This window comes from Triturus cristatus, chromosome 10, assembly GCF_964204655.1.
Source record: "Triturus cristatus chromosome 10, aTriCri1.1, whole genome shotgun sequence".
Lineage (NCBI taxonomy): Eukaryota > Metazoa > Chordata > Amphibia > Caudata > Salamandridae > Triturus > Triturus cristatus.
Window position 1 is genome coordinate 184,958,444 of NC_140593.1, and position 144,179 is coordinate 185,102,622.

A 144,179-nucleotide genomic window follows, 5' to 3' on the forward strand; every position below is an offset into this window, starting at 1 on the left:
ATCTGCAGGTAGTGGAGTCCTTCTGGAAGGGGAACGCTTTCTTTATTAACTTTGGTCCTACTAAAAAGGGTGTGAAGCCTTCCACAGCTGCGTGAGTCATTGGATTCGGTCCACGGTCTTGCTGGATTACAAACTTCAAGGGGTGGATCCTCCAATGGGAGTGCAAGGCCGTTCTACTCTCAGTATGGCTGCTATGGTCACTGAGTTGTAGGGTACCTCTGTGGTGGAGATTTGTAGGGCTCCAACCTGGTTTTCCCCTTCCACGTTTGTCCATCACTATCGGATTGCTGGTCTGGAACATTTGGATAATGTTCTGGGCCACACGGTCTTGTCCTCTATGAGGGAATAAAGGTGTGGTTGTACTGTGATTGGGACACGTTATTAAATTGGTGTTCTTTATCACTCAGTTGTCCGTCTCTGTTTTCTTCTGCTCGCTATGTCCTCACATATTAAGAAGGAATGCGAGGGAGGGACGGGAGGTAATGAGTCCATTACTATTGATAATGGCATTACTTCTAGTCCTACTCCCTCGCCTTTCTTCTAGGACCCTCCCTCCCGGTGCGTTACATCTGAGTGCTAACTCGGCTTGTTTACGTACAGGAGGTGGTGTGGCGGGCGGAGTTTTTATAGGCTGGGGATGGGTCTAGAGGGAGACGGGGGCCTCACAAGTTAAGAAGGAAGGCGAGGAAGTAGGACTAGGAGTAATGCCATTAGCAATAGTAATGGACACATTTGCAGATAATGACTTCAGTTCATAGAGCTGTGTTTTTTTTTACATTGACATTTATGTGGCAGATAATGTTTTACAGAAAAATGTCAAAATGAAATTATCAAAGCCAAACAGACTATCAGTCAATGCCAGACCTATTGACCTTTGACACTGCTTGTTTGGTTTTTTGCGATCAGTAGATTAAACATCTGGGGCATCAAGTTTCTTGGCCTATTTTCTGGATAATTAAAAAATGGCAAATTTTTGAAATGCTGGAGTCTCCCTAATAAGGGTGGTTGAATGGATAAGTAAATAGTCTGTTTATGTTCTGTAATTTCCAATTATGTCTTCCCCTTCGACCCTCAGCAGCAAATAGGAGACAATTGAGGTGCTAAAGGTAAAGCAAAAGGTTAAACATGTGATGTCATCTAAGGTTAAAGAGTGCACACTATCACTTCCCATTATCCCTAACATTTTGTTGAATAGACACCTATAATCATTACATTTTATAAAGCTGCAATAAAAACAAATTGCCCACATTGTTTGTTAATTGATTACAAGCTGGATTATAATTCAGCACACCAGATTCCAAGGTGAGAGGTTTAGCCATTAAACCTAGTGTTCCAAATTATAAATAGGTTTAGAACTTTACATGTTTTCTCATATCATAGTGGCATCCTAAAACAGAAATCTAGGAACGGAGTGTAGTGGGCTTTATTTGGACAAACAGTATAAACGCAACCATATGAGACCATTAAAAAAATTACGAAATACGAAAAAGAAATTAGCACCACTAAAATGTGTGGCACATTTTGCATTTGCGTTGAGAAATAAAATTAGAGCAAACTCACACACAAGTGGCAACGATGTTCTGTTCGGTACAGAAAGAAAGGAACCCAGCTCTTTACATTTGAAGAATACTCTGCATGCATGGGTTGCACTCCACGGTCTGTTGTGGGGCACTGTCCGTCATGAGAACCACGCAGCTGATAGGAGAGAAAATAAACACTTCTCTTACCTGTTCCAGGCTCTCCTTTTCTTATGCCCTGTGCAGTGCTTATTTTGAGCCAGTGGTATGTGGTGCTCAGCACCGGCACTTAATCATCAATACTGGTGCTTTTCATGAGCACCAGTTAAGGACACATTAATTTAGGGTAGGCACGGGGAGATTATGGGCCTGATTACGAGTTTGGCGGTCCATCAGACTGCTGAATGGGTGGTGGCGGTCCTACCAACACCACACTGTGGCACCATGTGCTGAATTACGAGTGTGGTGGTCGGACTACCACAGGACCACTGCAATTGCTGGGGATCCATGATCCCGCAGAGGTGGCATAGCGGTCAGGCACAGTAATATGCTGCAGTGCCGCTGCGGAACCGCCAAACATATTACAAGTTGCCTTTTTGCCAGCCTTTCCATGGCAGTAAGCCCATCATGGAAAGGGTGTGGGAGAGGCCTCTGGGCCTGGGGGTGCATGCAGGGGGCTACATGGTGTGCAGGAACGTACTGTGGCAGTCCCATGGCGGTGCCTTTCTATGTCTCTCCTTTGAGCCTTAGAAAGGCACCGCCGTGAGACTGCCACAGCAACATCCGCCTGACTTGGATTCCAGTGGGATTATGGTGGGCCGTTTCACTACGGGTTTGGCGTTCCTCCTGCTGAGCACTGGCGTTGTGCTCTGCTGGAGGACCACCAAACTCCTAATCAAGCCCTACGTGATTTGCCCATAATCAAAGGATGTTGAGCCAACACTGAAACTCAAACCTGGTTCCCCAGCTCCGAAGTCGGCAGCTCTAGCTATTACACCACATTCTCATCTCACATTCATGGTTAATAGTTGGTTCTGTTTTAGGCGGAGCTAACAGGGGAAATGGGCTGGTGCAAGCTGCCTCCTGATGAGAGCAAAAGGAGTGGGGCGAGGGGTACATTCAGGAAAGTTTGTGGGAGCTTTTGTAAAATTGCAACTGTAAGAAATTAGATTACTGTTTGAGGGTGGTGAAACCCTTATCAAGCAGCAACCCCAATCCTTGTCAGGGTGAACTCACAAGCAACCCCAAATTAACCCGTGCTCAACCTTCTGATAGCTTGGTCCAGAGCAGTCAGGCTTAGCGCAAAGTCAATGTATAAAGTATTTCAGCACTTCAAACATTAATAATGTAATAATATACAATACAAGAAAAATACCACACCAGTTTAGAACAATAGGGTGCATTTGAATAAATACATCAAGAGCAAAACACCAAACATCCAATCAGTAGACCAGAGATAAACATGTTTTAAAGAGTTCAGTAAATATAGTGCCAAAAAGCCCAAAGCTCCAATTGTGGATATCTGGACATGCTAGAGCAGGGCAAAGTGACAAGTTCAAGTGGACCGTGAAAGAGTGCAAGCCAACTACAGGGACCTAGTAAGGCCCACTGACCAAGTGTACCTTAAATCCTGGTTGCGGAATGTTGCAGGGTCCCGGGTTGGGAATGTGTTGTTCAGCCAAGGTGATGCAAGGTCTGGGTTGGAGATGCGACGTGCAGCTTCGGTTCTGGGGAGATACAAGGCTGCAATGCAATGTCCTGTGTCCTTGTCAAGGATGCCATTGATGAGGGTGTTGCAATGTGAAGTCCTGCATTAAGGATGCTTCTTGCACCAGCTGGTTCTGAAGAAGCTGTGGGACTAGGGATGCGGAGTCCTGAATTGTCGTTGGTGATGCCGTTGACGAGGGATTTATGATGCAAGGGCCTACAACGGGGATGCATCACACGTGGTGGTTCAGATGAGGCTGAGGACTGCGACAGCGATGCAAAATTCTTGCACCTGGAAAGCAGAGGAGATGCATTGGTTTTTCTGTTTCCACAGATGGACTAGCAGAGCACCTTCAGGCCCCTTTTCACAGGTCCAGGACTGGGATGAGCCCAGGTGAGTCCAGGTGCAGGTTACAAGAGACTAGCCCTTGGAGACACTCTTGTGTATCCTGGATACAGGTTGCAGGTACAGTCCTTCTCACCGAGGCAACAGTGCAGCATGGCAGCAGGTCAGCACAGCAGGACAGCAGTCCTTTAGGGCAGAAGTCCAGCAGAGTGGCAGTCCTTTCTTCATGGAAGAGTCTTCCACAGGTCCAGAAGCGTACTGAAGAGTTAGGGTCTAAGATCTAATATTTATACCTGGTGCCCAGATTGAAGTAGAGGATGCTTCTAGAGGTTTCCATCCACCTGAGGTGTGAGGCATGCCCGGCTTATTATTTATTTATTAATTTAAGAGTTTTATATAGTGCTGGCAAGTCTCTAGGGTATCAGAGCACTTTACAACAGTACATGTTTATAACAGCTAACACATATAATACAGTTGAATTGAATTAAAACAAGACAAAGTATGAACACGAATATATAGCAGAAAACACACGTAATCAATACAGCTGAAATGAATCAAAACAAGGCAAAGTATGAGCATGAATTAGGAAGAGAGAAAATAGTGTAGGGGAATAGGACTTGCGGGCAATGGATGTCCTACTAATTGAGGTGTTGGTTGAGAAGATCCATAAGCTGTCTCTTGAAGCTTAAGAATGAGAGGTTCATCCTAATATGCACTGGAATGAAGTTCTAGATTTTAGGGGCATTGCTTGAAAAGGAGCATGTCCGGGTTTTTTGTTGGTGGGCTTTAGGAAGAAGGAGTAGTAAAGTGTTCAAGCTTCTTAGTTTTCTTGTCTGGCCTGCCTTTTTGAGTTTGGAGGTGAGGTGGGCTGGCTTCTCAGTGTGAAGGGCTTTGTGAGTTATACAAGCAGTTCTGAACTACAGCAAGCTTCATTTGGGAGCCAGCTCAGTTCTTTCTGTGCCGGGGAGATGTGCTTGTATTTTCTAATTCCACTGACCATTCTGGCTGCTGCACTGAGAGTGGATCTAAGGGGTGCAAGATGGGCTTTCGCTGTGCCAATGAGGGTGGTGTTCCCGTAGTCTAATCTGGACAGCACCTATGCTTGTGTGACAGATTTAAGATCATTCATCAGCAGGTAGTGTTTAATTTTTTCAGTAGTTTAGGGTTGTTGAAGGTGTTCATTGCACTTTTCTTAATATGATCTTTCAGTTTGGGGTCTAGAGTGATTCTTAGAGCTTAGGCAGATGCGGCCAGGGTTATATTGCAGTTAAGAGCAGCTATGCAGTTTATCCATTCTTGCATCTGGGGGGACTAATCTGTTTTTCAAATTAGAAGAATTTCTGTCTTATCTTGATTTGGTTTTAGGTGGTTTCGAGATAGCCATTAATGTACTTCATTGAGGGGGGCATTTAGCCGGAGTACATTCTCTAGTGAGGAGATTTCCATGTGGAGCTGGGTGTCATCTGCATATAGATGGATGGGGATGTTTGCTTTGTTGAGAATGATGGTGAGGGGCTCAATGTAGATATTGAACTGAGTGGGCAAAAGGACAGAGCCTTGGGAGACACCCCAGGGAATTGCAGTTGTGTCTGAGGTCATATTGCTTATTTTATTTGTTGAGAGCGGTTATGTAGATAAGATGTGAGCCTGGGTAGGACCGCCCCGTCCACGCATATAATTTTTGGGAGGGAATCCAGGAGAAGATTGTGGTTGACCATATCGAAGGCCGCCGATAGGTCTAGAAGAATGAGCAGGCATCAGCGGTCTGTATCAAGGATTTGTGTAGGTCATCTATTATGTATTTGAAGGGTTTTATATAGCGCAAACATGACCCTCGCTGGTATCAGATCACTTTACAAATGTTTGAAGAACAGAGATATATAACACTAATCTTTTCATAGTTGAGAAACAGTGCAGATATGGCAGCTCACCCGATGAGGGCAGGCTCACCTCAATGTTAAAACAGATTTGTAAAAACAATAGCATAACAAGTGAACAGAACTCTAGAGAGAAGGATCCTAGACCTGATATGCTCGGAGAGAAGAGGTCCTAGGACCTAAGGCAGAAATTTGTTTATAAGTAGCAGTTTAATTTCTTTCAGAAAGGATGCTGTAGAGGGATTCAGTCTAGTTTCAGGGGGGAGGGAGTTCCAAATTATCAGGGCAATGCCAGAGAAGGCTCTATTGTAATTTTTCTTTTTTAGAGAATCTCTGTGATTTCAGCAGTAAGGTGCTGTAGCTTCGAGAGGATCTGGAGTCTCCAGATAGTTCAAGATTCTGAGCAAGGTAACTTGGCATATTGAAGTGTAGGTCTTTGTGGGTCATGCATGCAATTTTCAGATGAATTCTTGATTCGTAGGGAGGCCAATTGAGGGATTTCTAATCAGGTTGTTTCTTTTTGATCCCGCAATGAGTGTTGCTGCAGAGTTAAGGGAGGCCCTTAAGGGAGTCATTGTAGATTTAGGGCAAGCCACCAGTAGCGCCCGCTCCATTAGAGCAGAGGAGCACTGTCCACCCCTGCCACCACCAGCAAATAAAACAATATTATCATTTTATTTTAATCCCCTTGATTGGCCCCAGGACTCTGATGAGTTTTGGGGGTGGTCCAGGGGATGACACCGCTGGTGGGCACTCCCTTCATTGCGCATGAGGTGTTTGGCTGGCTACCTCAGGCTGGCCAAACCCCTCATGCGCAGTGAAGCTCTCTCCAGCCGCACCTGCATTCCTGAGGCTGGAGAGAGCAGGCACAGGCTCCCAGTCTGCCTGGGGGCGTAAGCTGTCGATCCTCAGGCCAATCTTAAAGCTGCTCTCATGCGATAGCACCTTCAGGATTGGTCACAGGGCAGGCTGGGACCCTGTGCCCAGGACCAGAAGCAGGAAGAGCGTGATGCAGCGGGATAAGGCAGCTGCGTTAAGGTACTTTTCTTTGTCCCCGAACCCTCCCCACCACCTTCCTCCCCACCTCCTTCCTTCCTCCGCTAGCTCAGCCTGCCCGCCACTTTGGCAGGGGATAGGCGGCTACTGCAAGCCACCTAGCGTAGCACTTCCGTAGTCCAACCTGGGAATCACTAGGGCTTGGACTGTCATGTTGATGTGATTGGGGGAGGGGGTTTAGTTTTCTTAAGATGTTCATGTGGAATTTCTCTCCTTTTATGGTGGTAATAATGTGCTTTAGTGTGTTAAGGTTCTTGTCAAGAGTAATTCCCAGTGATCTAGCTGAATCAATAACTTGAGGCAGGAAGTTAAAGTCTGTTAGTAGCTTGCTTCATCCATTTGTTAATGATGGGTGACTGTGTGGGGCGATTAGAAGGAATTCAGTTTTGAGAGTGTTTAGTATGAGGTGGTTGCTTCTCAGCCAATTTTGCATTTTTTGTAAGGTTGAGTTGATGGATCTGATGTCTTTAAGAGAGCAGACTTTCAGGTATAATTGGGTGTCATATACATTTGATAGTGGATGTTGGATGAACTCAGAATTACCGTTAGTGGCTCCATGAACAGGTTACTATGTTCAGTATAGCTGTTTCCTTACTGCATTTTTTTCTGAATCCCAATTGAATCAATTTCAGGAGATTGTTGTTTTCCATGTGTTGGTTTAGTTGTGAGTGAACACATCTCTCTAGAGTATTGGATAGGAAGTGGAAATTGGAGACAGGTCTGGAGTTATTGATGTTGTTCAGTCTGCTCCTGTTTGTTTTTTAGCAGTGGTGTGACTTGACTGAGCTTGAGACAGTCTGACAAAACACCAGTCATAAGGGAGCTGTTTATAATCTTAGTCTAGGTGGGAGTTAAGGCGTGGTTGAGTTTTTTTTTCAGGGAGGCTGGGAGAGGATCCGCCAGGTGGGAGGAAGGTTTGGACATGGTCAGAGGAGAATTGTCCACCTATGAGAGCCGGTTGAAAACCTTCCAGCTCCTTGGAGCTTTGAGGGGTCCTTGGGTTTGATTACAACCCATTTTGGACCAGTGGAGAAGTCGTTGATAGGGAGGCCATGGAGGGAGAGGGGTCATTGTTATATTCTTTTCTGGGAGAAAGGTTCCCCTTGGTTGATTGGTTGTGCTCTTCAAGGGAGAGCTCAATCTTCATGATTTTATCATTTGAATACGTTGGCAAAGCTGTCACACCTTTCTTTGGAGGTCTGAGGGTTTTTTAAGGGTGGTTTGGAGGTTTGTTGTTTGATGATATTGAAAAGCTCTTTGGGGCGGTTTTTGGCCTTGTCTAGTGTGTTGCAGAAGAAGGTGACTTTTACTTTCGTGGTGTGTTTTTTGTAATTTCTGCATTCCCTCCTGAGTTGATCAATTTGGGCTGTGGATGGATTTGGTCTCCAGAAGTCTTTATGCCCCTCTAAGCCATTTTCTTTCAGTGTTTAATGATTCATTGAACCAGGATCTCATGGGTATTTTTCTCACCCTTTTCAGTTTCAGCAGGGCTACTTGGTCCAGTATAGAGGACATTGTTGAGTTGTACTGAGGTGTGAGTTTGTTTGTTGAGAGGCTGTCTGATGAGGGGGGTAGAAGTTATCCCATTCTGCCTTCTAGGTCCTCAAGGGGACTTTGTCTTATGTTTCTCACCCATTGGAGGGTTGTTTGCGATCTTGTTGGTAAGTGAAAAGTTTTGTTGATATGAAACTGAATGATGTGATGATCCGACTAGCCAACGGGGAGGATTTTGTCAATAGTTAGTGTTTCTTCCTGAGCTATGATACCATCCAGGGTTGAGCCTTTGTTGTGGATTTGACCTTTGCAGTGCTGGAAGAGGTCCTCACTGAGTAATAGGTCATTAAAGGATTGGTTTAGAGTATCACTTTCATTCTTCCAGTGAAGGTTGAGGTCACCTTGAATGATGCTGATGGTGCATGAGATGCAAGCAGTGCATTTTCAGATCTGCAAGATGTGCACCAAAGGAGAGTGTGTTACCCGGTCAGTGGTACAGTAGGTGACAGATCATATTTGTGCTGTCTTTCATCCTTGTTGTGGTGCTGAGATGTTCAAATGAGTTGTAGTTGAAGGTGTTGGTTTCCCCTACACTGGTGTTGTTCTTGTGAATCATGGTGATGCCTCCACTGTGGCAGTCCTTTCTCTCTTTCTTGATGATTGAAAATCCCAGTGGGACTAGCGTTTCCATGATCAGCTGTGAGGATTCATTCAGCCATGTTTCTGTGATGAATGTGATGTCAATGTCGTGGTTAAGTATGTCTTCTGCTACTTCTGATGCATGCTTGGTTGCAGACCTGCAGTTTATGAGCATGCGTTTGGTTTGTCTGCAGTTCACAGGATCTTGAGGGGCGAAAGTCAGAGGGATATTGGTGAGTTGTGCTGGAGGTCTGGTCTTGCTCACTGGTGTGTGATTTCTCCCTACTCCCATGATAACCTGTATCTTACAGGAGGTGTTGATTTCAGCAAGCTCCAGGTTGTAAGATTATGCTAGCTCCATCATTTCACTTTAAGACATCATGTTGCTTGTTCTTTTTGGCCTCTGAGCTTTGTAGTCGAGAGCATTGTGATCCAGCTGACTGATTTTGTCTTGGCTTTTCTTAGGGGTGGTGTGTTGGTGCATATGGGGGATGAGGGTGAAGTGCAGGGTTCAGATATGTTTTTAGGCCCCTTATAATATTGTTAAGACTCTGTATTGCTTTTTCTAGCTGGTTTTCCAAGCAAAGTAGTTGCTTGATTAGTTTGGATGTGGGCCTGTGATTTAAAAAGGGGTGAGTATGGGTGTTTAGCTGCAGATTGAATATGGAATAGCGATTCTGCGCCTGGGAAAGTTTGTCAGTAGCAGTGAGATTCGGAATTTTGCAATTAGAAATGTCAGTGGGTTCTTTATTTTTAATGACGGGTCTTGTGGTAGAGTAGTGTTGGACTTTTTGAGATGGGGTCATCAGCGTATTGATGAATGTGGAGGGTAGGTAGTGAGAGGTGAGAGCAAGGGTGCCTCGTTCAATGTCCCAAAAGGTCTGTGAGGCAAGGGAGGGGTGTGACGTTTGTGTGAGAGGGTGATGGTCAGGGGATTTGTTGGGTTGGGGGATGCGATTGGTGTTGGTATTCTGAGCTGAAATGATGTTCTGGGCTGGGTTAGTGAGAGTGTTGGTGCGTGAGTGGACTATATTATGCAAGCAAGGAGTAGTGTGTGGATTGGTTGGCTCCCAGAACTGCTAGTTTTGGTATCGGCAGTGGGGTGGACCTGTGGGCTGCCAGGTCTGCTCTTTTCGGTACTGGCTAAGGTGACGGCAAGGTGAGTTGTGAGGAATGGAGTAATTTTTTAGGTATAACTCATGATTGATTCATTTTGTGTAGCATCCTGTGGAGGGAAGTGGCGGAGGGTGTGTGAGGCTTTTGTCCGTGAAAAGGCTCTTTTTGATGTAGGGACTTTGGATTTAAAAGAGCGTAGGTTGCCATCCATTTCTGAAGATGGCAGTGGTAGCATTGCCTTTGAATGTGGGTGAGTTGGAGATATTAAGTTTGTGTCCGTATGGGACATTGTTAAATTTGGTAATGTGAAGGTAGTTTGTTAGGGACGAGTTCCATTTAGAGAGGTGTGTAGTGTAGAAGATGAGATCTGTTCTCTTTAGGCCTTTGGATACATTGTAATAGATACCAGCAATGAGCAGTTCAGGGTGCTGTCTGATCAATTGTTGTTTGAGATTTTTTACTGCTGTGGGGGAGAGGTTGGGGGATTGAATGGGATAGGAGTTTGGTCGTGAGGTTTTAAGAGGAAGGATGGTGTAGGGTTGGAGGGTTCTTTTGAAGTATTCATCATACATCCTTATAAGGGGAGACTCGTAGATCTAATAGGAGTCAGGACAGGCAAATGTCCTAGCTTCTCTTTAGTGGGCCTGATGTATATTATGGGTGAAGGCCGCAACACAGTTCAACTGACTTTGCTGTGGAGGCAGAGTCTTAGGATATGGGGGAGATAAGGGGTGACCTCTCCATTGGGGATTTTATCAGGACAGCTGGAATTCCTAGCTTCTCTTTCGTAGGCCCAAAGTATATTTAGGGTGGAGGTCTGTGAGCTTCAATTGAATCTGAAGTGGAGGCAGTCCTTGAGAGAGGGAGATAAAGAGTGAGCCCTCCACTAATGCATGTTATGTATTTAGTGTAGGAAGGTGCCGCTCAGAACAGTACATTTGGGTAGAATTTTACTTGAGCCAGCCATTCCAAGATGGCTGTCAATCTGGTGGTGGGAGAGGAGCTTGGTGGTCATCTTTTTATTTCTATTCAACCTCCTTTGACTTCTTTCTGTCTTTAGTTTGTATTTCTGATCCACTGCAGAGCAGATCAAGAAAGTATGCAAGAAAAAACATGAAATCTTCTCAGACTCCACTGAGAAGTCTAATATCCAACAGGTTTCTCTCCCTGTTTGGGGCTCTGTGGCCTAGGCAAAAAACCCCAGACTCCTCAGAGGGGATTCAGCAACAGCTAGGCCTCTGTGGTGGCATGTCAGTGGCCAGACATTTCAGAGGCAAGCTCTTTCCAAATATGGGGTCTTTGCGGCACCCGCAGAACCGCGGCAGGACTGGAGAGCTCACCGACCCAAGGGACCGAGGAGAGACCCATGAGAGGGCCTGGGGGGGACCAAGGACACCGCAGTTCTCCGACTGCCCAAGGAAACTGGCCCAGAGGGAGACGAGAGTCATCCCTTGAGTCCTCGCAGTTCTTGTAGGATGAAGCAGCAGTCAGCAACATGAGCTGCGCCCCATGGCTGGCAATCAGTCAGAGGAATGTCGGCAGTGGCAGATTAGTCCTGCAGCCATCCCTCAAGTCCTTTTAGCTCATGTAAGATGCAGTGGCAGTGAGTGCCATGAGCTGCGCTGCGATGATTGCAATCAGTCAAAGGGCTGTCGTATGTAGTCAAGCAGCCATGCAGCAACCAGAACGACTCACTTCCTGTTGTGTTTCACAAGAGCCGCAGCACAGCCTGATCCTCTGGAGAGTAACTGCGCAGCTCTTCCTCACAATTTAAGGGCACTGTTCTTCGGCTTTGGATTACTCATCTCATTGTAGCACCCATGGAGTCTGCAGAAATCATCAAGGGCGCCAGTAGGTTTATGCTAATATTCTTGCCGGCCGCAGTAGGATCAGCTGCAGTATTATCTTATTGTGTAGAGCTGAGCATAGTTAATCCATGAGTTGTTGAGTTAGCAATGAATGAGAGGGCTGAAATGGAGATTTACAATAGATATTGATCCCTAGACCAGAGCCTCTAAGTAGACCTCCTTTGCGTTGGCCATGTTTAATGTAATTGAAGAGCTAAAGTGCTTGTGCTCTCTTCTCTGAACATGGTAAAATTGGCTTACACCCTATTGGCCTGCTTAATTATTTTTTGTAAGTCCCTAGTAAATTGTTCCTACATGTACCCAAGGCTTATAAATCAAATGCCACTAGTGGGCCTGCAGCACTTATTGTATCAACAACTTTAGTAGCCCTTTTAGGCGTGTCTCAGGTTTGCCATTGCAGACTGTGTGTGCCATTTTAAACTGCCATTTCGACCTGGCAAAAGAGACCTTTTGCCTTCCCTTTTACTACATATAAGTCACTCCTAGAGTAGACTCTAAACAGCCTATAGGGCAGGGTACAGTGTATCTAAAATGTTGGACATGTACTTGTAAGCTTTGCATGTACAGGTAGTAAAAAAGCCTTAAAGTAGCTTTTAACCAGGCCTACCTCTCATATAGGATAACATTGGGTTACCCTATAGGATAACATTGGGTTACCCTATTACATTTAATAAGTGATCAATTTTGATTGGAAGCAGGTAGGAATATCGAGTTTGATCTCTTCAGAATTGTAATTTAAACAACTCTTTAATGGTGAATTCGGATTTTAAGTCACAATTCTGAAAATGCTGCTTTTAGAAAGTTGACATTTTCTTGTCCTTTCAATTTGATGCTTTCAGCCTGCTCCGGGGTCACATGGCTAGGTGTGAGTGGCAGTTGGCCTTTGTGTATTCCTCCCAGACAGCTACACAATAGAGAGATTGGATCATGACAGGATGGACCATTTAGGCTGTATGAAGCAGCAGAGCTGTCACCTACAACACTTGCATTTCAAAGGGACACCTCAGCACACTCAGAAAAGGGCTTCATACTAGGTCATTGTGCCCCTCCGGCCAACCTGGGACCAGGGCAGGGAGGCAGGAAGTTTTCTGAACTTTTCTGGGGAGAATAGTCCAGAAGATTCTCCCACTTCAAAGAGGGCACCAGATATAAAAATAGGACACTCATACAATCTCTTCGGTTCACTTCTGGACCTGTAAAAGTACTCTCACAGGACCACACTACTGTCTTTGGCCTGCTGTGTACTTAAGAGGATTGCCCAGCTACACCAACAGGAATACCCTGCTGCATGAAGCCTGCCTTGTGCCCTCAGAGGACTGCTCTGCTGCTTGAGACCTGCTTTTCTGCTTGCACCCAGGACTACCAATGTGACTTTAAGGGCTAGTTGATTGGCCTCCTTAGGGTCAGAAAAAGATCAAAACCATCTTATACCTGCACCTGGACCCAGCCTGAGTGAGTCATGAGCCTCCAAGTGGTGCCCCTCCAGACCTAGACCTTTGGAAGTGAGGTTAAGCATGCTGTACCAGCCTACCTGAATGGTCCACGAAATCTGGCATGAAGGGATGCGAAGTCCTGCAAAGCAATGCCACCCAGACTGCCCACCAAGGGCATAAGAAACAATCCTCAGTGTGCCAAACTTGGTTCTGTGCCGGGCTTAAACTTGTGACTTTGTCTCATTCCAGTGCAACCAAATACCCTCAGTTGGCAGTTTGCTCCTTTTGGCGCTACTTTTTTTAAAAAATCTTTAAAATTTGCATATCTCCTGCATATCTTCTATAGGTTTTTTTTTTTTTACCTTTTGGTCTGAAATAATGTATTAAAATGTACACTAGTTTTCTAAATTGGTGGGGGATTTTTCTTGTGCCTTTATAGTAGATGGCCATTGTTCATGTTCTATCGCCCAAGGGTAGAAGCCCATCAATGTACTGATTAGTCTCCCCTGGCTTTTGGGTGGAGGGGGGGTTTGTGTTGGACTTGGCCCTCTCTGTAGGGTCGCCCCTAAATATTTTACCTTCACCCCTCCTATTTTAGTGAATTTGAGTGGGATTTTTTCTGAGGTCGTGTTTTCACTTTATTACTGTTTATGTGCTGCATAAATACTTTACACATTGCCTCTAAGTTAAGGCTGACTGCTTTTGTGCCAAGCTACAGGGCGGTACAGGTTAATTTAGTGACTTTAGTGAGTTCATTTAATGATTGTGACTGTTGTACGCCCCTAGATCAACAACCCAATTTCTCACAATGGTAATAAGAAAAAGATATGTCTGTCCTACCGCTCTCCATGCGAATGGGTCTTTTTTTCTTTTTCATAGTTTTTTCTCTTGTTCTGCACAGACTCATTCTCTGCTTCTCCCACTTCCTACTATTTTTGCCTCCATTTTCTGAATGTGAGATGGCTCACACAGTGCTTTGTATTCTATAAACAATTAAGTATATCCTGTTGTTTTATTTGCTATCCCACCTCAACCAAGAGAAGCTATTGGGCATCATTATGTTTGTCTCTCTCAGCCATGCACACTTAATGGGACAGGGGTAATTTCCCCACAGAGATGAAGCTTGCAAAGAAGCTTTCACCTCCTCAGTTCTTGGCTTTACCTTCCACTCACCACCTTGTGCTTTTATTAAGCATTATTTCAATGGGAGGTGTGCCTATTTGCGTGACCTAGGCATCATAGTACATAAATGCTGCCAACGGGGACAGGTTTCAAGGCAGCCAAGTTCAATTTTGTTTCACTTTAAGGAGAAAAAAGATTATGTGATTGAGGTCACAGAAAATGTCCTAGAAACAGATATGCAGACCATGATAAAGGAAGCCATTGCAATGCCTGACAGTCTGACCTGAATTTCTACCCAGATGAAGAGTATGGGGAGAAGGAGGAGTCTGCCATGATCCTTTAGAAGACATAGCTACAAGGTCCTGCACAGTGTGGATAAAACACTTTATTAAGAGGACATCAACTGGAAGCGCACCGGTCCCTTGCTGGACAGTAGTCAACTGCCCTTCAAGGAACGCTCTATGGTCAAACAATGCTGTGGAATCTCACGGCTGTGAGATTCCACCATCAGATCATAGCATACAAGCAAGAAGCTCTTTACAACAGCCCTTGCTTGCCCTACACTGTGGATCAAATTAAATGGATCAAACTAAGCACTCTTTATAGTTCCATGAAGATCATATTCTAGTCAATAAAGATGACTTGGAAGGTATGGAAGGTGGCCAAAAAACGACTTAGTAGTTATTTTAAGATTATCTATTGCTCTATCTTTTATTTCCAGATTTAAATACATTTTGCCATTGTCATTTTACCAGAAAATGAGTCCTGTCTTCAACCGTCAATTTTTCTTTTTCTTTACATGTTCTTTTTTCTTTGCAAGTACCAAGGAGTTATCCTTTTTGGGCAGCTTGCGCAGGAAAATAAATAAATAAAAATAACTGTAAGTTAACACAAGCACAGACCACAGTGTCATGAAATGGTTTGTCACTTTTGATTGCAAATTGATTGTATTATAAAAATACACATCTCCTAATACGTTCACATTTTAGAGCTGAATACAATTCATTCTATTTTTGTGTCTCAATCATGTAAATAGGAGTGTAGTTCTACAAGGACAAATAATTTGTCCCTACATTTCATCTCATCTATCTATTTCTTCAATCAGTTTCTTATTTGTTAACAACCTTGTTTGTCTGTTGGTGCATCTTGGTCTCCACAGACTATAAAGACTCCTCAGGACAAATAAGGACCTACACAGGAGTTAAATACATGTACAACATATATGTGTTTATGTACACATGACACTGCATGCTAACATACACATTTACAGAAAATTAGCCATTGCTCTTTCTACTTACAATGGTTTACAAGAGACTGCCTCATTGGACAGTTCTTGCATTCCCTTCTTTAAAACCAGTGATATGCTTGCAAGCAGGAGAGCCAAGTGACACAGATCGATCAATGTATTAAACCAGAAGCAATGCCTGGAAATGAAAGATCCTTTTATGGATTGACCCATAGTGCCAAGAGGTGGCTTGCTAGATTACATTGTTGAAGATAGCTCCACAATTGTACAAGTAGTTACATGATAAAAAGGAGGAAATGGTACATATTTCCTACCTCTTAATTACATTCTAAAATACTACGTTGATTCACACCAGAGTAATACAAATTAATTTGCTCCCACAGTATTGTGTCCCAGGGCAATTATCTATATTGTAGCAATGCTCGGCCAAGAAGGACGTGGGGCAGTAGAGAAGAAAAACTCATACACCCTTCCAAGCTTTCACCAAGCCTCTCAAAAAGTGACTTTCAAAAGCTTTATCATAATCCAAAATAATAGCTATATATGGCATTACTCTCCAGGATGTCTCAAATGCTCTTTTGCACTTTTTCTGTTTGCTTGTGCGGTAATGAATGGAGTTCTCATTTTATCTTCGATCTCTTTTGCATAAACATAGCTGCACTAGAAACAGAATGAGGACAACAAATTGTGAAAAAGAAGAAAAAAAGACACCTTTTTCGCTCATCAATCATGTTATGGGTCTAATGGTGTGTTTGACAAGTAAAACAGTGGATACATCAATACCTTATGGTTAAAAGGGAAAGAAACCAATTTTGCAATCTATTTTGCAATAATTGAAGCTAAACATTTATTGAGCAGAACTTAGTTTAGCATTGCATTCTTTGAAGGTTCACACAACTGTATTTATTTCATGTCTCTCAAATAAAAAAAATAGCGCAAAATGTTGTGCCTTAGTTCAAATATTTTTTTTTAATTTGGACTGGATCAAACTTTATTGTCTAATAAGTAAGCTAGGAAATGGTCACTATGGCAATTCTTTCTTTTAGGCTCCAGTTATACCCCTGTTATCAGCCAGTGTTTTTGCGGACAAAAGTTCCATTTCCATTCTAGTCGTTCTGGGCTTTTTTTAGAGACACACTCCAATTGGTCTTTTTAGCAGCATGAGAGTGTGAAGAGGAGAAAATCAATAATACATAGAAATTTTAGAAACACCGCTCCCTGATACATAATAATCAGAGGGCAATTAAGGAAGGTTTGTTATTTTATAACAAAGCCAAAAATAACTGAGCATAAACACGCATCAACAGAAGAGTATAAAAATACAAAGGAAATAGCATAAAGTCAAATCTACACACTCAATTCAAATGGCGCAAAATGAACACAACTATTAATTTGAGAAGGAGGATGCAATCAAGAAGCAAGAGTCCAAATTTCCTTGCATGGATCGTCGGTGAATAAAAAGCATTTAATTCTATCCCTACTCCATTGCTAAGATGGCATCCCTACGTTAATGAATAGCAGCTTTAATGAAAAGAAAAAGGTCTCACTTGTAGAGTCTTCCTAAGAAGTCTCTCTACCATTTGTATGGGTTGAGAAGCATAAAGTCACTTTCACAAGGGAAAGAGCTTGTACTGATATGTCCCCTCTCCAAAGGCAAGGATGATGTGGGCACTATCCCTAAGTACAACAACCAGTTATTCACAAGTTGAGCTCCCATCGCGCACCTCTCGCACGTACTCCACAATGGGTACAGCCATGAGTGTACTTTCCACGGTGTTCTCAATGTACATCCTTTGCAACAATTCGTCCTTGGTGCTCATGCCTTCTCCCGTGTGAAACCAACTTCTTTCCTTTATCGCCTCCAAGCCATACAATTCTAACTTCTTCTCTCTTTGCCTGGCTGCGAAAACAAAGACATTATTTTGTCTAAAAAACTATTCTCCACCTACAACGCAAAGCGTAAGAAGGAACAGCTTTCACAGCACACGTGAAATTCAGAACATTAATCCTAAAGCAAGAGTTTGTCAGGGGTTGCATTTCAGGCGTACAGCTTTAGCTAACATAAGAACACATCATTTAAGCATTACGAGTTGTATAACTACATTTCATTTCCACTATCACATTTACCAAATTATAGTAAGTATTGTTATTAAAAACATTTAGTACATGGGCAATATCAAACTTCACAACATGGCTTCTCCATGTTAGTGGTTTCTGCTAGTTTACATTTATTTCCTACGTTAACTCTTAATATTATTTGTCAATGGACTAGAATATTTTTTGTAGATACGTTGCATGGTTCAAAATTCTAACACACACATTTACACAAGACAGGATTATATGCGGGTGCTCTCTACACGTGGTTATGATGCACCCCTACAAATGGATAAAATGAAATGCAAAATGTTCATTCTATCCCCCTTTTACCACCACCCATGTGTTCTTTGTTCACTGCGAAATATGTTTTATTGGGTGATATATATTATTTTCTATTGTGCATGAAAGCATCCCACTGGCCAACAACTGGGCCAGGAAACTGGCAAGCATTGCTTTTCATTGCATGGTCTGCTAGTTAAGTCGACCTCTTGTATATACTTTAGTATAAACCTATATGTGTATGCACTTTGTGGGCTCTGGAGATCAGCCCTAGGACTTGTCTGCTTCCGCTTAGTGACTTTTTTTTTCTGTTCAACTGCCTCTATTTAACTGTCTTGATAGAAAACGACCAGCAGAGGTCAGTAAAATAACAGAATTGCTTTCTGCTTGTTCAACTGCCTCTATTTAACTGTCTTGAAAGAAAACGACCAGTAGAGGTCAGTAAAATACCAGAATTGCTTTCTGCTGAGGGACTTTCTTTTTCAAAAATTTTTTGGCAACTGCCTCTTTTTAACTTTTTTGATAGAAAATGACAAGCAGAGGTCCGTAAAATATCAGAATCACTTCAGCATTCTCTAGATTCCAGTCCATAGAAATCATCTTCCATGAGCACCCGTAGACAATAATATTTTTTTCAAATCTTGTGTTTTCAGTGATATGACCACCGAAGGCCCTGATTTTAAATTAAAAACAGAGCTTTGGACTTTACCATTTCCCGCTGAAAGGCAATATTTCTCTTCATGTGTTTCCATACCTGGTGTGTCACACAGTTTGTTTGGTGCTTACTTTCCCTCCATGTTAAAGAACAGTAGATGTTTCAGCACCCAGGCAAATATGCTGCATAGCGAAATGCATATAAAGTTCAAAAGGCGAGACCGATTGCATTGCAAATGCTTGTTTTTCATTTTTATAGCCCAAACTGCCTTTTTAAAAAAAGTGTCTTTGACATGGTTTCTTCTTTCTAAATAGAAGGAACGTGTAGTGAAGTGCATGCTTCTTAGCTCAGCGAGTCTCCCCTGGCAGACATAGACCTGCCAGATCCATGAGCTGACTTGAATTTGAGAAAGGTTTACAGTTGATTTATGACTTTTTAGGAGAAACATCCTACATGGGTGAAGAAGCAGCAGATCTTTCATATCTCAGAATATTCTGCTATAAAACCTTTATTTGTAAATGTATATTTTCAATTGAGTAAATTATGAAAACATAATGAAAAGAACGCTTGTAGTCTGAGAAGGAGGGATAAGGGACCAAGATGCAAGTTCAGTTGGCATCTTTGATTTGTAGCAAGGCTTTTAGCAGGTTTGAGCAGGAATAGTTTTCAGATCTCATGTTTACTTGTGATATCCCTGGAAAGGACAGGTTAGCCTTCTCTCGAAAGGCTTGCAGCTGCTGTGGGAGATGGTTACTGCAGCGATGCGTGCTGTTTATTATTTTATTGGTTAGGATGATATTAAAAATTACTAAGTCATTGCTATTATTTTGTAAGCAGAAATACCTAATTCTTCGTGAAGATTGTCCGAGACCGTGTACAGAATGACGTTAAATGAAGCCTAAAAGAGATACTCAGGGTCGCTTTATGATTTATTTCTGCGTATCTTTTACTATTTCCTTTGTTCTTTTTGTTTGAAGGCTATTTCAAATCCAGTGTGTAAAGACTCTTGAAGAGTAATGCACTTTACAAATTTCAGGGATTCATTCATAGTCCATGCATGAGAGAAGGGGCTTGTTTTAACTGAAAACGCTGAGTATTTCAGAGCTCATGCACTACGTCCTAGCATTACTGAGTAAGAGAATATGCTAAGGCCAGAGCAAATCCATTAAAAATGGAGAGCTTTGCCCCCCTTCAAAGCGGTTCACAGGAACACAATGAGATTTTATACAGTCCAGCGTTAGTGTTTGAGAATCCACATGTTTGGCATGATCATCCCAATATATTGCTGACTGGCATTGGGGCACTGCGTTCCTGCCCCCAGTGTATGTGCTCTCACCCCTAAAACATGGTACAATTGGCTAATACAAAATTGGCATATTTAACATTTCATAAGGCCATAGCATATAGTGCAGGAGAATATACCAGTCACATGGAAAAGTTAAATGTCATCTAAAAACTGCAGCACCTATTTTGCCATCCATTAGCCTGCCATGGAAAAGCATGGCTTCAGGTATACATGTATAGCCTGGCTGCTGCAGCTTTCAAACCTTGTCAAAAATACCCCTTTGACAGGAAAGAACCCTACTTGTAAATATTAAACAAGTCACCCCTAAGTAGGTCTTGGAGCCCACACAGGTAGGGTGCTTAGTATTTGCCAGGCATTTTGTGTCAGCCATGTTGAAACCCTTGTCTGCTATATCTAATCCTGTGTCACACTCCCTCTTTGAGCTTTTCCAGCGCAGCAGCAAATTCAGTGGATCAAGTTGGATAGTGTATCAGGCCTCATGGAGTCGTGTTCAACTATTCATAAATCAGAGTGGCATTTTAATTGTGTTGTGTTTACTGAAGTTTTAACTGTTTTGGTACTTCTGGATGCTTTACACATTTTCTTCATTTACTTTTTTTCCCCCGAAGTTTTATATAGCGCGAACATGACCCGAAAACCGTTATCAGAGCACTTTACATGAGCACCAGTTGCGTTACATGAGGACACAATTATTTTTGTTAGACACAGGGATATTAAGTGATTTGCCTAGGATCATAGGATGTTGAGCGTCATTGCTGAGACTCGAACCCGGTTCCAAAGATTTGAGGTCAACCGCCCTAGCCGTTAAGCTACATCCTCTCCCCTAAAGCAAATCAACTTAAATTAGGCCTGACTGCTCTACTCCATAGTGACCACAGATTAAGCTGAGTTTTGAGCAACTGAATCATTCACCTGATGTAGCAAGAAGTAAGACATTATTACTTATGGCGGACTACTATACAACCCAACTAATAGTCCTCTTTCTCACAATAATTATTTAATGTATTTAAGCTCTAATATGTATTTATATATTTTCTATACCGTATATATATAATTCCAGGAATTAATGACAGAGGTATTACGCACTATTTACATCAAAGAAAGGAAGAGGAACCAAAATAAACTTGGAAACATGTCTCATGACGACAGGTGGGCCCTGAATGACTTAAGATCGGATGACAAGATCGTCATAAAACCCTCCGATAAAGGGGGAAATATAGTAATTATGGATGCTCAAAAATACTACACTAAAATCAAGCGACAATTGAACGATCTGTCAAACTATGAAAAACTTAAGGAAGGCCCGACACCTATGATCATGAACAAGTTCCATAAGATGCTTCAGGACTGGCATCAGGATGGTTTGCTTGATGAGAATGAGTTGGACTATCTTCTGATAAAACATTCGGTAATACCAACAATTGACATACTACCAAAGGTACATAAAAGACTAGACAATCCGTTGGGACATCCAATCGTCAGCTACTGTGGTTCCTTACTAGAGAATACCTCAAGATTCCTGGATATCTTCCTATTCCCATTTGTACAAGATCTACCATCCTACATCAGAGACTCAATGGACTTTTTTAACAGAATCGCCAACATACCCTGGAAAGATGAGTATACAATGATAACCATTGATGTTGTATCACTGTACACTTCAATTCGGCATGAAGATGGGATCAAAGCCTGTCAATCCTTTCTTCGATCAAGATCATTAAATATACTCCAACAGACCAATATGTTAGTGGAAATGCTATGTTTCTGCCTCACGAATAACATCTTCATCTTTGACAAAAAATTCTATAAGCAAAGCAAAGGTACAGCGATGGGGACTTCCTTTGCACCCACATATGCAAATCTTACCAGGGGCATCTGGGAGGCAGAACAAATTTGGTCAGACAAGAACAAACAGATGATGGAGCACATTATACTCTGGGTACGTTATATAGACAACCTGTTTCTAATATGGGAGGGAAACACAGAGGATCGTACCATCTTCCTCAAGAGTCTCAATAACAAAACCTTCCAACTCCAATTCACATACAATATCAGTAAAATAGAGATAGACTACCAGGATATTCATGTTTACATAAAAGATCAGAAAATCTGTACAACACTCTTCCGAAAAACAACTGCATGCAATAGCATTTTATCAGCTGACAGTGTTCATCCAAAGTGTTTAAAATGGAGTGTCCCATACGAGGAATTTTTAAGAGCACAAAGGAATTGCTCGGAGGAAGTGGAGTTTCTTTTACAACTTGATGAGCTGTATCGTAGATTCCTAATCAGAGGATATCCCGCAACAGTGTTAGATAATGCTATATCAAGAACTTTACAGAAAAACAGAGAAGCCTTATTACTTCCAAAGATTAAAACTTTGGTACAGGATGAGGATCCAGAGAGGAACAAAGTAAGATACATTACGCAATTCAACTCATCCAACAAAATAATAAGGGATACACTTCAAGATCATTGGAAAATCCTAAGAAAAGATGACGACCTAAAGGAAATGACATCGGGTCATCTGAACATCACATACAACAAGCATTTACAATGCAATAGGTCTCGCATTTCCGAGAGTTTATGCTATTGGCATTGGAAATGACAATGTCTTTTATTTTAAGGGTGGGCGTAGTGGGGCTTCGTGAAGCAGCACGTAGTGTGCCCAAATCTACGCACACTACGCGCTTCGCGTAGCCCCACTACGTGCCACCCACCTCCCGCCCGCCCTTCTTTTAAATAATATCAGCAATATAAAATAAATTAAAGTAAAGCGACTTACCGTAAGCGCGGCGTCTCCGGGGCTCCCTCTTCTTCGTTTCTAATTTCTTCTGACAAATGCGCATGCGCGGACGCCCGCGCATGCGCATTTCTCGCAAGAAATGCGCATGCGCAGGTGTCCGCACATGCGCATTTGCCAGAAGAAATTAGAAACAGAAAGAGGGAGCCCCGGAGACGCCACGCTTACGGTAAGTCGCTTTACTTTAATTTATTTTTCATTGCTGATATTATTAAAAGGAGGGCAGGCGGGAGGTGGGTGGCGGGTGGCAAGCAGCTACGCTTCGCCCTCGGCGTGTGCGTAGCGCTGCCCTGCTTCGCCTACTTCGGAAAGTGCGAAGCAGGCAGCGCTACGTACACTACGTGGGCGAAGCGTAGTGCTACGCCCGGGGTTATTTTATTTACTTGTTTAAAAAACCAACACATTAATAAAAGGCATTGCAATCTACAATGCCAATAGCTCAAACTCTAGTAAATGCGAGACCTATTGCATTGCAGCCATCCAACTTCTGCTTCTGACCAATGGCCAGTGACGTTTGATAAAGCTATGTTATCTTTTACGCTGTCACAGATGGGGTTTCATGTTGGTCTTTCTCCTTCCACAGTCCACAACCTGCACAAGCTCCCTTGGAGAGCTGCTATTCCTAAACCACTGTCATATCTCCTGTCTCCAGTTTTAGAGGCTGTGGAAGATATTGCTTTTCTAAGAGAATATTTCTTCTGACCTGGCAAGTGGCGAGCGGCTGTTGCATCGTCAATGTTGTGCCAGCACATGTCATTAAAAGCGGGCTTTGTGATCTCTGGGGTGATCAAAAGGATCTTATCTCAGTAATGTCACAGGACAATCCCCTGGAGCAACAGGGCTTGGTGGGGTGGAAAGACTGCAGAGCTGCAGAAGCTCACTTTAGAATCACAGGCTGGGGCAACTGGTTTTGCAAGACTTGGCTTTCGTTTAAAGGGTCCATCAAGTGAGTGATGTCACAATTGGCCTCGAAAACCCTCTAGGCCACATTAAACAAAGGCGCATTCTGTCTGGAATACAAAATCCAAGCAGGCATCAAACAAAGGAAACTGCAGGAATCTGCAATCTAGGCAGATATTATCAAAGAAAGGGAAACTCTGAAATACTAAACCCAAGCAGACATCAAGCAAATGTACAATCAAAGTAGACACTGCACAAAGAGAACTGCATGAAACTACAGCCTAAGCAGATATTAACCAAAAAAGCAAAATTCAGAAGTACTAAACCGAAGCATTTAACAAACACTTGCACACCGTGGAGCGTCAATACAGGTAGACACCAAACATAGGGAACTGCAGGAGTCTACACCCGAAGCAGATATTATCAAACCAAAGAAGCTCAGAAATATTAAACCCAAGCAGATATTAAACAGATGCACAACCTGGAATGCAAAGTCCAAGCAGGCGCCAATCAAAGGGAACTGCCCAAAACTACAGCCAGCCTAAGCAGATATTATCAAACAAAGGGATATTCAGAAATGCTAAACCCAAGCAGACATCGAACAAATGCTCAACCTCGAATTCAAAATCCAAACAGACACCAAACAAAGGGACATTCTGCAATTTAGAACCCATAACTAGATGAACAAACAAAGCAACGTTGTAAAATCCAAAACCCAAATGCCATCATCATAGAAAACGAGAATTCTAGAATCCAAGGAGAAGTGTTGTTCAATTAAGCGATGTATTTAATTATTTACCTCCTCATTAGTTTGTGTCACTTTGCAACCCTTTGGTTCATTCTGATGTGATTGATAAGGTGCATGTGAAGCCAGGGGTGTCATGGAGCACTCTGATGTTATTGCTAAGGTGCATGGGAAGCCAGGGGTGTTATGGAGCATTCTGATGTTATTGATAAGGTGCATGAACAGCAATCTCCCCATGCCTAACCAAAACCAAAAAAAAAAGAATTTACAATGCAATAGGTCTCGCATTTACGCGAGTTTGAGCTATTCGCATTGCAAACAACAATGCCTTTTATTTGTGTTTTCGTTTTTGCAAACATAAATAAAAGGCATCGTCATTTACAAGGCCAATAGCTTAAACTCGCGTAAATGTGAGACCTATTGCATTGGTCAGCCTTTACATTTGTAAATAGCCAACTGCACACATTTACATTTCTTTTAGGCGGCATGTTCCTAGTTTAGCTGTCTGCCTCTCCCTCGGCCCGACACCACAGGATACGCCCTCCCTCTTGAACTAAGGCATCTCATCTGTCGCAAGAAATGCTAAAATTATGGACCAACCATGGACGGCAGACATGAGGGCTAGCTAGTTTACGGACAGTCTGTATAAATGACGGAGGGGTGGTCACGCTAAGCATGTGTGACGCAGGGGAGCAAGAGAGAGAGGCCAGGCAAAGTATGGTAAGTACAGCAGGAACTGCAGAGTGGAGAGGTAGGGCACGGGTTAGGCATGAGGAGGCAGGTGGGCGCGCGTGAACCGAATGGACGGTGGGAACTACAGAGGAGAGAAGCGAGGGAGCGAGGATTGCACGTGACAGAGCGGGGGGGGGGAAGGTGAAGAGGAGGGTGAGAAGGTAGTGCAGATGGGAGACAAGGTGGGTACGCCAAAGGGAGACAGAATGCGGAGATAACGGGCGTAGAAGAAGAGAGAGCAAGGACAGCAGAGACAAGAGACAGGCAGGGCCTGGGAACAGAGCTGTGGGATGGTTGAAGACAGGGATCAGCGGCTGCAGGTGGAAGAGATGGGTGGGCAGAATAATCGGAGGGAGGGGGGATTGTGTCTGCAGAGGGTGGAGAATGAGCAGCAGGAAGGAGGGAGCGGGGCAGGCGGGATAAGAGAAGGGAAACCAGCAACAGTGGAATTGAGAGAGAGGAGGGGGAGAAGGGAACTGCTGGTGTGAGATGGACAGGCAGGGTAAGAGAAGAGAGAGATGCGGCTGCAGAAGAGGGAGAGGGGCAGGAAAGAGAAATGAAGAGAAACCAGGGAAAGGAACACGAGAGAGACGGGGAGACAAGGTAAGAAAACGGAGAGGGACTGGCAGGGTCCGAGAAGGACGCACATGAACCGCTGAAGGAAACGGGAGAGGCAGACAGGGCCTGAGAGGGTAAGGGGGGACTGCGGAGGGAGGAGCCGAGGCGAATCTTAAGAGAAGAGAAAACAAAACTCATAGAGAGGGTTACGCAGGGCGAGGGGAGAGTATACATTGCAAAAGGGAGAGGGGGGGTTGGTCCTTACAATCCGAGAAGAGGGAGGAGCCCTTGGAGGACGGGTGTAGGTTTGTAGCCGGGAATGAAGAGGGGAGGTTGAAGGGTGGAGTGGGCTAGTTAAGAGAAGAAAGGATAGCAAACACTGCAGTGGGGAGAAATACATTATCAGGGAGGGAAGATTAGTGAAAGGAGGAACTGCATGAACAGCAATCTCCCCATGCCTAACCAAAACAAAAACAAGCATTGGATGCAATGGGGGCGGGGGGGGGGAGAGAAGCGGCAGGGAAGGGGGCAGAGAGGGGCTACGAGGTAGAGCGACGTAAAGCCATATGGCTGCTTTGCGCGCGTGCACGCCTCGTGCACTGTAGCTCTATGCCAGGGGAAGCACTTTTAAAACCCACTTACAAAATGTCTCAAAGAGACAGCTTTCGCTGTCTCAGCGAGACCTAAAAAGGCACCCTCTCTGGGAGACATCCTTACACATAGCCACTATCAAAGAACTGACCAAGATGGAAGCAAAGCACAATAGTTAAGAGCAAAAGCATTTTTTAAATGTCCAAAATGCAAAGCTTACCGTCACGGCATGAATCAACAGAAAACTAACATCATGTCGCCAAACACATTTGGAATGTACATGATGGCAATTTTGAATATCTAAAATATTATGGAGTAGAACACATCCCTCTGCGTATCAGAGGGGGGACCGTGATCAGCTACTAAGACAAGCAGAATCCAGATGGATCATTATGAAAGGAACAGAGACACCATGGGGCTTGAACGCAGATGCCGAACTGCACAACTTCTTATGAATAACATTCTGGTTAAGCCTGGTATTAAAGACAATGATACTTAGTGAAAAATGCTATCATGTTAAAAGTACAAACCTAGCCTTAACCTATAGTGGTACTGGGATTTAGGCAATAGCCACACCTCACGGGCAATATCAAGCGTCAAACTGAATTATCAAGTTTTGGTGGTGTCCTTACTCAGATGCCCATCTGAAAGATTATAAATATAGATCAAACCCAATGTAGATGTGGGGGATTCTCTCATGACTTTTCTATTTGTAGGTGATTTATGTAAATTGTTCTATGTTTTTTTTTTAGTTTAAGAAGCTTTATTGAAAATGATAATCCAAGTAGAACATCAATACAAATAAAAAATCAACAGGCAGTAAGATAAGGCAGGAAAAATGAATTCTTAAATTTTTTTAAAAAATGCCAGAAAGGATATAGGAAATATACATAAGGGAAAAGCTTTTAAGGGTATATATATTTTTAGTGGGGAGGGAGGAACAGGAGAAAGAAAAAGAGAAGAGGGGGGAAAAAGGAGGGATGAAAGGCAATCAATATAAAGAGGATATATCATATAATAACAGAAACTTAATAATTGTATAAACAACTAAGTGAATCATGGAACATTTCTATAGAGAAAATTAGTTAAAGGCAACCATAACAAATCTTTTTTGATCAAAAGAGGTACTGTGTTAGCAAAAGCACGATCAAGCCTATGATGATGACAAAGTAGATTCCACCAGGCATTGTATGAAATCTTTGAAGTATCTTTCCAAATGGATGTGATTATCTGTAAGGAAATGGCTAAATATAAATCTATAAATTTGCATACAATACATTGAACATTCCATATAGGAGAAGCACCACCCAGAAAGATATGAACAATCTCAAAGGAATGGTCAGTAGCTAATATTTCGTTTAATTTTGACCAAATACGAGACCACAGGGATTTAACCAATGGGCAGTGAAAGAACATATGAAAAAAATCACTATCAGCATGAGAACAAGACCAGCATTTTTTGGAGTCAGTTAACTTAAAATTATGTAAATCATGAGGGGTATAAAAAAGTATTGTAAAAAAAGTATAGAGTCTGTGTGGTGCTGGCGGAACGGGAAGCAGTATGTAACTTGGACCACAAAGAATTCCAAACCTGAAGGGGAAATTGTTGAGCTAAATCTTTTTCCCATGAGAGTTCAAGTTTAGATTTGGGTCTGTCAGTGAAGGGACGGGAAAGTAATTTGTAAATTGCAGAAGCTTTGAGGGGAATAGTAAAGTCTGGTAGAGGGGGGGAGGACTGCGTTATGAGAGATAATGGAGGCTAAGGAGTTTTTAAGCAGGGGATACTGGGAAGATACTGGGAAGAATGTGTGTTAGAGAGGTTGAAAGAGGCACGGAGATCAGAAAAGTCTCTCAAGGAATTGTCACTAAGTAGATGATCGTAAGAGATGATTCCTTTGTCAATCCATTCTTTCCAAAAGAGCGCTCTGTGGTTAATCTTTAAAGATTTATTATACCATATTGGGGTTAAAGAGTGATACTCTGACTGTGAGAGGGAGGAACGAAACAGTAAGAGAGCGAGTGCTTTGGAGTGTTTAAAGAATGGAGAAAGAAAGCGCTGCGGAGGTGAGTGGCCGTAAGAAATGAGAAAGGCGAAAGTTGCGATAGTTCAATTGAGCTCCAGGCCGTTTGAGGAGGGTCGGATGAAACCGATAGAAAAGGCCAAATTTGTTTTAAAGTAAAGGCAGAATGAAATCGAGTGAGGTTGGGGAAGTTAACACCACCCAGATCTTTGGGTTGTTGAAGACGAGAGAGAGAGATCCTAGCTTTACGATTATTCCATAAGAACGTTGTGCATATGCGATATATTGTTTTAAAAAAGTGGAGAGGAAGGGAGATTGGAAGCATTGAGAGATAAAAATTAACAATGGGGAGAAGCATCATCTTAATGGTTGCAAGCCTCCCCCACCAGGAAAGGAAAAGGGGAGAGCAGCTATCAACAAGAGAGGAAAGCTTTTTGAGTATTTCTTTCTAATTAAGATTGATGGTTTCTCTAATAGTATTGGCATAGAGAATGCCTAGACATTTAATATTGCCGGAATTCCATTAAAAACCAGAACAATGGAACATGTGAGGAAGGCAGAATTTGTTAAGGGGTAAAACCTCAGATTTATCTATATTAAGTTTATAACCAGAAACCAGGGAATATTCTTGTAACAAAGAAAAGAGGGAAGGTAAAGAGGTAGATGGATTAGAGATATAGAGTAAAATATCGTCCGCATAGGTAGTAAACTTAATATCAGTGTTCTGAAATGTGAAGCCAGTATATGTTGGCGAACGACGAATTTTTTCTAAGAAGGGTTCTAACGCAAGAAGAAAAAGAAGAGGGGAGAGGGGACAACCTTGTCTGGTACCTCTATGTAAGGGAAAATATTGAGATTGAGAGCCGTTGAGCGAGATAGAGGTAGAGGGAGCAGAATATAACAATTTAATATATTGAATAATGGAAGGGCTGAAGCCATGCCACCTCAACGCACCAAACATGAAATCCCAACTAACTCTGTCAAATGCTTTCTCAGCATCTAAAGTAATGGCTGCAATTGGGAAGTCCACCTTTGAGGCAAGGTGAATGATGTTGAGGAGGGTTCTCGAATTATCAGTTATGGACCTGCCTGATTGATAAATATTAACAAGGTTAGGGATGACCTTATTGATGCGAGATGCCAAAATGTTTGCAAAAATTTTACAATCAGTATTAATTAAGGAAATAGGTCGATAATTCTTACAAAGGGAGGGATCTTTATCTTTTTTGGGAATTAGACATAGCATTGCCTCTGTAAAGGAACCTTTGGATTCTCCCTGGGCGAGAAAGTGATTGATCAATGAAAGTAAATGTGGAAATCGAATATTCTTAAAGTAAAGATAGAAGCAAACCGTAAAGCCATCTGGGCCAGGTTATGTTATGTTATGTTAAATTTAACTTATAAAGCGCACGTACGCCCGTAGGCTTCATGGCGCTGTAGGAGGTTTTCAGAGCATAACACAACAACAGGAGGACAACTTAGAACGTCTAAGGATAAGCTTCTCTAAAAAGCCAGGTCTTAAAGGCTAGTCTAAAGGCTAGAATATCCTCGTGTGACCTTGAAGAAGCTGGCAAGGAGTTCCAGAGGGAGGCAGCAAGAAAATGAAAAGAGCTGCCGCCCTGACGTTGTTTCCTAACAACCGGCACCATGAGCAAGTTTTTGTGACCAGAGCGGAGGTTGCGGGAGGGGGTGTATCTGGCAAGCAGATTGATGATAAATTTGGGGCCTTTACTTTGTAATGCCCTAAAGATAATGCAGCCGGTTTTAAAAGCCGCCCTCTGGGCTACCGGCAGCCAGTGCAGGTCTGCCAGGCCTGGCCTGATGGACTGCCATTTAGGAAGCCCACAGATCAGCCTGGCCGCCTGATTTTGAACCAGCTGCAGCCTCTTGAGCTGCCCGGCTGGAAGGCCCAAATATAAACTATTTGAGTAGTCCAGCCTAGACAGCACAAGGGCGATGGTCACCTGTATCAGGGCAGAATGGGTTAGGAAATGGGCAATCTTTCTAATCTTGCGCAGCTGAAAGAAGCAAGCGGAAACAACTGACCCTACCTGACTTTTCAGGGAGAGGTCTTCACTAAAGGTGACTCCAAGGCTCTTAACTGTGCGGGAATTGGAGGGGGGGTTTCCCATCTCCAGAGGCCAAAATTGAGGTCCCCAGCTGAGTTCGCTCTTCCCAGGCAAGATCAATTCAGTCTTGCCTGGGTTAAGTTTTAGGTGGTTAAGGCCCATCCAACTCTGGATATGAGCCATGACCTCCCTAAACTCAGTGACAGCATCCGGCGACCCCAGGGGGAAAACCAATTGCAGATCATCTGCGTAATTAAAGATCCACACTTTGAATTTCCTCAAGGAGTACAAAAGGGGACGCAAGTATAAATTAAATAAAAGGGGGGACAGGGATGAGCCTTGAGGGACCCCGCAATCGTTCTTAATTCTAGGGGCTGTGAAAGTGCCCAGTCTCACTGCTTGAGTCCGGTCGGACAAGAATGATTCCACCCAGCTCAGGGCAGCACCTCTGAGGCCTGCCTGCTCGACACGGCCGACCAAAATAGTATGGTCGACCGTGTCGAATGCAGCAGACAGGTCAAGAAGCACCAGTGCCTGGTGGACATCCCTGTCTGCGTTACACCGAAGTGTATTCTGGACTGCCAGGGTTACCGTCTCGGTCGAATGGCCTGGACGGAACCCAGCTTGATTTGGCTCCAGAAATCCAGTGGTTTCCACAAAGTTGGAAAGGCAATTGGAGACGTGAGCCTCCAATATCTTGGATAGGAACGGCAGCAGGGATATAGGACGATAATTTGATGAGTCCTGAGGGTCCAGGCCTGGTTTTTTAATTAGAGGGATTAGCAGAGCGTGTTTAAAGCCAGTAGGTACCCTGCCCTGGGTCAGTGATTTATTTAGTAGGGGTAGAATCCCCTGAGGGATAGTCTGACCGATTTCCGAGAAGATGTGGGGGGGGCAGATGTCGTTAGGTGCCTTATCTTTAGGTAAAAGAGTAATAGCATTAAGAATCTCCTTATCTGAAATAGGAACACCCAGACAAGAAAGGTCAGTAAAGCAATCTGAAGATTTAGGAATTGATTGAAAGAAAGAGTCGAGTTGTGTGGGAGAGGGAACAAATTCCGGAGTGTAAAGGGAAGAATAATATTGAACAAAACAGTCAAGTATTTTATCATCAGTAAATTGATGATTTCCTTGCGAATCAATAATGGAGATTATTTTGGATTTTTGCTTTTAAATTTTGAGGTAATTAGCAAGAGATTTGCCCGCCTTATTACGTCCCCCGTATATTTTGGCATGAAATTTAAGAAGATTATTACATGCAGAGTCCCAAGAGTGTTTGTTATATTGCATTTTCGCCTTAATGAGAGAGGAGAGTATGTCTGAAGAATTCTTGGTGAAGTAAAGATGCTCTAGGTCTTTAATCTGTTTAAGAATTTGGGAGGACTGTGAAAGGGCTGTTTTCCTCTTGTGGGATACAAAGTCAATAATAAATCCTCTGGCAGCAGCCTTGAAAGCATCCCAAATAAAATGAAAATGGGAGGTAGAATGAAGATTGTGTTTGAAAAATTCCTCTATAAAAAGCAGAAATTGTTCAGTGAATTGTGTGTCGAGAAGGAGAGAGTTATTAAAGTGCCAGCGCCGAGAGGTGGGAGTAGGAGAGGGATAATCCAAGTCTAGTATTACAGGGGCGTGATCGGATATGAGAATGGAGCCTAATTCTGAGTTAGTCATAAATTAGAGAGTATGTTGGGTAAGAAAAATATAGTCAATGCGGGAGTGTGATGAGTGCACAGGAGAAAAAAAGGAAAATTCTAAAGTGTCAGGGTGGGAAAGTCTCCATGAATCAATGAGACCTCTAGAAAAGATGGCCTTAAAAAAGGACTTCTGCATCTTATTGGGGACATATCTAGTGAGTGATTTACGATCTAGAAAGGGATCCATAAGTTGGTTACAATCACCTCCCACAATTAAATCATCAGTCGCATGAGAAGAAAGAAGCAAGGAGAAGTCATTCCGGAAGGTTAAATCAACACCATTAGGTCCATAAACATTACAGAAGGAAAATTTTGTATTATTAATAGTAACATCTAAAAACAACCATCTACCACATCTATCATGAAACTCATCGTGTAACTGAACAGTCAACGATTTATGAAACAAAATGATAACACCATTTTTGTTGTTCACTGCCAGAGAGCAGAATGCCTCTCCAACCCATTGTTTACGTAGTGAAGACAAATCCTGTGAATTAAGGTGAGTTTCCTGTAACATTGCTACATGGCATTTCAGTCTCGCTAAGTGAGATAAAACACGTTGCTTTTTAACTGGGTTTCGAATACCTTTGACATTCAAAGAAATGACACGCAGACCATTCATCTCTGGAAGAAAAATAGGATTAAGCAAAAGGAAGTAAAGAATTCAAAGCAGAGTGGGAGAAGAGAGAGAAAAAGTAAAACGAAGTTGAATAAAAATGAATGAAGAGGGAGAACCTGATGCAAGGGGGCTAGAGCATATGACCACCACAGAAGTGGAGACAGAGACAGAATAGGAAAACAGTAGAATATTGTAAGCAGAAATGGGAAAAAGGAGAATGTAGATAGGAATAGATAGTGTAAATGTTGCCAAAAAGTAGAGGTGAGAGGGATAAAAAGGAAGGGAATATGGGATGGGAAGGAAGGAGAGAAGAAAAAAAAAGAAAAAGGAGAGAGAACGGAAAATGGTGAGAAGGAGGGAAAGGGGGAACAGCTTCCCCCGGAAAAAAAACAACAAATGGAGGATGGCAGAAAGCCAAGGGGCTTTAGCCACGAAGGACAGTGAATCGAAGGACATTGATGTGGGAGGGGGGGCGACGAAAAGCAAGGCAACTGCACTAGAAGAGACACCGGAGAGACAGGGTCACCATATATCACGAAAAGAAAAAAGAAACTATGAAAATAAGAATCTAAGACTAAAGGCAACCAAATGGAACAAGTGAAGGGAACTTACCAAACATCAAGAGAAAGGAAACAGCAGCGGGATGGGATGCACAAAATGAACACCAAAACGATATGAAAGATGATCTTTGACAACAACACCACATGGGGGGACCTGCGAAACATAAAAGGAGATGAGCATAAGAAGCAAGAGAGCAATGCTCTACACATAAGAACTAGAGTAAAATAAGAACAAGACTCAATAATAGGACATTAATATGACATTTAGGGTTTGCTCAGTTCCATAAGTTCTCCTTTGTGAGTATGGATGAATTTCCGTAGGTCTGCAGGATCATCAAAACTAAATGTTCTTTCTTTATAGGTCACTTTGAAAAAACAAGGATTGATTAAGCCATAGCGTGCATTCATGGCTCGCAATGCAGGTCTGAGGTCCAAAAATTCCTTCCGACGAGACGCAGTAGGTTTAGAAACATCTTGGGCAAAAAAGACTTTATGCCCAGACCAAATCATCTGCTTATGTTGCTTGGCAGCTTGGAGAATCGTCATAAATTCTGAATATAGAAGGAAATATGCAATGATACCTCTAGGTTTAGATGTAGGGGATGTAGATTTTGGCCCCAGACAATGAGCACGCTGTATGTTGAAGTCCGAAGAGTTCGGAAGGCCAACAATTTGGAGAACTTGGGTCTTCAGGAATTGAATCATATCGGACCCTTCAGAACCCTCCGGAATTCCATAAATACGAAGGTTGTTGCACCTGTTACGATTTTCTAAATACTCCGCAACCCTTTGAAGCAGGTTGACATCCGTGGTGAGTGTGTCAACTCTAGCAACGACATCTTGAGCATCACTGATCCTTTGCTCCACAGCAGTCAGTCGTGTGTCCAGGCAAGACCATTTGTCATCTAACCGTTGAAGTGTGGCAACAGTGTCCGTCATGAAAGGACGAATAAGACGTAGCTCCTCCATGATGTCCGCGAGTGTAAGAGGTAACGGTGATTTAGTTGGAGAAGGAGGATCTTTTTTGGTGTGTTTGACAGAAGATGCATTAGTGTCCTTCCGACCACCTGAGGTGCTTCCATGAGATTTATTTGAATGTGTGGAGTTCATGATGAAAGTAATACCGCAGATGAATTGCTAATGAAAGCAAATGAGGACAGCAAGAAGAACAGTTGTGATGCACGTGGAACAGGGTTGGGGGGTGATGTAGTGCAAAACCGGCACTCCGTGAGGTAAAAAGGTGATACTTAAAACACAACACAGCAATGAAGAGCATTGGATTATGGTGTGGTCGAGGCAGGCGTCAAAAGAACAGCAAGCTGACAGTGAAAGCGGGGAAAAAAAAAATCCGCAACACCAGTGGTACCAGAGTGACAGAATGATGGGATGTCAGATCTTACCATCAGAACAAACTGAGGACATTGCGTGAGAAATGTACATGATACTCTTCTGACCACCTAAATATGAGAACTTGATGCCGGAAAATACAGCGCGCTGAATGAGGCACAAAACCATTAAAAGTAGAAAGGAGAAAACTTTCCCCGTGGCATTAAATCATGGCCAAGATTGAGGGCATCACCGCTCCATAGAGAAAGACAAATGAAAAAAAATAAGTAAAAAAAAAACGATGCATTGAAATAAAAAACAAAACAAAATGGAGGCCGTTATCTGAGCGGGGCAAAAATCAGCGTTTAAAATGGTGAAAAAGACCGTATTTCGGTCTAAAAAACTTGCCATGATGCACTCTGCCACTTCCGACATCGAAATCCGCCGAAACCACTGAGACACGTACAGAAATGAAGGACCCTTAATCCTCGAGTCGGCTCAAATTATTCTATGTTGATCTAGTTAATTTAAGAGAATGTGGAATTTTCAGGAGGAAGTATATCAATAGAGTTATATAGTAGAAATTTGGATACAATGAGGTATTTCATCGAATGCTTTGATTTTCTTTACTTAAGGATAGGAAATATACCATGTTTTGATGATACTCCATCCCTACATCTCTCTTCTAATCTGGTACTTTACCGGACTTGGATAACAATTACACATCTCAAACGTATCACCAATCTGTTTATAATGGATTGTGTTTTGTTACATCTTTCCACCTATTCATTGATCTAGTCAATATGGATTATATTTACACATACACATTTCTTATGGACATGTCATGAGAGCAACCCAACAGTTGGGCCCACACAATTGTGTTTGTAATAGGAAATAACTTTCTATGTACATTTAAACTTTTTATGACTTAATAAGATCGTCTCACTTTAAGTACTTTACAAGTTCATATATGATGTCATTTAGTTTAAAATCATCGACTCTAATTTAATGTGATTTATAGACTCTCTGTTCCCTTAATAACCTGTTTTTAATTTGGGATTTTGTTTTTTGTAATTGGGGGCGGGTGAAACCAACCCCTTTTTAAACACCCCGCACACGTTACAACATGAGCCGGACTAGGGCCTCTGGCCAAAACGCGTAGGTTGTCTTTTTGTTTCCTGATGCACCCTGCACTTTGCATTCTTAAAAATTAATGGAGAAATAATGAAAAAATAAAAATAAAGAGGTCAACAACCTTAACTTGCCTGGATTTGCTGATGTAAGTGCTGCCTTTCTGTGACTCTCTGGGACTTTGATGTGCATTATCGAGGGTTTACACGGAAACCTCCTGTCCATTGTTTTAATATATATATATATATATATATATATATATATATATTATCTACTGGCGGTCGCCAGTAGATAGTTATAGTTAGGACCGAGTTTCCATAGGAAATCTCAAAATTCTATTTTGAATAACTTTGGCGCCGATTGACGAATCCTCGCGAAATTTTCAAAACTAATGGGGCGCTCCGCTCCGCTCCTACCCTGAAAGTCTCGGGGTGATTCGTCAAGCGGGGGCCGAGAAAAAGGGGGTGTCCCAAAACGCGTTTTCCCCATGGATTTTTCCATAGGGACTTTAGTCACAGCCACAGCCCGAACGGCTGAACAGAATTACTTGAAATTTGGCAGAGAGGTAGCCATAAGGTCCATGAAGTGCCTTTTGCAGGTTTGGTGTAAATCTGCTCAGGATTTCCAAAGAAAATAGCATTTAAATCAATATATATATCTGTACGCGTGCAGCGTGCGCGCTGGGTGCGTGCACCTTGCTGTGCGCGCGCGCAATTCTGATTGGTTGTTAGATCTTAGTAAACATTCGAATCGGTCGAAACCAGGAAGTGTCGGCCGCCATTTTGTCTCTCGCACTCTGAGGGGGTGAAAAACAAATGTGGAGAACGTGAAAAGGGGGCAGGGTGGACAGTTCCTGACCCCCTAGCCGTGGTCAGGGGGTCCCAGAAGGACCCCAAGGGCAAATTCTTTTTTTATTTTTTTAAAATTCTGCGAGGTTCGCGCAGCGTGCGCGCACTCCGCGATTTAAAAAAAAAAAAAATGTATTTGGCACTTGGGGGCGAAGCGCTCCGTGCCCACCGCGCGCGCACGGCACGAACTGCGTAAAGTGTGCGCGAGGTGCGCGAAGCGCACCGCGTGCCCACTGCGTGCGCACGGTGCGCGAAGCACACCGTGTGCGCACGGCACGAACTGCGTAAAGTGGGCGTGCGGTGCGCGAAGTGCACCGCGTGCCCACCGCGCGCGCACGGTGCGCTGTGAAAAAGTTTTGTTTAAAAAAATATATTAATAAATACATAACTTAGCATTTAAAAAACCGTACAAATTCACTGAAAAAACCATAGGTTTCACACACGTTATAGTTAGGAATTAGCATTTAAAAAACCTTGCAAATTCACTTAAAAAACCATAGGTTTCACACATGTTATAGTTAGCTGGGCATTTCCCTCGTAAAAAACCAATGAAATTCCCCCGTTATAGTTAGTGCAGGCAACTATAACTCACGCGACCGCAATCCGCTGCTGATGACGTCAGATATTACATCACTGATGACATATGTGTCCTTCTGAAAAAAAAAAATGAAATATATGTATAGCTCAAGATGAATGGAAGAAGACATGGGTAAATAAGTGTCTAAATACAGTGATGTAATATCTGACGTCATCAGCAGCGGATTGCGGTCGCGTGATTTATAGTTGCCTGCACTAACTATAACGGGGGAATTTCATTGGTTTTTTACGAGGGAAATGCCCAGCTAACTATAACATGTGTAAAACCTATGGTTTTTTAAGTGAATTTGCAAGGTTTTTTAAATGCTAATTCCTAACTATAACGTGTGTGAAACCTATGGTTTTTTTCAGTGAATATATATATATATATATATATATATATATATATATATATATATATATTTTTTTTTTTTTTTTTAAGTTATTTGTACGTACCTATATAGTGATGGTATTTTGGTCCACTATACTTTTGTAGTCAATATTTCTGTACTTCACATAGTAAGTATTTAGCTCAATATTTACATCCTCGATATTTTTGACAATATTTAGTATTGCAATATTTTTGTGATAAATATCATGTCATAGAACTGTATATCATGCATTGCAACAATGTGATTATTCCTAGTTAATATGTATGTTTTCTGCAACATCATTTAATTGTAGCTTTTAACCAATTACATATATATGTCTTTTGATTACGGTGTATCATATGGCTTCTTGAAAATTAGTATGCAGTGCAGAATCTTGCTTTTATCCTTGCTTTGGTTAAACACATATCACTCTAATAGCCATTTACTTCATGAGTTACATTAATTTGCTTTCACTTAAGTACTAGATTGTTCCTAACATCTCCAGCTTCCTTTAGATCTCTGCAGCTCACAGCGTCACTACATTTTGCATTTTTCATGCAAAAATCAGTTTTGACTTCCCAAGTTGAACATTTCTGCTCTTAGAGCTAGTGTGGGAGGCAAACCAATATTTTACCAAAGTAATTTGCCTCTAGAGTCTAGAGTTGATCTACTGGTTAGAAACTACACTCCTCATCAAGTAAACACAATTTAGCAGAGTTAAATGAAATAAAATATTAGAAGCATAAATAACTGAGTTCTAGGTTAAAAATAGGACAAAAGTGTATTTAATATAGGATGGTCAAAATGTGATACAGAGACAATTATATAAAATGTCATGAAGGCCGAATTACAGATGTACATATAAATGCAACATTTTAAAACTTTTTAATCTTTAGGTAGGCAGAATCAAAGCACAGATTGTAAGTGTCAAACTCATTAAGAGCATTGACAGCATCCCAATAGCAAGTTATAAAGAGCAAAAGTGGAGCATGGCAAATTGTATGCAAGGGGAATGGTAAAAGAAACAAAATCTCCTGCAAAAGACAGAAACCTAAAGGTTTTGTAGACAAATCACACAAGATATTAATAGATTTTGCAAATTCAGCATGGTATTATCATGGTTAGGGTAAAACTGGCAAATCAGAAACAATAATGTAATTTTCTAAATCATTTGCACTAGCGCATTTCTTTTTTTTAAATTATTTTTATTAAACAACAAAGAAACGACATTAATTCTCACAATCCGATGGGATGAATCAAATTTCACTTTGAGATACATACATAGTGCCATTGTACAATATCATGCTTTGAACGTTAGTGTAACATCAGCTATGGCATATTGGGATCTTTGAGAGGGGACAGTTGGTGGGACACAAATATTACCACGATAATCATTCCACTTGCTCCATAAAGTAATCCATTTTTTAGGGCATCCTCTTGCTACATACACAAATTTTTCCCTTTTCATACACCAATTCATGTCAGGCTTCCAAGTCTCCACTTTGGGCGGTACACCCTCACCCCACAGCCTGGCCAGATTCCTTTTAGCTACCATGAAGTCCAATGTGGTCCATATTTTGTCTTTACTATTTAAGTCGGTGGGTTACTAAACGTTGAAAAGGCATCTTTTGGCCTCAAGTCCCACCTCCAGTCCAAGGACCTCTTCTAGACAGTCATGAACTCCCTTCCAGTATCTCTGAATGTACACGCATTCCCACAAAATATGCACAAACGTACCAGCCTGGCCACATTGCCTTCTACACATACCATCGTCTGCCCTGCACATGCGGACCTGCCAAGACCCCATGACGTAGATTCTATGGAGGATCTTAAGTTGGACCAATCGCAGTCGGGAGGAGATTGCAACCTCTCATTGGGAGGCCACCGCTTCCTGCCATTCCTCATTGTCGAGCTCCAGCCCATCTCCCTCCCAGTGCCTCTGGACCAGTCTAAGGGGGTCTGGGGCATTATTAACCAATTTCTTATAGGTAAGGGATGCTGCTTTCGTTTGCATATACCCATCGAGCAACCTATCTTCCAACGGTGAGGACTCTGGGGGAAATTCTCCCCTTGGTAGCTGTGATGTTAGTGCATGTCTCACTTGTAAGTATCTGAAGTATTCTGTGATGGCCAAATCATATTCTTGTTGCAGGGTGGCGAATGGGACCTCTTCACATAGAGGAGTAGCTAGCGTGAACTTCTGTTCCCACCCCATGCTTCTGTTGACTGTTTGCCACACAAGTCTCTGAATGCTTAGTAGGCCCCATCAGGGGAAATTTCTTGGGCTTAGAGTAAAGGGCCATGTTATAGTTACCACCCGGCAATAACCATTTGTCCATCTTATAAGCTGGGTCATCCCAGTGACGGTACGTGCACTGGTTGATGGCAGCCAGGTGGGCTTCCCAGTAATATTTTTTAGCATCAGGGAGTCCAATCCCCCCATCATAACAACTCAAGACTAATTTTGGAAAGGCTATATGGGGTCGACCTTCCCAGAGCAGCTCCCTTTAAAGGCTGTCCACCTCCTTGAAGTATTTTGCCAGGACTGGATCTGGGAAATTCTGAAGTGCGTTGAGAAAGCATGGCAGTGACATCATGTTGAACAGTGCTGCCCTCCCCAATACCAAAAGCGGGAGAGTTTGCCAATTGGCCACATCTTGCTTCAATCTCTGCAGTGGGGGGAGCAGATTACGTTCATAACTAGTTCTGGGGTCTGTTGTGATAAATATTCCCAGCTATTGGAAGCCCTCTTTCGCCTCCTGTATAGGATATCCCCCTAGGCAAGGGAGGTGGCCCACCATTGAGGACATACATTAAGGATTTACTCCAGTTGATTGTATACCTGAAATATTTCCTAAAATTTGTAAATATGTTAAGCACTCTATGGAGCAATGCCTTGGGGGATGCGAGGTACAGCAGAATGTCGTCCGCATGGAGGGATCTGCGGTCCTCCCATGTTTCAGCCCACTTCAAACCCCTGATTATGGGGGCTCTGTGAATACACGCCACCATAGGCTCCAGGTCTAAGGTAAAAAGTGAGGGGGATAGTGGACAGCCCTTTCGAGACCCACGGCCCAGCGTGAATACTTCAGATTTTTTATTATTGACAATCACCTGCGCCAAGGGCTCTGTTTACGAAAGGCGTACCCACCTGATGAAATTGGGCTCAATTCTAGCCTTGCCAAGACTACAAACAGATACGGCCAGTCAATAGTATCGAATGCCAACGAGGCATCTAATGAGACCACGACTGCAGGTTCTTGAATCGTGCCCTGTCGCCCTAAAACACCGTGCAATCTCCTCAAATTTAGTGCTGTGTTCCGGTGAGGCATAAAGCCTGATTGATCCGGGTGCACCAATTTGCCTATCACTTGAACCAGACCACCAGCCAGCAGTTTTGCTAGAACTTTAGGCTCAGCATTTAATAAGGAGATGGGCCTATAGGAAGAGCACTGATTTCTGGGCTTGCTCATTTTGTGTATGGTAACCAGTGTAGCCACCCGTTGATCTCGAGGGAGCATTCCTGAATCACAGCTTTCAGTAAACATTGTCCGTAGGTGAGGGGCAATTTTATCTGGCTTCAGCTTGTATAGCTCAATCGGTAGCCCATTAGGGCCCATAGCCTTACCTGACTGGAGGTTTCTGATGCCTGAGCAACTTCATCATTGGTTAAATCACTATCAAGCGCATCTCTTTAATCTGCAGCTAAGGTAGGTAGCAGTATGTCTGAGAGCAGGGCTTGTGAGTCCACTTCTAGGAGGGAGGAGCTTGCTCGGTAAATGGAGCAAAAATAACCTGCAAATTTGTTGGCTATCTCTTGTGGATCTGTTAATATTTCCCCTGACCCCTTCAGTAATTTGGGCACTAGTCTACTCGCCAGCTCTTTTTTATCTAACCAAGCCAACAACTTTCCAGCCTTATCCCCCAGTTTATACAGTCCACCCTCTTTGTCTCTGCTCAGTGTCTTGGCCATGTCAGTAGCGATGGATCTATATGCGTCTCTTTTGAGTTTCAGGGGATGGAGTCTGTCTTGCGTCCATTAGGAGGATTTCATCCTCAAAGCGGACTAGGTCTTTTGTCTTTTCTTTCCGCACACCGATTTTGCTTAGTACAGTTTTAAAGGCCTCCCACGGAGTTTGAGATGACCGCACTGATTCTTTATTTTCTAGAAAGTAGTTTTCAATAGCTTTTGTCAGATTGCTGTTGACCACAGAGTTCCGAAAGTACCAGGGGTTGATGGGTACTATTCTCCCCACCCTCTTCTCACCCAGGACCACTTCTAACCATAATGAGGAGTGGTCAGATATTCCGTGGGCCAGGTGCCTAATTTCCCGAATATTTCCGATTTAGGATGCTGGAGTGAGAAGATGGTCTATACGAGATAAGCTATTGAGTGCCCCTGAATGGAAGGTGTGTTTGATACTTTCCGGGTGATATACGCTCCACGTGTCCACTAGACCCAGTGTATCTAAGAAATCAGGAAGCCACCTATGTGAGGGGCTTATATTACGGGGAGGACACCGGTCAAGGGAACCAGACACAACGGAGCTGAAATCGCCTCCAATGACAGTGTAATTTTGCCCAAATCTTTGAAGGTTTGGCCCTGTAACTCTGGCGGGACATATACTGCTACTAGCGTGAGTGACTTCCCCTCCCACTGCCCTGAAATTGCAGCATATCTACCCATCCCGTCAGTCCAGGTGTGTTGTATTGACAGTGGAAAGAAATGTTTGAACATAATGCCCACTCCCCTGGAACCCGTGGTAAAAGCAGAATGAACCCATAGCCGGTAGCCCCATCTACTAATAGCTTTACAGGAATTACCAACCAGGTGCGTTTCCTGAAGGAGCACCACATCTGGGGCGTGCCGCGTAATATATTGAAATACGATACTACGTTTTAGTTTGTCCTCAAGTACATTTACGACTTAGGATCTTAAAGTTTTTATCCCAGTGTGTCCCAATCTGTATAGTCATGGTTTGCACACCCCATCTCTTGTCTTGCAATATTCAATGCTGCACTCGCTGATAAAACATGAAACAACCCAATCCCAACCCAACTACCCCCTCCCTGCTCCCCTGCACTCTTGGCCTAGCACTGTCCATGAATCAAACTATGCAGAGTGCCTGTCGTCCAAACTTTAAACCAAAAGTAGAGCATAGTGGGGAAGGGGGGAAACTCTGTCCCCCCGACCCCTTCCCTTAATCAAAAACATTGTGCCTCGCCAGGGGGGTCCACATAATGCCCATGAGGACTAACAGGACACTTATCGCAATTATCCAGACCAGTGTCGGTTGTATGGGCTCTGCCACTACTTCAGATCCGAGCAGCCAACCAGTTCAAACGATCAGAGCGAGTCAATGGTACTGTGCCCCTGCCAAACAGTGTTGTCATGATGAATGATCAGGTCTTTGACTTAGCGAGCATTATGTTCTTTAGCTTCCCTCCAACCCTCCAGCCAGACCGCATCCACCTCAGCCTTATCATAAACACCAGGCTTCACCCTCAGCTTCGATGCGGAGGAGTGCTGGGAACAGCATAGCGTACTTTAGCCTCTTGTCTCAAAGCCGTTTTTTCACCTCCAGAAATGACCTACGTTGCCGCTGGACATTTAAGGTGAAGTCTGGAAAAAAGGAGATCTCTGAGTTCTCATACCTCAGTGGAGGGGCTACTTGCACAGTATGCAATATAGCGTCTCTGTCCATAAAGTTTAAGAGTTTCGCCAACATCGGACGGGGAGGCTCTCCAGGTTTCGGTCTTCCCCCAGGGACTCTATGCGCCCCTTCCACCACAACATTTTTTGATAACCCCTTAGGCTGGAGATGTTTAAGTATGAGTTCCTCCACAAAGAGGTTAGCTGCAGGACCTTCCGCCTTCTCCGGCAGTCAAATTATTCGTACATTGTTCCTTCTAGTGCGACCTACATAATCATCCAGTTTGTCCTCTGCAAAGTGATATCCTGTTGCATTTGTGATGAGTCTGCGATGAGGCCAGAGGTGAAAATCTCCATTTGTTTCACCTTCTCCCCAATTTTCATCAGGTCTGCCCTGATCAGTGTCACCTCTGGCGTGATGGCGTCCATCCTGTGCTCCAGAGATGAGCGCACCCTGAGATGGCATCCATAATATCCTAAAATGTTGGGTCCTGATGCTCTCCCTCTGGGCCAGTCGCAATTTTCCCTTTAGTGTTGTGTTCTGAGGCAGTGAGCTTCGGCAACGCATATTTATCGAGCTTTGTCTGTTGCGACCTTTCAAGCCTTTTGCTCCTGACATTTTCTCCCCGTTCATCCAGGACCAGCCCTTGCAGGAAGACAGGCTAGTCAGCCACAGGACGCCCGGTATGATAGGGGCGCCGCGTCATGCTCCTGCTACTGATTCCCTGCCCCCAAGTAGAGGCCGGCACCCCACCTGGGTATCACGCGAGCCAGTCTGTCCGTTAGCACTTGGGGGTCCAGAGGGCCGTAAATGCCCAGATAAACTACTTTGGATGCGTCTGCATTCAGCTCACCATACGGGCCCCCTCGTGCAGCCTCCAGCGGAATCACTGCCTACCTCCTCCCGGATGGCCCCGGTTAGTGCACCAGTGTCGGCAGCGGCTCTTCAGTGCGTTGATCTTCACTCGTCACGCCGAGTGTCCGATGCAGGCCACAACCACAGCCTCGCATTGTTGAAGGGCCGGATCAGCTACGTTGCCACGCTCTGCTCCGCTGAACGCCAGTCCCCGGCTCTCGATCGCAGGAAGGCCCCGATTTGCAGCATCGATATGTCTGCGGATTTGAAGTCTGCACAGTCGTTTTCCGGCTTATCAGCACCTGTAGTGCTTCCAGTGGCCCCACCTCTGCTAGGGCAATGGATCAATGAGTCGGATTACGGGAAATTACCGGGGTTGTTACGGAGCTAGTCTATCTAGCCGCCATGTCGTTCTGCGGTGTAGCCACGCCCCCCACTAACCCATTTCTTAAGGTAAGAGAAATCTTCTTCTTGTTCCCGCATTAACTGTACTCCGGAGGTGTATTACACAATGAAACATTTCTTAAACAATTGCTCATAGAATTAACAAAACTACACAAACTTCCAGCGGAAGTCCTTTAAAATAATCCTTCAAGCACACAATGGTAGCTCTGTTAACAATACGCGTTTTTAAACAATGTTGAATATCGCTATTACATCAACGTTGTTCTCTTGCTGCTCCGTGGAAACAAGGGAAGCAATGTCTTTGCAGTGAGTCACTGATTTGGAGGGGAAATATGCAAGAGAAAGTTGAGTAGAACACCAGAAACTGCATCCATTTTAAGAAGAATGATGTATTGGACGAAAATGTGGAATAACCATTCATGGCATAAAAAATAAAATCTAAGTGACCTAGGTAACTTGTTCATTGGTTACGACTATATGCATCAATAAAAACACTAATTATTAAAAATAACTCTCACACAATATTTGCACATTTTACATATTTTGAAAATGCTACAACACTGGTATGTGGTGCGCTAAGAAGAAAGCCTAACTTTGCCCCACATATGTTAATGTGGAAAATAACACATTGATCAAAACTAATATGGCATTTGAACATTGAATTCATTTGACAAATACATGGCCATCTAAAAACAATAAATCACTGTCCACCTCTTTGGAGAATTAGGCATTTTAAATTACCATGTTTGGCCATCATATGACAGATATCCCATCCCCCGTGTTAGAAGTGCATTATACCCAATGGCATTTGTAATAAAGTGGACAGGATATCCGTCACATTAGTGGCAGAGCAACCTATCCACCTAACTCTCAATTCGGCCTTTACTCATTTTTTTGATTCTCAACTTCCTCTAGAGGGGCAAGGCGGGATGCTATAGGTGGGCAGAGATCCACAAGGTCAGATACCTTTACCCCAAGGTGCTACTGAAGCCTTTCCCTATGTGGCGAAATAGCAATAAGTGGAATATCTTGCCTGCTGATTATGCACCCTCCCAATAGTAACCTCAGCGCATTTTTCCAGTCATGGTGTTGGGAGGGATTTGGAATGTTACAATGAATGCCTTTACCATGCATGCCCTTTCTATGCAGTCTCTGCTACTCAGATGCATTTACCATACATGACACTTTGTAGCTACAATTAGGATGGTGTTTCCATCGGAACTGCCTTTTTTTGGTTTGCTAATACCTTTGGTGCTGTTTGGCGAATCTTGCCAAAGTTTTCCAAAAAGTGCTCTTTGCTTCTTGGAACATTTTGAGGAGATCCATCAAGAGGGGGCTCAGAGAAAGGAGAGGGCCCTAAAGCGCAAAATCCGCATAAAGTTTCCATGAGGAGCTTTGAAAAGTGCTATAGCCAAAATGGCTCAATAATATTAAACCAAACATTTTTATGAAGCTAGATCTTGGTCTGAAAAGTGTGCTGTGTGTGCTTTGGTATAAATCCGTTCAGTAGTTTTTGAGAAATTATGGTATCAAAATATCTTTTTACATGGACGGACAGGAAACAGAACTTTGATCTGCCTGGCCGAAATTTTAATAAATGATGTTCCCGCCTGGGTGGGAGCAAAGGAAAGATGCCAGTTCCCACCAGTATGATGCTGATTTGGGAGCATGCTGGGGCTGCAGTGTCCATGAGGCCCTCCCCCCATACTCCAACTGGCCAGCACCCACCTACAATTAAAAAAGACCGGCTTTCGCCAGGATAGCTGGCAAGGGCCACGGGCCCCATGGTTTCTCCCATTGCCCTGACAGAAATAGAGCTGTGGGTGTTCTTGGTGCTCGGGTGGGCCCCGGGGCACCCACTTAATAAAAGGAATGGCAACTCCCTCCAGCTCACACAATGTGTGCCAGCTGGGGAGCCAGCTTGGGCGGCAGAGGCCCTCTTATATTTACTTGTGATACCTATTACTGGAGAATTTCAGTGGTTTTGTAACATCCCTTTAACCTTTTTTTAACTGAAAAAGATAATGTACATATGTGTGTATATATATGCATATTACCTAATGTCGTTCACCACCAGGTTGTGATAGTTAGGTAGGCCTGGGCAAAAATTTCGTTCCGTTCGCGGAAATTGCGATAATTTGACATTTTTGCGTTCCGCGGAGAGCGCGAAAATGTCAAAAATTCCGGTTTCCGCAGCTTGGCGATAATTTGTTTCTTGCTCGCGCTGTAAAATGATACATTCTTGCGCGCGCGCGATCGCCTTACCTGAATCCCTGCGTTCGCCGACAAGTTTTCTTGATCCGGTCGCGTTCTCCATGAGATGTTGTATTGTTTTTAGCCATTTGCGCTGTCTCGCGACAGTTCGCGCCCGCAGTGACGTCATGCGTCGCGCGATCACGTCTTTCTTCTCGCGATCATGCACCGCGAGAACAACTCAAAACAAGATGGCCGCGCCCGCAAGCAACCACATGGGTAAGTTGGCGACCCGCAACCATGCAGAAAATCTCGCGAACATGCCGGAAAAAAACTTCCGCATCTTCGCGATATTTCTGCTTGTTTGCGATAATTTTAAACATTCTCGCGATAATTTGCGAAGGTTAATTCCGCAAATTCCGCCCACCCCTATAGTTAGGGCAGCTGTCCCATAGGAAATTTTTTTTTTGTTTTGCTAATAACTTTGGCATGTTTGCTGAATTTCCACAAAACATTCCAAAATGGTGCTTCCTTTTGACTAGTCTGTGCATGGAAGGTATTGAGGTAATCCATCAAGCTGGGGCCGAGACAAAATACACAAAATCTCCATGAATTTTCCATCGACTTCTTTAGGCAGGGCTACAACAAAAACTGCTGAATGGAATTACACCAAATTTGTCAAGAAGCTAAATCTTAGACAGCAGATTGAGCTTTTGTGATTTGGTGTAAATCAGCTCAGTAGTTTTTGAGAAATTAAGGTTAAAAATGATTGTATATCTGCACAGTTGAGTGCGCAAGAGTCTTGCGAGAGTCCTGCAAGAGCGCTAATTCAATAAATGAACCTGTGATTGGTCGAGTGGTTTAGGAATGAAATGACAGCCATTATTTTTTTACTGTGAAAAAATGCTGGTGTTGTGGGAATGAAGTAGGAAAGCTATACCAGGGGGCACGACAAAGGCATCCTGTCCCTTAGTTATTAAGAGGAGCTCTAAAAAGGTATAAATACTTTGATGGAATCAATTACAATTTCTTTTTAAATTTTTTTTGCAATCTCACAGGAAACACACGGAATTGTGAAAGTAAAAAGGAGTAGGTGAGTTGTCAATACACTCTACTAGGATAAATGCATATTGTGCCCCTTATTATTGAGAGGAGGTGTGTACGAAATAAGTACTATGGTGATAGAATGTTCATTCTAAAAAAGTTTTACAATCTTGAGGGAGCATGAAAAATAGAAAGGTTTAGGCGATCTTTGAATACACTCTGGTAAACCCACTTGTTACTGTTGCGAGGAGTCTTACTGGGGATGTATTTATGAGAACCTACTATTTACAGACTTCCACTTCAGAAAGGTTCTGAGGAGAGAGTTAAGTCTCTCTCCACATCCTACTATGCAAATTCATCAAGCAAGAGAGGGGTCTTAGTCAGAGGACAGTCCCTTCACATACCCTACTGCACACGCCTGTTACACAAAAGAGAGGTCTGAAAGGAGACGCCAGTCCATCCTACTATGCACACAAATCATGCAAGAGAGGTTTCTCAGTGGAAAGACTGGTCTATCTACACATACTACTATGCACACCAGAGGTCACAAAGGAGAGACCAGACCCTCCTCACACCCTTCTTTGCACATCCATTGTCCAGGAGAAAGGTCTCAGCAGAGAGGCAAATTTCTCCCACACACTACTACACATGCTTATCACACTGTGGAGGGGTGTTATTGGAGAGGTTAGTCCCTCCCTATAGGCTACTTTGTACACCCCACACCCTTAGGAAAGCTTTCTGCAGAGAGGCCAGCTCCTCCACACACTCTTCTTTGCACTCCTGTTATCTAAGATAATGGCCTTAGTGGAGAGGTCAGTACGTCTCTACACCTTACTGTGTACTCCGTCATTCCCGAGAGAGGCCCCAGCAGAGCAGAGAGGCCAGTCCCTCCACACACCCTACTAATCTCACCTGTCAGTCCAGAGAGAGGTCTAAGCAGAGAGGCTCCCCTCACCCTACAATGCACAGCCATCATCTGAAAGAGAGGTATCAGCAGGAAGGCCAGTTCCTTCACACACCAGATTGTGCACACCTGTCATTCAACAGAGAGGTCTCAAAAAGAGAGGCCAGTCCCCCCCACATGATCCTATGTTTTACAAAACAGAGTACATTGTGGGACTCTTTTCTAAAAAGTGCAACCCTCCTGCATTTCTCTGGGGAAGCCAACACTCTATGTAACATTTAGAAAAACCAAGCGGACAGTTCACACTTTGGTATGGTCAAATGCAAAATAAAAAATACAAATCTCAATCTGCTGACCCAAGGTTTCTGTGGTTGTTTGTATACTGTTCTTCAATTATATGCAGACAATTGTACAAAAAATATAAATTGGACTCAACAGAGAGGCCAGTCTCTCCCCACACCCTAATAGGCATACCGGTGAGGAGTTGGATTTACGTATGGTATTAAGGCCCTGTGCCCAACCCCCGCTGTGCACTGCCGAAGGCAGCTGCGTGGGGGGGAGTTGCCTTATGTATGGCAATAAAATATTACTATACAATAAAAGAAAGCCTAGAAATTTACAGAACAAAAACAAAGGTTAAAGTAATGTTCTAGTTAGGTGTGATAAAAAGATATGATTTTGTTTTTAGGTGAATTTGTCAGTGACAACATTAACATTAACATTTTGAACTAAGCAAACCACAGAAATTCACAAGTTATAGTTAGCATAACTAACTATAACTTGTGCCCCAGCCATGCACTGTTTATGACCTCACATATAACATCACTCATGACATGTTCTATGACATCACTGATGAGATCTCAAACAACATGAACTGAAAGGCATAAAGTATTAGGCGGCACTCAAACTGCAAAAAAGTGCAAGCACCACATAAGAAAAATCCCACACCAATATAAAAAAATAGAGTAAAATTGTATACATTATATAACAACAAAAGACAAAAATGCAATCAATAGAACCAGAGTTATGCAATTTCAAAGATTTATGGTAAATATTGCGCCTAACAGCACAAAGTGCCGCTTGTTAACATGTTGTGCGAGACTGGGTGCAACATACTATTTCAGGGTGACCACGATTGAGTGCGGGCTGGATTCAGAGACCAGGTTAGTCCTGCAAAAAATGTTACCTTCTCAAAGTCTGGCACAAATAGTGTGTGCCGGAGGGAGTTACGAATAGCAGGTGGTCACTGTAGTGCAAAGAGAAGGGTTTCCCTGAGGTTTCCAATGAATGTCGAGCCAGTGGCAAAATTGAGGCAGGAATGGGCCTGTTTTGTGGTCACCAAGATCCCAAAACTTAATGATTTCCCTATTTCTTCTTGGAGGAGCTTAACGGATACCACACCATGAGTCCAGGACCTGGGAGGCACCACTTGGGGATAAGGAACTCACTCGAGCAGATGGCAGCAGGGCTCTGGCAGGTCCAGTTGCGGGTCTAGGCAGGTTCAGTTTCAACAGGTCTGCTAACTAACCCTTGGAGTCATTCAGGTAGCCTGGGCTATAGAGAGCAGGTGCTGTCTTCCTCCTTGGACAGCAGGGCAGGCCTCATGCAGCAGCTCAGTCCTCTGGCAGCTGGGCAGTCTTTCTTCTGTAGTGTCCACAGGTCCAGACGTGTACGAAAGAGTGGGTCTGAGGGTCCTAGTTTTACAGCTAATGCCAGCTTTAAAATGTAGCTTCTGGAATTTCCTGCCTCCCTGCCCTTGTTCCAGTCTGCCTTCAGTCACACTAGGCTAGTGTGAAGTTCTTTGTGTGAGACCTGAAATAACCTCTTTGAAGGGCAAATAGGGCTGTGCACAGTTCCGCCGTCCCATCCTGCCGTGGATCGCATATCCTGCCAACACACAATCTCTCCAATTTGTGGCTGTCTGGGAGAAATACTCAAAGACCAGCCGCCAACTGAACCTTATTATGTGACCCAGGCAAAAGGCTGCAGGGACCAAATGGTTAGGACAAGAAAATGCCAACTTTTTAAAAGTGCCATTTTCAGAATTTGTGACTTAAAATCCAACGTTATCGTTAAAGAGTGTTTTAAACTCTAATTCATTTGAGTGTAAAAAATGACTTTTCCACCTGTTCTCAATCAAACATTATAACTTATATCACTTATTATATGTAATCAGGTAACCAACTGCTATCCTATGTGAGAGGTAGGCGTCACAACAGTGAAAATATAATTTAGGATTTTTTCACTACCCGGACATGTAGATCTTAAAAATACATGTGCAACTTTTTAAATGCACTGCACCTAGCTGTATGGGCCATTTAGGGCCAACTCTAGGGGTGACTTATATGTATTATAAATAAGGCTCCCTCAGTTTTTACAGATTTTTACAGATAACTGCAAACAGAAAACAATATGTTTTCTGTCTGCATTTATTTTTTAAAGTGGATAAATACAGAAAATGATGCTGCTTTTAAGTGACCTTCTGTCCTGTCTTTCATGAATTAGAGCCCAACAGCCGAGCAGATGGACAGCATGAGAAATTTTAAAACAGGATGAAATTTCTCTAAATAATGGCATGTGTCAATATACATTTGTTGTATAATGCTAGTATTTACCAGTGGATGTATTGTTATGTAATAATTGGCAGCTTAAATAGCTAGAACATGATAGACATCAAAGTAGGAGGGTGCGTCAATCAGTTAAATTAATATGGAAATGTACAGTTTTACACCTTTATTTATATGCAAAACATGAAATAAATATGAATAAATACAGATAAAATGGCCCAAAAATAAATATAGATAAATACAGACGGTAGTGTTAAAAAAATAAATACCATAAAACCAAGAGCCCTAATTATAAAGGGGCTTTTAGGCCTGTCAAAAGGTTTTTTTGACAGGTCGAAATGGCACTTTAAAGCTGCACAAACAGGCTGCAATGGCAGGCCTGAGACATGTGGCTATTTAAGTGGGTGGCACAATCAGTGCTGCAGGCCCACTAGTACCCTTTAATTTACAGGCTTGCGGTGATGTAGCACCCCCACAAGGGACTTACAAGTGAATTACATATGCTAATTTGGTGTAAGCCAATTTTACCATGGATAAATGAGAGAGTACAAGCACTTTAGCACTGGTTAGCAGTGGTAAAATACACAGAGTCCTAAAAGTTAACAAAAACAGGTTCAGAAAACAGGAGGTGTGAAGGCAAAAAGTTTGGTGGACTACCACCCAAAGGTGTCAGGTCTAACACTACCTTTAAGAGAGCAATTTTCTTTTGAGACTATTTGCCACTGTCTGAATATTCCCCTGCGTCTGAAATAAAGAAATTGTAACATGTTGGATTTTATTGACTCTGTCTGAAAAAACACAGGGGTATATTCACAAAAACGTGTGATAACTACCGCAACTCTCAACTTTGCAGCCCATCGCGGGAAAATTACGCCATGCCAACCAAGTATTCACAACGCGGCGGTAGCATGTGATAGTCACCAGATAACGTGTCAAATGGCCACACAAAATCCAACACCACGCTGCAAAAATGAGAAACGCAACAAAAACATGCGATGAGGCTAATTGTGATACAAAAAGTTGTGAAAACCAGCCACAGGCCTGCAAATACCACGCATCTGACGGGAAAATGCACCATAAAAACCACAGAACCAACACACCAGAAAAAAGCCAAACCACGTAGCAACATGGATGCACCCTGACCCAGCGCAGTGGCCAACTCGAAGCCCACAACACCCACAGACCACCAGCAAGGAACAACGGAGTCAGGGGAAGGCCAAGGAGAAGAGGGAGATGAAAACAGGGTGCAGACCGTAGGAAAACAAGACCAGCGTCACGGAGGTGACAGAACACTACTAGCAACTGACCCAGAAGCAGACCACCTGGAATGCAGTCGGAGTGCCGAGGAGGCCAATCCAGGAGGCCAAGAGGCGCCAGCATGATATGACAACCTAAACCAGGCACAAACCCGCTGCCAACAGGAAGGCAGCAACGGCGACAGCAGGTGGGAGTCTTGCTCCCCAGGAGGACCTGGAGGAAACCGAGGCCACAGCCATCAGTGTTGAGATGGTGCAAGGACAAGGGAGTATGGACACACCTCGAGAGGACCTGACACAACATCAACAGAGAGAGTAACCAACAGGGACTTGGGGGACGGGGGGAGATGGGCACAATGGCACACATGCACAACGAGGCGTAGCACACTGCACACCCACAATTACCCAGTATCATGTCTCTGATCCCCTTGGCACACTGAAGCACACACACATAGCAAGAACAGCACACCCACATTGACGCACAGTACAATGCACATAGCTGACACTGCAGAACAGAGGACACAACTGGCTCCGCACATGCACAGAAACATGCCTACTACATCTGACAGAGCAGGAAACTGTGAAATGGAAATGTACGCGTACGACCTCACATCCGTCATGTAGTCCAAATGTGCACTGTCCCGAAGCAGAAATCGGCACCTCACAAACAGTTACAATGTACATTGTCATACAGTCTGAACGAAGACCAGAACAATGAGCAAACATACATGTCAACACATTGTTAACATGCATCTCCCCTTCACATTGCAGAGGGGCACACAACACCTCCAGCAGAGCACAGAAGACAACACATCTGTGATGCTGGAGAGGACAACCACACCTTCGAAAACGACGCCCTACAACAGACCATGGACATCCCACGCAACCCACCACCAGGACCCGGGCAGCGAAGCTACTCAGAGGAGGACACAGAGCCTACAACAGACCACACAGCAGGAAGCACCCGCAAGCACAGCTGGCTCACGACACTTCACCCTCCCACACATGACACCCCATTGCCATGTGTCAGCACGCCGAAAGGAGGTGGCTGAACAGGCGTGGGTGGGGTCTGAACACATGGAAGGCAAACTAAATCACATACGATGGTGTCCATTACACTTCAAGGACAACCCACACCCCACAAAACAGACCCACACAGCCATAGACACACAAGCAGATACACATTCACAGTACAGAACCACGCCCAGGGGCACGCAAATAGCAGTAACACACCCACGTTGGCTCTGCCTACGATGGCCCAGCCCACTTCCCTTAGGAATTGAGTGGGTGATGACAAAACTACATGTCCAAGCTCCAACCCGCTGGCTGTGGTGACATGTCTGCATCCGCTGTACACAGCACAATGTAATGTCGTAGAGCCCAGGGCCCTCATGCATACAACAAGACCACAGGGACACACGCAGATATAATATTGAACTGGCTACGGGCACGTGTGCCCGGCCCCTTATTGGCAGGGCCACATGTACAGTGACGCCTGTCCTGGATGTGTGTGGGGTGAGTGTAAGCCAGCACGCACAGAGTGCTTGGTGCTGGCAACCACTTGAACAGTGGACACCAGTGCAACGGGAACTGAAAACACCTGCATAACAGAGTCAACTGCTGAGCAACATGGAGGGAGCCAGAGAAAGTCCAGAGAACACACAACAGGCAAACAGAAGTGTCCGTGAGTTGCAGTGCACTGTGGTTGGGGCACTAGAGATGAGCATGCTCATGTGAAGAAAAAGTCTCGGACTGTGTTCCTTTGAGATATTCCTGATGCAGATGCAGTGGGGTGTGTTAGACCTGCATCAGCTTCCTCAACAACGTCCCAGGTCTCCCACACTGCTTGAGATGACATTACTGTGCAGCCTCTCCACAGCACAAAACACAGTCAGTAACGGACGATGGCTTGCGGTGCACTGAGTTAGTGGCACCTGGAGTGCTGAGCAGGGTACCAGTCTGATGATGGCATCCACGACAGGTGTTTTGCAACTCCGTAGGTCTGTCAGGAGTCTCAGGACCACCGTTTCGACTCTGGTAGATGGCGGTTGGAGGTTTTCCTGGTGGAGGTGGCATGTGCCTCCTGCGGTGATGCGACGTCCGGGCTGGTCAGGAGTCGATTTCATGTGTGAGCCCCGGTGGACCACAGTTGAGGCAGCGGACAGCGCAGAGGCCACAGACACATGGCGTTGATGACACTAAGGCCATTGCCTCAGAGGCCATCCAATACCCCAGAAGAAGGGGTCACGGACATGACCAGTGCAGAGTTAGTGGCCCCGGATGCACAGTGGCCGGCACAGGCCTTCTGCCATGGGACGGTGACTTGTGGTGCAGTCAGATGGGCCATGCGACCTGAGCGGGTCCTCATCAATGTCGAGGTGTATGTTGCGGAGTGTTGAGCAGGACAGTGGAAGGTGTCCTCCAGGGCATGAAGTGAAAGGTCTGATCTTATCCAGAAACAGCAAATGGTGGAGTGGAATGCCACGGCCTCGTTTCCACCACAAAGTATCACCGCCATGATAGCGACAACAACCCCAAGTCCATGGGGTCAGTCGCACACAAAGTCCAACCAGAAAGTGACCATGGGTCTCGGGCAATAGACATATTGGCACCGGGGCTGAAAGGCGATGCAGTCTGCGATAATGCCTGTACAAAGACATAAAGTCTTTCATAAATAAATTGAGGCTGAATTCGAAGGTGTGTGTGACCTATTCGACCGCAGTGTAGGCCGGGGGCAGTGGTCAGCAAGGGCCCACAGCCACCTGTCTTTGGTATGCAATGCACATGGTTGCTGCCACCTGACAAAAGGGAGTACAGTGAAGTGGATTCTTCCTATTCATGCGTACACGGACAATGTATGATCAAGACTCAGTTCCAAATGTGTGACCTACTTGTCTGTAGTGTAGGCCGAAGGCAGTAGTTAGCAGGGGACCACACACACACACACCTGTCGTTGGCTCGCTATGCACAGAGTTAGTGACAACAGGACAGTTGTCGGTAGTGTTCGATCACCTTCGTGACGATGATCCTATTCCCTCCGCACTGCAACGCATCATCCTCTCATGCCTCTCCTTGCGTGGGAAGATATGTAATCTGCCTTTGAAAAATAGATGTTCAGTTCCAATTCTGTGACCTACTCGTGGCAGCGTAGGCCATGGGCAATAATCCGCGTAGGCCCACAGACACGTGTGGCTGTAATGCTATGCACAGAGTTGGTGGCACCACGTTGAAGGGAGTACACTGATGTAAACTCTGCAATGAGCATATGTAATCTGCCATCGTGTAAGCAAGAGTCAGTCCCAAATGTGTGACCTGCATGACCATGGTGTAGGCCACAGGCGGCAGTAGAGTACGCCAACGTGAAAGAACTACAGCGGGCCTGTGTCGTGGAGGCCGTGATGGTCTGAGAGGCTGCCAAGGATGCGGCCCTTGGGCTTGGAGCTTGCGCAGGCACGTGGCGGGTCCTCCTAGACACACGCCGGTGTCGGAAGGTAATCAGTGTGGCCTGGCTGCGCAGGGGCAGGCCTGACGGCTTCGGGGTCCATGGTGGGAGGTGCCGCCCTGGCAGAGACGTTGGGCTTTCCGGAAGAGGACCACACCCAGGGCTACGTGCTTTTTATTCACCCCCCAATGCTGTCCAGGCATACTCTGGGCCATCCCACTCCGCTCACGCTTACAGGGGGGACGTAACAGGCAACATTTCCGCAAACTCCCCCACTGTCTGGGGTGACATGGTTGCGTCCACTGTCCAGCGGTGTATGTCGCCATGGATATGGGTGTGTTCTGCATGCTGCAGTCTGTCCAGCACATCTCCGCCACTCTTGGCATTGTGTACTTTCCCAATCATGGTTCTCCTGCCTCCTTCACACATGCCTGGGTGCCACCTCTGCCCACATTCGGCTATTGTGTGGCTGAGGTGCCATGCCGTTGATGGATCATGTTCACAGCTTGCCCAGGTTACTGTTGTGAGTTGTTCTGTCATGTCTGGTGCATGGGCATGTTGTTTTGCATGTTGGTTGTGATTTTGTGCTGTGTGTATTGCCAGTGTTGTGAGTTGCATGGTTGTGGAGTTGAGGTGAGTAGGGAATTCATTTTGTACTTGCCAAGGGACTGTGCATTTCCCTTGGTGCCATCCTGGGAACACTGGGTGCTGATGGACTGTCGGAGGATGAAGGTATCATGCACACTGGTGGGGAATATGGAGGCGACATTGGTGGAGGTTCTACGGTGTTCGGCTGTTGACCGCACATTGATGTGAGACGTGTGCTTTCTGTTGCAGTGATTGTGTGCTGTGTCACCAGGGGGCACAGGTAGGACATGTGTGCTGTGGATTGCCCCCAGCACATGCGTGCATCCAGCTATGGCATATGGTCCTTGCTTGGTCTCCAGCGGATCCTGCGCATTATGTTGGGTCTATGGGAACTGGGGTACCAGGCTGATGATGATGTCCAGGACAGGTGTGTGGGACTGGGATGTGGCTGGCTGGGTGACTCCTCTGACTCTGGCGGGTGTTGGTCAGGGGTACCAGGGGCCAACAGGTGCAGCACAGCCAGCAGCTTTGTGTGGGGTGGGATGTTGGTTGTCCGCTGTGTTGGTGCTGTCGGCCTGTTGGGCGTTGTTGGTCATGATGCATGCAATGGTTGACCTTCTGAGCATGTAGTGGGTAATGACATTGTCAGGTGGTGGGTCTGTGAGGCTGGTGAGTTTCCTGGGGGTCCGCTGTCTTTGTCTGCACTGCCTCTGTGGTGGTCGGGGGGGTGTTCCGGGTCCTGGGGTGGTGGCAGTGGGTGTTGTGGCCCTCTTGGGTGTCCGGGCCGCATGACCTGTGGCTCCATGGCATCTATTGCCCTTCCGATGTGGCTGTGGGTTAGGCTCCCTTTCGTGGTGCAGGCTGTGGTCCGACTTAGCACCAGGTCAGAGCAGGTGTTATTTTCCTGGTGCTAACACGCCTTATCGCCTGTTTTGTGTTCTTATCGCAGTTCTGGCTGTTCATTGTGAAGGTTGTGGACTGGTGTTGTCTCGGCTTTTGGCATGGGAATGCCTACTCTGCATCTCATTAGTGATAGTTGCGGGGGTCATCTGTTGCGATGTTTTTTGCGTCTTCTATCGCAGGTAAGCTGGTGCTGTGGGATGTTAACACCAGCTTGTTATTGGGGCGATAAATTTGTCGCAACTTTGGCTGTGATAAAGTGCCTTTAAGTCGGCGATAGATCCTTGTGAATATGGCCCACAGTCTTCTGCTCCGTCCCAGATCAGGCGCATCCTTACTTATATTCGGGACAAATTCCTTTTTGAGATGTGGTAGTTCATAAATTTAATGTGGTCTTGTATTTCAAAAAAGGAATTAAATGCTATCACCATTATATCTTTTTCACATTTTCTATTGGACATCCTTTAAAGTACTTCGCGTTTGCATTAATCGGAGTCTTTGGCTGTTCCAAAGATCAATACCTCTGCCTTGATGCACTGCAAGGCTAGGAGTTAACACTACATCAAGGCTAAATGTAGATTGCCTCTAGTGTACTAAAAATGTTGTCAGTCAAGTGTTTTAAACTGTTTAACTAATAGTTGGCTTCTGAATACACAATCAATTTGCTTTTGTAAAATGGTTGTTTTAGCCACGCAGGAGTTTTTAACGCGTTTTATTCTAAAAGGAGATGCAACCAGTTGTGTTCTTAAACCAAAACGCGCCTTTTAAACAATCTGTTAAATCAGAAAGCCATTTGTGCCTAGAAATGAGCCAGTATACATCAAAGAAATTATCCCAGTAATTGTTTAACTAACTTAAGAAAATGAGGTCGGTTTAGTGGGTTATTCCAGCTCTTACTCTGAATGGAACAAATGGCACCGGAGCAAACCTAATCAGAGTATAGGGGCAGGACATTTCCAGTATTCAAGATGGACACAATCCCAAGATGCTAGGTAATCACTTAAAAAATGGAGGGGCAGATTTACAACTTCTGGTGCATCTCTGTTAATCAACAGGGATGCGCCAGAAGTAGGGTGACCAACCGTCCGTAAATTTCACGGACAGTCCGTAATTTCGGCCGTCTGTCCGTTGTCCGTGAAGGATTCTTTAACGGACGCTATTTGTCCGTAATTTTAACCAGGCACCGGTCGCACCACCCTAAATGTATGTGTCTTGTAAACTGGAGCCTTGGCCCTTGCAGTGAGGGCTTGAAGGGAGGCGCGCAACGCCATGGGGCTCAAGTGCTTCAAAGCCCCCCCCCCCCCCCACCTCCCCCTTCGTGTGTGTGCCCCCATGCGCGCGCACACAGCCAGTTTTTGAGATTATCGCAGTTGTACCCGAGTACTTCACAGGTCTTTAAAAGACCATTTACATGTTAACGAGGCTTTGTTTATTTTTTCACCCCTTCAGCTCCACCAGGGGCATGGCGGAAGGCGACAAATCCTTTCTTTGGCTGCGGTAACCTTTGCTTACTGTCCTGCTGCGTGGATATTCTTTTTCTATGCAGCGCAGGAGAAAATAAGTTTGTTTATTTTTATTCACCTTTCCCAACCCCTGCAGCTGCATATCAGATCAGGCTGCGACACTAAGTTTGACTAATGGAGTAGGTAGGAGAATGTGTCATTATTTGTTTTTCTTTTTAAAATCTGCACAGGCCCAGCAGGATCTGTACTTCGTGTGTGCTTCATTTAATCAGTTTTTATCGTTATCATGGCTGATGCAGGACAACAATAGGACAATAAAAAAAATGCCCAGATAACGCTGGCTATTAATGATCCTGCTGGAGAGAGCAATCATTTCTCTGTTAGTAGTTTTAAATGCAGATGAACTGTATTTTATGCGGAATCTCAGTGGGTTACTGTCATTGTGACAGAGATCCTTGTGTTACTTGCAGTTCAGAAGTTACAATCCTAACATAGGACAGTGACCAATGAACTGTCATCAAAGAGCTGCATGCAAACCTGAATGGTATAGTTAGAACTTCGCGTTTTTTGTTTTGTGATATAGTTAGAACTTCCCCAGTCTTTCATTATTCTAATGTTGCTAAAATGAGTATGTTTGGTCAGATATACATTTTTATCAGTAAAGCCAACCCCTAACCACTGGAGTACTCTTTAAATCCTGAGTTTGTGCTTCTCCAGACCAAACCCTCTTAAAATAACTGCCCACCAGTATGGATGACGTGATTCGTACACCATGTAATCCTCATTGGCTTATGTGACATTCCCTGTAGGCTGAATTACATACTTGTATGATTTGTTGTCTCTGTATAATGTGTGCGTGGTGTAAAGTACTGACACACACTACACTGATATGAGTAGCGCTACACAACAAATGAAATGCATATGAGAGAGTGGCTACGTAAAGCGGAGGGGCACTGTTGGAGGGTGGCAGTGAGGGAATCCAAGGAGGAGGTAGTGGGAGGGGCTATGAAGCGATGAGGGGCACTGTTGGAGGGTGGCAGTGAGGGAATCCGAGGAGGAGGTAGTGGGAGTGGCTATGGAGCGATGAGGGGCACTGTTGGAGGGTGGCAGTGAGGGAATCCGAGGAAGAGGTCATGGGTGGAGGGGGGAGCTAGGGAGAGATGAGGGGCACTGCTGGAGGATGGTAGTGAGGGATTCTGAGGAGAAGGTCATGAGGGGGAGGGGCTACAGAGAAATGAGGGGCATTGGTAGAGGGTGGCAGTGAGAGAATCTGAGGAGGAGGTCATGAGGGGGAGGGGCTATGGGGAGCAGAGGGGCACTTGTGGCGTATGGCAGTGATTATTGGTGCGGCGCCAAAAAAGACTTTCGCATCAGCGCTAAAGCCGGCCCTGTCATGGCCTTTCTGTTTTTGTTTATTTAATTAGCAGTCGGGTCATAAGGGCTGCTCTGGAACATACTTTAAAGGGCATGCTAATTATATTTACTGCTATATTCAATGTTTTAAGTTTGAAGGTGATTTTACTGTTTTTACCGGGAAAAATGAAAGTGGAGCCCGATGATGCCTGATATGGGGCTGGGGCCCAAGGTCAGCTGTGAGATAAGGTGCACTGGAGAGGAGTAGTGGATAATCAAGCCTGCAAGGCAGTGCGTTGCGGAGTCTGGGGCCAGGTGGAGGTAGTAATGAAGAGGGATCCTCCATGAAGGCTCGAACAGAGGGAGCCCAAGTAGTGTCACTTGCCTGATACTACCACCTCAGAAACCTCCTTTTCCCATCAAAGGAAAATTACATAGAAAAAACAGTTTTTGAGAGTGATATTATTTAGAAAGAGATTTGGAAAAGAGTGCGATTTACTGGGCCTTGTAAGACTAAGAAGAGATAAAGGAGGGCCCTGAAGCAGGCCTGCCCAGACATATATGCGACAAATCGAGCCCGCAGTGGCGCACCCAAATGCACCCTTGGCCCACCCATATAAAAATTCCTGGAGCCGGGCCTGACTCCGATGCCGTTGAGGTCGGGTGTAACAGACTCCGATGCAGTACCAAAGCTCAGATACCCAGCAGCATTGGAGAGGCACAGCGGGATGGCAACCCTCACACCTTCCGCCCTTAATGAGCTGTTAAGAGGTGTTTGAAGGTGACTGAGAGGGGGGGCTGAAGCTTCAGGCGCAGGGGCATCTATTGAGATGCAAACAGCCCTGAATGGTCATGTGGCTGCAATTTAGAGGGGCCTCACACATTCCCTTTCTGCCCAGGGCCCCAAACGTCCTAGAACCGGCCCTGATTACACGAGGCAGCAGGTGGTGGTTCTCGTCACAGAGCTTAATTACTGTCACTAAACTTTAGGCAAACCTCGGTTCTTCAAGCATGCAGTCCATAATGTAATAAAATAAAGAAATAGCACAATCGCACCCACACTGATTAACAAAGTATGGAGGACAATCAGTTAAATCAGTTCTCGTGGAGTATCTCCTTTAAGTACTGTACATTATCCTGGGCGTAGTTTGCGAAGCAGCGCTACGCGAAGTCACTTCGCACTACGCGAGCTACGCATAGCACTTCGCGAACTGCGTAGTACCCTGTTCGCACTGTGCAAGATGCCGTTTTCAATGATTGCACAGTGCCAGATGCTTGTCCGCACTGTGCAATCATTGAAAACGGCATCTTGCACAGTGCGAGCTGTAGTTTTCTGTAGATTTTTACTCGAGCGGCAGTTTTCTCAATGCGGACTGGTAGTTTCTCATCGCGAGCAGTCGCGAGCATACGCGACCACTCGCAATGAGAAACCTGACCTCCCCGCGTTGAGAATCTCGTCGGGTGGTTTATTTTTCACGCTCGCGATCGGCAACTTGAGGTTGCTGATCGCGAACGAGGAAAAAGTCTCGCCAGGATGTCATTTTGCTTGCTCGCGGTCGCTAACTTGACGTTGAGGACCGCGAGCCAGCAAAAAATGACCGCTACGCTGCGCTACGCGTGTTTGCACTGTGCTACGTGCAATTCGCGTAGTGCGAAGTAGCGCAAACTACGCGAGCATAGCATAGTGCTTTGCCCAGGCTTACTGTACATCACAGTGGGGGATGGCAAAACTAACATTTTGGAAAGAGAGCCTGTCTTCTCATTGTCCTGTCCAGGAGGGGGTGAGGAGCCCTACCCCACCCTGGAAGAGACCAAGATGATACTAGAATACTGCATGCCCACCCTGGTGGATCCTGTTCCCCCTGCTGTGATGGCTCCTGCCCCCCCTCCAGTGATGGCTCTTGCCCCCACCCCTGTGATGGCTCCTGACCCCGCCCCCCCGTGGTGGATTCTGTCCCAGTCCTGGAATGGCTCCTGCAGCGAGGGTTAAGTTCTTGATGGGCCTCTTCTCAAAAAGGCTCAGCTCAAAATTAAAATGAAAAGGTGGGCGAGTGAGTAAGTGAAGGGATGGGTGGATGGCTGGATGAATAAGTGAAAGGGCGAATGGATGAATGATAGATTGAATAGATGGATAATGAGAGAGGATGGATGGATTGATGAGTGAGTGGAAGGATGGATGAGAGAAAAGGTAAATAGCTGGATGTATGGGTGGAAGGGTAGCTGGATAGGTAAAAGGGTGGATGGATGAGTGAAAGTATGGATGAGTGAAAAGGTGGATGATGAGTGAGTGGGTGGATGGATGAGTGAAATGATGGATGGATTGATGAATTGATAAGTGCAAGGGTGAATGGATGGAGAGATGAGAAATGGGTGGATGTAAGGATGCATGAGTGAGTGAAAGGTAGGGTAGATGGACAAAAGGATGGATAGATAAGTGAAGGAGTGAAAGGATAGATGGATGAGCGAAAGGATGGATGAGTGATAGGGTCAATGGATGGATTCATGAGTGGATGAGTAGATGGATGGGTGGGTGGATGGATGGGAGGAAGGATGGCTAAGTGAAAGGGTTGTTGGGGAGAGAAAGGGAGGATGGATGGATGACTGAAAGGGTGGATGGGTGGAAGGATGAGTGACTGAGTGGATGGATGAGTAAGTGAAAGGATGGCTGGATGGGCGAAAGGGTAAATGGCTGGATGGATGAGTGAATGGATGGGTAGAAGAGTGGATGCATGAGTGTACAGATGGATAGGGTGAAAGGGTGGATGGATGGATAATGGATGGATGAGTGAAGGGATGGATGAGTTTAAATGATAGATGGAAGGATACATGATGGATAGGTTTGCAAATGGTTGAATATGTTTGGATATGGCTGGGCTTACGTATATACTATTGCGCGACCTCCTCTGATGTGTCTGTAAAACGTACCTATTGTCCTGAATTTTGACCTCCTGTCCTGAATTTGTGTCCTGAATTTTGACCCTTTGTCCTGAATTTTTACACTCACCGTCCTGAATTCGCACCAATGCCAGTTGGTCACCCTAGCCAGAAGAGTTGCGACGAATCTGCCCACCCGTGCGCCACCACTGATGTGCCGCATTTACAATGCGGTGCACCGTGACGCATGGATGGGCAGATGCGTGTCGCATCCCCCGGCGGAAAGGCGGCGCATTGCTGGAGTCGCGTTGCAAGCACGACGCAGCTCCAGCAAGGCTCGGGGTGTCCCTATTCCTAACATGCTGCGTCAATCCTTACGCCTGCTTCAAGCAGGCGCAGGGTTTTGATGCAGCATGGCCGTAAAAGTGACTGAGTGAAATCTTGTAGATTTCACTCAACTGCTTTTCGGAGGCGTTCCTGCGCCGGTACGCCCCCCCCCCCCCCCCCACCCCCCTCCCCGGTGCTGGAATGCCCACATGTGGCGCAGGGCTTTACAACGTGACGCATCTCCCTAGATGCGCCACGTTGTAAATGCCCTGCAGCATGGCGCTGGCTTTGCGCCACCGCTGCGTCACAAAAGTGACGCAATGGCGGTGCAAATGTGGCGTACAGGGCATGTAAATCTTCCCCAAAGTATTCAAACTACACAACAGAAGACTATTTTCTAAAATATGCCAGTTAAATGCAGTATGCCTGGTGACCACCATGCAAACACTAACATGCCCTCTCAGACATACCGTTAGGGAAGGTAGCATGAGAGAAGGCTATGACGAAGTTCACAAGACCTTACCATGTATATCTTCCAAAGGGGAAATATGTGCCCAATAACTGGAATGGTTTTCACAAGGTTTAGCCTTAACCACTCACAGGAGTTTACCTGAATTGCTTGCTGAGATTTCTCTCGGACACTACGATAAAATATTCGAGCTGTATGGCAGAAAGCCTTAAATATGTTATAAAAACATTCTGACCAAAATCCATTTATCCTTAAATAAACAAACATTGGTAATATGTTTTGTGAAGGTATCAAAAGAAAGGGAGAATATCTGAGTTCAAGGGCCAAAATCTTGACAATGTCAGGCCATACACATCGCTAAATGGCTTGCTCAATAATAAATGAAGCTGGCAGGTATTGCATGAAGCCAGGCAGGTTTTCCGCACAACTAATGGCGGTTGCAGATGGGAGATTAAATGCACATTGGGGAAGGTATTTAAGAAAAACTGTCAGGAACACTGTGCCAGGGCCTGTTTAAATCCATTCTATTTTTATGATGTGCTTGCCTGCACACTCTTTTTTTTTCTTCACTATATACAGTGTGAAGTTTAGAAATGCACAGAAGTGTTAGCGTTGGTACAATTCCTCTGACATCGCTTTTTTAGTATATTGTTTTTATGATTCGTGCTTTTTTTAATGCTGTTGTATTTTGTACTTGTATTTCTTTCTTGTTTTTTTCGCTTACTCAATCGTTGTGCCTGTTTAGTTTGTGGGGTTGGGGGCCCCTTTTATTCGATACTCAGGGGTGCTGTGTGCTGAGATTTTTACTTTTTCTGCCACTTTTACCCGCTAGGGCTGACTGGAGGCACCATTTTGGGTCAGCCTGCGCTTTCGTCGCCGGCATTAGGTGGATGCTGCCTTTGCATATAAAAACACAGCATTGTAGATGCACCGCTGGCATGCCGAAGGTGTGCCAGTGTATGTCCAGAATGCAGCCAGCGCCAGTCATGCTGCCCGTGGCGCTTTGGTTGATTCTGGTTGCTCTCAGTACTCGAGCAGGGAAATGAGAGCTTTTTTGCTACGTTCTACCTGCGGCAGTACACTGGATGCTGAGGCGTGCTCTGGCCTGGCTTCTTGCCTGGCATGCCACTTGGGGTTTTCCAAGGAGACTTTGGGGCTTATTTATGGACCCTTGCGTCACTTTTGCGCTGATGGTGCGTCACTTTTTGTGACGCACCAGTGGCCTAAAAAATGTGCCTTGTCGCACCATATTTACAAAGTGACGCATCTAGGTAAACCCCTACGTCACTTTATACCTGTGTCACGTATAATGTATGCATGAAAGGGTCGTAGAAGTGACGCAATGAAATCTATAAGATTTCACTGCGCCACTTCTAGGACGCAAATGCGTCAATATCTTAAGACTGACGCAGGCACATTTCACATGGGACTTGCCCATGTGTAATGACCCATTGCTGGAGTTGCGTAACTTTTGTGACACACTCCAGCAATGCGTCATTTTTGCGCCTACAGATACGTCAGAAATACTGACGTATCTGTAACTTCTTGCAACATGATGCGTCATACTGTAAATATGACACATCATTGGTGTCGCAAGGAGGGCGCAATGAAAAGTAAAGCACCGCTGTTTTCTCGCAGCGATGCATCACTTTTCATAAATGAGGCCCTTTAAGTCCTCTGCTCCGGATATCGCCGTGGCCATATCTTGTAGGGTTATTCCTTGGACCATTCTGATAGAAGTCACAAAAGAGATGGGGGTGTAGCTTTTAAACATCCTCTGACAAGCTCTACCTTTGAGCTTCCTGAGCTCCAGGATGCTGAGAGTTTCGGTTTTCATCTCTCTCTGTGAGCACAAATGTAATTTTCTGGGGCATTGATCTATCGCCCCCTGGTGTGGCCCGAAATTGAATTCATTTTCTGGAGTAGTCCTTGCCCCCCTATCTATTGCAATGGGCGATTTCAGTCTCCTCATTAATGACCGCTGGACCAGCCTGTGTCTATTCTGGCCGAGACCTCACCTTAATGTTCAAACATATTCAAGTTGCTGGAGTGTCCCCAATTTTACTAATCACTCATCCTCGGTCAGGGAATTAGGACTTCTTCAAGTAGCTGTTATCTGGCATAATGTCCCTAGGGTGTGAATTAAACAATTAAAAAATATAAGTAGCTCATCTGAAACATACTTTTTTGAGTTGAGAAGCTTCCTTATCTTTTTAGAGGCAAATATTTCACATGGGCTGGGAGGAAGTGGCGGTCGAAAGGGAGATTTACCTTAAACATCGGTTGGAATAACTGGGTTGGTCGATGTTGGATTTAAGAAAATGAGAGAGAGGAGTACAAGGAACCCAATATTCGGTCATTTTTGTTTTTGGTCCTAAAAGATATTCTATGAGAGATTATTTGTGAAAGCATATTGCTGGTAGAATAAACTGAGTTACATTGATACAAAAGGCTGACAATTCCTTTAGGGGGCATCACAAGTTGCTGATCAGGTTTACATTTAAACTCTCATGCTTTACCTACTCCCAGGAGAGACCTACCATGAAGAAAAGAAGTATTCGCTATACCCTTGTCTCCATTTATTTATTTGAAACATTTTATTTAGCGCGAACATGACCCATAAGGGTATCAGAGCGCTGTACTAAGGAGCAGTACGGATAAGAAGATAAAGGCGTAAATACAACACTTAACGGAACTTAATAAGCCCAAATACTAAAGAGGGGCAACCAACCTTGTGGTACATGTAAAGTAACAAAAAATGACATCATAATAAAAATTTAAATGCGCCGATATTGAAAAAGAGCAACCAATCTTATGGTGAATGTAAAGTAACAAAAATTGCATCACTGAATTAGAGACCAAAGATGTCAACAAGAATTAAAGTTAGTTATGGTGGCTTCAGGACTATTGCTGTAAGTGGCTATTCAGGAGTAACAATTTGACTTGTTTTTTTTTTTAATGAGGATGTTGAGGGGTTAGATCTGATCTCGGGAGGAAGAGCGTTCCATATTCTTGGTGCAAGACCCGAGAAAGCGCAATTGTAGGTTATTTTCTTTTTGAATTTGTGAGGTTTCAGTATGAGTGTATTAGAGCTTCTTAGGGTCCGATTCAAAACTGCTAGAGTTTTTAAGCCAGGTAAACAGGGGGGTTGTAGTGAAGAGCTTTCTGCGTCAAGCAGGCTATCTTGAAGTAAATCCTTGCTTCGATCAGTAGCCAATTGAGTTGAGTTAGGTCTGATGTGATCTGATCATGTTTTCTAGATCCAGTGTTGATTCTGGCAGCAGAGTTCAGAGTGGCTCTTAGAGGTGCCAGTCTAGCTTTGGGTAACCCTGCCAGGGTCACAATTCCATAATCTAAGCGGGATATAACTAGGGATTGGACTGCTAACTGCATGTCCTCAGAAGGCAGGAATGGCTTGATTTTCCTTAATGTTTTGAGATGGTGATTGGCTCCCCTTGTTGTTGCGCTGATGTGGTCTTGCAAATTCATGTATTTGTCCAGAGTTATGCCTAAAGACCTCATAGAGTCAACAACATGTGCAGCGCAGTTGAGAGCCATAAATTGATTTGAACCAGTCTTAAATGGGTGCACAATGATTGTGGGGGAGCAATTAGGAGGAATTCCGACTTGAGCGTACTTAGCCTAAGGTGATTGTGAGTTAACCATTGTTTCAGAAGCGCACAGTTAAGAGTTTTGATGTCAACTGGTGAAGCAATTTTCATTTACAATTGAGTGTCATCAGTGTACCTGTGGTATTGATTGTTAGAGCGGTTCAGAATTTCAGGGAGGGGTTCCATGAACAAGTTGAAAAGCTTAGGAGAGAGTGTGGAACCTTGAGGCACTCCAATTGAGACCGACATAATGTTTGCGAGGGAATGGTTAAATGTAATTCTTTGCATTCTATTTTGTAAGAACAAGGCAAACTAATTTAAGACAGGGCCCGATAACCTCATCCTTTATTCAAGAAGATCAATCAGGTTTTCATGTTTGACCATATCAAACTCCGAGGACAGATCAAGAAGAATAAGTAGGCAGGGTTTGTTCTGGTTTTAAACTTAACTGGTACTGGTCAAGGAGCTGAAATTTCTTGATGTGGTTGCAGATTTGTGAGTGTACGCATTTCTTCAGCAGTTTGGCCAAAGTTATGATATTAGAAATTGGACGGAAATTGTTGGGATCCATTAAGTCTGCATTTGGCATTTTTGGGATGGGGTGACTTGTCCAATCTTGAGGCAATCATGAATCCTACCCTGCATGAGAGATTCATGAGTAATCATAGAGCAGAGTGGAAGAATGGAAGATTTAAGCTCTTTGAAGAACTTGGCGCCTTTTTTTTTGCATGTTTTTTTTTAGTATAATCTATGGAGCCGGAAGTTGGGGCACTCGCTGGGGTTAGCCAAGATGATGGTGTGGTCTGGGTCTGATACTGCGCATTTGGTGATGCGAGTTGCAGTTCTAGTTCAATCTTCCTCGTCTTTTCAATGAATATCCGCTGTGTGTTGAACTGCTGACCTGCAGTTAAGAAGCATTGATATGATGTCTGATTTAGTTGCTACCACTTCTAGGTGTAAAGTGGGGTCAGGTAATACATAATCCTTGTTCATAGTTCTGAGGTCAGCATGGATTCTCTAAACGAGTTGGAAGGAATAGTTTGGATATTGATTGGTGAGGGTGATGAGACACCACGAGAGCCTGGGTAGATTAGTCTCAAGGGTCGGATTGAGCCCCAAAGCTTCTCCATTTCTATAGAGAAGTGTAATAGGTTCTGCAGGCTATGTTCAACTACTTGGAGATCATTCTTAAGGTCTGCCAGTTTATCCTCAATGGAGGGCGGGTTAGCATTGTGGGCTGCAGGTCTAGGGGTAGATAGTAGATGAGACTCCTTGGGGAAAAGGAGCGTTGGAGGGTAGAGTGGATTCCTCATAAGTGAGGAGGTAAGTAATGAGGGAGGTGACAGGATGTTGCGGGTAAGAGGATGGTGTACTGGAGGATGAGAATGGGTGAGGGGTAGGGAGAGTTGGCTAATTTGCTTCCACTATAAGTCTCCTTGAGTTGAGGGGTAGTGGACACCAGTGGGCAGGTGAAGGCGGTGGAAGAGGGTGGTCTCCATTGGAGAGAAGGAGAAGTGCAGGAATGGTAGATAGTAAAGCTGAGGTTCCCCAGACTATTGTTGTTGGAAGCATAAGGGGAGTGACCATTGTGTTTCAGACAAACGAGTTTAGAGGGGGAAGGCAGATCTCCCAATTTGGTATTTGGGCAGACTTAAGTCGATATACCAGCCCTAGGTTTGTTGGCATTGTATTCACCATAGATGCCAGGGGACAGGTCATACCGGGTAGGAGGGAGTGAGGGAGAGGTGGAGGAGGTGATAAAGGTGGAGGAAGATGGGTGAGGTTTCGAAGCTGAGGGGAGACTTTGATTAGGTAGGGTAGCTGGAACTGTATTATCCAATGTATTTTTAACCCTTGTAAAGATTCTGTCGAACTGTTAAAGATTTTGGTCTGATGCCTGTATAAGGATGTGTCCATTGTTGTAAAGGGACATCCCTCTGATCCCTCACATTCATAAGAAGAGTTGGTCCGAGCAAACAAGAAATTTCTGGATGACCTATTCAATTCGTGTTAATTCACCAGATTTATTAATTATGCATACCCATCACATACTTCAACTATGCTGGGTTAGCCTAGCTCCACCCAAATATGCATTCTTAAATGCTCCCTGATATTCCATGTCCTATGATAACAAGGCTTAGGAAGCAGATAGGTTATCATATCATGGAACATTAGTAGGCAAGAGATGCTACCTATTGGACATGGCCCTTTCTGCAGGGTAATCGCCAGATGTTTTGCATTCCTCCTCCTATTTTTCCTGATTGTGTTTTTCTTGGACTTAGGACTCTATGCACGTTACTACTGCTAAGCAGTGCTAAAGTGCTTGTGCTCTCTCCTTAAAACATGGTAGAATTGGCTTACACCCAATAAGCATATTTAATTTACTTAAACACGCCAAGTAAGGCGGTACTGCATGTACTCAGGGCCTGTAAACTGAATGCTACAACTGGCCTTGCTATGTTCTACAAAGAGGTTCCGTTGGGCAGAAACAATTATTTCTTTAGTGCGTCAACGCTTAAGTGTAACACCAATACTTGCCTTTCGATTTAAACTACTTTTGTATACACCACAAAGATTCTTCAAATTATACAAATATTTATTTTGTATGTTTCAATTAATTGAAAAGGCTGTCAGGCAAAACATATCATACAGTAACACGAACAGAACAGCCAATTAGTTAGTGATGGATGTGCCAAATAGTGATCCAACATAATAGAATAACAGAAAATACATTTTTTTTATACATAACAGGACAAATACAAAAATCTCTGTCCTATTTTGAATTTAATGAGTAACCTGCAATATCAGTTAGTTATGGTTACTGTAGATAGGACATGAGTAGGTTATGCGTTGACAGATCAACCCTGTGTTAATGAAGGGATATGACATAGGGTCTTCTTCAGTTCTTCAGGACAAGATAAAACACGCTGTGACAGCCAGAGTATTCTAAAAAATAGGGTGGGGGATTCTCCAATCCTGGATGGAGTAATAGGTAAAAGCATTCGTCCAAATCTGGATGGTAGTCAACCATAAAGGATAATCAAGTCCTCAGTAATGTTACTTCATCAGGACTTGATCCTGACTCAAACAGTACGAAATAAATAGAATTGCGTCCGAGAGGGCACTTGATGGGCAAGGCACGAATGTTGTGCACTTATTTGCCAAAAACACTCACTCCCATTTTGTGCAGAATCTGCCAATGAAATATTTCCATTATTGGAATTTAGACTATACTCCAGGCAAGGACTCCAACCAGATATAAAGCCAAAGGATAGCCGTGCCATATAGGCGTGGACTGCATCCAAGCAGGCTGTTCCACTCAATTTATTCAGACAAATAATTTAATTCATTAACAGGGAAGGGCTGTACCCCAGGCAATGTGAATTATCCATGGAGGACTCCAATTACTTTTAAAGCCGGTAATCCAGAACCCATGGTCTAGATACTGTGGCTGAATCCAAACAGTCTGTAGTACTGAATGCAATCGGTGCCGGTAAGGAGCGCGGTCGGCTACTATTACTGGGCCTGGAGCACTGGTTGTGCCACCCACTTAGGTAGCCTGGTTAACATGTCACAGGCATGCCACTGCAGAACCTGTGTGTGCAGTTTTAAACTGCCATGCCAACCTGGCAAAATAAACCCTCTGCCAGGCCCAAACCTCCCTTTTTATAACATTAAAGTCAGCTCTAGGGTAGACCTTGGGCAGCCCAGAGCACAGGATGAAATGTATTTCCACCTCAAGCAAATACCAACTTAGTCAATTTTATATATTAAGCTGCTGCCTAGCGGGGGTGGGGAATGGCGGGGTGCAGGGGAGCAGAAAAGGTTTCTGAATTGTGCATTCTTCGAATTAGAAAATTCAAAAATGAGCACATTTCCAAGTAGGCCGCTGTAATTACATAAAGAACGTAACTGTTCAATATTTATTTGAGGAAAGGCAATGGAAATGGGGCATCCTGTGTTTTTATCCATTCGTATGAGCCATATAATAATTGTTCTCATAAATCATCAGTTTTTCATATTACCCAAGGCTCCCTGAAGCATAAATCTACTAAATATGTGTAAATATGTTGCTGCATTTCTGAACATAAATGAGGCATAATAATCTGTCCGGGAAGGATAAACTGCTCCTCTTCGGCGAAACAGACATGGCCTAGGTTCTTATTTATATTATCTCATAACATTGAAGCAATAATTTAACCTTGAGCCCAGTCTCAAGCCTCATCGTGCTATGAAATATATACTTGCGGTGCTGGCTTGACAATTGTGTTGCTGTTTTGTCATGTTGCAAAGCTGAGGATAAATAAAGACAGATTGCCATGCGGGAAAAAACACAGTGTATCTGTTTCTGAAAAAGATGCAATACATTTTAGTAGGAAGCAGTATGCACTTGGATGAAACACATGGATGGATGCAAGACATGAACGATGTAAAAAAAGAAGGATATTATGGGTCAGATTTAAAATATTTATATACAAATTGTTTCAGTGAATCGAAGAGATTGTTGGCCACGGCCTTGAAAAATGTCCCACTTTTGTCATTTTGAAAAAATAAGAACTCAAGCATGACACTCGAGGAACAAATCTGAATGGAAATAGAGGGCCAAGTAATGCCCGCTGACTGATCAAGTAAATATTCCAATTTAAAAAAGCACTTTGCAGGAGCACGCATAATTTATCATTTTCTCTAATTACGAATAAGTGTTTGCTTTTATATAATGATAAAAGCGGCACATCTGCCATTTGTAAAGTCCTAATTATGAATGGGTGTGGTTAAGGTATTTACTGGGCGAGGTATATAAGGACATCACACGTTGAATAGTACCTCCTGTTCTGACCCTGAGCGGGGGTGGAGGAGAGGGGTCCATGCCCAGGGGCGCTGCTCACACTCTCTAGACTCATCCCTGGTGGCCCAGCAGAGCAGATCCCTGCTTGGGGATTACGCACCCAGGGGCATATTTACATCAGACGGCGATAAATATCGCAAAGCGCGCTTAGCGCTTTTATATTTATCGCCGTCTATCGCTGGAATTTATCACCATGCTTGCGCTGTATTTACAACGCATAGCGCAATGGCGATATAAATTCTAGCAATAGCGGGGTAATCGCCGTTTTGCAGGGAACACCGCTGGTTTTCCAGCGATGTTCCCTGCATAACAGCGATATGCTTGTTGATACGACCATGTGGTCGTAACACAAGAATCCACCCCCCCATGTTAGGTATGGGTTAGTCATGATTTTAGCAGACGTTAGTTTTTGGTGAAAACAGCGGTTTTCGCCCAAAACTAACATATGCTAAAATGCGTGGCCCACCTTGTAAATATCGCGATGTGCACATCAGCGATATTTACAAGGTTGTACTGCCCAGTGATGCCCACTTTGCATCTCATTAGAGATGCAAAGGGAGGCGTCGGATAAAAGGGTGCTAACATGCGCTAATGCATGTTAGCACCCTCTTGTAAATTGGGTGATATTTTTATCTCCGCTTTTTTGGCTTTCAAAGCCAAAAAAGCGGAGATATGGTCCTTGTAAATATGCCCCCCAGTGCGTTCTCCGAGTAGAGATCCACTAGGGAAAGGAAGCACTGGAAAGGGACTGTGTCCTCTTTTCAAATCTGCCCCTCCTATGAAGATCGGTGCTTGGGGGTCAAAATTATGCCCCAGTACTGATCAAAAATGAAAGTAGACTGCGCCAATGGAGCGGTCTACTTTCACTTTTGTTTTGTTGTGATGTCATTGCTGGCATTACAGCAAAACAAAACAAGTCCAACTCAGAAAGCGAGACTGTTCACTCGTGGCCAGACATAGATTTTGAAAAATAAAAAGCTTCTGATTTGAAAAAAGAGAAACATTTTCTTTTTGAGTGCAGAGGACAACCCAGGTCGTCCACTGCACTTAAGAGGTTACATTTGGAAAAGCATGTAAAAGAAATAAGCTTCTATGGGGATATTCTTTAGTTTTCAAGGCTTGGACCCACAGGCATGCAGATCAGTACGTTACTTCACAGACAACCAGAACAGATGGGTGTTGGAAATGACAATTTTTTTGTGTGGTATTCCCTCAGATTTTTTCCACCTCCAGCTGCACCCATTTTTGTTGGTGATAGGACTCTGATCACTTTACTCCTGCTAACTAGTGGTAAAGTGTTTGTGCTCTCCTTTTTGAAATTAGTAACATTGGCTACAGATAAGTCTCTAGTCTATGGTACTACATGTACCTAAGTCCTATAAATTAAATGCCACCTGCGGGCTGCAGCGCTCACTTTGCCACCCACTAAAGTAGCACTGTAAAACATGTGCCTGCCCCTGTACAGATTTAAATTGTCAATTCAAACAGGCAAAATAAACCTTTTGACATTCCCTCACCTTCCTTTTTAATGCATATTAGTCACCCTAAGCTTTGCCCTAAATGCCCGTAGGGAAGGGTACCTGGTAGTTAAAAAGTAATACATTTATAATTAAAGTTTTACATGTCTTGGCAGGGAACAACCTCCAAAGTCGTTTTTCACTGAAGCAATGCTGGTGCTCACATGGAAAAACACTAGGTTACATTCTAACAATTTATAATGCGTACTTTCAGTTTGAGAGCAGCTAGAAACATGATTTGAGGACTCATTTGAAAAACAATATAATATAAAACGTAATGATAAAGTTGTATTTTATATTACCATTTTGGAAATTACACTTTTAGAATGTTGTCATTGTTGTGCCTTAGCCGAACGTTCCCCGGAGTGTTATGTGTATTGCTCCCAGACAGTGTACAAAAGACCTTGGATATGGGAATGATATCTACTGAGCAGGATCATCTGAGTGGTGTACCCAGCCCCTGTTTGAGGCCTACATGGTACCCTTAAGGCTGTACTCAGCACCTTCTGGCTTCAAAGGAGGCCTACTATGTCCCTTGGAGATGCAGCTCACACCTGGACTTGCCTGTCCTTTATCTCTCTATTCAGGCTGGCACCAACCAAGCCCAGTTAGGGTAGAGGAACTGAACAGAACTTGTTTAGGGTATGGGAAAAGGAGTGCCCTCTAGCCACAGGCTGGCACTGTGGATAAAAGTAGACTCCACAGACCTTCTCTCAGGAGACTCCTGGACCTGTGAAGAATCAGAAGGATTGCCCTGCTGTTTGAATTCTGAATGAAGGGTGGACCTGCTTAATTCCAGTACCCAGAAGTGACTCAAAGGGTCCACTGGCTAACCTCCTGTTTGATCTACAGAGACACAACATAGTTCCAGATGCCTTTTCTTGCTTCCAGCTAACCAGCCCCAACTGGATCTGATCTGGTCCCATCTCCTGGCCTCAGTGGCGCTAATTCCTGACCACCAAGGACTGTCCCCAAGGTCTTGGACCCTTGGTTGTCATCACCAGCCTTACCAGATTCCACACCAAGCATTGATGCAGACAACATTCATCGACAGCTTCACTGGATTTGACGATGAGCAGGGCCCGATCGATGACTTCACTGGACTCGATGCCAAGCAGCACCTAATGGACACCAACAACCTCCATCGATGACTACACTGGGCCCTCGCTCTTCAGCAGCCTGCCATCATCAGGCCCCATTACGGGTCTAGCTTTCAGTTTTCGCTGTCAATGACCACGTTTTCTCCATAGATGTTTCAAGTAAGAAGGTAAATTCTCAAAGGGGACAAACTTTGTTCATGTAACCAACAAACGCTCCATCGCAGTCTTCACCATGACCCGGTTTAGCTCAAACAGATAACCTCCGTTGGTACTTAATGCTTATTGGTACTATTTTCAACTCACATTTTAAAAATTCATATCTCTGGTTCTACTTACTGGATTTTTGTTGTTTTAATGTCATTTTATTTCGTCAAATATTCTCTATGTTTTTAAACTGTTTGCGATTTTTATTGTGTCAAGTTTTTTTCACAATATTACTGAATTAATACTTTTCTCATTGCCTCTAAATTAAGCCTGACTGCTCTGTGCTAAACTACCAGCGAGTTAAGCACAGGCTCATCTAGTGACTTTTGTGGGTCACCCTGACAAGGATTGTGATTATTATTTGAGGTGGGTTCTCACTCCTCTCAACTTATCCTCCAATTTCTTACAATGAGGTTTTGAGGGTTAGTGCCACTATTTGATTAATATTTAGGGTAGATGATTTTCAACAATGTGTTAATGTCAGGCACATTTAAGAGGAGACCTAAAGTATTAGTCCCTTTAAAAGTATGCATTTGTTAATTGTTTTGTTTGCAGTATGCAGTTATGAGTGCAGTACAGTACTTTTCCCTTTTTAAACAAAAAGCAGCTGGACGTTGCTTTATTGAGTGCTATTTTGTGTGTTGCTGAGTTCTGAGTTTCTAGCCCACAGCATATCCCTAATCCGTTGGGACTGCTCTGCCTCACTATACTGACAGTCAATCGGTAAAGGAGGTACTTAGTCCGTAGTTTGATGGTCCATGGGACGGATGCCTCACAGAACACCAAAAGTCAATGGACCCCATTGATGGAACTGTGGCCTAATCTTAAATCCTCCCAGTATGGGTGATGATTTTTTCCTAGCATCCAGGGAAATCCAACAGCGACATTCATTGTCATACAACCAGCAGTGGCTTAAATTGAGTGTCCAGGTTTTTCCTGACACAAATTCAAGGGTCAGTAGGTTGGCCTGGATGTTTTAGGACTAGGGGACCTGAGCATTGCTTCAAATGCACCACCTTCCTGTGCATGTGCCTGACCCTTCCATTTGGCAGTAAAAGAATGTGGATTAGGACGTAAGACCAATCAAAGCCCGTCCAATCGACGTTCTAAATATTCAATGGGAAAACATGTATGTTTTGGAGGTGTGTTTGCAGAGAGTGCATGTTTTGAGGGCTGATATCTCCATGAAGTCCTTTCTCTAGCATCATCTCATAGTTTGCAGTTTTGTAATAACAGGCATCTCAATTATAAGTGGTGAACTTTTATAGGACAAGGACAGGTAGCTACCTCGTGCAATAAAGTTTACACCTTCCCAAACATTTTGGCAGATCAAACCTGACAAAATTTAACATGGAAAAAGGGCCCATTATTTATTGGGATATCCAGATTTGGATATGGTCAGCACAAAAATCTGCATGGTATTTTCTAGAAAGCAAGGTAAGGTGCAATTTATCACTGCTGATGAATTCCATAACCTGGATGTCGGATGTGGTTAGGTAAAGTAAATTCTAAATACTACTCCAGGCATTTATAATCAGATTCTAAACTTCAGATTATTAATCCCATACAGCCTCTTTTAAGATAGCAGCAAAGAGGACCCTTGTTTTGTAGGTCCCCTGCACAGGACATCTATGACCTCTTCCTATCTTCTCTAACATATTTTGAGCACCAGAGGCCGTATTATTGTACGTGCCTCAGGGATGCAATGGATATGTGCGCCTGCTTTGTTCACACCCCGGGCACTTTGGTATTACAGGACGCAAACAATTGTGTGACCCTTTCTGTAATGCAGATAGCACTTGCGCACATATAGCACCAGCGCTATCACCAGAGGGTGTTTCCTCATGTGCATGGGGGCATGTCCCCATGCAAATGAGGGAATCTGTTTGCCTCTGCGCCCGTGCCGTATTATAAATGTGGGCACAGAGGCAAAAAAGGGCTGTCAGTGCACCCCCCGATAGCAACCTTCTAGAAGGTCGAAATTGGGTCCTATGGACTCCCCAGACATCCTCTTGCAGGTGGGATGCCGCCTACACAGTGTGAAACACGGAGCAGCTGCTTTAAAGCTGCTTCATATTTAACTTGAATGCACTGCCCCCAGGGAAGCACTACTTCGCTGCTGCCCCCTGGGGGCAGCGCATTCAATATAATACGGCATACTTTCCTTGTTTGCGCAGGGCGCACCTTTTGAAAGGTGCGCCCGCCGCAAACAGAGAGAGCGCGCTGTATTCTGTAATATGGCCAAGATCGGCCCTTCTTCAAAAAGCTTCTTAAAATACTTTTGTTCATGCTTTGCAAAACACCCCCTACTCAATAATCCCCTTCTTTGAATGTCTGACTATTGTAATAGTTATGCTTTTTTCTGTACAAATGATGATTGCTTCTGGTCTGTACTGTCCTAGGCGGCATAGCTATGGTTTTCGAATGATTCATTCTCTGATACTTTAAAGTAAGGCAGCACTTTAGTAAAATTCTTAACTAACAGATAAATGTGCCCGATCTTCCATTTATGGTCCATTATCCTCTTCGGTGCTGTCAAAGCCAATTTCATTCATTCACATTCTGATATCCTTTACTGTCTATCAAAGTATAGCTCCTTCCAAATTGTTCTAGTCCTATGCCAAAGCTCCTCAACTTTTGCCCATCATCTGCTTCCATTATGGCTCAGCATGTGCTCTTGACCAACAATAATTTCCACTGCACCCAATCTTTAAGAGAGTAGGAAAGCATCTCTGTTCTCTAAAGCCTTTGCATTATAGCTTCCTATACAAGAACCACATCTTTGGCGGATGGTACCTGAAACAACGAGCAACAAGTCAAGTCGCAGAGTGACTATTACTTCAAATGAAGGGGCATATTTACCATTCTTTCATGCAATGCAATGCAGTAAGGCAATTTGCTGCAGTTTTTTGTGTAAAAGGAAGAGAGTAGAAAATGCTCCATATTTAGAAAGATGTAGAGCATTTCTGCTCTCTCCTTGTGCTATCACACTGTGCATTACCTAGTATCAACACAGGCACCCATGCACCATAGAGCAATGGTGTCTGCGTTATGGGCAGGATTGTTTTCGTACAGGAAGGGTCATCTTCCTGCAAAAAACAATACTTAGAATCATATTTCTCTTACTATTTGTGCTGCAAAAAATCTATGTATTTGAGATTCAAACACCCAGTTTTACAGTCTGCTTCAAATGGAAAATTCCAACATGTGCTGGTCAGTGGTACTTCTAAATAAACAACCAATATATAATCTTATATTTAGAACTCTATGTTGCAGTTCCCATGAGAAGGCGCTAATCCTGTTGGGCATGGTTTTGAATCATAATCTACTGTTACCCTTGAGGTCATGTGTTTGTATTACACTTTGTACGCATGTGTGAAATGTGTAAGAAGAATCTTTAAACCCTCAATAATACTAGATTTTGAACCCTATACAGTACTGCTTTTGTCAATCATAGACCACAATGTTCTGATTGGAACATATAAGGTAACAAAGAATGTAAAATCCAAAAGATGAAGATATTTGAGTAAAAAGAGGCAAAAGCAATTGATCCGTATGTTAAGCGCCTACTTCAACACACATTGGTCATCTGCTGACTAATTTACGCTGCGCTTAGAAGTGCAATTCCTTCGTAACACACTAAAAATATATTGAATAAGTGAATTAGACCCATATGTACAAAGCTTCCCATTTGCATTTCTTAAATAGCATCTCCGCAGGAACCGCTATTTACGAAATGCAAAAGTATATGTACTAAATTTGCGATTCCCTAATAGCGATTCCTACAAAGTATGACTCGCTATTAGGGAATCGCAAATAGGAAATGCTATTGCATTCCCGCCTACGGGCTAAATAGGAAATGGTTTCCATTTCCTAATTTGCGATTTCCAAATATGAATTAGCAATTTATGAAATGCAAAGCCAAAGTTGCCTCTGGGCTTAAGGCCCCTTTAGAGGCATCCCAAATTTCCTAGTGCACATGTAAGTGCACATATGACCTAGAGGCGTATGTGCGCCTCATGTCACATTATAAAATGCATTTTTAAATGCATTTTTTTATTTTGCACATGGTTATTATCGAATTGAAGTCGATGGTAATAGAATTACCTATTTCGTATTTAGGAAAAGCTAGGTACATGTGCTTTAAGAATAGAAAATAGGGAATCCCTAATTGTGATTCCCAAATCACAGTCGCAATTTGCGATTTCTACCTGGTAGAAATCGCAAATTGCGACTGTTTTTGGCCCTATGTACATCTGAAAAGGCAATTTAGCCTTTCTTAAAGGGCCGAAACAGCGATTTGTCCCATTAAGAAATGCTAAATGGTTTCGTACATCTGGGCCTTGATGCATTGTAACCTATTACATCAAAAACCATTCAAAGTCATAAAAAGTAAAATTATTTCAATATTCACAGACAATAATTCCCTCTTTACAGATATTATAATTGCAATATTTTAAGAAGCAGCTTCGGCTCCAGCTTGAATTTCTCTTGGAAGAGTAATTGTGCGTGGGATCTGCATTGATTACATCGGGACAATAGACTAATATCATTACTCCTGCTGTCGCCACCGCCTCAGGTGCAATCACGGCGCTAATGGCTCCAACAATGCATTAAGTGAACGTGTATAATGCTTACCCACGTAATGAATTACCTCCGAAGCACCGAAGGGCAGAAACCTAGGACGCACCTCAACACGGATTATTCTTCTCAAGAATACCCGCACGGGCGGCTCCATGCTCAGGATAAAGGCATTTAATCACTTGCAAACCACACAATGCACTGCAAAGGGAAGTGGGAGATATAATGAGGAAAACATTTACCTCCGTCTTTCTTCCCGCCAGCCAGTTGGTCTCCGGGGAAATACAGTGGCCGTGTAGAGCACGAGAGTCATGTCTACACAGGGGGGGGAAGAGCTCAGTGATTGACAGCTATGCTAATCTTACCTTTTTCATTGGTTTAAAGATGGCTGGGAATGCTGCTCAGTGATTGCACGGCTACGTGCGTCTAAAAATGGGCACTGGACAGCCAGGAGTATTCCTTATTTGACTAGGGCGACCTTTGTCGTTAATTGCCTTTCATGTGGGTGCTATTTAGGTAATATTTGTGGGTTTGCTTATTTGAAACACCCGATTCAATTCAGTCACACACGCACTGACAAGCCCGTGCGCACACACACACACGTGCGCAGACTCACAGGCGCGCGCGCACACACATACATGCACTGGCACACATCCACATGCAGACATGCCGGCACGGACATACAAAATGCATGAACATAAAAGCTCCCTATAGGCATAGACACATGCACGCGCACAAATCACACTGCATCAGAGAAAAACTTTACACATTCGAAGCGGGTCTCCTTTGTGCTTTAATTTATTTTAGAGGTGCATGACACAATAAAAAAATAATTCAAGATAAGCAGATGAGTATTACTAATTTGCCTTTCCAGGTCGTGTTTCGTTTCCTGAAGAGGCGCTCACCCATTAGCAATGCAAATCATCCTCTCGAAAGATGAAAAATACAGCCTCCCTAATCTGAAATGAAGGTTTATATTGGTGTACCGCTAAAAGACCTGACATGCGCCTCAGAAGGATGAATTCGATTCATCCTGACAGGAAAGATAGAATCAAAGCCCATGGAAGAGAAGGACACTCTACCGAAAGTACAAAGAGGTGTCATGAAATGGATCGAGCCACAAGCAGAAGTGGACCATAGTACAAAAGGATGCGGCATTGTTTATTCCCTCAAATATGCCAGAGCCGAGATATGACATTAGAAAGAGAGGATGGAAAGGACAGTGCCAGTGTCTGTCTGTGCTGGAAAAGAGGCCACAGGCTGTGCAACGCGTTTTAAAACCGCAAGCCACCTGTAGTTAGTTACTGTAAAAGGAACTCACCATGTAAGTGGTGAGTGCTTACCTGCCTAGTTTCCATTTGTGGCTACCACCAAAACCAAGTGGTGGGGCAGCACAGGGGTGGGGGAGTTGGGGGGAAGGGAATAATATATAAATAGGAAAAAGAGCATACCTGCAGTTGCCGCTGGTGGATTCCAGCTTCTTACAGGCTTGTCAGTGGCGGGTCGCATAGGGCGTGCTGCGGGCGGTGGGTGGGGCAGGGTGGGGGTAGTAAACTCGGACATATGACGGAACAGAGGATAGTAATTATTACTTTCCTCCCTTCCGTCGTATGTCCGAGTTTACTACCCCCACCCTGTCCCTCCCCCGCGCCGCCCTATTGCTCTGCAGCATTCCCTATGCGAACCGCCACTGAGGATTGTGCACACTGCACAGGCTCTCAGACTCCACACCCAATCCAGACTATGCTCTCATGCTATTAGCCGGCATGAGAGAAGCACCGGGATGGGTTTCAGCGGGCTGGACTGACGCTCGCCCAGTGCCTTGCGCAACACAGCTGGGTTGGGGAAATGTAAGTGCACACGTCAGTTTGGCTGTCCTGAGACAGCCGGCTCAGCCAGAGATAATTAAAATGATAATAAATAGATTTATTATGATTTTATTTTTTTACCTCCTGGCTCTGACCAGTGGGACAACGCTCCTCTGTCATAACGGAGGTGCCGCCCCTGCTATTTTTAAAGGTCTATGCATGATGAGCTGCTCCATTCCAGGTTTTTTTTTAATTCTGGGACATTTTGTCTTGTTTACAAATAAATTTGCAAAACGAGTGGCATTTCTAGTCAACAGATGATTATGTGTAAGTGCCCAAGGTATACAGACAGTAACCTTCCCCATCTAAGTGACAGGGAAATAAACTTGAGTGGATCATGTTCCCATTCCCTGTGACGTGTCCTCTTAGCATCTCACTGAAAGAAATGTTGGAACTAAGCGGAGGAGGACTATTTTGTGCCCATCTATGGGGAGGCGGCCTATGTTGCACATTGGTAAAAGTGGATTGGACCTTCCAAGATCTGCCACACTCTGGCGAATACTAGTGGCCTGTAATTTCCAGTGGGCCCACAAACATATCTTACTGAACCCTTCTCAATTATAATTCAGTGTGGATCTCTGAGATAAAAAGGGAAACACCAATTCCTGCATTCCTCAAAATGTCATAATCCACATTATTGGCAAACATCACAGTTTTACCAGGGCTCCTAGTAACAGTAATTATGAGGCGGTAATAAATAGGGCTTAGCAAATACAAAGAGATGATGGACCTAGCGCTGAAACTTTTCAGTCACAGATGTGGGTTGAATCCATCATCGTTCTTTAGCTCACTTTGCCACCACACTTCAGACCCAGCCATATGCAAATCAGTCTTGACTCTGTTGCTTGTGGGAACAGTCCAGCCCAAACTGCCAAGCCAGGTCCCTGGACAGGGAACAAGCATCCTGGGACTGGTTTCAGGGTAACACCCCTCATCAGCCAGGCTAGCTTCAATCCATTGGTAAAGTGAGCAAGGACAGTACTTAGCAGACATTTAGACAGACCACCTATAACAAGGGCATTGCTAAGGCCATTGGGGTAGGGAAGCATTAATTATAAATCAAAAAAACAAAACAAATCATGCAAAACCTCTTCTGGTCCTAAGTGTTTAATTTCCCAAACAAGATCTCATCAAGCACAGAGAGCTACCCAGGAGGAGGCAGGAGGAGTCTGGAGCTGAAACACTTGCTGGCTAGTCAAGCCAGAAGGTTCCTGCAATAATAATCATCACCACATTAAGTAGCATAGGGTGCAGGTGGAGACTAATAGAATTTTACTTCAAAAAAGCGGAAAATTGACTGCAAGAAGCTTCCCCAAGTAGCTCCACACACCACGGTGAGGAGCTCCCAACACCCCAGAACAAACCCATGATAGGAGCTCCACCACAGCAATACAGTAACAAGAGAATAGAATGTGATTGTCTATTTAATCTTTTTCCCCATTACCTTTAATAGTCCATCTTTCTTGTTAGAAATGGGGGTCTCTAGTTGGCAGCGGTAGGTACCTTTGTCCAAATAGGGACCCTTGCTTCTAGTCAGGGTAAGGGGGATACACACTTTAGATAACCCCTGCTCACTACCTGGGTAGCTTGGCATGAGCAGACAGACTTATCCCAAAGGCAATGTGTAAAGTATTTGTACTCAAAACACACAGTAATACAGTGACTACACCACAAATGGACACAACACCAGTTTTGAAAAAATAAAGTATCTTTATCTAAAATCAACAAAAGCAAAACGACAAAAATCCAACATACATGTAATAGGAATATGACTTTAGAACTTTAGAAAGGTTTCAAACAACTTTGTCCATAAAAAACTATGGATGCGTGATTTCTCACAAAGTACCTGAAGATGCTTCAAAATTCACAAGTCAAAACAGCCACAGAGATCGGAAGCGTCGAAAAACAAAGAGATTCATCAGTTCCTGAGACATGGGGAGGCGATGCAACAGTTCTGCCGCATGCAGGAGAGGTGATGCATCAAATTTCGTCTGTAGAGGGAAGTGATGCGTCAAATCCGTGAAAGTTCTGGGACCGCAGGTGATGTGTCAGGAAAACTTGCTGCACAGATACAATGCGTGGATATTCGGGATGTGTCGGCGATCAATGCGGCAGCATCATGCGGCGCTGCGTTGGTTTCTTCAGCCACAATCCCTCGATGCGTCGGTTCTTGCACCGGCGACAGGAGCTGCATCGGTTTTGGTAGTGGCGAGGCGATGCATAAAGATTCTTCTAGCACAGCAGTGCTGCGTCTAAAAAAACAGCTGCAGGAAGAGCGATGCGTCAATTTCTTCAGTTATTTAGGGTTCTTCCAGCTCCAAGCAGCAAGGACAACCTCCAGAGGCCCAGAACTGGAACAGGCATCTCTTGGCAGGTCAGAACTCTCAGCAGCAGTGTTCAGGGTTGCTGGGGGTGAAGTCTTTGTGTCCCTGAGACTTCAGAACAGAAGGCCAGCACACACAGGCCCTTGGAGATCTTCTTAAAGCAGGTTCAAAGCAAAGTTCCAGTCTTTGTCCTCTCCTTGGCAGAAACAGCAACTGCTGGCCAACCCCACACAGCACACAGCAAAGAAGTAGTATTCTCCCTCACAGCTATTCAGTTCTTCTCCTTGGCAAAGGTTCCTCTGGAGTCCAGAAGTGATCTAATCTTCTGGGGTTTCAGGTCTAATACTTATACCCCAAAATGTCTTTGTTCTCATTGTGCAAGGGTCTCTGAGCACCGTACAAACCAGTTCTGTCCTCCCTGGTTCAGTATGACCACAGGGGGTGGAGGCAGCATTGTGCAAGGGAGACAGGCCCTATTCAGGTGCAAGGAAATCTCCTCCCACTACTCTAAATTCAGTCGTGCCCTATGCAGATCAGCTCTGAGGCATCCAGGAAGGGCCAGACACACCTCAACCCCCCCAGTGGCTGTCAACAGTGAATGCACATCCCCAGCCCCTGCCACTCCAAAACCAAACAGTCAATATACAAACAGGCAGAGGCACACAGAATGGGTAAACAAGAAAATGTCTACTTTCTAAAAGTGGCATTTTCAATCACACAATTTATAAGCCATCTTTACTAAAATATGTGTTATTAAATTCTGAGTTCAGAGAGTCTAAACGTTATCTCTCTATCTTGTCCCAATGGAAAGTTATACTTGTAAGATGTTACAAAGTAATTCCCATTCTATCCTATGGGGCAAGATAGCCTATCAATAGTGAAAAACAAAATTGGCAGTATTTCGCTATCAGGACATGTCACACACACACCAGTACATGTCCTACCTTAAACATACACGGCACCCTGCCTAGGGGGGTACCTTGGGCCCATCATAGGAGTGGCTTACATGTAAGAAAAGGGGAGGTTAGGGCCTGGAAAGTGTTTGCACTTGCCATGTCGAAATGGCAGTTAACAACTGCGCACAGACATTGCAGTGGCAGGTCTGAGATACCTTTTCAGGGCTACTCATGTAGGTGGCACAATTAGTGCTGCTGGCCCACTAGTAGCATTTGATTTACAGGCCCTGGCACACTTCAGTGTACTTTACTTACAGCTTATCAGTAAATCATATATGCCAATCAGGGCGAACCAATTGTAATCACAAAGGGAGAGGAGTTGGCCTAACAGCTAGGGCGGTCAACCTCGAATCGGGGGAACTGGGTTCGAGTGTCGGAAATGATGCTGAACATCCTGTGATTCTGGGTAAATCACTGAATCTCCCTGTGCCTAACAGAAATTAATGTGTGTCCTCATGTAACGTAACTGGTGCTATGTAAAGCGCTCTGATACCCGATTCGGGTCTAGTTCGCACTATATAAAACTCTGCCAAAAAAAAAAATATATATATATATATACAGGGAGCACTTGCACTTTAACACTGATCAGCAGTGGCAAAGTGCCCAAAGCATCTAAGCCAGCAAAGACAAAATCCAGCACAGCATGAAAAATGCAGGAGGTAGAGGCAAAAAGTCAGGGGAAACCACGTCAAAAATGCCGAGTCTAACACTGCTCCCATTCTGTACAAGTGAAACAACAGGTTTCTGAGCAGAAATTTGCAGCAAAATGTACGTGTTCCTTAAGTAGTTCATTTGCAAACAATGCATGAATACATTACTCCCACGCCAAGATCTGGTTGTGCTTATTCTTTCAAATATTTATATCACACAATTAATGCACTCCTGTGTGTTTGCACCAAGTAGCAGATGCTATAACCAACTTAAACACATGTGTGAGCAGTTAGCCACGTGCAATGCCTTCTTGAAATATTATGTCTAGAGGTGTTTCACTTTGTATGTGAATCCAGTAAATATTTTTCTAAAGGGCTACATTGTGCTGTCAAGGACAAGGGAAATATACAGGGTCAGACTGGGACAGAAAATAAGCCCGGGCACCAACTAAAAGTAAAATAACAGTGACGCCCCCCTTAGTGAATTATATAGCTAATAAAGTATCCAATTTTTGCAGATTGGGGCAGTTTATAATTTGTAAAAACACGCTGTATAAATGTTTTGCAAGTTAGGGAATATTTCATGGTCTTTAGCTTGCTGCAAGCAATGTTTGTTTTAACACTAGGGAAATCAGCGGTAAAAACCGTTCTACCAGACCATAAACAGCCTCACATATAGCCTAAAACTGCTCCACACACTGATCTGTCTCAACAGCTCATTGGGCTCTCACTGCCTGATGGCTGGTCTGACCCTGGAAATGTGTATTTGAGTGATACAGAGACAAAGTAGAAATACTGCAGCACAATTCAAATGTTGGCACTGTGGTACTCCTTTGTCTATTGCCCTTGATCCGACGGATAATATGTGATGCAGTGCTGGTGCATATTTACTTGGTTAAAAAGCATTGTGTTACTGATTCACACCATATAGGTCTGCTGGTTTGGTTCAACAACTTTTTGCTTTTTAGTTTCTTTCCAGTCACAATACCATCCCTCCCCTGCACTTCAAGGTCTGGCATGCACTCTCTCTCACATGCCCCATGCCAATGAGGGAACATACACTGAAGATACCACCAGTGCTCTCAGAGCAACTGACCTATGTGCGTTGCAGAAAAGGGCAAACAAGAACTACAGTGCTATGGGGGTGCAGAAAAAGAGCTCAACTGACCATTGTGCCCACTGGGCACTGTTTGCAATACAGCCCCAGGAGGTTCACATGACATATCAAGGGAGGATCATCATGCTGAGGGGACTAAGTGGTACAAACATACATACCACACCCCTTTTGTCTGGAAGAAGAACAGTCCTAAAGTGGAAGGATTCTGGGTCCAATCTTACAAGCAATGTGCCTTCTTCAACTTTGGCTGTCTTGTCTTTGTCCTTCTTCTTATTGCATTGCTTGTGTTCGCTGCTTGCAACAAGAATTATATTTTCATTATTTGCACTTTTCTTCCCTCATTCTCTGAGTCAGAGGCACTTCTGACTCTTGACACATCACATTTTCTCTTTGCCACACCAGGACTTGATGACTGAAGATTTGATGATCTCTACCACTCTTCTTCTTTGTTCAGCTAATTAACTGAATTAATAGAAGATTTTCAGAATCCTCTCTCTATCTTTTAGTTATCCATAAGCATGCACCTTCTGCTATCTCAGCCAGAAGAGGGTCAACATTTTAGTATCTCTGCTCCTATTTTATTCCACACAGTTCTAGCCATATGTTTGTGTACCTTTTCAAAACCCAGTCCTATATACAAGTGTCGGGTGGCTTGTTCTCTCTCCAGAACTTATGGAGCCTGATTTGTTTTTTGTTCTTAGAATCCAGAAACATTACAGAAAGATTTAAAGGTGCTAAGGAATACAACTACAAGAAGGTGAGAAGAGTAGCCAAAAGCCAGAATAAATTTAGGAGAAAAATTTATAACCCTAGCACAATAAAAATGTTTTGGTGACTGATTAAACTCAGAGTGAGAGTTAACCGACGAGTGAGAGCATGTTTCATAGTCTCAGGCCCCTCAGTCTGAATGATACCCCACATCTAGGTATCATTTGAGCCATGAGAGCTTTAAACCAGCATGTTTTCACAGAGAAGAAAGTGAATTGATACATAAGAGCTGAATATAGGACTGAGCCCAAAGTGAGCAGTCTCATAAAATACTATGGGGCTGATTATGATGTCGGTGGGACCGACACTGATGGCACATCATTGTTGGTTCCACCTAAATCTGCCCCTGCGTTCTGCCCGCAGCATTATGATGCGGTGAGCGGAGGCATTGGGTGGAGGGATGTAAGAAGCCACCATTATCCTCTAATGACGGCAGAGCCAGGTTCAGCTTCGCCGTCCGATTCATGATGGCACTTTCTGACAGCCTTTTCATGTTGGCCTTTCTGAAAAGGAAAGGCTGTTAGAAAGTATCTTTGGGGGGCCCTAGCAGGGCCTCCTTCCACACTGGCCCTCCACTATGGGGCCTGCTAAACATCCCTGTAACGCGTGACAGGCACTGCAGGGTGACTACCGCAAGCTTTCTTTGAAAGATGGATGCTTCTGACTGCTGCATCCAAATACTGTGGTCGGAACCTCCGACCTAAGGTCAGGCGGATGAAGACCGATACGGTGTCGGGCGCACGCAAGCCCCCGACATCAAAATTAGGCCCTTTGTGAATTAAACACAGAGAGTGGAACTGGATTCTTTGTTCTATTGTTAGCCAGTGAGGTCTCTATAGGAGTAGGATTCACGAGTGAGTGTGAGTTTTTTAATTTTTTAATATTATATCACAAATTAGTTACCACACAGCTTGCCAGTGCAGTTTTGAAACAAGCGAAAGGTTGATTATGTCTACTGTGGGAAATGATGAAGAAAGTTGATTCATAGGAGATTTGTGTATATGGCTTATTTTTTTCCAATGACAAATCAGGACAATTTTTTCTTAACAATACACTAGGACATAAGAAATTTTCCTGCTGTGCATTGTTTGCATTTGTAACATTCAAATTGAGATAGCTACATATTACCTTCTCAATTGACAACTTAAAGTCATTTAATTGAGCTGTAAATCGGAGTAGGTCTTCATTCTCAAACTCTCTGTGTCTTGGGCACTCAAATGTCCATGCTCAAAACCTCTCTGCCCAGAGGGGTAATTGAAACAGGATTTAAAGGGCATTTGAACATTAGATTGTTGAGAGCTCCACTGAAGACAACAGAGTAACTCTGGGCTTACAACGGCTGGTATAAGCCTTCTGCTCCAACATTCCAATATCTGTCCTTCTGTTTCACCCTTTTTAATTTTGAACATTCTACCCCAGTGAGTGGAATTCTCTAATAGCCTGCGGCCTGGTCCTTTAACTCAGGTTTAGTTCCTTTAGCAACCAATTGTGCCCTTGGCAGCTGGCTATAAGGCTATAAAATGGACTTGATTTCTGAACGTTTAGTGGGAACTTGTTTACCCAGCATCATCTTTACCTTCCCACTGAGGTGATTTTCTGCTTAATTATGATCATAAAAAAGGGCTTGTGTCCAAAACCTAATCTCAGCTCCTTTTAGCCCATCTGCTCATCAAGCGTATTGTGGAACTGACTGAGGAAAGAGATAGCCTTTTCCTTCGTACATTTTTTGGTGTTTAATGGTAAGGCTAGCCTGTTTTAGGTTTAAACCTATAATAACTGATAAAGCTCACCGAAAGGGAAATAACCGGCACTAGTTCAAACATATAAACACTGATAAACACCTGTGCAACCACAAACTGAGTGCCATTCAAAGAAAGGAAAAGGGGAGTGAAAGTGTATGTTTTATTTCTTCCTGAAGGGGCCAATGCAATGTAACTTTGTTATACAAGGTAGCAGCAAGAAAGACTGGGCTAACATTATTCTGCTTGAGTTTTGTTGCTTAGGGATGCCACTAAAATATTGTTTCTTCTTCTTTTTGCTTTTTTTCAGTTTTGTGGTCTTTGGTCTAAAGATGCAGGGGTTAGGAGCAAGCTTTAGGTCTTATTTACTTCAGGAAATATCAAATCATATTTGATATTTTGACTATGTTTGGTTGTTTCAATGATAGGTAAAATGGCTGCTTTCATGAGAATCTTTCCCAATATGTACCATCACATTTACCCTCAGACAGAGAATGGGTGAAACACTTTGATACATCAGCCCCCTTTTCTAGCGAGTTAGTATTGATAGTAGGAGACTTGCCAAACATTCTAGGCTTTAAGCATTCAATGCAAGGTGTAGTGACAGGTGTATGTGAAAAGAGTGCTGTCACCAAGCATCTGGGATAGTGGTGAAACCATGACACCAGACTTTTGAAAAACATGGAATTCAGTGTATCTTGGAATGCTGCTGAAAAAAGTTCTTACCAAGTTCAACAAAGATCGGAGAGATATTGTTTGTATTTGCAGTGATTCAGCTACGTATATGAAAAAGTTGTGTAATGACCTGTTAAAATCGATACCTCTGCTGAAGTGCTTCCCTGTAAGAGATCTTTGCCACTTGCCAGATGGAATGCTGAAAACATCTTTACAATCTTCAGAGTTAATGCAGAATGCTATTGACTTTGTAGTCCATTCTGGTGCACTGTTTCGTTATGCACAGGAACTAAAACACAAATATTTCTTGCTTTGTGTCACATCAATGAAAGAGTCATACCAACTGTGTCATTTAGCCGGTGATTCTCAGTCCTTGAGGCCGTGAATGCTATATCATCCATGTGGCGACTGTTTACAGAATTTCTGCTTCTGGATAATGCCAAAAGCAAGAAATGTGAAGAATCTTCTTTCGCATATTGATAGTGATGTGAAAAAAGTACACTATTCTGCATTCTTAGATTTTTACAGGAAAACATGACTGCTGTAGTGCACATAATAAAAAACACTAGAGTCTGAAAACACCCTTGTCTACCAAGTGTTCAGTGTAATTGGTGTAGATGTGAAACATCTCCTTGAGAGTAGGCTGGGCATCTACAACATGTTCCATGTTAGAAAGCTTGCCACTTGGTAAGCAAAGAAGTGTTGAGGAGCAATTCAGGAAATTTTATTTTACAGTGCATGAGAAATGGCTTGCAATGATACATAGAAATTTCCCTTCACAAACCATTGCATTTGAAGTCAATGAAGCCTCACTGTCGTACTCTTCAAAAGGTGGTAATTCCCTTCCATAAAGGAGAATTTTCTCTGGGCTTTGAAAAGTTCTGCTTCATTTTTTACTGCTTCAATAACTCTGAGGGCATATGAACCCAGTTTAATGTATACTTTGAAGAACCTGTCCCAGAGAATCGCAATCTTTAGTTGCACCAGTATTGGCATTGAAAGCTGTGTCAGTGGTCAGAGTTAGCAAATTGTGTACTGGCTGTTTTGGCATTGTCCTCCTCAAGTGCCAATGTTGAGAGGGTCTTTTTACAGATACAAGCTTACATGGGAAGGAAAGAGCAAGCACGCATGACCAAAGAATCACTGAAGAAGTATTAAATGGTGTACAATAAGTTTGATTTGTAAAAATGTTTTTGGACCTCACATATACTGTACGTAAACTGTCTATATACCATGCACTATAATAAAAGCAAAACATTCTGTAATCACCCAAAAAACACTGTTTCTGTTGTTTTGAATGGCAAAAAGGTGTGTAACCATTGATAACCACTGTTTTTTAAGGTATTGAAATCACTGGAAAACACCGAAACCCCATAAGAATTTACCAAAAATAGAAACTGAAAACAGGAAAGCCTACACATAGCTGACGGAAAACAAATAGTTGTTTTAGTAACTTTAAAGGAGAGATTGTGGTGACAGTAGCCAAGTTAGGTGGTAGCCAAGTAAGTGGGGCTAAGATGAGACTGAGTGTATGACCTGCTGTGTGTGTGTAGCAACATGCACCAATTTAACAAAGCCCAGCGTGTCTGTTTGCTTAAAAAAAGTCTCAGGAATAGCATGAAAGCTATTGCCTTGCACATTACAATCATCCACTAAAATCACATGCTGATGGCATTTTGGCAGATAATCTGCTTGCTGGTTTTGATGAGTTCTACTGATGCACTTTGGGTGAAAGACACAACTACAATGCTGAAGAAAGTAAGAGTGAAAACAAATCACACTATGCGATGTACTTACATAAAATGTTGTGTCTATAAATAAGAGCAAACCCACCTCCAGAGAATGCTGTACCCATATGAAATAAGTCTCTGGAGATTTGGGAAAGAAGCTTCCTCAAATCTGCCAGCGAGGGTGCTGTACACAGCTGAAGAGGAAGGTCGTTCCTGTTCTTAGCAGTGATGTAGAAGAAGGAGTGGCCACCGGTATGGCTGCGACGGATGCGGGGAGTGTGTGCGAGGGCGATTTAAGTTTGCCTTTGGTGCTCTTTTGGCATGACTCTGGAAGACCTGGGTACACAGAAGTGCTTTGCAGGCCTACAAGAGACCACTGCTCAACCAGAAACTAAAGTGGTGTTTCAGACCACTCGAATTCTCACAATGGCAGCACTGCTTCTGTGGGTAGGAGTTAGATGGCACTGAGCTAAAGCTTGTTTATCAGTTCACAAATATTCCGGATGCAGCACTGGCAATATTGCTGAAAATCAGCAAGCAGGTATAAACATAGACATCCCAAAATCCTAGTTGAAAACGGATGGCCCACGGTTAACAAAAGATGGAAAATTCAAATCAGTGAAGGTACAACCAATCATTTCTTAGCAGCACTCACCAGCAAAGTCAGTGGTTTATTAAAACCGGGTAGAGCATCAATTTGTTTTATTTTCGTATTGAATTTCAGTATGCAATCATTGCATTATAAAATTAAAAGCAGGATCAAGTTAGAGTTGCTTTGTATAGCCAATTAGTCATACTCATAAAATGCATGAAATGTTTTAAAACCAGTGCACAGAATAAACGTAAGCGCTGGTGAGAGCTTTTCTGTGGTATTGATTTTAAATCCTTCATTTGGCTTTCACAAAGTAATAGAATTAGACTATTGTCCATGACGTGATTTTCACATGGTTTTTGTGTTTCCATTCTGTATTGATCTGGGGCCAAGGGTAGATTTTAATATGATTGTGCCTAAATGAGCGAATATGAGCCATTAGCACTAGTCTGGAGGGTATATACATTTATAAATGTAGGATTCCCTCCTCTGGTGTAAGTTCATCTCTGTACTTTAAGGTAACACATGATGCCCATATGGCACTTACCTGCGGTCACATTTGGAATAAAAGTTAAAAATGTGTCCTCTGTATGACAGAATGTGTGAAAGGTTAGATGTTTTACCAGGATATAAACATTATCCATATTTGTATACATCAAGGGTTAACTGTTTCCTATATTTATTTTGTTTGTATGGTTATGTACAGATTCGAATTTGGGTTTTGGAGATATCGTCTCTTGTCCTGAAGAAGGTGGTTGTCAAACACTAGCAGCCACCGAAACGCGTCAATGCCTACTGAGAGAAATACATGTTAGACTAAGAGGACATTTGATGTGAAAAATAAGTCACATGTATATAGAAAATCAAATGTTAAACAAATGTTCTTTGTCAAATGAATGTGTATCTCTATGACAAGAAAGATCTTTCTTTCAGGTTCTCCCAATGTTGCACTGAATTGTGGGATTTTAAATGTTTTCCTGTGTGTTATAGTTTGTATATTGTGTTTTTATCTTTGATGTATAGTTTTTAAAACTGTATGGAAACTATTTTCTATGTGTAAAAACAAATTGGTTATTTTTAATAAAATATTTGTATATATAATTTTTAAGCACTTGATCCTTTGATGGTAGGGGTATTATGTTCTGGTGATACGTTTATTTGGTTGAGTGTATAATTATTGGCGTTTTTGATTGACCCAAAGGGGATTATTTTTCTGACTTAGGTCTATTTGGTGCCCTACTCTTTTGGTGATAAGGGGCCCCTCTGTAATCAGGCCCATAGTGGGCTATCCCCAAAAGCAGTTTTGAGTAAGTAAAGTACTGCTTCTGTAGTGTGAGTGGTTATCTTTACCTAAGCCTATCCTTTCTCTCATGTACAGAGTGCTCCGCCACAATGTGGAAGAACATTGCAAGGGTTGCATACTGCTGTAAAATGGAAGGGCAAAGGATAGTCACTGAAAAGTGGGAAGAATAAAGAGAAAATTAAGGAGGGCACCGGGAAGCACATGCACGTGCAAAACAGCCTACAAATGAATAAGTCAATTGCTGTTCACTAAGGTTATACCCAGATCATGTCCTGTAACACTACAACCCAAACAGGCCCAAATCTACCCAACTAACCCTCAGACTCAAACATCACAGGTACCGCAAGGGAGTGACCAATAAATAAACAGAGGCACAGAATAACATTAACAGCACATAAGGAAAAATAGGAAAAAAAGAAAATGATTGTGTATATTGAATAAACTCTGCATACAATTTCTTTTAAAAATATTATTTTATGAATAAATTTTTTTTGTTGGACAAAAACAAAAACAAATAGGCAATACCAGTGCATACCACATAAAACAACAAGGCTATATTCAAATTCAACCTAATAATGCAAGAGGTTGGGGGAATCAACATACTTGGCTCCACCAATGCCTCAGCAGATGGCGCTCCCAGACTCCACCAACCAACCCAATATATCAGGCCATAGGCAAACAATTGCTTTCAATAAGGCTGTGAACGTGTCTGTCAAGTTTCTGAGAGATAATTACTTGTGGAGGAGAGAGGATGTACAGTTTAGGCGGATCAACAACTATGGTATGTCCAAGGAAGCAGGTGTTGCGAGATACCACTCTCTTCTGACAATATTCTTGACATTGTTGCCTGTGCCCAGTCCTTCCCAGCACATCTTAATAAAGGCTATACTCCACTTCCCAGCCATTTAAATGTTCCAGAGGGCTTTCAAGGACATTACATTTCACAGGCCAACCACCTATGGTGCTTGCGCTAGGTGCTGGGATGCTTCACCAGCAGCACGCACCAGTATATCACCCTCCCACAATTACTGGGAAAAAAAGCAATGGGTGACATTTGATCACCTTGAGGTGAACATTAATTCTTCTCTCAACTCATGCTTATCAGCTATTCACTGATGGATGAGTAAAAATCATCTCACCAATGATAAAACTGAGATTCCGGTCTTTGGCTGTGACTCTCTCTCTGCAAAGCTTGTGTCTTTTTTCCCATTTCAGGAACCTCCCCCTTACCAGTGAAAGTTATCAAAGCTCTTGGATTTATTGTCGACAAAGAACTATCTCTTGATAATCAGACAAATTCTTTGGTATCTCACAGTTCATTTTTCCTGAAACCTATTAACTTTTTAAGGCAACACCAAAAGGAATTAAATAAAAGATGGTAGCCACATCCATCCTTTCTAGGCTGGACTATGCCGAAGCAGGCTAAAGTTTTAACAAGGCTGCAAAATGCCACAGTCAGAATTGGTTTGCATGTGTGTGACCATATCACAGAGGCCAGATGGAAACTGCACTGGTTGCGAGTGCAGAAAGGTATTCTTTTTTTATGTTAAAAAATGCTTTATTTGAGAACCAAACATTACGCTGCGAAAAAATACATCTTACAATATTCCATCAATAATAGGAAGGAAAAAGGAAATTAATAAATTATACATTGCAAGATAAATTAGAAAATAAATGAAGAAAAAATTACCAAGTAGCCATTTTTAAAACAGGTTTAGACCTGGAAGTCTGGGGAAGAAACAGGAAAGAGGAGGGAGGAATTTCTTAAAAAGTAAAAATAAAAAGTACATGCATAAGCTTAATGATACCTGAAATCATTAACAGAATAACGGATTGAAGACTATGAAGAAAGGCTATCAAATATAAACTAATCATATATCAACATAGAATCTAAAAAGAGAGGTATCTAATTTTGAATCAGAGAGTTAAAGGTTGTTTTATGTTTTCAATTAATGAACAAGCAGTGGATGGTAACTGTTTAATACTATCATTGAAAAAGGACATAAGAGGTACCTAAACCAAATCACCATTAACTTGATAACCATTAGACAACATAAAAGCTCTATCCAGTCTTTGATGAGAGCAAATACTATACCACCAAGCTTTATATGAAATATTTGAAGAACATTTCCAAATTAGTAATAATTTGTTGAAAAGCAACAGGATGTAACAAGTCGAACAGTTTAATATTAGCAAATGCACGAGCATCATTAACATCAATTAAACTGCCAAGTAATAAGTAAATATTCTTAAAAGGTTAAAAAGTGTGACATTTTCCATTAATTTGCTGCTAGACCATTTGCCAAAAAGAAAGCATATGTGGGCACCAGAACAACATGTGCATTAGCTCACTGTTAGGTTTATTACAGAACCAACATTTAACATCTGGCCTCTGTGAGAATTTAGTGAAAAGGGAAGGAGCAATGCACAGTCTGTGACAGACAAGGTCTGTGTTGTGTTTGATGCTCTAGATGTTTTATACATTTTCCTTCAAAGTTTATTCCAAAACATACTTGACTATGTACAGCCCAAACTTCTGTTCTAGATTTGGTCCTCGGAGGTTTAACTGGGGAAAGATATTTATAGATCTGGGAAGTTTACAGATAAAAGAGACTGAAGAATGTATGCTTTCCTAGGAGAAAAAGACATGCAGTACTATATTTTTCAAAAGGATAAAGCAAGGCTGGAAGGAGCCAGGGCATTTAAAAGACTGCTGAAACTGTGGGAAATAGATCAGTGTATTATCTTTAAACAAATCAATGACCCAACTTATGTTCAATTTGCTACAAGAATTCAAGGAAAATGATTTATTCCTATGCTTGATCAACTTATTGTGCCAAAAAGGGGGACTGCAAAAAGGCATCCCGAGACAAGAATAAGATTTCAATAAATGGCAAGTATGTTTAATAAGTGGGGATGCCAATAGGTGGAAAGAGGAAATAAAAGAAATAACTTCCTGTGGAGTAAAACGGAGGAGCAATGATCATTCCAATTCAAGCCATTAGGAAAAGAAAGGAGAAGAGCAAGGTTGAAGCCATAAAGCCGCCTGCCATAAACCAACGTCTGGGTAATATTGGCAAAAGTCTGGAAAGTACACTCTACCCATCAACTTAGATTTCTTGAGTTTAAATAATGATATCCCAGATTTTGTACTCAGCCATAGAAATATGGAACGCATAGAATTTGTTTGTTTTTTAAATTCAGAACACGTATCGGTATAATGGAAAGAATATCCAACAATATAGGGGAGATCATAATTGTAATCAAATTGAGGCAACCCCACCAAGATAGGTTTCTGTCTTGGAATTCCAAGAGGTTAATAGAGATTCAGTTTTATTCAAACCCTCTTTTAAGTTGGTATGGACTGTATCCGGAATAGTATTATAGCTACTAGCTACTAGCTACTTAATCCTAGAGGAGGTCCATTAAAAACCAGAGGAGCAAAATGAGCATTTAAAGCAATATTTATTAAGTGGAAGTAACATAGTCTTCTCAGGATATATTTCATAGCCAGAAGCTGATGAAAAAAAGAAGCTTCTATAAGAAAAGCTGACATAGCACTATCTGGTTCCGAGATAAAAAATAGAATATCATCAGATTAGGCGGCAAATTTCAAAAGCTAATCACCATAAGGAACACCAGGAAATAACGGGTTGTAGCTAAGGTGGAAAAGAGAGGGCTCTATTGCCAAGATAAATAATATCAGCCATAAGGGACTGCCAAGTATCACTCCTCATCGTAGAACAACATATGGGGCAATCTGTCCATTCATTAACCAGGACCTAGGCCCTAGGAGAGGCATATAAAAATAAATCAGTGAAATCAGTTTAGGACCAAAGCCATGCCATCGCAAAGATTGAAGCAAAAAATCCCAAATAATCCTGTAAAATGCTTTCTCAGCATCAAAGGGTCTAAACGTAGTGCTAATACTTTAGCAAAGATCTTCTACTAGACATTGACGATATAGGATGATAATTCTTACATAATGTGAGATCTTTACCTTCCTTTGGGATAAGTCAAATAGTATTTTTCTGAAATGTACTAGCCTTCCTACCAGAAGCAGAGAGAGAATGAAAGACTTAAAGTAATCTAGGCATCAGGATACCAAAAAAGTGAAGGAAAAAATCAACAGTTCAACCATCAGGACCAGGTGTTTTGCCTTTTTTGAGGAGAGAGAGTACACTAATGACTTCTTGTAAACAAATATCTGTTTCAAGAGCAGAACAATCCAGCTGGACAGCCCCTATTTTCGAATTGTTGTCAATCGGAAGCAATATGTGAGTCCCGGGTTGAGGTTTAGGGTGTATAAAGATCAGTGTCGATTTTTACAAATTCATGTAAAATATCTTCATCTTTAAAAAGTGCAATACCTTCAGGGAAATTGGATAGAAAACAAAGAGAGCACATATCGAACAAGTGAGGACTGAAAGAGCAATATGTGAGTCCCGGGTTGAGGTTTACGGTGTATAAAGATCAGTGTCGATTTTTACAAATTCATGTAAAATATCTTCATCTTTAAAAAGTGAAATACCTTCAGGGAAATTGGATAGAAAACAAAGAGAGCACATATCGAACAAGTGAGGACTGAAAGAACGCACCTTGATAAGACAACTAAAAAGAAGTGGGGATGGAGACAGCATGGAATGAAGACGGCACATCAATGGAGCAAAACACGTCAATGACAACAGAAATGGAGAAGACTGAGGAATAAAAAACAAAAGTTAACATACAACATAATATCAGGAAAAAACCTTGGAAGAATGGCATGTTATGACACAAAACCACCAATGCAGAGCTATAATCAAAAAGGGGAAAAAACAACAATTACTGATCTGTGTGTCTAAAAGTCTTAAAGACTACGGCAACGCACTCTATGCCGGCACCACCCAGAAACTCCCCCAAAAAACTGCAGAACATCCAGAACATTTCTGCCAGACTCATCATGAACATCCCACACTGCAGCCACATCACCGGCCAGCTGAGAGACCTTCACTGGCTACCTATCAGCAAAAGAATTACCTTCAAGCTCCTAACGCACACCCACAAAGCCCTCCATGATGCAGGACCTGCATACCTCAACCACCACTTCTCATTCTACACTCCCACCAGACATCTCTGCTCCGCCCAATTAGCCCTGGCCACCATAGCATAAATCCTCAAGACCACAGATGGAGGAAGATCCTTCTTCTACCTCGCTGTAAAGACCTGGTCCCTGCCTCTGCACCTCAGGCAATCACCATCGCTGTCACAATTCAGGATAGACCTGAAGACCTGCTCTTTAACTGAACTGCAGATGCAACCCCTCCACCCGCTCAGCATCTTGGGAACCTCAAAGGTTGAGTAGTCACACTTTATAAGAAACCTGATTGATTGATTGATTGATTGATTGATTGATTGATTGATTGATTGATTGATTAAAGATGGGAAGGTCCTGCAGTGTTCAGTTTGTCAGACGAATGTGACTGGAGGTATTTCCTAAGTTGCATGCAGTTTTCATATGTTGTAATGTTATTTTGACATGTCACTTTGAAGGAGCATGGGTGAAGCAGGCCAACACGTGAATCCAAAGAATGAAACCCTGGCCACACATCAAGGAACTACTTCCATCTAGGATCTCTTTTCATGACCAGAGTGAATGTTTCTTAACTTTTGCAGCATTAAGTTCTTTCAAAAGGTTAGTAAACTCCTGAAAGACAATAATAGCTCCTTTAGGTTTGGTGACAGTGGATGTAGCAGAAGAACATTGACAAAGTCAATGAGCTCTCTGGATATTCAGTTTAGTGGATGGTGATATATCTAAGAATTGTAGTAATCACTAGGCGAAAAAGGAACTAGGATCCGTCCCCCCAGGCCCTCCGACAGATTATAGATACGTAGATCGTTTCTTTGCTTGCTATTTATTAAATCCTCTGATTGGTGCTTCAAATGAACAATTTTGTTCTCCAAGGAAAGAATCTATTTTTTTCATCTTGGATCTCACTCACACTCTGTTCAACAGAAGACATTCTGGCCTCCATAACTGACCATTTGTCATGAAGATGTTGAATACGTTTATTGGTCTCTTCAACAAAATGTCTAAAAGCACGTATTTCTTCAAACAGAATTTCCAGGGAAATGGGTGATGGGTATTTCTCCGGTTAGGGAAGAGCATGCTTCAGTCTCTTGCTGGCAGAGGAGGCATTTGCAAGCTTTAATACATTTGAAGAAGAAGAGGGTCGTGGAATGATGGAGTACGATATTTCATTTGAAACTTGTGAGGCCATTGTGGTGGACCAGACCTGTGAAAAGGTGGAGGTGCCAGACCCAGAAGGTTCAGATGATAAAGAACATTTCAGTCTCCTAGATTTGACCAAACAAGATAATAGCTGCAGGTATGATTAAAATCAAGTAAATAATTTAGGAAAGATTAATAATTCAAGGTTAAGGTCTCAGTTAATTCAAAAACGTACTTCATCAGCATCGAAAGTGCTGTACTATTAATACCTCAGCTCCTGCACAAGGTGAGAGAGAGCTGCTCAACATGGCCACTGCTCCTCTCACAGGATGAGGAGTGGGTGGCAAAATGTAAACAAAAAATATGCAGGCGGTGTGTAACTTTTGCAACAAAGAGCTCCCCCATCATCTCCTGAACCCAGGAGCTCACATTCTCCTCTTGGAATGAAGAAAAGGGTCCTCAGACTGTGATTAGGCGACCATCTTCTTTGGCACCTAAACCATGCCCCCAACAGCAAGGGATTCTTTTAAAATCCCTTTGCTTGACTCTTTGACACCTTCACAACACCGGAGCACCAATAATTAAGACATGTATTACTAGTTACCTTTCAAAGCATATTCTTTAGTCACCTTCTGCAGTTATTGCAACAGTTCCTCATTTCAGGCTAAATTGCTCAGGAGGGACATTTTTGTACCTCTGGCATCGAAGGTATAGAACAACGCCCTGTGGACCTTTGATTCATAGTAGATACCAATGTTCTCAGTAAAACAATAAAAACATGTCTATTTGAGTAAATATAGATATGCAGTACTTTCTTGCTTGATATTCTCCCAACGCTTCCTTGAGTGTGCTTACTTTCTAAGCTAATAACACTCACACAGGGGGGTCAGAAGAAAGTATATGCTACCATATAGAGAAGTCTATCATATACTGCTTCCTGACAAATGGTACTCACACAAGATATAGGATAGCAAGGTGCAACTGGGCAAGGGCTGTGGCAAGGATAGGCACAGAAGGTGTTTGTATGAAAACCCTCACTCACCCTAGGGTGATATGCTTCATCATTGTGTTCCTACAACACACCAGGACCGCCATGTACCCGGTGCGGGCTACAACTTCCCCTCGAGGACAGAAGTGTTTTATATATAAAGCACGTATGATATAAATACCTCACTGGTGTAGTGAGGGGCAGAGTGCAACAAAAAAGGTAGTGTGATTTAAAAGTAACTCAGTAGGTACAACAACTTTATTAATCTTTCCTACAGGATAGAGGATAAAACCAAAGTGAAACAGCGTTATGGATGTGTACCCTTTGGTGTGGTCAACATGTTTCTGCCCTTAATGACATCTAGGTTCCAGGCATTCATCAGGACCATGATCTTCAGTCACTCTGCTAAAAATAGTTTGAATAAGAAGGGAAAAAATACTACTCAGGCCTCTAATCTTGACCAACCGTTCATCGCAGTCACAATGAGTATGTGTAGTGAAGACTGACACGTAAAGCCTTGTAATCCAGATTTATTGTGGAAGAAAAAGGAGAAAATGAAGTCGCAGCTTCCAAGTATCGATCCCCTCCGAGACTGCCGGTAAGCTTGTCAACCGTATTCCCTTAACGTACATCTATTTTAAATAACAACTCATGTGCTCCGCTACTCGCATGCACAGCGCATGCCAAACACATTTGAACCTAAACATTCTACCCGTTCCTCGTGAAGACCAGGAAGGCTTCACGAGGAACGAACACCAACACTACACATCCCCCCCTTTTCCTAAAAATAATTAGTTACAGATATAATCTTGCAGAATACGTGGAGGTCTGATTATTCTTTTCCCGAGGACCTTAATGTTGTGAATGCAGTCCATGGAACTTGCTGACCTTTGCAGAGGCTTGCTAGTGGCTGCTTTGATGTCATTTGTGCACTGTCGATAATCCTTAAGAAGAGAATTACTCAGAATGTCATTAACAGGTTGTTTACACAATGCAACTCTTTTGAGATTCCAACATTTCCCATCCTCCAAAACAACAGCGTTTTTTTTAATTTGAGAAATGCGTTGTGGATCAAAAAATCTGCTGTTGTTTTTTGGAACAAAACCTTTTTAATCCTAACCCATTGACCAATGGCCAACTTAACATTTTGTGTATTATGTTTTTTGTCGTACAACTTTTTGTAATCATTGTGCTTTTGATATAAATTATCCATGACCTCAGCAGAAGACCAATTGACATCCCCAACAACTTTAATCCAACTTGGGACCCATTTGGACCCTGGTTTCCTACCTCTCATGAGTTCAAAAGGGGAGAATTTGGTAGAATCAGAAATTGAAACTCTGTAGGACCAAAGAGTTTTCAATACTTGGATCTCCCATGGAATATTGTTTTTAAAAGCTAATTGAATAGCCCCCTTTAATACTCTGTTGTACCTTTCAATTAAACCATTTCCACTTGGATTGTATAAGGAAGTGGTTTTGTGGCTAATACCGCATTTGGATAAATACAAATTCATACATTCAGAAGTGAATTGTACTCCATTATCGCTGATAATTAAATCTGGAGTCCCTTCACTAAGAAAATCTTCATCAAAAAATGTTATAACCGTGTTAGTTTTCAAACATTTTATAATCTTTATTACTGGCCATTTTGAAAACATATCCATCATGGAAATGATGTATTTCCCTGAACTTCCGATGGGACCCATGATGTCTACTGCAACATTCTGCCAAGGATACTCTGGACACATGAAGTTACTCATAGGGGGTCTTAAGGTTTTAAGTGATTTGTCAGCAGAAGTACATAATTCACAATTCCTTACTACTCTTTCCACTTCAATATCTAGACCTGGCCACCAAAACCTGTTTTTGATGATAGACTTGGTTTTGTAAATTCCAAGATGTCCCTCATGACATAAAGTTACAATTTTGTTTCTGAGGCTAACCGGTGCCACCAATTTGTCACCTCTGATGAAATTTCCATCCAAACTAGCTAGTTCACTTCTGACTTCCCAAAATGCTTTTAATTCCTTAATTTCAACTTTGCGTGGCCAACCTGAATTCACATATTCTAGAACTTTTTTCAAATTGTCATCTTTATCAAAAGCTTCAATCCATTCTGATCTTTGAATTGAATCAACACCATGGTCCCATAACCATACTACCTGAACTTCTTCCATAAGGTCATCTTGATTTTCTACTAGTTGCGTGGAAAACCTAGACAAAAAATCAGCAATGGCATTGTCCTTACCAGGAATATAAATCACCTTGTAAATGTAGTCCAAAAGTCTCATTGAAATCCTTGCTAATCTGGCACTAACATTAATCATACCCACATTAGACAAAACTTTAACCAGAGGTTTATGATCACATTTGATTATTACTTCCTTGCCCCAAACAAAAGTTCTAAAATGCTCCAAAGACCAAGCGCAAGCAAGTGCCTCACGTTCAATGACAGCATATTTGCATTCTGCTGGAGACAAGGTTCTTGAAGCATATGCTATAATGTGTTCTTTTCCATTCTCATCCAATTGTGAAAAGACTGCACCTAGCCCAGTGGCACTAGCATCCGTAGTAATGATGTTTCTTCCACATGGATCAAAACCCTGAAGGGCAGGAGCTTGGGCAATAGCCTTTTTTATGTCATCAAACTCTTTTTGGCAAAAATTACACCACAAAAATTCCATTTTGTTTTTAAGAAGTTGCCTAATGTGAAAGGTCCTATTAGAAAATTTTTTGACAAATTTAGCAAAAAATTCTACCATTCCCAGGAAGGACTTAACGTCATCTTTATTCTTTGGGTTGGGAGCCTTAGTAATGGAAGAAACCAGCTTGGACTTGGGGCGAATTCCTATTGCACTAATTTCATGTCCCAGATAGTTTACACTAGAGGCTGCAAATTTACACTTTGAATACTCCACAGTCAAACCATATTTGTTCAGTAGAGAAAATACATTGATAAGTTTACTTTCGTGGTCAATTTTATCCTTTCCCATCACTAGAATGTCATCTTGAAAAATAAGGACATAATCTAAATGCCCAAAAATATTATGCATAAGACGCTGGAACACAGCAGCCGCTGAGGCCAACCCAAAAGGCATCCTTGTGTACCTGAAACACCCAATATGAGATATAAAAGCTGTGAGATCTTTACACATGTCTGAGAGGGGAATCTGGTGATACGCTTGGGACAGGTCTATGGTTGAAAAGACTTGCATACCTCTAGTTTTGGAAATCATCTCATTGATCTTGGGCAGGGGAAATTGATCAACTAAAATATTAGCATTTAAATGGCGCAAATCAATGCAAAGCCTAATTTTTCCATTGGCCTTCCTGGCTGCGACCAATGGAGAAATCCATTGAGAACTCTCAATTGGCTCTATGACGCCATCATTAGTCAATCTATTCAATTCATTAGTTACTTCATCCCTGACTGCGAAAGGAATATTTCTTAATTTATGTATCTTAGCAACAGCATCTGGTTTCAGTTTGATGCAATGTTCAAATCCCACAATCTTGCCTAAATTTCCAGAAAACACATTAGGAAAATCTTTACATAAATTCTTCCCCACGGAATCACCTTCATCAACAACCAGGACTTGTTCAATGCCGTTTGGATCTAAAATTATATCAAGTTTCTTTTGGTCTTTCCATCCCAGAACGGATGGGCCTTTTTTAGAAACATACATTTTACAAAGGGCACTTCTATTTTTGAATCTGAATAGAAGTTTCCTAAAACCTAATAAATCAATGGGATCACCATTAAAACTCTCCGGGGCTATGTCAGGTACTAATAAATCCGAACCAATTTTACAAATGAATTATTCAACCCATATAGATTCATTAATGATTGTGAAAGGAGAGCCAGAATGTGCGGCAATGTGAATCTTCACTCCTCCCATAAGCATTTCACACATTGGTTTGTTTGAATGTTTGACACTTGAAATATTTAGTACAATTCTACTCTCTGTTGATGGTATATCCTTTTCATCCTCATCACTGTCATCATCATTAGAATTACATTCTCTTCCTTCAACACATTTGACTTTGCTAGATTTGTTATCATGACACACTTTGCTAAAATGACCCACCCTTCTGCAATTTGAACAACGGCTTTTTATAGCGGGACATTTTTTGTCGTTGGCCAAGTGGTATTTACTGTCACACCTGTAACATCGCAAATCTTTTTTATTAGAAGTAGCTTCTTTTTTATAGCTGGGTTTATTGGTAAGGTTGCTTTTAGTTCTATTGGATAAAATTCTGGCCACTGTTTCTTTGGAAGGGGTCTCTTGTTGAGAACTTTTGAGTGCTTTTGCACACCTTCCAGACAGTTCACCTTTACGAGCTATAGCTAAAACATCATTAAGGGGATTGTCACCATTAACCCAAAGTCTATCCTGAATGGAAGGATCAAATGAGTGCATAACAATTTGGTCTCTAATTAATTCCTCTTCAATTCCCCCAAACCTACAATCTATAGCTAATTTTTGAAGGGCCATAGCATAATCATCAATGGATTCATCCTTGTTTTGTTTCCTCTGAAAAAATTTGAAACGTGTAACCCCAATGCACACCTTAGGAGAGAAATAACTGTCTAAATGTTTAATGGCTTGGTTAAAAACATTCTCATCACCACTGGCAGCATCCTTATTAAGTTTGTTGTAAATCCTTAACCCTTCAGGACCAAGACTATGCATTAATAAACCTTTTTTTTCTATCACTAGACAATTTGTTGGCATGGTAAATAGTGAAAAGGTAATTAACAAAATATTCCTTCCATTGTATCCAAGGAACAGGTGGATCGCCTGGAATGCATAAAAACTCTTTAGGTGGATTTACAGTAATATTAGTTTGTGGTGTAGACATTGTAAATATAAAAATTAGTTTAAAAATGTTCCAGAATTAATTATAATATTTAAATATTGTATGAGTCACACGAATAAGGCTGTGTGAATCAGCGAGGAAAGTCACATCAGAAAGGTTGAGAGGTCTGTGTAGATCGTTTATGAAGTTGTGAATAAAATACAGGATCTCACCTTCGTCTAGAAAAGTTCCTTGGTCTCGCTATGCACCCAAAAACGCTGTACAAATGCAGCTAATTGCACAGACTACAGACAAGCACTTAGCTCTGATGCGCTTAACAAGCGTTAATTGATTCACGGAGTAACGTGTTAAATAAAGCGTTGTGCTCTTGTCTTTCTGGCAATGTCGGCCGGCATCCGATAGAAAGAAAATTGTATACAGCGATTGGATAATGCCTTAATAGGAGACCAATCGGAAAGTCGGATACTCAGGGAGAGGTTGAGGGCGAAAGTTAAGCCAATCACGTTCCTCGTAACGAAGAATATCCAAAACGAAATGTGAGAGAAATTCAGGAAACGAGTGAGTTGAGATGCAGGTTCTCATCCAGTAAATCGTCGCCAAATATACGTGTAGTGAAGACTGACACGTAAAGCCTTGTAATCCAGATATATTTTGGAAGAAAAAGGAGAAAATGAAGTCGCAGCTTCCAAGTACTGATCCCCTCCGAGACTGCCGGTAAGCTTGTCAACTATATTCCCTTAACGTACATCTATTTTAAATAACAACTCATGTGCTCCGCTACTCGCATGCACAGCGCATGCCAAACACATTTGAACCTAAACATTCTACCCGTTCCTCGTGAAGACCAGGAAGGCTTCACGAGGAACGAACACCAACACTACAGTATGGTCGGTCAGGTGTCCCTACGAACAATGTGTACAGTTGGACTCAACCATCTACAGAGTCTCTCACCACGTAGATTCCTCTTATGTCTAGGAGTGCGGCTCCCTCAAGGACTCTGCACTTCTGTGCCTATCCCTACCTTACTTTCCAAGTGTCAGGATGCCTACCAGTTAATTGTTCTTCTCGGAAATGCTTCATTCATTCATTAATTTAGTTGTTCATTCATTCATTTGTTAATTTGTTCATTTATTCATTCCTTCATTTATTCATCCATTCATTCATATATTCCCTCTTTGAACCCACATGGCACTTTAGACACCCTACCACATGGAACACCACTGTCACTCAATGAGCAAACTGTCTATGAGGATGTATGTCATTACATCGCATAGTAATAGCACACGTACCATTACAACGCGGGTATTACTACGCGATGTCAATGACATCGCATGCCATTACATCGCAAACTATTGCCACGAATATGCCTTTACCACGCATGCCATTACAATGTAAAGCCATGCATGGTAAAGCTATAATCGTGGTTAGTTTGCAAGGTAAGTGACTACCCTACCCTTACACAACCCTCCCCCGCCTCCCAGTCCTCTCCCTACAATTACATTACACTACCCTACATGACCCCCCGACACTACCCTAAAACACAACACTACACACGCACACTACAGCACTACCCTTATCCCTAACGCACTTCACTACTCAAACTCTACTACACTACCCTAAACCACTACACTACACAAACTCTACAACATTACCCTAAACCCTAAAACACTACTACAATACCCTAAACCCTAAAACACTACACTACGCAAACACTACTACACTACTCTAAACCCTAAAACACTACACTACCCTAAACACTACAACACTACCCTAAACCGTAAAACACTACACAAACACTACTACTCTACCCTAAACCCTAAAAAACAACACTATCCTTTACACTAAAATACTACACTACACAAACACTACTACACTACCCTAAACCCTAAAACACTACACTTCCCTAAACCCTACAACACTACACTACAAAAAAACGACACTACCCTAAACCCTAATACACTACACTACGCAAACACTACTACTCTACCCTAAACCCTAAAAAACTACACTAGCCTAATCCCTAAAACACTACACTACACAAACACTACTACACTACCCTAAACCCTAAAACACTAAATCACTACACTACACAAACCACAAACTCTACAACACTACCCTAAACACTAAATCACTACAACACTACCCTAAACCCTAATACACTACATTACACTACAAAAAAACACACTAAAATGTTAAAAACAACACACTGAACACTACTTTTACACTACCCTAAACCCAAAAAAGTAACCCCCACCCCAAGCGCAAACCCCCTTACCTCTCTCCTCTCCAGCGTCACGTCAGATCCTGCTTCCTCCTTCCTGCTTGCTTCACGTCGTTGTGAGGAAACAGCCTGAGTTTCCTCACAACGACTTGGATAGCCGCCGCCGCCACATTACATCGCTGCGTTGTAAAAGCGCATGTGATGTAATGGTATGCGTGGTTTTACCACGCGTTGTAACATCGCATGCATTGTAACGCATGAGATGTAATAGCAATGTGTGGTAAAACACGCGTTGTAATGGCTGTTCCCCGTCTATGAGGTCATAGGCTGCTTCATTGTTGTGTATGCTGCTTTTTCTGGGTGCACACACAACAACCACATTTCTAGATAGTCTGTAACTGAAAGCTAGTTGATTGTTGGGGATTCAGGGGAAATGTAACTAGTAGGTAACATTATCTAGATCACACTCCACTGGAATGGTAAGTGGGAAATATTTTTATTGATAGTTGTGCTGTGTTTAATGTTTTTTGCCAACTCCTCACTTCCTTCCTACCAAAGTCCTACCACCCTGTGTCAAGAGAGGTAGAACAGGTCAGGCACATGTGAGGAAATGGCTTTTTGCATGTTCAGCCCCACGTTTGACTGCTAGGTACTGGTGTAATGACTTTGTAATACATTGGCCCCTGTTGACCAAGCCTCAATGTATGTGCTGTGACCCTTAAAAGTGTATGTTTAATTGACTTATAGCCATTGGCATAGGTCATCTTACATAAAAGTTCCTAGTATATGGTACAACTCTACCCTAAACCCTAATACACTACATTACACTACAAAAAAACACACTAAAATGTTTAAAAAAAACACACTGAACACTACTTTTACACTACCCTAAACCCAAAAAAGTAACCCCCACCCCAAGCGCAAACCCCCTTACCTCTCTCCTCTCCAGCGTCGCCGTCAGATCCTGCTTCCACCTTCCTGCTTGCTTCACGTCGTTGTGAGGAAACAACCTGAGTTTCCTCACAACGACTTGGATAGCCGCCGCCGCCACATTACATCGCTGCGTTGTAAAAGCGCATGTGATGTAATGGTATGCGTGGTTTTACCACGCGTTGTAACATCGCATGCGTTGTAACGCATGCGATGTAATGGCAACGTGTGGTAAAACACGCGTTGTAATGGCTGTTCCCCGTCTATGAGGTCATAGGCTGCTTCATTGTTGTGTATGCTGCTTTTTCTGGGTGCACACACAACAACCACATTTCTAGATAGTCTGTAACTGAAAGCTAGTTGATTGTTGGGGATTCAGGGGAAATGTAACTAGTAGGTAACATTATCTAGATCACACTGCACTGGAATGGTAAGTGGGAAATATTTTTATTGATAGTTGTGCTGTGTTTAATGTTTTTTGCCAACTCCTCACTTCCCTCCTACCAAAGTCCTACCACCCTGTGCCAAGAGAGGTAGAACAGGTCAGGCACATGTGAGGAAATGGCTTTTTGCATGTTCAGCCCCACGTTTGACTGCTAGGTACTGGTGTAATGACTTCGTAATACATTGGCCCCTGTTGACCAAGCCTCAATGTATGTGCTGTGACCCTTAAAAGTGTATGTTTAATTGACTTATAGCCATTGGCATAGGTCATCTTACATAAAAGTTCCTAGTATATGGTACAACTCTACCCTAAACCCTAATACACTACATTACACTACAAAAAAACACACTAAAATGTTAAAAAAAACATGCAGAACACTACTTTTACACTACCCTAAACCCAAAAAAGTAACCCCCACCCCAAGCGCAAACCCCCTTACCTCTCTCCTCTCCAGCGTCGCCGTCAGATCCTGCTTCCTCCTTCCTGCTTGCTTCACGTCGTTGTGAGGAAACAGCCTGAGTTTCCTCACAACGACTTGGATTGCCGCCGCCACATTACATCTCTGCGATGTAAAAGCGCATGTGATGTAATGGTATGCGTGGTTTTACCACGCGTTGTAACATCGCATGCGCTGTAACGCATGCGATGTAATAGCAACGTGTGGTAAAACACGCGTTGTAATGGCTGTTCCCCGTCTATGAGGTCATAGGCTGCTTCATTGTTGTGTATGCTGCTTTTTCTGGGTGCACACACAACAACCACATTTCTAGGGGGAACAGCCATTACAACGCGGTTATTACCACGCTGTGCAGTTACATCACATGCGTTACAACGCATGCGATGTTACAACGCTATGCCATTAGAACGCAAGTCTGTACATCGACTTGCGCTAGATGGCGTGCTAACATTACAAATAGTGTAGTTTACTATCCCAACAACTTCCCTACTGTTAAGTGGACTGTAGTTGGAATAGTAAATTACACTTTTTTAATGTCAGCACGCCATCTAGCGCAAGTCGATGTAAAGACTTGCGTTCTAATGGCATAGCGTTGTAACATCGCATGCGTTACAACGCATGCGATGTAACTGCACGCGTGGTAAAAGCCCGCGTTGTAATATCATACATCCCATTTCTAGATAGTCTGTAACTGAAAGCTAGTTGATTGTTGGGGATTCAGGGGAAATGTAACTAGTAGGTAACATTATCTAGATCACAGATGCACTGGAATGGTAAGTGGGAAATATTTTTATTGATAGTTGTGCTGTGTTTAATGTTTTTTGCCAACTCCTCACTTCCTTCCTACCAAAGTCCTACCACCCTGTGTCAAGAGAGGTAGAACAGGTCAGGCACATGTGAGGAAATGGCTTTTTGCATGTTCAGCCCCACGTTTGACTGCTAGGTACTGGTGTAATGACTTCGTAATACATTGGCCCCTGTTGACCAAGCCTCAATGTATGTGCTGTGACCCTTAAAAGTGTATGTTTAATTGACTTATAGCCATTGGCATAGGTCATCTTACATAAAAGTTCCTAGTATATGGTACAACTCTACCCTAAACCCTAATACACTACATTACACTACAAAAAAACACATTAAAATGTTAAAAAAAACATGCAGAACACTACTTTTACACTACCCTAAACCCAAAAAAGTAACCCCCACCCCAAGCGCAAACCCCCTTACCTCTCTCCTCTCCAGCGTCGCCGTCAGATCCTGCTTCCTCCTTCCTGCTTGCTTAACGTCGTTGTGAGGAAACAGCCTGAGTTTCCTCACAATGACTTGGATTGCCGCCGCCGCCACATTACATCTCTGCAATGTAAAAGCGCATGTGATGTATTGGTATGCGTGGTTTTACCACGCGTTGTAACATCGCATGCGCTGTAACGCATGCGATGTAATAGCAACGTGTGGTAAAACACGCGTTGTAATGGCTGTTCCCCGTCTATGAGGTCATAGGCTGCTTCATTGTTGTGTATGCTGCTTTTTCTGGGTGCACACACAACAACCACATTTCTAGGGGGAACAGCCATTACAACGCGGTTATTACCACGCTGTGCAGTTACATCACATGCGTTACAACGCATGCGATGTTACAACGCTATGCCATTAGAACGCAAGTCTGTACATCGACTTGCGCTAGATGGCGTGCTAACATTACAAATAGTGTAGTTTACTATCCCAACAACTTCCCTACTGTTAAGTGGACTGGAGTTGGAATAGTAAATTACACTTTTTTAATGTCAGCACGCCATCTAGCGCAAGTCGATGTAAAGACTTGCGTTCTAATGGCATAGCGTTGTAACATCGCATGCGTTGTAACGCATGCGATGTAACTGCACGCGTGGTAAAAGCCCGCGTTGTAATATCATACATCCCATTTCTAGATAGTCTGTAACTGAAAGCTAGTTGATTGTTGGGGATTTAGGAGAAATGTAACTAGTAGGTAACATTATCTAGATCACAGATGCACTGGAATGGTAAGTGGGAAATATTTTTATTGATAGTTGTGCTGTGTTTAATGTTTTTTGCCAACTCCTCACTTCCTTCCTACCAAAGTCCTACCACCCTGTGTCAAGAGAGGTAGAACAGGTCAGGCACATGTGAGGAAATGGCTTTTTGCATGTTCAGCCCCACGTTTGACTGCTAGGTACTGGTGTAATGACTTCGTAATACATTGGCCCCTGTTGACCAAGCCTCAATGTATGTGCTGTGACCCTTAAAAGTGTATGTTTAATTGACTTATAGACATTGGCATAGGTCATCTTACATAAAAGTTCCTAGTATATGGTACAACTCTACCCTAAACCATAATACACTACATTACACTACAAAAAAACACACTAAAATGTTAAAAAAAACATGCAGAACACTACTTTTACACTACCCTAAACCCAAAAAAGTAACCCCCACCCCAAGCGCAAATCCCCTTACCTCTCTCCTCTCCAGCGTCGCCGTCAGATCCTGCTTCCTCCTTCCTGCTTGCTTCACGTCGTTGTGAGGAAACAGCCTGAGTTTCCTCACAACGACTTGGATTGCCGCCGCCGCCACATTACATCTCTGCGATGTAAAAGCGCATGTGATGTAATGGTATGCGTGGTTTTACCACGCGTTGTAACATCGCATGCGCTGTAACGCATGTGATGTAATAGCAACGTGTGGAAAAACACGCGTTGTAATGGCTGTTCCCCGTCTATGAGGTCATAGGCTGCTTCATTGTTGTGTATGCTACTTTTTCTGGGTGCACACACAACAACCACATTTCTAGGGGGAACAGCCATTACAACGCGGTTATTACCACGCTGTGCAGTTACATCACATGCGTTACAACGCATGCGATGTTACAACGCTATGCCATTAGAACGCAAGTCTGTACATCGACTTGCGCTAGATGGCGTGCTAACATTACAAATAGTGTAGTTTACTATCCCAACAACTTCCCTACTGTTAAGTGGACTGTAGTTGGAATAGTAAATTACACTTTTTTAATGTCAGCACGCCATCTAGCGCAAGTCGATGTAAAGACTTGCGTTCTAATGGCATAGCGTTGTAACATCGCATGCGTTACAACGCATGCGATGTAACTGCACGCGTGGTAAAAGCCCGCGTTGTAATATCATACATCCCATTTCTAGATAGTCTGTAACTGAAAGCTAGTTGATTGTTGGGGATTCAGGGGAAATGTAACTAGTAGGTAACATTATCTAGATCACAGATGCACTGGAATGGTAAGTGGGAAATATTTTTATTGATAGTTGTGCTGTGTTTAATGTTTTTTGCCAACTCCTCACTTCCTTCCTACCAAAGTCCTACCACCCTGTGTCAAGAGAGGTAGAACAGGTCAGGCACATGTGAGGAAATGGCTTTTTGCATGTTCAGCCCCACGTTTGACTGCTAGGTACTGGTGTAATGACTTCGTAATACATTGGCCCCTGTTGACCAAGCCTCAATGTATGTGCTGTGACCCTTAAAAGTGTATGTTTAATTGACTTATAGCCATTGGCATAGGTCATCTTACATAAAAGTTCCTAGTATATGGTACAACTCTACCCTAAACCCTAATACACTACATTACACTACAAAAAAACACATTAAAATGTTAAAAAAAACATGCAGAACACTACTTTTACACTACCCTAAACCCAAAAAAGTAACCCCCACCCCAAGCGCAAACCCCCTTACCTCTCTCCTCTCCAGCGTCGCCGTCAGATCCTGCTTCCTCCTTCCTGCTTGCTTCACGTCGTTGTGAGGAAACAGCCTGAGTTTCCTCACAATGACTTGGATTGCCGCCGCCGCCACATTACATCTCTGCGATGTAAAAGCGCATGTGATGTATTGGTATGCGTGGTTTTACCACGCGTTGTAACATCGCATGCGCTGTAACGCATGCGATGTAATAGCAACGTGTGGTAAAACACGCGTTGTAATGGCTGTTCCCCGTCTATGAGGTCATAGGCTGCTTCATTGTTGTGTATGCTGCTTTTTCTGGGTGCACACACAACAGCCACATTTCTAGGGGGAACAGCCATTACAACGCGGTTATTACCACGCTGTGCAGTTACATCACATGCGTTACAACGCATGCGATGTTACAACGCTATGCCATTAGAACGCAAGTCTGTACATCGACTTGCGCTAGATGGCGTGCTAACATTACAAATAGTGTAGTTTACTATCCCAACAACTTCCCTACTGTTAAGTGGACTGGAGTTGGAATAGTAAATTACACTTTTTTAATGTCAGCACGCCATCTAGCGCAAGTCGATGTAAAGACTTGCATTCTAATGGCATAGCGTTGTAACATCGCATGCGTTGTAACGCATGCGATGTAACTGCACGCGTGGTAAAAGCCCGCGTTGTAATATCATACATCCCATTTCTAGATAGTCTGTAACTGAAAGCTAGTTGATTGTTGGGGATTTAGGAGAAATGTAACTAGTAGGTAACATTATCTAGATCACAGATGCACTGGAATGGTAAGTGGGAAATATTTTTATTGATAGTTGTGCTGTGTTTAATGTTTTTTGCCAACTCCTCACTTCCTTCCTACCAAAGTCCTACCACCCTGTGTCAAGAGAGGTAGAACAGGTCAGGCACATGTGAGGAAATGGCTTTTTGCATGTTCAGCCCCACGTTTGACTGCTAGGTACTGGTGTAATGACTTCGTAATACATTGGCCCCTGTTGACCAAGCCTCAATGTATGTGCTGTGACCCTTAAAAGTGTATGTTTAATTGACTTATAGCCATTGGCATAGGTCATCTTACATAAAAGTTCCTAGTATATGGTACAACTCTACCCTAAACCATAATACACTACATTACACTACAAAAAAACACACTAAAATGTTAAAAAAACATGCAGAACACTACTTTTACACTACCCTAAACCCAAAAAAGTAACCCCCACCCCAAGCGCAAACCCCCTTACCTCTCTCCTCTCCAGCGTCGCCGTCAGATCCTGCTTCCTCCTTCCTGCTTGCTTTACGTCGTTGTGAGGAAACAGCCTGAGTTTCCTCACAACGACTTGGATTGCCGCCGCCGCCACATTACATCTCTGCGATGTAAAAGCGCATGTGATGTAATGGTATGCGTGGTTTTACCACGCGTTGTAACATCGCATGCGCTGTAACGCATGTGATGTAATAGCAACGTGTGGAAAAACACGCGTTGTAATGGCTGTTCCCCGTCTATGAGGTCATAGGCTGCTTCATTGTTGTGCATGCTACTTTTTCTGGGTGCACACACAACAACCACATTTCTAGGGGGAACAGCCATTACAACGCGGTTATTACCACGCTGTGCAGTTACATCACATGCGTTACAACGCATGCGATGTTACAACGCTATGCCATTAGAACGCAAGTCTGTACATCGACTTGCGCTAGATGGCGTGCTAACATTACAAATAGTGTAGTTTACTATCCCAACAACTTCCCTACTGTTAAGTGGACTGGAGTTGGAATAGTAAATTACACTTTTTTAATGTCAGCACGCCATCTAGCGCAAGTCGATGTAAAGACTTGCGTTCTAATGGCATAGCGTTGTAACATCGCATGCGTTGTAACGCATGCGATGTAACTGCACGCGTGGTAAAAGCCCGCGTTGTAATATCATACATCCCCTTTCTAGATAGTCTGTAACTGAAAGCTAGTTGATTGTTGGGAATCAGGGGAAATGTAACTAGTAGGTAACATTATCTAGATCACAGATGCACTGGAATGGTAAGTGGGAAATATTTTTATTGATAGTTGTGCTGTGTTTAATGTTTTTTGCCAACTCCTCACTTCCTTCCTACCAAAGTCCTACCACCCTGTGCCAAGAGAGGTAGAACAGGTCAGGCACATGTGAGGAAATGGCTTTTTGCATGTTCAGCCCCACGTTTGACTGCTAGGTACTGGTGTAATGACTTCGTAATACATTGGCCCCTGTTGACCAAGCCTCAATGTATGTGCTGTGACCCTTAAAAGTGTATGTTTAATTGACTTATAGCCATTGGCATAGGTCATCTTACATAAAAGTTCCTAGTATATGGTACAACTCTACCCTAAACCCTAATACACTACATTACACTACAAAAAAACACACTAAAATGTTAAAAAAAACATGCAGAACACTACTTTTACACTACCCTAAACCCAAAAAAGTAACCCCCAAGCGCACACCCCCTTGCCTCTCTCCTCTCCAGCGTCGCCGTCAGATCCTGCTTCCTCCTTCCTGCTTGCTTCACGTCGTTGTGAGGAAACAGCCTGAGTTTCCTCACAACCACTTGGATTGCCGCCGCCGCCACATTACATCTCTGCGATGTAAAAGCGCATGTGATGTAATGGTATGCATGGTTTTACCACGCGTTGTAACATCGCATGCGCTGTAACGCATGCGATGTAATAGCAACGTGTGGTAAAACACGCGTTGTAATGGCTGTTCCCCGTCTATGAGGTCATAGGCTGCTTCATTGTTGTGTATGCTGCTTTTTCTGGGTGCACACACAACAACCACATTTCTAGGGGGAACAGCCATTACAACGCGGTTATTACCACGCTGTGCAGTTACATCACATGCGTTACAACGCATGCGATGTTACAACGCTATGCCATTGGAACGCAAGTCTGTACATCGACTTGCGCTAGATGGCGTGCTAACATTACAAATAGTGTAGTTTACTATCCCAACAACTTCCCTACTGTTAAGTGGACTGGAGTTGGAATAGTAAATTACACTTTTTTAATGTCAGCACGCCATCTAGCGCAAGTCGATGTAAAGACTTGCGTTCTAATGGCATAGCGTTGTAACATCGCATGCGTTGTAAGGCATGCGATGTAACTGCACGCGTGGTAAAAGCCCGCGTTGTAATATCATACATCCCATTTCTAGATAGTCTGTAACTGAAAGCTAGTTGATTGTTGGGGATTCAGGGGAAATGTAACTAGTAGGTAACATTATCTAGATCACAGATGCACTGGAATGGTAAGTGGGAAATATTTTTATTGATAGTTGTGCTGTGTTTAATGTTTTTTGCCAACTCCTCACTTCATTCCTACCAAAGTCCTACCACCCTGTGTCAAGAGAGGTAGAACAGGTCAGGCACATGTGAGGAAATGGCTTTTTGCATGTTCAGCCCCACGTTTGACTGCTAGGTACTGGTGTAATGACTTCGTAATACATTGGCCCCTGTTGACCAAGCCTCAATGTATGTGCTGTGACCCTTAAAAGTGTAGGTTTAATTGACTTATAGCCATTGGCATAGGTCATCTTACATAAAAGTTCCTAGTATATGGTACAACTCTACCCTAAACCATAATACACTACATTACACTACAAAAAAACACACTAAAATGTTAAAAAAAACATGCAGAACACTACTTTTACACTACCCTAAACCCAAAAAAGTAACCCCCACCCCAAGCGCAAACCCCCTTACCTCTCTCCTCTCCAGCGTCGCCGTCAGATCCTGCTTCCTCCTTCCTGCTTGCTTCACGTCGTTGTGAGGAAACAGCCTGAGTTTCCTCACAACGACTTGGATTGCCGCCGCCGCCACATTACATCTCTGCGATGTAAAAGCGCATGTGATGTAATGGTATGCGTGGTTTTACCACGCGTTGTAACATCGCATGCGCTGTAACGCATGTGATGTAATAGCAACGTGTGGAAAAACACGCGTTGTAATGGCTGTTCCCCGTCTATGAGGTCATAGGCTGCTTCATTGTTGTGTATGCTGCTTTTTCTGGGTGCACACACAACAACCACATTTCTAGGGGGAACAGCCATTACAACGCGGTTATTACCACGCTGTGCAGTTACATCACATGCGTTACAACGCATGCGATGTTACAACGCTATGCCATTAGAACGCAAGTCTGTACATCGACTTGCGCTAGATGGCGTGCTAACATTACAAATAGTGTAGTTTACTATCCCAACAACTTCCCTACTGTTAAGTGGACTGGAGTTGGAATAGTAAATTACACTTTTTTAATGTCAGCACGCCATCTAGCGCAAGTCGATGTAAAGACTTGCGTTCTAATGGCATAGCGTTGTAACATCGCATGCGTTGTAACGCATGCGATGTAACTGCACGCGTGGTAAAAGCCCGCGTTGTAATATCATACATCCCATTTCTAGATAGTCTGTAACTGAAAGCTAGTTGATTGTTGGGGATTCAGGGGAAATGTAACTAGTAGGTAACATTATCTAGATCACAGATGCACTGGAATGGTAAGTGGGAAATATTTTTATTGATAGTTGTGCTGTGTTTAATGTTTTTTGCCAACTCCTCACTTCCTTCCTACCAAAGTCCTACCACCCTGTGTCAAGAGAGGTAGAACAGGTCAGGCACATGTGAGGAAATGGCTTTTTGCATGTTCAGCCCCACGTTTGACTGCTAGGTACTGGTGTAATGACTTCGTAATACATTGGCCCCTGTTGACCAAGCCTCAATGTATGTGCTGTGACCCTTAAAAGTGTATGTTTAATTGACTTATAGCCATTGGCATAGGTCATCTTACATAAAAGTTCCTAGTATATGGTACCAGGGATACCCAGGGCCTTTAAAATAAAATGTCCTTCATTGACTGAAGCACTTATTGAGCCACCATGAGAGTGACTAAGGAAAACATGTCTCCCAGACTACCATTCCATACTGGTAGAGCAGTTTCAAACTGCTAATTCAACTTTGCCATTTAAATTAATGGCAAAGCCCAAACCTTCCTTTGCAAAATATATAGCTCAACTCGAAAGGGACATGAGTTTTTAACAAGTCCCGACAGTAAAAAAAAACACATTGTCATTTTTACTGTAGAAAGCAGTGCTAACTTCTGAACGGGACTGCTAAATATGATACTCCAAGATAATGAAAGAACTGTTGCCAAAAACCCAACCTGATGGTCATGTCAATTTCATGTAACTTTTTACCCCAAGTGGCAACGTAAGTAAGCAGCCACTGTGCTTTTCCAGTGACCGTTTACGTTTGTGTAGCCATGACACAGCCTGCAGTCCTCCTGTTTCAAAGTGTGAATGACTCACAGGAAGGAAAGCAAAGGGTCTGCCACTGTAAGAGGTGTTGGCTCTCCTGGGCTGGAAGACCAAACAGGGTGTGAGCCAAAAAGGAGTGTGTCAAAAGGGAAGCCGCTTTTGAAGGACACATGGTGGACACACACAAGTGAGGGTGCTCTTGTGTTCTTGCAGACAATTTGGATTTGGGGACAGAGATGGGCAAACAGTTGCCAAACCGGTTTTCCCGTGGGCATGTAGCCCCCACGACGTTACACCTCTGGGGTGGGGCAGGGAACTCCAAATACTAAGGGAAGGGGTCTGCCATCTTGTGAGTGGGCAGAATGGTGCATTCTCTGCTAGCATGATGCCACACTTCAGAGGAAATCATCAATAGGTGGAAGGGGACCTGACTGCTCATCAGCTAGTAGTCGCCACATCCCAAGGGCACAAACTGGGCATAACCGTGGCACCCAATCCTCAGATCACATCTGTCCTGCAGACAATACTTACGGATGGTCCTGCTGTTCCATTGACCTGGAAAAGAGAGGCTGCACCAAATACTGGTCTGCATCTACTGCTCCATGGGCTAGCAAAAAGAGGACGCTGCCAATGGGGTCTAGCTCAAGGAAAAGTTGTCCCCAGGTCAAGGACACACCAAATGTCCCTAAGAGAGAGTTGGCTAACTTCCTGTTAGAGCTACAGGCCCTCAAAAGCTGAGGAAGCCTGGCTTGGCGAGTAGGTAGTCAAGATAGCCTGACAGCCACTGATCACCACGCTGCAGCCAAGGAGACCGAGTTCCAACCCTGAAAAGTTGCACCTGAGTCTCCTGGACCCGGGTATGAGATGAGGGGTTTTGCACTTCTAATCCACCCAGATTTTTCACTTTTTGATCACCTGTTTTTAGACTTTTTATTGTAGGAAAGCCTCATAGCCTGTGACTCCCCCACTGTAAACACATGATAAATGGACTGTGTGTTTACTGACAGTGTCCGCCTTTTAAGATAAGGGAGCTGCAATGCAGCAAAGGTAAGAGGCACTTGGCTGGTAGCACATGAACACTTATGAAGTTGTGTGCAGCCTGGTAACTGCAGACAGGTAGCCTGGTGCAGAGGGAACTCTGCAGGATTGGATATTGACCTGGGGTAGGCATTATCATGTTAGTGGGTAATCATAAGGAAAAACAGTGTGGCTTGCTCTCTTGCTTGCAGTGACACTGCATTATACACCTATAGGGAGGTATGCCTTAGAGTGCTGCTTCGCTTCCCTTTGGTCTACAGAGACCAGTGACACCTCGAATCTGGGCCTAACCTGAATGGGAAAATCAATTCTGCAAGTTCCAAAAAGATATCTGTACAGTTTCTAGATAATCCAGGAATGTCATATTTCTCTGACTCAACTCAGGATTAGAGCCCAGGACTTTTTAACACCCTGCATGCTAAGTTAATTGCATTTCTTTCAAGTGACAAGAAAACAGGCCTCATCACACAAAGGGAGAAATTAACTGTACCTGACTCAGCTTCTAAGGAGGAAAGGGGTGGTCCTGAAGGGTCTGCATCATTCAATCAGCTGTCACACTGTGCCAGGGGTGGGCCTGCCCAAACCCACTAAACAAAGGAGGGAGCCCGGATCTCAGGAGGCAACACAGGAGGGGGCTCCCTTTGAAGATTTGCTGGGAAAGGCCTTGGCAGTGATGTTAACTTCCTGTTAGAGCTACAGGCCCTCAAAAGCTGAGGAAGTCTGGCTTGGCGAGTAGGTAGTCAAGATAGCCTGACGGCCACTGATCACCACGCTGCAGCCAAGGAGACCGAGTTCCAACCCTGAAAAGTTGCACCTGAGTCTCCTGGACCCGGGTATGAGATGAGGGGCTCTGCCCATCTAATCCACCCAGATTTTTCACTTTTTGATCACCTGTTTTTTAGACCTTTTATTGTAGGGAAGCCTCATAACCTGTGACTCACCCACTGTAAACACATGATAAATGCACTGTGTGTTTACTGACAGTGTCCGCCTTTTAAGATAAGGGAGCTGCAATGCAGCAAAGGTAAGAGGCACTTGGCTGGTAGCACATGAACACTTATGAAGTTGTGTGCAGCCTGGGAACTGCACACAGGCAGCCTGGTGCAGAGGGAACTCTGCAGGATTGGATATTGACCTGGGGTATGCCTTATCATGTTAGTGGGCAATCATAAGGAAAAACAGTGTGGCTTGCTCTCTTGCTTGCAGTGATACTGCATTATACACCTATAGGGAGGTATGCCTTAGAGTGCTGCTTCGCTTCCCTTTGGTCTACAGAGACCAGTGACACCTCGAATCTGGGCCTACCCTGAATGGGAAAATCAATTCTGCAAATTCCAAAAAGATATCTGTACAGCTTCTAGATAATCCAGGAATGTCATATTTCTCTGGCTCAACTCAGGGTTAGAGCCCAGGACTTTTTAACACCCTGCATGCTAAGTTAATTGCATTTCTTTCAAGTGACAAGAAAAAAGGCCTCATCACACAAAGGGAGAAATTAACTGTACTTGACTCAGCTTCTAAGGAGGAAAGGGGTGGTCCTGAAGGGTCTGCATCATTCAATCAGCTGTCACACTGTGCCAGGGGTGGGCCTGCTCAAGCCCACTAAACAAAGGAGGGAGCCCAGATCTCAGGAGGCAACACAGGAGGGGGATCCCTTTGAAGATTTGCTGGGAAAGGCCTTGGCAGTGATGTTAGCAATGGGCAGAGCTGAGACCCCCAGAGCAGATGCGGCAAACAACTTCTGGGTGACGCCATTCTGAAATGTCCCAGCAGGCTGTGTAGGAAGGTTGGAACAGGGGCAGAGAGGTCATAGGGCACCCCAGGATATGCCCGAGGTGCCTCACTAGTGGAACCTTCCACTCCAACTTAAAAGGTCTTGTGCAAGGGGGAAAGCTCTCTCTTTGTTGTATTTTTCTGATAAACGCTGGGACTGGAGGGAGCAGCCATGGACAATTGGAAGCCATCTCAACTGAGGACTCCAACTTCAGGTGACCCCAGGACCAGTGGGGCACTCCCCAGGATCAGGTAAGCTGGTCCCCTTACACCACTTGAGGACTAGTTGGAGAAAAGACTGGCTTTCTGTGCTAAGTAGGAGAGAGGCTAAGGAGAAACAGGGCCTGGTATATCAGCTGCAAAAGGATCATGACTTTGACCCCCTCCCCCCCCAAAAAACAAAGCACCTCTCATGACTATTAGCTCCTCCAGGACTGGGTGAAAGTCATGAGTTTAGGCCGACTGCTATGGAGTGTGGGTCGAATACAAGGACCAGGTTAGCCCCGCCAAAAACCTTTTCAGTCCAGTGCAAGTGTCCTCTTTGCCGTGGAGGGGGCCATGAGAAGCAAACCTGGCATTGCAGACAGTCATCTCTGTAATGTAAAGATCATGTTGTCATGATGAATGGTCAGGATGGGGCTTCACGATGGCTCTCGATATGCGCTGTTGAATCTGTAGTGAGAAGGGTAGGGTTGACAGAACTTTGCGTTAGCTGGCAGTGCAAGCAGGGAGGTTTTGGAGCCAATGGGCCTGTTCATGTTTGCAAAGAGCCCAAAACTTTCAATTCAGCTCCACTGAGGCCACACGAAGGGGCCAGGACCTGAGGAACACCACTTGGGGGTCAGGTGCTTACTCCAGCTGGATCTGAGTTCTGTTGTAGGTAGTTGGGAGCATGTTATGTCCATGGGAGGCCATTCTGGGAGTCATGGGTCAGGAACACGTTTAAATCCCTTTGACTTCTGCAGAAAGGCAGAAGGACAGCAATCTAGCAAAGCAGCAGCCAAGAAAGGCAGTAGTCCAACAAGGCAGCAATCCAGGAGAGTGTCAGTCCTTTCAGCAGCACACCAGTTCTTCTTCCTGGCAGAGTCTCTACAGGTCCAGAGATGCACTGAAGAGTTGGTGTCAGAGGTTACAAATTTATACCAGGTGCCTTCTTTGAAGTGGGGTAAACTTCTAAAAGGTGGACATGGTTCCAGGCTAACTACAGGGAGTATTGAGCCCTGTGTTTGTAGTGCTCCCACAGCCTATTTAAGTGTAAGTAGGTTGTGCCCAGCTCTGCCCTCTTATACTACCAGTGATGTCCCATCCAGGCCCAGCTAAGCCTTCTATTGCGTGTGGCCGTCTAGGAGGAATACACAAAGTCCAACTACCAACTACACCTAGCCATGTGATTCAGTGACAGGCTGCGGATGCTAAATAGCTAGGGCAGGAAAATGCCCACTTTCTCCAAGTGACATTTTCAAAGTGTAATTTAAAATCCAAGAGAGGATTTTCCATTACAATTCCAAAGACACCAAATATGAACATGTTACCTGTTCAGATTTTTTACAGCTTATTAATTGTAATAAGGTTACTCAAATGTTATCCTATGGGAGAGACACGCCCTGCAGTAGTGAAAAATGAATTTAAGAGTTTTTCATCACCAGGACGCATAAAACTTAAAAGTGCATGTCCAACTTTTTTAGTTCACTGCACCCTGCCCTCTGGGCTGGTCAGGGTCTATCCTAGGGATGATTTATAAGCAATAAAAAGGAAGGTTTGGGCGTGTGAGAAGTTCTATCCTGCCAGATCGAAATGGCAGTTTGAAATTGCACACAAAGGCTTCAATGGCAGGCCTGAGACATGTTTAAACTGCTACTTCAGTGGATGGCACAATCAGTGCTGCAGGCCTACTAGTAGGATCTAATTTACAGGCCCTGGGTACAGGCAGTGCCACTTTACTAGAGACTTACAAGTACATTAAATATGCCAGTTGGGTATTAGCCAATTCTACCAAGTTTAAAGGAGAGGGCACTGGCAAATGTGGCACTGGTTAGCAGTGGTAAAGTGCACAGAGTCCCAAGACCAGCAAAAACATAGTTAGCAAAACAGGAGGGTTGAAGGCAAAACGTTAGGGGGAAAATAATGCTAAGGAGCCAAGTCTTACAACTGTTTTGAATTAAAAAACAGTGATTTATTGTTTGTTTCATATTTCGTATCTCTGGAACCCTACGGTGGGTATGTGTCATTGATATGTCTATTTGAAAATGAAATTCAACCTATTTATATAACTTGGTGATGGATTTTTATTGAGTCTTGTTTCGTTCTTATTTAACTCTTTTGGTACTTCTTAACATTTTACACTTGTTCCTTTGACAGAGTCTCCCTGCACAGAGCTACAGCTACCCAGGGTTGAGTTCATGTTTTTCAAATGAATCTGACTGGAACTAGTACAGGTAGTGAGTTTATTACATGATGGCGTCCCACAACCACACCATTTAAGAAACCGCTTTCCTCACAGCACACATATGCGAACCTTCACTGCATGTCCTTCCAGCATTCTTAAGTTGTGTTTCAAATGTCTTCGTCATACAGGGGTGCAAGTAGTAGCGTGCAAGTTCACCATACCCTGTTGTGTGCTGCACAACATCTTACTGAATCCCTATCATAGAAGTAGAGTACAATCAAGGTACCTGTGGTGGGCTGGAGTAGAGAGGTTACTGTCTAGTTTCTATACCTAAAAGGACTAAAACGATATAGTGGAGGTGAAGAATTACCCATCAACTGCATCAAACAAGAAATTACATACTGGAAGAAATAGCATGGCTATTATTGATTGGTTCTTAAACCAGAGCTAAGTCCTCCTCCGTCCTGCTGCTCCTTTTATCTAAGAAGCCCCAAAATAGCTGAGGAAGGAGATGAGGAGATCCCCCAACATCTCCTTGAAAGAAATGAAAGTCATTAGAGAGGGGGTTCTCAAACATTTCTTTCAACTTTCTTAAAAGGCAAAGAAGGTCACCTTAGCAATGTTGTGCTCATGGGCACTGCAGTGCAATGGGGATTCGTGCCGGTCCATCCAGGCAGTGCAGGAGGCATTTGGAGGACCTCCAGTCCTAAGCAAGCCTGAAATCACAAGACATTTTTTTTAATATCCTCCCAGCCTCATTTGTGCTATCCCCCTCTCTCCCCGCTGCATAAGAGGGTCCTGAAGACAACTTCGCCAGGCCTTCATGATCCACTGGAGGCCCATGAGCAGCATCAACATGGTAAATCATACCATATAGAAAGTGTACTGCTTCCTCTATGGATTAGAAGAGTGTTTGTGTCATTTCTTATATTCAATGGGTCTTGTTATGCCCCCTTAATCTATAAACCATGATGTCAAGCATAAAGTTTAACGAAGCACATTTGGGCAAGGTTACTATTTTGTGGATTTGTCATATTAAAACAAATGCATACATTAGATGCTGTTGTATAGCATGTTGACACACTGGAACTTTGTCATGATACATTTTGTGTAGTGTTTTGTACCTGCTTTACCATACTATAATTGTTTGACTTTTTCACTTTGTATTAAAAAATCCCCATTGAACAAATGTCAATGTCCACTTCACTCATCTCAGGGACTGGTCATGGTGTAAATCAAATACATCAGCCATTCTGAAATGGTAATACACACTAGATAGTCATTGGGAAGTCAGGTCTGTACGCTGTACACATAGAAGTATACACTTGTACATCTAACAGTCACACATGCTGTACCTATCAGTCTTCATCTTTTGACCTCAAAGTAATACCTATATTCTTTTTTTCTGTCATAAGGGAAAGTGAGGGTGACATTGGTTTAATAAATCTAGGCATCGCATTGTGGGGAAATGAACCTTGCATGTTGCAGGGTAGTAGGCCACATCACAATGTTAATCTTTGTCACGGCTGAAGGCTGTGCGCCGGGGAGGGGGAGATGGGCTCCTGCGGGGTGGGTTGTACATCAGACTTTATGTTAAAAATAACAAAGAAATTTACTGAAAAAACAAAGTTTAAAATGGCCTTTTAGTAAAGAATTTAAATAAAATCTTACTTTCCATTAAACAAACCTTGTAAAATTCACTGAAAAAACAAAGGTTAAAGGAATGTTATAGTTAGCTGAAAATGTCAGTAAAAACAAAACATTTTCAACTAACAAAACCACGGAAATTCACCAGCTATAGTTATCTGAAGTATCTATATCTTGTGCCCTAAAGTCACTATTACTCGCACCCTTGCCATTCTTTGCCTAGTACCACAGGGTATATATAATTCATGGTATGTTCTCTGGATTCATTGATAACATCACTGCAACATCTGAAATGACATCATTAATGACAATAATGTGCATGGTGAGGGCTGTTGATGACTTTGAAGCCACCCTGTCTGCAATGTGTTCTGTGGTTTGGCAAAAAAAAAAAAAAAAGAAGAAAACTCTGCACAGCCTGCCAATATTTATAACAAGAAACATTCAGCACTGAGCATTTCCCAGGATACTGCGGGCTCACCGGATTGCACTTAACATTTACATGAGTTGCCTATTAATGATATTATCCAAAGAGATCAGCATGATGTCTTTATTTGCACATGTTAATCCCCTGGCCAAGACAGCGATCAGTAGGAAAGTGTTCTGGTCCCTCGTTTCCTCATGCTATTTAAGGAGATTGTTTTTCAGCTTCTAGTACTGGCACTCTGCACACAGGTGTCCAGTGCTGATAAATTTAGTCCTGTTCTGGGAATAGACTGACATAAATTAATGCAATTGCATTATTGGTAATAGGCATACAGTTGCATACATACTAATTTAGGACCAATGACACACTGGCATCAGCAGCTTTAGTGAGTTAATTATCTGTATGTACAGAGACTTATAACAGTCTACAGACATTTATTTATTTTAAACGTATTTGTGACATATACTAATTTTAGTAGGACTCAAACCGAAATAAGGCATGCTCTAGATCTAATGAACATCCTCTGGTCATGACCTAGTGTACTAGGGTCAACATGCTATGGATTCCACCAATGCAATTGAATTAAAGCCAATAATGGTAGGTATTACCTAGCAGTGACACAAACTAGGTACTTCCACACTCTAATTCTGCCACCTAAACTATTTGGCTGATTCACCTTGTATCATATGTGAAGAAATTGTGATGTTCAAAGCATTGTAGTAGGCTTGTTGTGATGCAGATATAGTGGGAGACTGTCATAATTGGGCATGTGTGTATTGTAGGTAGGAATAAATTATTCTTACTTCTATGTACCAAGCTACTACTGTCAGGAACACTGGCAAGGACTAGAAGTAGTAAGCAAATGTTGGGTACAGAACCACCTAAGATCACACAGAGAGTCAAAGGTGAACTAGGATCCAAAGTGGAAGCTCGGCACATGGAAACAAGATGGACAAAGCTCAGAAATGACAGGCACTCAAGAGATAATTTGGCATTCAGACTAACACCTATGATGGATGTGCAAGACATTTATATAACAACATTAACAATAAAGACAATGTGGGGTAAAGAACTCAGGAGCTACACACAGTAAGTCTGAAGCTCAGTAAGTTCCTCACCAACAATTGCTGTTACAGATACTGACCGCTAAAATACCCACATATAGGATATATACGCAATGGCAGGGTCTGGGGAGCTGATACCTATGGTGATGGTATAAAAGTAGCTCAAAGAAAATACTCACAGTGGGTAAGAAACACCACCTAAATTATCAGCTGTGCCCATAGATCCTGGTGATCAAATATGAACACATAAGGCAGTAACAGCTATGGTGTAGAATTAAATACACATCTGCAACAGACAAGGAGATAGCAATGAGGAGTGCTTAACAGGAAAGAAGGACACTCTTGGCAGAATGTAAGAAACTAAAGCCCACAAGGAAATTGGAAGCTAAGAAAGCAGGAACTGCAAGACAGCAAACTAGAAACTGTAACAAAGGTAAATGGGAATAAAAGCAGGCACCGGGAAGAGGTAAATACAGAAGGAGAGAGACTTCAAGGGTGTGCTTGATTAGTGCTGGCTCAGGAATCAAGGACTAACAGTAGCACTGGAGACAGTGCTAGTTTAAGGAACAAGGAATAGCTAGAGCTCAGGAATGAAGGGAGCACTGCAGACACTGCTATTTCAGGCACAAAGGAAATAGTCACAGCTCAGAAACAGGAAGCAAGAAATAGCTATAGCTCAGGAACTCTCGAAACAAGGATAGCAAAAGCTCAGGAATAAGGGTCAGCCAAACAGCAACACTGCTACAATGACCAATGCTGAACTGAAGGGCTCTAGGGCTTAAAAGGGGTCCCATTCAACAGATATAAGCATGCTAGCAGCTACCAGCCAAAGGTGCACTGAATTTTATTCACACATCCTTGGCCTACAGGGGTGGAGGAGACGCAGTGAGCAGGGAATTATCAGTAACTGAGTTTTTAGCATGAGCAGACTGGCTTCTACAAAACCTGGAATGCATTGGAGCAGGATGGTAATTTGAGAATAGTGTCCAAGAGCCAGGAAATTAGATATAGACATACAGTGGAAGGTTCAGAAACTTATTAGAACACTGGAAAGTCCTACATCTAGGCCCCCTGGTATCGGTGCACGAGAGCACAGGGGGCAAACTACAGCCATGATTTCTAGCAAAACCATCCCTACATTTCTTCTTGAAATCAGTGTTTCTTATGATATTTCTGTTTTAATGAGATAATGTTTTGAAACAGAGTTCAATGGTTGATATACTATTGATAGTTAATGTATGCTGCTTGTTATTTTAAAACCGTTCCTTATCTTTGTTTTTGTTTAGGTTGCATTACAGACTTTGCAATAGTTTTCACTTTTGTTTATTTATGATGTTCACTGTTTGAAGCATAATCATGAGATGTAGACCAATTGGAACGGGCATGAATTAATCGAATAAATAAATCAATATTTGTAACCATGAAGCTGCCTGCTCGTATCATCATTTGTTGGATTTTGGATTCAATATTTGGATTTGAGCAGGTTGCCTGCAATTCTGCAACAGGCCCTGTCCTTGTGGGTTAAGAACCTTCTTTCATACACACACAGACACACATGCACACATGCGCATGAACACAGACAGACACACACACACACACATGCACACACACACACACAGGCACACACACACACACTCTCTCTCTCTCCATATTTTGACCAGAAAATTGAAAGATATCAAAATACTCCACCTGTCCTTCTAGAATTGCCATTGGGTGTGTCCATTTCGTCCTTAAGTGCCTTTTTTTTACAAAATGCAGTACGGTATGATGGCTAAAATTATCCTGGGAAACATTTGATGTGATTCTTAGCAAGAAAATGTCATGGTATGCAGTACATTGTCTGTGTGAGGTAGCAATCCCTGTTTGCCCGTCGGCGCCTGGACCGTGCCAAGGGCCCCCCTCCCTGACCCACGTAAGCCAGCTCGGCTACCTACCTCTCAAATCTACACTAGGAGACAGCTACTAAATATCAGGACCATTTCTAAGGAGTCACAAGCATGTCCTTGCTGTGCTACTATACCGCCTCATGTTTTAACGCCATGCAATAACTGCACACCCAGCTCCAGTAAACCGCCCTCCACTTTTATAGGTCTCTCTACTATTCCAATAAAAAATCACACTGTCACAGCCGCACTCATCAATGTTCGTTCTTTACCTAAGCACAAATATTAATCCCCCAATGACCCTTGCCCACCTAACATAATAAAAATCATTCCAGAAATTATAGCTCCAGAATTGGCCAAAATCTGCAACTCTATGTTCGAAACAGGAATATATCCCTCCATCTGGAAAGAAACAGTAATCATACCTCTTCTCAAAAAACACAACCTTAACCCTTCAGACTGTTGCAATTACAGACCCATAGCAAGTCTCCCTCTTCCCGCTAAAATCATAGAAAAAGTGATGAACACCCAGTTGGCCGACTACATCGAAAACAATATTGTTTAGATGACACCCAATTTGGATTCAGAAAAGGGCATGGGACAGAGACAGCTCTCATTAAAACAGTCGATGAAATACGAACAACCATGGACAAGGGTGGCACCGCAGTCTTACTGCTGCTGGATCTCTCAGCAGCATTTGATACGGTGGACCACTCTATCCTAATCAACCGTATCTCAGCCATAGGGATCAAAGACAGAGCCAAGGCCCTACTAGCTTCCTTTCTGGCCAATTGATCACAACAGGTAAAGTTGGGTAGTTTTCTCTCCCCTCCCTTTTCCCAACCATGTGGTGTCCCTCAAGGTTCCTCATTAAGCCCCACATTGTTCAATCTTTATGTTGCAGACCTTGCCAAAATCATAAAAGCTTACGACTTGCGACTCACGTCCTACGCTGATGACACCCAGATTGTAATAGAAATACACAAGAATGGAAATTCAGTCGCAAATAATTTAAAAAAAGGAATGTCCACTATCAGCACATGGATGACAAATAACTGTCTGAAATTAAACTCCGACAAAACGGAGGTGATGATTTTTGGAAAGCTACACCCCAGTTGGTCTACCTCCTGGTGGCCAGAAGAACTAGGCCCCCCCCGGTTCCGGTCACTAAGGTTAGAAACCTTGGAATCTTATTTGATGATAAGTTATCATTCATGTCACACGCCAATTATGTCACCTCTTCCTCATTCTACACTATCAAAATGATAAAGAAGCTCCTACCCTTTCTTCCTCCTAGCGCAGGTAAAACTCTCATTAGTACCCTTGTCATGACTAAAATAGACTACTGTAATGGTCTACTTATCAATGCACAAGAAAGAGTCCTGCAAAAATTGCAAATGGTAGAGAATGCCGCAGCTAGGATCCTCTCAGGCACTCCCAAATTTAAACCCATCTCAGGAGTCTTACGACAGCTTCATTGGCTACCCATCAAAAGCAGGACTAAATTTAAGGCATTGTGTATAGCCTATAAAGCAATTCACAACTCAGGTCCCGAATTCCTTAAGAAAAGCTTTTGCCTTTACAGACCTAACAGGACCTTGCGATCTAGCTTCGATTAGCTGCTAATGGTTCCTAGAACCAAGAAAGTCACGTGGGGTGACAGAAGATTTATTGTGGCTACATCCAAACTCTAGAACAAACTTCCGCTACACATCAAAAGTTCCCCCACATTGTTATCTTTCCGGAAGAATATAAAAACATGGCTATTTCAATAAACACATCCCTCCTCTCCTTTCTGTCCGTTTAAGCTAGTCCTATAGCGCCGAGACACCTCCAGGTATTTGCGCGCTCAATAAATTGCTTAAATAAATAAATACTTCAGGAAGATCATTTTTAGACATCTTGTTGGAGGTTTCCAAGTATGCATGTCAATGAATGATGTTTCATAAGGAACATCTGGCAATCAAGTAATGGTATCTGATGACTGGCTTCCTATGTGAACAGCATTGATATAAATTATAATATCCTCAACTATTTCAAAATGTAACACTGATTGCTAATGGATTGTCTACATATAGAGCCTAGTTTCTTGTCAAAGGATCAGAACTGTTTTATCCAAGGCCAGTCAACAATAGCACAATCAGTTATGCCTACAGCCTAAATTGATATTTCACAAGCAGACTGCACTCTATTGGTGATAATACTGGTAGTCAAGGAGGAAGTCTTCTACTAAGCTTAGTTGGCTATTTTATGGGAATTATTAAAATATCATTAGATCGCACCCTATTCATAAAACTGTCACAATACAGCTCCAGAGTTGCCTAAGAAAACTATACCTTTGGTTGCAGTTAATAGCTCATTAACTACAATACTACAGTCAAGGTGTGATGTCCTATTTCAAAGTGAATCTGCATGCTTTATATATAGAACCATTATAAGTAATAATAGGAGTAATCCTGTCACCAAGAGTACTGAGAAAGGGAAAGTGATCACACTGGCAAATTATGATATCTGCAGACCCAGTAATTACTATACCTTTAATATATTAGCAAACTCTGAAATTTGACATGGCGAGTGACTCTAAATTAGACATTGACACAATACAGATTTTAACATTTAATCTGTTCAGTTACATCTCTTAGTATATGTATTATTGCTTGAAGGGAGTGGAAGCCCCACTTAGGAAACAACCACAATCCTTGTCAGGGTGAACCAAAACAGTCACCTAATTAACCTTTGCTTAACCTTTTAGTAGCTTGGCACAAAAGGCTTAGTTTAGAGACAATATGTATAGTATTTATGAAGCACACAACCAGTAACGAAGTGAAAACACAACACAAGAAAAATCTCAAACAATTCTAGAAAGCTAGAGTAATGTTTAATAAACTGAATGACACCAGAACAGAAAAAAATCCAATCAATAGAACCAGAGCTATTGAATTTTAATGTTTTAGCACAAAGCACAAACTGTGGGTATTTTGTCACTCTAGACTGGCCAAAGTAACAAGTCTAGGCCTACTGCGATTAAGAGCAGGCGGGCACAGTGTGGTAAATAAAAATCTTCTTTACCGGACTGAATTTCATACGGAATCTTAAGATAAAGTAAAAATAGCTCAGAATAACAAGAGGCAGAATCCGTGGTATAAGAGGTTTTCTAAATGGGCTTTATTCCATTCAAAATGGCCGACTCGAGTCGCGGCCTTCAGGTTCCGTCACCAAGAAGGTTCAGGAAGTGAAGTACAATACTTTATTGACAGACATGCATTTTTATAATAAGCACATTACAATGAAACGAATGTAGAAGGCGTAACATTTGATAAGAAAAGTGACATGACAGGTACGTAATCGAAACTAGGCGTAATAAGGAATAAAAGAAACATGATTGGTTAGGATTTATCAGACATAGGTGGATCTATAAGATAATACTTGGCATAGATGCGCGCGCGGCAGCATGACGTGTAATTGACGTGCAACTAGGGGGTGAAGGGGACTTGACATTAACTCTACATATGGAGACGAAAAGTCTGAGGGGTCAAGTCAACCTAATCCCAAATCATATCTAACATCCTATGTTTAAAGAACTATGTTATCCACAAGGAAGGACTCTCGGACAAAATCTAGTCTATACTGACTGTGTGCGTGCACAAACGCCTAAGTGTCTATGTGAGATGCGAGAGGCAGAAAACCTTCCATGGCAGCAGGGCTATGAATCATTTGCAGGAGGACGGAAAGGCTGAGTCCCTTGCTTGTGAGCTAGAGGAAATGTTTACCTAAATCACTAGACAGGAATGCATCGGCTGAAGAGCAAAATAGATAATTCGAAGGTGAAATACAGCTTCTTGGCAGGCAGGCGAAAACTGGCCGAGGCAGGCACCGTTAGCTGCACAGGGAGTAGGACAAAGTTCATGGATACGGATGCGAGCTCAAGCTGAAGCTGTCAGAGGCAGAGAGCAGGGAAAGGCTTGAGGACAGAATCGGGCCTACTTGCCTGAACTGTAAAAATGGAGTAACTTAGCCATATAAAGTCGGTGGCCTTTCATGCTTAGGAATCGAATATCCAGCCCATTGATGGCGGATCTGACAGAGAACATGTTGACGGTAGACACACATATGTTTGCGTCTTAGAAACTGGAACTGGAGGGAACATACATGTACTTGTAACATGCATATAGAACCGTTGGGGTCCAAGATAGGGGACATAACTGATCAGGAAAATCCACATTTCCACATTCCCTCCTTGTCCCCTACTTGCCCTTCAAGAGATATCAATCTTCATCATTCCATCGATTTGCTCATGGAGCATCATTTCTTCTTCCTTCTTCTTCCGGCATTTTGAACGAGAACTTTGATATGGAATGCATGATGTGGCACACAGACCACAAATCGCTGGTCCACATTGCAGGCATAAACAACAACTGAAGAGCATAAGAAGGCCAATACCTAGGAAGGATAGAACTCTCCATCCCCAGGCTGATATCACACTCCAAAACCACCCGGACCACGTCCAAGTGCCTGGATTCTCGTGTATCTGGCTTACAATCTTATGAAGGCGTGTTATAGCTTTATATACAGATGGCGAATTTTCTGGTATGAATATGCAGCAGCTGGATCCGATGATCCTGCAAGCTCCGCCCCTATCGGCCAGGATGACGTCAAGGACAAGACGATTCTGGAGAACAACAATTCTCATCACTGATTGTTCCTCTGTCAGATTGCCTAGGGCGGCTATAGTCTCGTTTACTACAGCTTCAAGAGTCTTGGTTAGTCTACGTATCAGCTTACTATTTGATATTGTACCTATATAGGGAAAGATACCTTTATTGAAATCTACATACTTGTCCCATGCCGTTTCAGTATAATCGACAACTGGGAGATCTCTACGCTCTCTTTTATGTACTAAATGAACATTTCGATAATAATCAGGGGGAGCTAGGAAAACAGGTGGCAAAAGGAATGCAATGTAACAGGTACCATCCCAATCTAGAGGCAGACGCATATATGCCGTCTGACCACATATAAAGTAAGAATGGCGAGAAGCTCTAAATGAAGATTTACCTTGATCACTATATTCTACTGTAGTAACGCATTGGCTATGGCCCATATGTATGGAACCAACTTTTCTTACACATAATTCACCCTTAACTGGAAATACTGACATAGTGGGCAGAATTAGTTCAACTTCGGATTTGACATTCAAAATCATAAGATTAGGCGTAAAATTACCTAATTTATACACTTCATTTTCTAAATCAGTTCCTGTTCTACTGGGGTGACCCTCCTTATTAGGGTGACAGACTTTGAATAAAACTAGATTCAGATTTCCCCATATCCAATGTTGTTGATAAACTGCTGTGTCTGGGTCTATGGAATTTAATAAACTAAACCATGCTCCACAGGAGCCATTGTGTGTGAACGGATGTGGAAAGAAAGGCAGAACTCCTTTGGTATTCTGATAGGGAGGGAGTCGGCCACACACCCAACAATTGGTGGCATTACTAGTCTGATGGGAATGATGTAACATACTAATGAAGGTGTTATTGCGCAGCGCAAGTCTATAGGACAACTCATGTGGGGGTAGGTCACTAAAAGAATGTTCACCAGTTATATTGAAAGCACGTTTAGAAACAGAATAATACATATGCAACAATATACTTGCAGTAACTATTAAAAAACTCAAGGAAAACAAAATTAATAAAGTCACAATACAGTGGCTACGCAGTAATTTACAATAAGCATGTCGTTTCATTATGATTTTGGACTCTACGTGATTCAGACCTAAGGGATACATGTCGGGACAAATTCAACCGCTTCACCTTGGAGAGGACTTAAACAATCAAATCGTCCGACAGTTTGGATCTGGACCTGAGTTTCTGCTTATAGAGTTCGGTGCTACTGGCCTCAGCCAAGGTTAGCTTTGAGTCAATGGGGGAAGACACACGGGGAGTACTGTTTGTGTCAGGATGAAGTCCATGAAATTTCTTGATATGGCTGGAATGCACCCAGCCTTTTCTCCCTTCGATCTTCACAGCTGTTCTGGTCGTCAGCAGGACCAACTTAGGAAGCCTCCACCTTGGCTCCAGTTGGGTTTTCCGATCAAAATTCCTGACGAGAACATAATCGCCGGGAATTACGTCATGAGGTTTCACCTCGGTGTTGTCGGGAAAAGCTGCGACTACCTGTGAACGACAAGATTGTAGTGCAGACATCAAGGAAGCCAGGTAATCTGTCAGCATATTACAGTCAACATCAGTTATTTTACGGGGTATAGGCGTCCCCCACATATTCGGTGGTCTACCAAAGATCACCTCATAAGGGGATAGCCCTGTTCGAGAGTGTGCTACCATCCTCATGTAAAATAGTGCAACTGGTAAGGCTACTATCCAGTCCACACCTTTTTCCTGACATATTTTAGACAATCTGATTTTTAAAAGTTGATTATGTCGTTCCACGAGACCTGCTGCCTCGGGGTGTCGGACACAGTGGAATTTCCACTGATATCCCAACAAAAGTGAGACATGTTTCATTAATTCGGATGAGAAAGGCTGGCCGTTATCTGAATATACAACACGTGGTAAACCGTACCGTGGGAAGAATTCTCGAACTAGCTGCTTGGCAGTAGTCGGGGCAGTGTAATCTGATACGGGATACGCCTCTGTCCAACGGGAGAGAGCGCAGACAACTACGAGAACATATTTGAATCCTCGACAACGTTCCATCTGAATATAATCCATCTGGAGGACTTCAAAAGGATGGTCAGGAGGCTGAAATCCACCCTGCTCTACGGGAACACTCTTTCCTGGATTAAACTGACAACATATCATACAGGTACGAACTTTTTGTTTAGCTGCTGCTCGTAAATGTTTGTTGAACCAAATGTGCTGAATGCTGTCTAGCATAGCCTTCTCTCCTAAATGTGCTGGACTGTGAACTGTAGCTATAATGGCTTGAACCATGGAATCAGGGAGAAACCATACAGATTTCTCCTTCGTCATCCATCCTTGATCTGTCTGGATCCCTCCTAGTTCAGTCCACTTCTTTATTTCTTCTGCTGTGGCATGTGTCTGTATGTCAATTACGTCAAGTGCGGGATCCTTAATTGTCATACACTGTGTTGGTGTCTGAACTATTGGCTTTGTCATGTCTAATGTGTGATTCTGAGCAGTCTGTTTAGCTGTTCTGTCAGCTAAATCATTGCCTTGAGAAATGGTATCAGTAACCTTCGTGTGTGCTTTACATTTCATAATCGATATAGCAGTGGGTAGATGTATTGTGTCTAACAAAGCATGAATGAGGGGTCCGTGCTGAATGTGGGCACCATGGGAGGTTAAATAACCTCTCTCTCGCCACAGCACGCCGAAGTCGTGTACAACTCCGAATGCATAACGTGAGTCAGTGTATATATTAACTTTCTTATTTGTGGCTTGAATACAGGCTTGTGTTAGAGCAATAAGTTCTGCTGCTTGGGCTGACAAAGTATCTATACAATTTGTCTCAATAACTTCAGTGTCTGTTGTGACTGCATACGCGGCCACTAAATCTCCTGTACTTGTTCTCATGCACGATCCGTCTACATACAACGTCAGGTCTGGATCTAACAATGGAACGTCTGTCAAGTCTTGTCTAGGTTTCGTCTTTATTTCAATGATTTCAACACAATCATGAGCTAGTGGGTCTGTTCCAATTACAGGTAATAGTGTAGCAGGATTCAATGTATTACACCGTCGGATCTCTATGTGTGGTTGAAACAATGTCAGTTCATAACCGGTAAGTCTTGCTATGGTCAAGTGTTGTGTTTGTGTTCGGTTCACAAGAACCTCTACTGCATGTGGTACTTGTACTGTCAATGGGTGTCCTAATACTATGGCATCGCTTTGTCTGATTGCTAAAGCTGTCGCTGCCACTGATTTCAGGCATGCAGGCAAAGCCTGAGCTACGGGATCTAATGTACTGGAAAAATAAGCACATGGCTTGCGTGATCCTGCTTGGTCCTGAGTGAGTACTGACAAGGCAGTACCTTCGCGTTCTGTAACAAAGAGTGTAAAATGTTTGCTATAACATGGTGTTGCTAAAACAGGTGCTTGACATAAAGCTTTCTTTAAGCTTTCAAAAGCTTGTGTATGTTCCTGAGTCCAAGGGAGAACAGTCGATGTGGCTGCCTCCTGTGTGGTTAACTGAATGAGTGGTTTTGCTAGAAATGCGTACTGAGGGATCCACTGCCTACAATATGAAGTGAGGCCTATGAAAGCTCGCACCTCCTTTTGTGTCTGGGGTATTGACATGTTAGCAATTAACTGGATGCGATCTGGTGTAAGCTGCCTTCCCTCCTTGGACAGCGAGTGACCAAGATAAATAACTCGCTGGACACAGAATTGCAGCTTAGAAGGGGACACCTTGTGCCCCTTGTCGGCTAGGAAATGTAAAACTGTCAGAGAAGCTTTTTCACATTCTGGCTCGCTTCTCGCGGTGATCAGCAGATCATCAACATATTGAAGCAGTGCAGTATTGACTGGCATGTGGATACTGTCAAGTTCTCGTTTCAGTGCTTGGCTGTAGATGCTGGGGCTTTCTGTGAATCCTTGGGGAGCGCGTGAGAATTTAAAGCTGCGCCCATTTAAACTGAATCCGAACAAGTATTGGCTTTCCGGATCTATTGGGACGCTGAAAAAGGCATTCTTGAGGTCAATTACAGTAAAGAATGTTGCTTCGGAATCAATTGCTGTCAATAATGATGATATATCAGGGACCACAGGAAATTGTGGTACAATGCACTTGTTTAGTTCACGCAAATCAATAACCAATCGGTACACTGGTGGGGCAGTAGGATCAGTTCGTTTAAGAATCGGAATTATCGGTGAATTACATATATTTGAGTCTGTTTCTACAACTACTCCCTGGGCAATCAGCTCATCAATGATTTTCAGCAAAGCCACTACAGCATCATGCGGTAACTTGTATTGTCGCATTCGTGGTAGTACCACTCCTGCTTTCAATGTGACTCGATAGGGTGTAATGTTCATGCAGCCAACATCCGTAGGGCCTTGTGCCCATAGATGTACTGGTAAAGTCTGTAGTCGGGGATCCATGTCTCTAGACACATAGTGACCTTTAAAATCACGTAAAAACAACCTTACTCCTTCCGGAGAACAACATATTATGGCTCCTAGTGCTTTCAGAGTTTTAATTCCTAACAGATTTTCTGGGCATGATTTAGTAAGCAATAAATCTGTAGTTCGTGTCAAAGGTCCTATCGTAAGTGGTAGAGGCTGTGATACTTCATTAACAATAGGTTTTCCTGAAAAACCAAGGGAAACATTTTGAGAGCCTGAGAGGGGTGCCCCTGGAACTTCACTACGTTTTATGGTTGTTCGACTTGCCCCTGTATCGAGTAAGAATTTTCTATCTTGACCTAATAATTCACTATGTACATAAGGTCCTTCTTGATCTACAGGAATCTCGATAAGCGGTAAGTCAACTTCCCTCTCTAGGCTGGTTCATGCGTAACGCTGATACTCAGGGTATTCATACTGTGCAGTCTGATACATTTGTCGTGTTGTGGTTTGTGTGGCAGTAGCAGGCAACGGTGGTGCAGCTGGCACAAACTGTATGGGTTGCTGTGAGGCTGGCATGGACTGTTGCTGAACTGGCATGGACTGTCCATGCTGCATAGCTCCTTGTTCATTCTGATCTTGTCTAACTAATCGTGGTCTCTCCTTTGCAATACCTGTAGCTATATTACGTTTCAGGACTGGACAATCGTGTACATAATGGCCCAGTTGTTTACAGTAATTGCAGGTTCCCTTTACAGGAACTGCAGAATCACCAGAGTGTGTCACACCCTTTTTGTGACCATCTGCTGGTACTGTCTGAGAAACTAGCATTTTCATTTTTGTATCCTTCATGCGTCTATGCTCGTGTTCTTGTTCATCCCTAATTCTATTGTGATGATACTGTAACATTTGTAGCATTTGCGACGGAGTGTTACTTTGCCAGGTACTCTCGAATTTCAATATTCTATTCTTTACTGGAGGCAATGCATTTTCCACTAATTTTGTCACAAATAAATGTGGATATGAATCACTACTTGCTTTTATACCACTATTTATACCAAAACATTTTTCAAATCGAGCATAATAATCGCTTGTGTCTTCATCTTGCTTTTGTTTGCAGGCTGTGATTGCACCCCAATCTTCCTTTTTTGTAGTTAATAAACGTGGCAGTACCTGTACTAGTAAACCTGGTAACAGTTTAACTTTATCCCCGAGCCCTGAACCTGCAGTTCGGCCCCTTTCTTCCTCTGCTAATGCTGTCCAGTCTATCTTTTGGTCTCCCACTTCCCACTCTTTTTCTTTCAGTTTTTCATAAATGCCAGCAGGCAAAAGCACCTTTAATATCGTCATAATATCAGGAAAGGTGTACTCTCCCATTAGTAACATGTCTTTAATTTCTCGGTGGAAACCCGCTGGGTCTTTGTCATGACTAGGTACTACTTTCTTCATTTCTAATAATTCCATTTTTGATATGGGTGTGTAAACAAATACACGGTGAAACTCATTGTCTTCGCCCTTTATTGGGTGCACTTCTCGTAAAGGATTTTGTCTATCCATATAGTACGGCGCTCTTTCTCTGCGGGGCAGCGAGAGAGAATCCGGACTTACAAAAAGGACATACTGCTTACGTGACACTAATATCTCTTTAATTAGCTTGTTACTAGAACCTCTCCATCTGTTCGTGAGTAGTTCCGTTAATATATCAGGTAAAGGACCAGGGTCAGCATGTTGGCTTTTATATAATATAAGGAGTTGCTGAATCATATAGATTCCAGCTAAACGTTGTTCATCTGTACTGAGATTAAAAAATGTGTGTGCTACGGTCTCATCACCGTATTTTTCAGGACTGTCAATCCAGTGAACGGCTGATCTGGCTAATTCTTGATCATCCATGGAATCGAGGAGGTGGTAACCCCTTCGTTCTCGTAGTATTTTATCTGCGGCTTGAAACGAATGTTCAGGAGACTTCAGATTTATTACAGGCGTCAGATACGTTCTGCTATTATTTGGGCATACAGAGTGTATTGGATCAGAAAAACATCTAGTATTTTCACAGGATCTTCCTCTGCCTACATAGGCGATGGTCTCTGACTGTCTTGCGGAATTCCCTGATTCGGACACTTCATCTTGCTCAAACTCGTCTGTTCCCAATCTTTCTTCATGAATACGTTCTATTTCTTTACGGATTTTTCGGCACATGGCTATTATACAATTTTGTTTATCGTGTCTTCCTTCTGATATATTCTGACTCCATCTTGTAAGAATAAGCATTGCATTCGGGTCTACCCCCGGACGATCTTGATTTCTGATTACACAGTTTATGAGGAAACGTAACAGTTCCCCCTGTATTTCTACTTTCTGGAATTCCATAGCTTTGTTAATACATCCTGGATCTCGTCCTGTTTGAACAAAATGATATATGTTATCTAGATGCGTAGTCATTTCTGGTAACCTTGCTAAATACTCTGCGGCTCGCCTGATACGTAATGATGCCAGGACCATTTCGTCCTCTTTACCAACCACCGGGTCATATCTACAATTAACAAGGAGTTCCTTAAGCGTACGTTCACTTACGAATTTTGGTGTACGTGAATGTGCTGACTCTTGAAAGACAAGTTTATTTATTCTAGGTGGTGTAAAGGTACTGCTAGCACCTCCCGTGGCCCCATCTGGGGCGTCGGGTGTGAATGGGTTCGTTGAACGTGACACAGCAACTATGGGTGTCGATACCTCTGTAGAGTCGACTGCGGAGACAGATGCGGAAACAGATGTGCTTGCCGAAGCTTGTGTCGGGACTTGCTGTTGCACGGGAACAGATACCTGATCCTGACGTTGAACCCCTCCGCCAGACGGTCTATGTGGTGTGGCGTTAGCATACTCGGGAGCTGCGTCGTCTAGATATGAGGAAAGAAAAACATCTTCTGCGGTTCTGGGATGCCCTTTTGGATGTACCTTAATTGGAAATAATGGGGGTGGCAAGTCTTTTGGTATCTCTGGAGCAGCCTTAGGTAGTCCTTCGGCTACGACGGGATACATACCATTCATAAGAGCATTTCTTTGTCTATTTATTTGTTCTGATTTCACTCGGATACCTTCCTCAATTAATAGATTTTCTTGAGCTTTATTTGAACTTTCTTTACTCCTCTCTTCTTGTCTACGTGCTTTTTCTGTTCGTCTATGAGATTCTTTACGCCATAACTCAACAGCGTCTTTCTGTGACTGTCTGACCTTTCTTTTCCATAACTCTTCCTCCACTTTCATGATGCACTCTGCATCCCAGGTTCCCGCTGCGGGCCACCTTTGACTTTCCGGTAATCCCTTGGTATAATCTACCCATAGATCAAGAAACAATATGGCATCTAAGCCATGCTTATGGTACATAAAATGCCCTGGAGTGTCCCTAGGAGGAATAGGAACTGCTTCTTCAAGCACCCCTTTTCTGGTAGTAATCTGTCTTAACTTCGAGAAGAGCGGCATATTGACAACTGATCTGATACTTACTCTTGAACTTACTTAATACGAAAAAAACACAATAATGAACAGTGAACAATGAACAATCATTCATACCACAATATTTGAACACTTTAAACATTAAACATTAAACATTTTAACAACGACCGACAATGATGACAGTCTGCCTAACTAATCACCACGCTGAATTCTTGACAATAACTGAATACTTCGGAATACTTGATATACTGCTAAACAGTACATATACACTGCTAAACAGTGCAGACCGGATTTGTGTACCCAAATCCGTCTTGACCGGCACAACCTATGTGCGCGTCAACACGCCTCCCCGGCGATGGTACTCACCGAGTAGCTCCTTGAAACGGAAGGCCTCAGAGAATGGACAGGACTCGATGACTGCGGACAGCGGACCCTCTGGACATCGGGATTTCGAAAAACCTGGTGGGCCTCTCTATACCTCGGATCTTGCTCTCTCAGCTAGGCTCTGGTCGGGATACTTCGCACTTCTCACCGCCTCGTCTGGGTTGATCGCAGCCTCAGTCGCCCCCGCTTGACCGGAGGGAGCTTACAGGAAATCCTGCTGGTACGCGTTTATGGTCCGTCCAGCTGTGGCAGGAGACCGGGCCTGCAACGCACCGCCGGCGCGTGAGATGAGAAAGTGTCCCTATTCGGGCGCCATTATGTGGTAAATAAAAATCTTCTTTACCGGACTGAATTTCATACGGAATCTTAAGATAAAGTAAAAATAGCTCAGAATAACAAGAGGCAGAATCCGTGGTATAAGAGGTTTTCTAAATGGGCTTTATTCCATTCAAAATGGCCGACTCGAGTCGCGGCCTTCAGGTTCCGTCACCAAGAAGGTTCAGGAAGTGAAGTACAATACTTTATTGACAGACATGCATTTTTATAATAAGCACATTACAATGAAACGAATGTAGAAGGCGTAACATTTGATAAGAAAAGTGACATGACAGGTACGTAATCGAAACTAGGCGTAATAAGGAATAAAAGAAACATGATTGGTTAGGATTTATCAGACATAGGTGGATCTATAAGATAATACTTGGCATAGATGCGCGCGCGGCAGCATGACGTGTAATTGACGTGCAACTAGGGGGTGAAGGGGACTTGACATTAACTCTACATATGGAGACGAAAAGTCTGAGGGGTCAAGTCAACCTAATCCCAAATCATATCTAACATCCTATGTTTAAAGAACTATGTTATCCACAAGGAAGGACTCTCGGACAAAATCTAGTCTATACTGACTGTGTGCGTGCACAAACGCCTAAGTGTCTATGTGAGATGCGAGAGGCAGAAAACCTTCCATGGCAGCAGGGCTATGAATCATTTGCAGGAGGACGGAAAGGCTGAGTCCCTTGCTTGTGAGCTAGAGGAAATGTTTACCTAAATCACTAGACAGGAATGCATCGGCTGAAGAGCAAAATAGATAATTCGAAGGTGAAATACAGCTTCTTGGCAGGCAGGCGAAAACTGGCCGAGGCAGGCACCGTTAGCTGCACAGGGAGTAGGACAAAGTTCATGGATACGGATGCGAGCTCAAGCTGAAGCTGTCAGAGGCAGAGAGCAGGGAAAGGCTTGAGGACAGAATCGGGCCTACTTGCCTGAACTGTAAAAATGGAGTAACTTAGCCATATAAAGTCGGTGGCCTTTCATGCTTAGGAATCGAATATCCAGCCCATTGATGGCGGATCTGACAGAGAACATGTTGACGGTAGACACACATATGTTTGCGTCTTAGAAACTGGAACTGGAGGGAACATACATGTACTTGTAACATGCATATAGAACCGTTGGGGTCCAAGATAGGGGACATAACTGATCAGGAAAATCCACATTTCCACAACAGGACCAAGTTTGGTCCTCTAGGAGATGTACCTTATGTCCTTGGTGAATGCTCTGCACAGCAGTGCTTTGCAAGAGTTTGCATTGCTCTGTGTTGGTTCCACAGAAGCTTTCAACTGTGTGGTGAAGCTTTACAGGCCACACATTACTTGGTGTTGGTTCCAATGAAGCCTTCAGTTCGGAAATGAGTGGCTTTCTGGGGGACTGTGTCGCTTTGCGCCAGATCTGAAGGAACATTCAGCTAGGCAGGTAGGAGTGCTCTCTGATGCCCGCCAATGGTTCAAGGCCACGGACACCTCTTGGGGATCAGGACTCACTCCAGCAGAGGCTAGCAGCAGGGCTCAGGCAGGTCCAGGCAGGTCCAGTTGGTGCTGGTCAGGAAGGCTTCTGGACGCTTATTGTATCCCTGTAGCTCACATAGAATATCAACAAACTGACCCTCTGAGTCACTCTGAGCAGGCATTGAGCAAGGCAAGCAGGTCCAAACCTTCATCAGACAGCAAAACATTCCTTTTGGCAGCAGGACAGTCCTGCTTCAGAATCTTCCACAGGTCCAGGAGCGTATTAATGAGTGCCTCTGGTGGTTCAATATTTATACCTGGTGCCTTACTTGGTGTGGGGGTACTTGCTGTTCTACCCGCAAAACTAATTCAGGAAGGTTCTTCCCCTTCCCCTGGTCAAACCTCTAAGCTTTCAGGGGTGACAAAAGGGAGGACAGGCCTGGTGTCAGGTTCAATTGTGTGTGTGTGAAGTATGCAAGGCCCTTTGAAGTGTAAGTAGGGCATGGTACAACCCCTCCCCAGCCATCCTCTCAGGATGGCCCATCCTGTCCACACATAAACCCTCTTTGTCTCACTGTCTGTGTGTAATACACACATCCCAACAGCAGAGCAATTCAAGTCATGTGACACAGGACACTGTCAGAAAGGCACAGTTGGTTAGGACAAGAAAATGTTAGCTTTCTAAAAGTGCCCTTTTTAGAATTACAGCTTAAACCCTGACTTCACTACTAAAAAGGGTTTTAAATTACAATACATTTAAGTGTAAATAGCATATCTCTATCTGCTCCCAATCTGAAGGAAAACACGTATTAAATGTAATAAGGTAACCCAGTGTTAATCTATTGGAGAGACCGGTCTTACAGCCGTGAAAATTGACTGGAGGAGTTTTTTGTCGCCAGGAAATGTAAAACTTACACATGTCCCACTTTTTAAATACAATGCACTCTGTCCTTTGAGCCTTTAGGGCCTACCCTAGGAGTGACTTATAAGTGCTAAAAGGAAGGTTAAGGACTGACAAAAGGTTTATTTTGCCA

The 144,179-nt window shown here is 43.2% G+C and overlaps 1 long non-coding RNA gene across 1 annotated transcript; it reads right to left on the reverse strand.

Annotated features, from left to right (window-relative positions):
* Positions 1-16,969: 16,969 nt before the first annotated feature.
* Positions 16,970-79,763, reverse strand: LOC146789184 (uncharacterized). Its single transcript, XR_014969765.1, has 3 exons — positions 79,698-79,763; positions 33,103-33,204; positions 16,970-17,321 (listed from the first exon to the last, which is right to left on the reverse strand). It is a non-coding gene; the product is annotated as an uncharacterized LOC146789184 (long non-coding RNA).
* Between the last annotated feature and the right edge of the window lie 64,416 nt (positions 79,764-144,179).